This window comes from Callithrix jacchus, chromosome 5, assembly GCF_049354715.1.
Source record: "Callithrix jacchus isolate 240 chromosome 5, calJac240_pri, whole genome shotgun sequence".
NCBI classification, from domain to species: Eukaryota; Metazoa; Chordata; class Mammalia; order Primates; family Cebidae; genus Callithrix; species Callithrix jacchus.
Window position 1 is genome coordinate 17999214 of NC_133506.1, and position 144179 is coordinate 18143392.

Consider the following 144179-nt stretch of genomic DNA (forward strand, 5'->3'; position numbering starts at 1 on the left):
AGGCCAGACTGCAAAGGAACTTGAGTCCAAGCTAAGCACTTTATGACTCTTCTTTATGTTGGCCAAATTTTGTTAACTACAGTGGAATGCAATGTATTCTGAGCTTTTGGGAGAGTCATATCAAGCCTTAGGTTGCTGGCCTCATAGGCTTTTTTTTATGTGGTAGAAATAAAAATTAATATAAAAGCATTTTGAAGGGAGGTATAGTCTAATTTACAAGTAGATAAAACCAGTATTTAAAGAATGTGATGTGTAAGGGAAAAAGAAAAACCCCTACTTCAAAATATTTCTCCCATTGCTCAGTATAAGGATATGGAATGCCTTCTGTGCAGATGCATTTCTTGGAACCCAAGAATATTTTAGAATTTTCTGTAATCTTGTTTCTTTTCTTCTCTCCTTCCTTTTGTCTTTTTTTGTTTGTTTGTTTCTCAAGCACTTACTGAGTGCCTGCTGAGTATGTGGCATGTTTCTTCAGGTAGAAAACATAAATCCAAAGGAAAAGAATGTCCCTCCTAGAAGACATGTAGAGTCTTATGAAGAGATGATCAGGTCAGAGAGTCATTGCCATAAAGCCCAACAGGGGAAGGGAGCATGGGGCAAAAGAGCCTTGAAGGAGGCTGAGACCTTCAGAAAAGATTGTGTAGAGGAGGGAGTAATCTAGCAGAGGTCTGAAGGATGGATAAAATAGAGGATGGACATTCCAGACAATGGGGTATCATGTCTCAAAGACCTTATGGCATGAAATGGGGTGTGAGATTGAAGAATGCTGAGCTTTTCAGTATTTTTAGGACATGAATTAGGATGGGAAGAATTGATGGGTGCAGGATTTTTGTGGGTTAATAGAGGGCCATATTATTTTTAAAAAGGAGTTTAGATTTTATCCTGTAGCTGATGAGTAACTCTAGTGATCTATATTCTTTTAGCTGAAAGTAATTGCAAAGTCATTTATAGGCACCTGGGAAGAAGTCCAGGGTTGTGTCTGACTTCAAAGATAGCTAAATCTAGTTGTTTCTAAACTCAACACTAATTCTTCTGGATCAGCTTCATTCTTAGACAAAAATCACAACCAAAAGTCTAGGCTTATGTCTGACAATCCCCTACAAAAAGAAGGTAACTCTTTTTGTTGTAAACCCTCTGCATAAAAATCCCAGGGAGAATTCTCATTGGCTTTGCTTGGATCATGTTCCTTCATCTGAACCAATCACTGAAGCCAAAGGAATGTCAACTTTGATTGACAGATCATATGATCATTCCTGGAACTGGTGAAGTGAACTTCACTTAAATTCTATGGGCATTTCCCCAAGGAGATACTGGATAGCTGTGTGTTGGAAGCTTAGTCAATTATTCCAAGCTCCTGACACCCTCCCTACAGTAGAAATTAAAAGAGAATAAATAATCTTTTTGTAATAATTTTGATATGGAAATTGGGCACTGCACTGCGAAACTTTGCTGAGATCATAAGTCCAGAAGAAGAAACTTTGGAAATTTTTGATGAAAGATGTGACATGATTGATTTTGTACTGGACATCTTGTTTTATTTTTAAAAATACATCATTTTGCCCTGATACAAAGAACAAGTTTTTTTTTTTTTTTGCCAATAAAAAAAAATCAACAAACCATGACTTCTCAAATATTGAGCAAAATTAATTGGCTTGGAAGAAGTTCCATGTTTCTACAATGGGCACACATACCTACTGTAGCAGATGCTATAGGTGCTCTACCCAGAGCCCCTCCACTGGACTGATTCACTCATCCCTTGGCTAGTGCAAGTGCTGCCTACTGAAGGCTCTCAGCAACTCCCTCCTGCAAGAAGGTGGACCAGTTCCTTCTTGGTACCATTTACCCTCTGGAGCTCCCTATGGGATCAGGCTGAGGCTAAACTTCTGAAAGCATACCTTTGCTTGACCTTTTCTCCTGCTTCAGCTTGCTCTCCTTGTTTCATTGCAAGTTACTCCTTTGAGACCTTCCTCGGTGTATCTTTTGCAGAAGAATCCCCATCTGAGATCCTGCTTCCAGGGAACCGACCCAATACACCCACCTACACGTTTCTGTGTAGCTCAAGAGCAATGAGCCATTCTTGCCTAAAATCATTAAAGGAAGCTGAAAGAAAGAATAGAAGGAAGAAGATCCACTCTATACTTCCTCACTGCTCTGCTGTGGGCCAGGCCTGCCTGTTTTCTTTGAGGTTCTAAGTGCCAGTGTGAAATTCTGTTGCTTATTCTTTGCTGAACAAATATCTATTGCAATGCCACATTTTGGAATTTTCTTGGGAAAGTCAAGGCCTTTGATTTGTAGCATTTATAATCCACATGACCCATCCTCTTGGAGCTTTGGAATATAGACAAGGAGGAGAACATAGCTCTGCTCTAACCTCACAGTATTCTCCTTAAACTAAAAAACAAACAAAAATAAACCCCAAAGCTCCAAAAAAACAGACTGTCTTAATGCGACGCATGTGGTTATATTTTAGCTCAAATTGAGGCCAGCCATGGAGATCCCAAAGATACTCAGATTCTACTTCTTTTTGGTTCTAAATATGTTTCTATTATATTCCAGAGATTAATTGAATGGAATCATTTGCCTGGTTCTACAAGCAATTTGGATTTTTGTAATAGTTGCCTTTGGATTTCCCACAAATGACAGACATATTTTAAATCACCGAACAGCTGCATGGGTTATTACAGAAAGTAGCAAATGGTAAACAGTAAGACTTGCTGATTTCCTAAAAGCTCATGAGGTAGGAACATGTTTACTTTGAGTCACTTCATTTATTTGGAGCCCTGTGATTTAGCTTCAGAGTTCTACTTCCATTTCTCTAAATGAAGCTTCGTTTGGAGAAGAAGTAGAAACTCCTTCATTTAAAGGAAGTTCATTGAGGACAGGGTGTTAGTTCTACATCTGACCCATGTTTGGGAGTATCAGCAAAGTTTCATGGTGCAGTGCCCAGTTTTCCTATCAACATAATTACTGAAAAGAATATTTATTCTGTTTTAATTTACACTGGAGGGAAGGTGTCAGAAGCAAGGAGTTATTGGCTAAGCTTCTGATACAGCTATGTCTATGATGGGCATAATTGTAAGTTCAAAGAACCTGAAAAGACCTGCATCTTAACCAGGTACCAGGTTGATTGTTAAGAAGGGTGTGGAGCATGGGAGAAATTCCTTGGATCTTACATAACAATGAGATCTATATATCAGCAAGTCTGCTAATAAAGGCTTTACTTTATTTCTGGGCTCCACCTAACTTTGTCCGTCTGCCATTTGTGGTTACACCCTGAAGTAATTTTCCTAGTGCCCCACTCCCTGTGGTACCACATTTTTTTCTTTTGACAATAATTTTTTCTTATTGAAACTTGATTTTTCTCTACCCAACCCAAGGCTAGAATTTTATGCTAATTCCCATCTGAGGCCATCATATTCTGACATGGCCTTAGCACTCTTTCTCTTAGATAACTGTCTTTCTATTGCCTACCTTTTTTCCCCTCGTCCTTACATAATATTTATCTTGCCAGGTGAGCTTTTAGGGAGCACAAAAGAGAAGCGAACTAAATGTTTAGTTATTTCCCTTTTGACAGGTAGCCTGAAGGATTCTTTTCCAGAACGATATTCTAAAGAGTTTGATTCTGCAATGTTTGCTTGATTTGGCATGGGTGTTTCAGTTGCCCTTCTTAAATAAATGGGAGGAAATACAATAATGTCAGAGAATGTCAGGCAAATGAAGTGATTTTATTACAATAGCCCAAGAATGATTTTAAAGCTTTTGGAAGACAAATTACAGAGAGAAAAACTTTGCAATGAAAAATGCAGCTTAGCAAAGTAGAATCATCCTCCAAAATATTATCATGACAAGTCAAAATTTTAAAAATAGAGTATACATAGTAGAAAATAAAATGATACCATCTGACAACAAAATAATTTAACAAAACTTTCTTGGAAATGACATAAGAAGAGAGGAGTTGGGTACAGTTTAGGTGAAGATAAAAGTGGTCATAGAATTGGATACATGTATGCCTATAGATTTGTGTATTTAATAGATCTGATCACATTTAATAGATTATGTACATATCAGAAGTTGAAACTTTTCATCAGTCACCTTCACACAGCTTTGCAGACATTGTTTTAATTTTGGTGTGTTGCCTTGGAAATTCATTGTAACTTGAAGAAAGTGGCGCCTCAATTTTTGATTTGCCATGGCAATGCCAGCCAAAGAAGCATTTTCATTTTCCTACTCCATACTCATTCGTGCAATGAGTTATTTTCACATTTTAGAGTGCCTGATTTCTTAGAATTTCTTTTTACTTTGAGGTTCTGTTTGTCATTGAAATGGGGCAGCCCTCTGCTGACATTGAAAAGGTGGTGAGTGCATCCTAAGATAATGAAGTCATCGTTGACCGCTCTCATGGACATCTTTGTGAGCTCATACTGAGTGCTAAGTCCAACTTAAACAAATTGTGACATATCATCTAGGAATATGATTATGGAATTACATGACCACAGATACTCCCAAGGTACTGAACACATTATTGAGTGGTGTTAAAGGACTGAGCCAAGGAAACATTCTGGAAACTTAAGTAGAGAGAGGCTGGGAGAGAGAGACATGGTTCAGAGATATCCCTGGAAAATGGAGGAGACTCTGACAAGTTGGAAGAGCTGTCAAAATGCATTGCCGTGGACCTGACCTTCAGTGGTAACTTATTTAGCAAAGGTAGAATTTTTTTGATTGTTTCCATGTTTTACCTCTCTCCCCCGATGATAGAAACATGCCCATTTGGCTGGAAACACGTCCATATTACATCCTAAATCATTTCCTTTGTAGAGAATTTTTTGCTCTCTTATAATAATTCCCAAGTATAGAACAATAAGTATTTTACTATAATTATCTTCAGAGATTCATAGTGGATTCTCTCTCTCACCTTTAAAATCAAATTGTATAATGCCATCTTCATGTGCTTCATTTATGTTTCTGTAAAATCATTAAATTCAAGGGTCTGAAAATAAACAATTTTAACTGTCATCCTAAGTTGCTCAATACGAAATATAAATACTGCCATTTGAATTTTTTCAAACCTTTTTGAGAAGGAAAAACTAACATATTTGACATCAAGTTTACAAGTACTATTATTTCTTTTTTCTTTACTTTTTTTTGAGATGAAGGTTCACACTTGCTACCTAGGCTGTAGTGCAGTAGCATGATCTGGGCTCACTGCAGCCTCCTCCTCCTGAGTTCAAGTGATTCAATTCTCCTGCCTCAGCCTCCCGAGTAACTGGGACTACAGTCACATGCCACCATGCCTGGCTAATTTTTGTATTTTTAGTAGAGACAAAGTTTCACCATGTTGGCCAGGCTGGTTTCGAACACCTGACGTCAGGTGATCTGCCAGCCTCGGCCTCCCAAAGTTCTGGGATTAGAGGTGTGAGCTGCCACGCCCTGCCTATATCTGACTTAAAATATTATTTTTGTTCTTTTTCTCAGTGTAATAGTTTGACCAGTTTATGCCTATTATAATTTTTGAAGTCTATTTAAAGAATAAGGCACTAAAGTGAATAGTGTGAGGTTTATGATTAGCTTAGAGAAGATGTCTGAAGATCTGGAAGTGGTAATGGCTTTGTCTTATTAAATCAGATTTCCCTGTTCTTAGGGACAAAGTGCACACAATAGAAAACTGATATAGCCTTACTTTGGTACCTGCCTTTTGTCTGTTAGCTTGTCCTCAATGCTGGAAATCTGAAGAGGAGAATACACTTTAGTAGAAAGACTATTTGAAGGTATCATTTGGGTTTATGATGAGTTTATTGGACATGTTAGGGTCAGATGGTAAAAATCTTACCTTCACCCAGCAGTTAGCATTTATGGAGCAAGTTGCTAAAAAGTGCTTTAATGGGCTGAGGAATTAATGTATTTGTTATTAAGGTCTATGGGAAATCTTTTTCCAAGTGTACATAGAATAATGTAAACTTTAAATATTTGCATCGATTATTTCAATTACAGATGAAAAATAGCAGCAACAGCAGCAGTGACAGCAGCAACAGTGGGAGGGTGACCATAAAATTTATTTGCACAAACTGGGATATTTTTGAAAATGGAAGCAGGTGCTACTTATGAAGGGCAGGGCAGCCAGTTTAAACCAGAACATTTGATAACCCTAAGTAAGAGTAGTAATAGCAGAAGTGTAGTGATAATGCATAATTCCATAATCCAATTGGTCCAGTCCAATAAGGATAATAGTCACACACACACACACACACACACACACACACACACACTCCGGTGTCTAAAAGAAATTTGGTTATTCACAACAGATAAGATTTGGAATCAACCTAAGTTTCTATCAACAGGTGAATGGATAAAGAAAATGTGATAACTATAGTAATATTCCATTGTGTGTATATACATTCATCTTTAAAAAAGGAGATTTGTCATTTATCACAACATGGATGAACCTGGGAGACATTATGCTAAGGTAAATAAGTTAGGCATAGAAATACAAATGCTTTATGATCTCACTTATGTAGTCATCCCTCAGTATCCATGGAAGACTGATTCCAGAATTTCCTGCAGATACCAAAATCCATGGATGGTCAAGTTCCTTATATAAAAATGGTGTAGTATTTGCACATAACCTATACATCCTCTTGTATACCTTAAGTCATTTCTAGATTACTTATAATACCTAATAGAATGTAAATGTTACATAAATAGTTGTTTTACTATATTGTTCAGGGACTAATACAAGAGAAAAAAGTCAGAACATAGTCAGTACAGATACAGCCATCTTTTTTTCCAAAGATTTTCAATCTGTGGTTGGTTGAATCCATGGATGTGGCACTCATGGGTACAGAGGACTGACTGCATGTGTCATTGAAAACAGTTGAAGTCATAGAATCAGAGAGTCGAATGGCGGTTTCCAGTGGGGATAGGATGGGGGTGATTGGGAGCTGCTGGTCAAAACAAAGTTTCAATTGTGCAGAATGAATGAGTTCTGGGGCTCTAATGTGCAGCATGATGACTAAGGTTAACAGTACCATATTGTATACGTGAAATTTTATACTAAGAGAGTAGATTTTGACTGTTCCCACCAGAAACACATACACACACACAAAGGTAACTGTGTGAAGTGATGGATGTGTTAATTAGCTTGCATGTGGTGATCATTTCACAATGCACACATATATCAAAACATCATATTGCACACTGTAAATATACATAATTTTTGTTTATCGATTTTTCCTCAATAAAGCTGAAAAAAGCAAAATATTGGAAATAATCAAGTTCTTTACTTACATTTCTTGAATTCCATGAAGAACACAAAAGCATACTATGAGAACATAACTCCAAATCTCCTTTTTCCTTTCAACAAACTTGGACAAATTTCCTCACATACCAGACCAGCTCCTTTCTCCTCAGGACCTCTTATTTAAAGTGCCTAAAATCTGTCTTGGCTTGTACCCTTCTTTTTTTTTGTGTGTGTGTTTTTTCCCCTCCCATTTATGTTTATTCTGCAATACATAAGCCCCAGTGATCTAGTCTGGCAAGTCCATACCCTTCTGGGGGAACCAGAGGAGAAGAAGAAACTAAGCTGGCAAAGTGTAATCCTCTTAGCAGCCAGAGAGTGGGCAAAGCTGCTAATAGTCATCTATTAATAGTCTTGGTCCTGTGCCAGTAGCTTATATTAACAGAGAATCTTCTTTATACCTGGTGCTGTGATAAAATTAAAACTCTCACCTAAATCTCACAATGGCCATTGAAATGGGTGCTCTTGATAGCCCCGTTTTGCAGGGGAGAAGACTGAGGCTAAGATAGGAGAGTTGCTCCAGTGATGGAGCCAGGAGATAAACCTGGCAGCTTGTTACAGAACTGATGCTTTTAGATAGCACGTTTACAGCAAAGCTTTGACCTGATGTCAGTGGGATTGCTTAATGGTAATAAAAATCCTTACTCTAAATGCTCTATAATAAAACATGCCAAGCTGTAAGCATATGCTAATGCTGGAAAATGTTCTTTCTGATTTTGAAGATCCCTCTGGTGTGAATGGGTTATCTAGAAGAGATCTTTCTGATAAATGAGTTTAATATGAAAATAAATGCATATGAATTCATGTTCTTTGGAACACTTACGAAAAAGTGAACAGAACACACAGTGAGAATGGGCTATTTTTCATTCAGTTGGAAGGGGTTGTCATTAGCTGAGTTTCGCTGCTTTTGCCAGAAAGACATCAACCATTTTTAATGCTCAGACTATTTTTTATGACTGCCTGAAGGATATCAGATGAGCCGTCTGTTGTAAATCAATAATAATTTGCTCTAGAGTAATGAGGAACTAAAACTGTTTCTAATAAATCTCCAAATACTTAGCATACTTCAAAAACCAATCATTTCATGAGAATTAGGTTTCTTCTCTGTCCTTAAGAAAGAGCTGAGGGTGGAGGGAGGAAGAAAAACTAGCCAAACATTCTGGAATAACAGAGAAATGTGAAAACAGTGAATGAAAGTATTATGAATTCCAAGGCTTTGTTTTGTAATCTCAGCTGTTAAGCAGCGTGCTCTGTGGTGCAAATTGGTACAACTTATAGCAAGTCAGATGCCACTGTGCAGTTTCTTTAGAAAAGTCCATTGGCTACTTCATGTTTGATCATAGCCTTCAATATCAATTAAGTAACTAGAATATATTGAAAATAGCTGAATTCTAGTCAAATCGTAACCTCTGCCTCCTGGCAGTGCTCTGCAATGATTGGGTAACTGGAGCATGTCTTGGAATGTGGATGGATGGGTCCTGCTGTCTGTCTAGTCTTTTTTTGGTATTTAGAATGCATCACGGGAAAAGAAAAATGTAAGCTCAATCCATCCATTAATTTGATACTGTTATAAGTATGTTTTTCCTGGGGACTCTCTTATGAAATTGGAAGGGGTAAAGAAATCCATTGCGGAGGGGAGGAGAGAAACGTTTTTTCCCCTAATTGTGTCTGTGTGATTCTAAAGTTATGCCAAAATCTTAAGAGTTAATCTAGTGGTTAATAAACTGCTGTCATTGCTGTCATCAGACAAAGGAAAGCAAATGATTACTTGTAGAATCCCTGCCCCCTAATCTCCGGGTTATTTTGTGGAAGGAATGAAAATAGTAAGGAATAGTGTGGCGGGACAATGGTGTCCTCTGAGCTGGGTTTCCTGTCTCTAACAGAGCTTTCCCTTTAGCAAGTTGCAGTGAATGTAAGAATTTCAGTTTCTGGGTATTCTAATGCAGGGAAAATATTCTCCATTCTATTTTATCCAACAGTAAATACAATGTCTTTATTTATTGGTCACTTTGTAAAATGGAGTGATTTTTGAAGGAGGAGAAAAGGCTTAATTTCAATAATGGGACTGTATAAAATCAGCCAGGAGACTGGCAAAGATCTGACCCTATTTTTGCTCTTACTTCATACTTAGGCTTGTATTACTAGATGATATTTCTCTGATAGCTTGATGTGGTCGTGTGTCCGAGCTCTGTGTAATGTAAGGTGAGCAAAAGTGTTGGGTGGGACTTCCAGGCCTGGCTCATAAAACCCTCTCAAGTGCCATCTCCTTTCCCTTTTCCCATGAGCTGGCTGAATGATGAGGGCCCCTAAGACCCAGGAGAGGAGAGATTCACAAGTGGAAGGTACCCAAGACCCTGGATGATCACCTGGAAGCCTACCCTGCCAGAAAAATCCGTTACTGGCTAGTGACAGGCATGATAATTAAAGCATTATTATGTTAAGCCCCTGAGATTTAGGGATTGCTTTTTATAGCAGCTAGCCTTGCTTACTTTATTAATACTGGATTGGTTTATGTCATGGCTAGGGTGATGGCCTTGTTTGATGATAATGATCCTGCTCTCTATGTAAGGTTGTCTTGACTCTGGTCCTGGCCTCTGCCTGTTAGTTTTTCTGCAGCAAAATGTAGAGTTTGCACCAAAACCTTTAAGATCAGTTAGGATTTTTTGGTTGTCAGAAACTCTGACAAACTTAAGCCAAAGGAATTTGTTGTGAGGACACAGGTGACTCACGGAATAAAAGATGCTGTTAGAGAACCAGAGAGGGCAAGAATTAGGGAAGATCCAGGAATCCAGGAAGCAAGAGGTACTTAAACATCTTGTCATGGGCTGCCTTTGAGATTTATAAGTATTTTCTATTCTTGCCTTTTGGTTAAATTTTGTTATGAAAAAAATTTTGTGTCTTAACACAACTACCTTTTCTTGGCTCATGTTTTTGTAGGTGGAAAATTTGGTCTGGACTAAGCTGAACTTTTCTACAGATCTGAGATAGACCAAGCCAGGCTCACTCATGCATCTGCCATCCCTGCCAGGTCAGTGATGGCTGGTCCATCTAAGACGGCCCAACTGGATGGTTTGTTTCTGCTTCATGTGGTCTCTCAGCTTCTATCAAATGAGCAAGGGCTTGTTAACACAGCAAGTGGGCAGGGATCCAAGAGGGGTGTAGAAATGTGCAAGGTCTCATGAGGCCCATGCTCAGAACCTTCACAGTGTCACTTCTGCTATATTCTATTGGCAAAAGCAAGTTACAAGGCCAGCCCAGATTTAAAGAGTGGGAGATAGCCTCCACCTCTTGAGGAGAGGAGCTGCCAGATTCATATGGCAAAGTGGAATAGATATGGGGCAGTTGTGGAGAAGAATGATGGCCATTTTTGCAATTCATCAAACCTCGCTTGGATCATATGTTCACTCCTTGAGTAGGGGAGGGCTGGCCAATTTCATACTCCTCCTAAGAGTGAGCCAAATATGGGAGAATTTAGTTCCCAAAAAGAAATAGAATGAAGGGGGAGATGTTCTGAGTCAGATAGATAGATCTGATTTGGAAACCTACCATCATTATCTAAATGTGTGACCTCAGCAAAACACAGAACTCTTAGGGCTACTTTCTCATCTCCATGGTGGGTTTAGTAACATTTTCTGATGAGGTTGTGAGAATTAGAGATTATAAAAGGAAGGGACACATACCATGTTATAAGTGGCATCCACTAACTTCTCACGTTTTCATCTTGAATTGACACAAGGAAATGAAGCGAGATGTGCCTGTTCTAGTTTTTCCTTCTGATTCTTCTGAAAATTAGGCAGGATAAGTTTTACACTAAGGCTCAACCTACTTTTGCTTTCCAGCATTTAGAAGCATTAGTCACCAAGATCTGTCTTTACCATTCTCAGGAATTAGGTTTGCTCCAGGGCTGTTTCAGTGGCCCATTGTATCCATAAGCTTTATCCTTCCTTATTGGTTGCGGGGCAGGGCTGTCATTCTGACTGACTGGAGCCCATGGAGCACTGGTTGTTAAATATTGTGAATATCCCCTTGGCTGTATCTAAGGAACACCCCACAACCTTAACAGAATTGTTCTTTTTTTCCCTGGGAAATACTGTGGCTTTATGGAAACTGAGGTAGCATTTATCTCAAAGGTGTTTGACAAATGTGTGTTGAATGAACATTGAGAGTGAATGAATAGGTAAATGAATGATTTTCTGTAATGTCTTAATTTCCTGGTGACAGCTTAAAAAAAAAAAAAAGAAATGTCTTAATTAAGTGCAGACAATAATCTGTGTTGGAAAGCTGCTAGAAGAGATATTTCAGGGATGGAATTGCAGATGTAAACTATAACAAAATTGCATGTTTGCTTTATTTCTCTTTCTTCAGCCTGTTTATCTTTTCAGTCTCAACTAGCTCTTGAAATAAATAATACCGGGGTTCGCCATCTGGAGTGGAAAGCTGAATTTTATTAATTTGTTCTAAAACTAGCTGTTTTGAACTTTGGGGATTACGTGCAGGGAGTGTATCTCTTTGTTTTTAAGACTGAGATTTGGTGTACAGGTTGATGGTGGTTTTGCCAGTGGAATCCCAACGTGCATTAGGAATATAGGTTGGAATTAAAGTGGCATAACTGAGATACTACACTAATGACCACCATGACCTCTACCCACACCCCTGCTATCGCACCATGCACCCCCATGCTTTTTGAGTGTTAAAAGTGAATTTTTCACCCTCTTTACCATATTTTTCTACACTAGAGGGCTCTGGGTAATTGTAGCCAGTTTTTTCCAATTTGTGCTATGTTCTCTGCCATCCACTTGGAATTTTAAAGATGACAGGAAGAGGACAGAGAATGATTAGCAAAGGCCCTTTGAAGCAGCTGAGGTTTCATCATGACATAGCAGATTCTGTGTGCATAAAAAGATCCCACTTGGAATACCCGAATAATACACTGCTGGATTTTCATGGGGAGACCTCTAAGGCATTTATAACTGGGAAGGGGCACAAAGGTAGAGTGACTGTATCAACTGTAATACTAGTTTGTCTGAGACATTCAAGTCTACATCTTTTGTCCTATTATCTATCCAGGTCAGCATCTATCCAAGATATTTCCCCTTAAGTGAAAAATTATTATCAGTATTTGTGTTAGAAAAATCTGGGATAGACTTGGAAGACCTCTGCATGGTACTTTCACTTCTCCCATGGCCTTGCCTAAAAGTGAGTGAGATGCACATGGAATAAACAGAGTTTTCATTTCAACAAGTGGTCAAATCTGAAAAGAAACAGAGATGACCCATTTTTCTCTTCCTAACTCTTTCCAGATGCATCAAAATCAACATATTCCTTTCAAAGGCAGCATGCATTGTGTAGTCAGGCAGGAGTAGCTACTGTTGGGCAACTTTTTCTGAATATGGAGGTGGGAGAGGAACTCAAGGCTCTACTCCTATTGGACATTCAGTTTCCAGCCAGTTGTGCCATGGTCCTTGTGAGGCAGGCTGTCTGATGTTCACAAGGCGTGCTTCAAAGATATTAGTTAAGATGATTCCGTTAATGGGTTGATTGGTTTTTTTCCTCACCTAGTTCATGGAATTTAAGTAAAAGTTTTAGAAGTTCATTCTGACAAACAATATTTTTGTAAATGAGTGTCATGCCCAAAATCAGTTGGGACTCTTTAAATCAAAGTATTCAATGGATGAAGTGTCAAGAAGTCAGCAGTTGAAACTCTTAGGGAGGTGCAATTGTTGACAACAAAGCTTGCAGACAGGAAGATAATCAAATTTATTTCTACACGCTAAACATGTTAAACAGTAAAATCTCAAATGGCATGTACAATTTCCATTTCAAAGTCTATAATTATGCGATGGAAAAACTCAAGTTGTGTTAAGAATCTGTTGATAGAGCTCCTATTTTTAACTGAATAAAGTTGTATTCCATATACTGAAATAAAATAAAATTGAGAAGGTCTGTGATTCTGTAACATCTGTGTTTAACGAAACATTCAAAAGTATGATAACATTTTTTGATAAGTTTTGCTTGTAACATATTTGCCTAATATAAGTACTCTGAGGAGAGACAAAAAGTCAGTATATGTATAAATATTTTGAGGCTGAAATATTTTTATATTTTAGTAAAGAATAATAGTATTGTAATGGCCTTTGCTATGGATTGAGTTGTGTGTTCCCCAGATTCATAATTTGAAGGCCTACCTTACAATGTGACTGTATTAAGAGATAGAACTTTTCGGTGGTAATGAAAATGAAATAAGATCGTAAGAGTGGACCCAATAGAATAGAGCTTTCTCTTCCTCTCTCCCTTTGGGCACAGCAAGAAGTGGCTGTCTATAAGCCAGAAAGAGAACCCTCATGAGAAACTGAATCCGCTGGCATCTTGATCTTGAACTTCTTAGCCTCTAGAATGATAAGAAATAAATTTCTATTGTTTACTCAGTCTGTGGTATTTTGTTACAGAAGCTTGAGCTGACTTGTACAATATTCATTTAGCAAAACTTACTGTGAAGTTGGTTGGTATCACAGCCAATATCAAGGGATATTTTTTTCTTTAAAACAATAAAGAAATTCACATACTTTGATCATGTGATTTTATAAAGATTTCAGCATTTTATAAAAATAAGAAAAATAATAAGATAATATTGAAGACATATTAAAATACCAGTAATATGGTATGAGACCCATGTGGCTAAAAAGAACTCCAGTTAACATATATAAATATATACCAAGAAAAACTGTTTTGTTTATGTTATTTTTAATGTTCAGATATTGTATTTAAAAGAATTTTAGTATATATGGATATATTATATGTTGATTAAAAATATTATTTTTCAAAAATAGTTTTAGCCAGAGCTATTTTATAGTTCTACCAACAAATTAAAATCAACACATTAATTAATTTTTCAAAATTTTAAGGTATCATTTATATTTATTGATCACTTTTAACAACTTCGTTTCTCTCTTAAAATTGTTCTAGGTTGGACTATAGATTACATGAGCACCTTTTGCAAGGATGAAATACTGTTTGGGTAAGACATTTTCATTGAAGCTTGTAGCTGTTTGTTAACCCTTAGTTAATTTAAATCAGGTTGATAGATGTAAAGTGAGCTCCTTCTACCTACCTGAAGCAGAAACAGTGCTAGGTGATACTCAAATCTCTGGGCACCCAAGAATACTCAAATTCTCTTGAAATAGGTGGCAATGTGAAAATAACAGCATTCTAGCCAAGGTAACACATTTTACATCCAGGACTGGCCCCTAAAGCATTTTGTATGATCCTTCAATATTCTGTGTTTCCTTTCCTACTGGCTGGATGGGAATAATTCAGCAGGGGATTTGGAGGCCCTAAAAGGCAGAATAGCCAATGGTCAGGTGATCCCAGGTTCCTGCATGAGTGAAGGCAGGCCCTTCCTTTAGACCCACATTGAACTATAACATGAGCAGTAAGTAACTCTACTTTGTGTTAAGCCACTATGACGTGGGGCTGTTTGTTACAACTGCAAGGACTGCTGTCCTTGATTAATGCACCTCACAGTGTTCTCCCAGGCTTAGTTTCTATGCTTGATTGAATCTCTTCCTGCTCATCTCCTATGTGACTTGGTGACACTTTGGTTGAAAGATTTCCAAGGACTAAGAATATGTTTATTATCAAACCAACTGATTATGAAAATAATTTGTATCTTTGAGTTATATGAAGGAGTGGGTATACATTTGTGCTTTGGGCCAATTTTATGTCTTTACAATAAAAATACATTAAGCAAGTAATATTAATAATTAATAATACCATATAACAATCTGTAAAGCATATATTGATATGTAAAACACTGTGCTAAGTACAAATATATAAGCACAATCCTCATAGCAATGCTTTGAGGTAAATGCTTGATTAACTCCATTTTACAGATGGGGACACTAAGGCTTAAAGAGCTTAAATAACTTACTAAAAGTTACATATGTGGAAATGGTGGAATGGAGATTGGAGTGAAAGTGTGCTAGACTCCAAAACCCGGGCTCTTAATCATTTTATTAACCATAATAGAGACATTAATTCTCATTCCTTCGACCTCTTAAGTCTCGCCATGATTCATGATGATAATTATGAGTGATGACTGACATTTCCGCATACTCAGTCACTACTGCTCTGTGCTCTATGCTTTATGTGAGATAGCTTATTACAGGTCTTCACAATCATCATATGAAACAGGCGTATTACTGTCTTTTATAAGTATATCTAGTGTATCTACTAGTTACAGTAAATACTCCATAAAAATAAATCAATCTCCAGCTTACAGAAGAGAAAGCTATAATTTAGAGACTAAATCACTGACCGTAGCACCTGTGGGAATGTTCTTTCAAAGAAAGTGCCTTGGGCATCATACGTCTTTCCATTTCAGTTTGCGCAGATTGCAACTCTTCAAAAGAAAAAAAATGGGAAAGGGGGAAGGTAGCATGGCATCCCTAAGTTAAAGAGGAAGGAATTTACATTTCCTAAGCTGAGTGTTCCACTAAGAGTTCTGTCTCCCAACTTGTCACCTCCAACAAATATACACACACCCCTTTATATTACTTTATTACTTTTGTGAATCAACAGAGAACCCAATTTTGCTAAAATCAAGGTGGCATAATTTAGCTTCCTGAGACTGGTCATAGTCAGCTTTCTTACTAACTTTGAGCAGGGAGGGAAAAAGCAGCAGACACAAGGAACTGAGAGGCTCTAGCTACATAGTCTGGCTCAGGCTTCTCTACCACAAAAAATGATGGGAAAAAGAAAAAGAAGCAGAAAAACAAAACCCGAGACAGAAGGTAGGAGGAGATACCAGAGCAGCTCCAGCTTTCAGCAAGCCGGCTCTGTTCCACTTCCTTTTGATTGTCCAGGAAAGCTAAGAAAAGTAAAAACAAGGCTGTGACTCTGTGAAAGCGGCCCCGTGGAAACGTTATGTTAAACAATTGGCCTGTGGGTCAATTGTGAAGGGCGCTAATGTGCGAGACCCCGATAAAGAGATTTGCACGAATGGCCACAAAGCATTTCATATTTAAATATGGATCCAAGTTTGTTCTGCACAACAGTATAAATATAACTAAGGTGGGGTGGAGAAGGAGATCTGGAAATCAGCCGATTTGAAGGAAGCCAACACAAACACTCCAACAAATGCAACATTTCGCACAGCCTTTGTGCTCGTTGCTTGTTGTTGGCATGAACTCATAAAAACAGAAAAAGGCCATGAAGTGTAATGGTTGAGATATTGCATGCCCTGGTGGTAATGAAATACACTGTTTATCTGAAAACAACCTTCTGGTCAGTGTGCATTGGATTTCTTGAAGGTGATGGTCTATTTTATTTTGTTTCTTGATGGTAGTAAAAGTCTAGAAAACTGTACAATATTTCACAAGGGGCTTAATTTATTTTATGTGGCTATCTCATCATGAGATAAGTAAGAGGAACAAAAGTCCCCAATCTTGAAGGCTTTTTTGTAACTAGGTATTTAACATAAGGGAATATATTTTAGCCTGTTTAGCAAATTCATACTGCATGAAAGGGTATTCCATAATAGACTAAGCAGGCCATATAAAATTAGTCAAGTTGGATGTGGTGCCTGAAAATATTTGGCAGAATTCCCTGGAAAGCCACATGTGAACATTTTTAATATATATTAGGAGGCAGAAAACAATAATTATCTTCTATTGAAGTTCCCAAGTGAGAGAAATGTATTTGTACAGTCCTTTCAAAGAAAACCCTCTGTATTGCCAAATTGTTGTGTTTGGGATGGTGGCCTTTCTGCTGTGGCTTGTGGCTTGCTTCTCATAGGAAAAGCAGACATTACACTGCTATTTCATGAGACTGCTACCTTGAGCAAGGTGTTTTTGCCAAGGGCTTTGGAACATTGGCTGATAAATTTCCAGAACAAATACTTTTGAAGCCTATGGGCATGATACCATGGAGAGTTTGGGCATAAAAACTACCTTGAGTGACTATTTCTCTACTCTATTTCTAACCTGGGTTCTTGGTTTGGGATAAATTGCGCCTCTTCTTTCTTTGTTTTTGAGATGGAGTTTCGCTCCTTACCCAGGCTTGAGTGCAATGGCACTATCTCGGCTCACCGCAACCTCCGTCTCCTGGGTTCAGGCAATTCTCCTGCCTCAGCCTCCTGAGTAGCTGTGATTACAGGCACACGTCACCATGCCCAGCTAATTTTTTGTATTTTTAGTAGAGACGGGGTTTCATCATGTTGTCTAGGATAGTCTCGATCTGTTGACCTCGTGATCCACCTGCCTCGGCCTCCCAAAGTGCTGGGATTACAGGCTTGAGCCACCGCGCCCGGCCACCTCTCCTTTATTTACTTCTTTCTCTGGAGAGGGTCACCTTTCACTCAGGGCACTCATATGTGTCTAAAACATTGTATTTTTTTTCTTTTTTGAGACGGAGTTTCATTCTTGTTACCCAGGCTGGAGTGCAATGGCACAATCTCGGCTCACCGCAACCTCCGTCTCCTGGGTTCAGGCAATTCTCCTGCCTCAGCCTCCTGAGTAGTTGGGATTACAGGCACACGCCACCATGCCCAGCTAATTTTTTTGTATTTTTAGTAGAGACGGGGTTTCACCATGTTGACCAAGATGTGTTCAATGTCTTGACCTTGTGATCACCCTCCTCGGCCTCCCAAAGTGCTGGGATTACAGGCTTGAGCCACCGCGCCCGGCCCTGCATTTTTTTTAGACCAGCCTGTGTTTTAGTGTGGGTTGCCAAAAACACAGATCCTGATAATAATTCAGTGTAAGTAGATTATTTGGGAGTGAATCCCAGGAAGCATATTGAGGGAGTGGGAAAAGTGAGAGAGCAAATAGAGAAAGCCAATAAAGGGTTGCAAAGAAACAGTCTGACTCTTCAGGGATTAGTCCTGCTGGACCCCTCTGGGCCACTGTGCGAAACAGCTGAAAATTATCCATTGTGGGGTAGAGCAGCTCAGGCATTTGGCCACCAACTCTGGTCCCTCTTGTGTAGAGGGCTGCTTCTAAGTTGTTAACCTTCTAGCTAAGACTTTCTAGCCTGCCTAGGTTGATAGACCATCCTCCCACAGCCTGAGATCAGCATTGGGCAGAGTGACACAGGGATAAATAATAAATCTGAATGGGAACTCCTTGCAGGCTCTCTTGGCCACGTGAATTTTGGTAGAAACCTGGGGTGTCAGATATAACCACCATCTCTGACAGTTAAGAAAGGCTCCTGGTCAAGGACAAAGCCCTTGTTTTTGATAAGCACCCAATATCTTTTCCTTTTTAAATTTTCCTTCATGTAACTCTTCTTAGTATTTTGGAATAACTAGGTAACTATAGCCTTTAATATCCTTAATTTCTGAAATAAGTAGTAATTATAGAATTTATCATTGACTGAGTGTTCATCCTATGTCAAATGCATTGACTTATTTAATTTCTTACAGCAACCCTATGATATAGGCATTATTATCTGGGATTTGCCCATCAGAAAACAGGCTCATGGAGGTTTCATTTCCCAAAGGACAGGGTCAGGATTTGAACCCAGGTTCATCTGAATTCAAAGTCCAAGACTTAACTGTGAAAACTCTTGTTGCCATCACCAAATTTGGATAAGATATATCTTCTAGCTAGATACAGGAGCTTTTGGGAGGGTTTGATGACTGATCTGGTAGCCAGCCTCCAGGATGGTCTTTAGTGGTCCTAACCTCCTGATACTCCAACTGTTGTACAATCCTCTTACAGTACAGGGCTGGCATGATCAATAGAATACTGTAGAAGCAACAATGTATGATTTCTGAGGAAGCATGGTAGCCTTTTGGTTTGTTCATGCTGAAGAAGCCAGCTGCCATGTCAAGAGGATGCTCAAGCAGCCCTGTGGAAAGGCCCCTATGGTAAGGATGTAAGGACTCCTGCCAGCCCCAGCACTAACCTGCCAGCAGTGCAGCAAGTTACCTTGGAAGTAACTCCTTCAGCTCCCAGCCAAATCTTTAGATGACTGTATTTCAAGGTAACATCTACAAAACATTGCTGAGAGAAATTAAGAAAGATCTAAACAAATGGTAACATGTACCACATTTATGGTTTCAGAAGACTCAGTAATATAAAGCATCTATTAATATATTCCCTAAATTGTTGTATTTTAATCAGAATAATACCAGGCTTTTTACAAGAAATTTAAAAACTAATTTAAATGGAAAAGCAAAAAACCTAGAATAGCCAAAATAATCTTGACAAAGAATAAAATTGTAGGACTTTCCCTATTGATTTCAAAATTTATTCTGAAGCTGCATTAAGTGACATTGTAGTATTGTTGTTAAGGCAGGCATATCAATCAATTGAACAAAATAGGAAGTCTAGAAATGGGCCCATGCATATATGGTCAATTGCTTTTTTACAAAGTGATTACACAATTCACTGGAGAAAGACTACATCTTACAACAAATCCTTCTGGAACAACAGAATATCTTCATAGAAAAACTGGACATTAGATCTCATCTCATTACATATATAACAACTAGTTCAAATTGGATTCTAGACCTAAACATAAAAGTTAAAAATGTAAAACTAAACATATAAGCTAAAAATATAAAACTTCCACAAGAGCTATGGGAGAAAATCTTCACAACATTGGGCTGGGCTAAGATTTCTTAGACACAACTCAGAAGCACTAATTTTAAAAGAAAAGACTGATTACATGCATTCGATCATAACTAAAACCTCTGCTTTTCAAAATATATTATTAAGAAAATGCATTGTATACATGCCCTAAGAGAAAATGTTTGCAATAATATGTCTGATGAAGAACTTTTATCAAAATATATAAGTAACCCTTAAATTCAATAATAATATGACAGACAACCCAATACAAAAATAGACACTTCTAAAAAGAGGATATAGGAGTGGTTAATGTTATGGACTAAATATCTGTGTCCTTCAAAAATTTATATGTTGAACCCTTAACCCCCAGTGACTATATTTGGAGATGGGGGTCTTAGGAGGTAATTAGGATTAGGGAGGTCATGAGGGCAGGGCCTTGGTTTGATGGGACAAACCCTTATAACAGGAGGCATTAGAGAGTGCTCTCTCCTTCTCTCCCTCCCTCCCTCTCTCTTTCTCTCTCTCTTTTTACTATGTGAAGACACAGCAAGAGGGTAGCCAATGCAAGCCAGGAAGAAACCTTCACCAGATCCCAACCTTGCTGATCTAAACATTCAGCCTCCAGAACTGTAAAAAGACAAAATTCTGTTGTTTAAGCCATCCAGTCTATGGTATTTTGCTATGGCTGCCCAAGCTGAGTGAGATAGTTAGTAAGCCCATGAAAAGATGATCAATGTTATTAGTCATGAAGGAAATACAAATTAAAAACATAACAAGGTATCAATATACACACATCAGAATAATAAATTTAAAATATTGACAATACCAAGTTTCAACATGGATCTGGAGCAACTGGATGTCTCATATATTGTTGGTATGAGTGCAAAATTGTGCACCTCTTTAGGAAAACAGTTTAACAGTGTATTATAAAATTTAATTATCCATTTAACCCATTATTCAGCAATTCTTCTCCTGGATATTTCCCCAAGATAAATTAACACTTATGCTCACAGAAAAGATTTATATACTCACAATGAAATAGAAAGAATGAAATCATGTCTTTTTCAGCAATGTGGATGAAACCGGAGGTCATTATTTTAAGTGAAACAAGTCAAAAACAAGTATCACATGTTCTCACTTATAAGTGGGAGCTAAAATATGTGTACACATGGACATAGAAGGTAGAATGATACACAATGGAGACTTGAAAGGGTGAGGGGATGGAGGGGATTGGATGATGGGAAATTAACTTAGTAGGTATAATGTGTGCTATCTGTGTGATGAATACCCTAAAAGCCCAGACTTGACCACTATGTAATCTGTGTATGTAAAAACTTGCCTTTATGTGTGGTGGCTCACACCTGTAATCCCAGCACTTTGGCTGAGATGGGTGATCACCTGAGGTCAGGAGTTCGAGATCAGCCTGGCCAACACGATGAAACCCCATCTCTACTAAAAATACAAAACCAAAAAAGCCAGGCATGGTGGTGGATGCCTGTAATCTCAGCTACTCAGGAGGCAGAGGCAGGACAATTGCCTGAACCTGGAAGGTGGAGGTTGAGGTGAGCCGAGATTGTGCAACTGCACTCCAGCCTGGGCAACAAAAGCAAAACTCCATCTCAAAGAAAAAAAAAGAAATTGCCCTTGTATTCCATAAATTTGAACAAACTAAAACAATTTGTTCACATTGATGGCAGCTTTATTTGTAATAGTCAAGCACGGAAAGCAAACCAGAAGAATGGATAAAGAAATTTCCTCTGGATGGGGGAATACAACTCAGAAATCAAAAGAGGAACTTCTGATACATGCAGTTACACAGATAGATCAGTCAGACATTATACTAGGGAAGAAAATAGCATATGCTGTAGACTCCATTTAATTGAAATTCTAGTACATGCAAAATTAATCAACAGTGATTGAAGTCAGATCCCGTTTTTCCTGGAGCCAAAAGGAGGCTGACCACAAAGGGACATGAGAGAACTTTCTGGAATGATGGAAATATTTTGTATCTTGATTGAGTTAAGCTGTTACACAGGTGTGCATATTTATCAAAAATTTAAAATGTGCATTTGATTGTATGTCATTTGCACTCCAATAAGTTGGATGAAAAGCTACCAATGAGAATGATTGGATCATGAATGTTTGTTACAGTATCCTAGTATTTTTCTGTATTTTTAAAAGAATAGGTTTTCCATTAAAAGGTGACTGCCTGGAGAATTCTGGGTTTACTGACAGGTTTATCTCTCACCCTCATATTCCATCTTCCTTTTTGTTGCTTACAAAGTACTCATCTTGAATTTGGATGTATGAGATTGCTTGAAAGAGAGACTTTAAAACAATCATTTGGAGCTCATTCATTTTTGGTTACATAGTGATTTTTGGCTTGTGGAGTTCATAGATTTCTATTGTTGTAAGCTGTCTCAGAAGTTTTTCCAAAATGCATCTAAGAATGCAGGATATTTGTATATGAGTGAGGCTTGGGATTTTTTTTCTTTTTCTCCTTAAGAAAGGATTTTTGAAATGTCTAATTAAGTCCTGGAATGAATTCTTGCTAATGCCAAGCCCATGGGAACCCAGGTTTTCTTTCCTCAAAGATAAAACAGTGGCCCTTCTTCATTCTGCATTCATCATTGTTTTTTTTTTGTTGTTGTTGTTGTTGTTTTTGAGATGGAGTTTCGCTCTTGTTGCCCAGGCTAAAGTGCAGTGTCGTGATCTCAGCTCACTGCAATCTCCCCCTTCCGGGTTCAAGGGATTCTCTTGCCTCTGCCTCCTGAGTAGCTGAGATTACAGGCATCCACCACCATGCCTGCATTTTTTTGTTTTGTATTTTTAGTAGAGATGGGGTTTTATCATGTTGGCCAGGCTGGCCAAGCTGGTCTTGAACTCCTGAACTCAGATGATCCACCTGCCTTAGCCTCTCAAAGGGCTGGGATTACAGGTGAGAGCTTCTGCACCCAGCCTTATCACTCCTAAACTCCCAGGTGAACCACTTTTTATTTCTTGATACAAAAGTCTTTGACACCTAGTGAGAAGGTCAAACCTTTCTGGGTCAAATCTTCAATGAAAGTCAGAAAACTTCAATCATCTCATTCATTTTATGGTAGCTGGAAGTAGAAATTGTTTTTTCTAGACAGGAACCTTGCCTGTCTTATTCATTGTGGTATCCCTAGCACCTAGAACCACGTTTAAAAAACATACATTTTACAGATGAGGAAATAGATGCTCAGAGAGATTTAAATGAGTAGCCAAAGTCACACAGCTCATGACCCAATAATTCTACTTCTGAATATACATACAAAATAATTAAGAATAGGGTCTCAGAGAGATATGTGTACACTTATGTTCAAAGCAGCATTATTCACAACAGCCAAAATGTGGAAGCAACCTAAATGCCCATCAACAGATGAATGGATTAACAAAACATAGTGTATGAAAAGAATGGAATATTATGCAGCCTTAAAAAGGAAAAAAATTCTGACATATGCTACAACATGGATAAAACTTGAGGACAGCATGCTAAGTGAAATAAGCCAGTCACAAAAGGTCAAATACTACATGCTTCTACTTATATGAGAAGCCTATAGTAGTCAAACTCATGGAAACAGAAAGTAGAATTGTGGTTGCCCAGTGCTGGCGAGAGGAAAATGGGGGGTTGTTTAATGGATATAGAGTTTTAATTTTGCAGATAAAAAGAGTGCTAGAGATGGATGGTGGTGATGGTTGCACAAAAATGTGAATGTAATTAATACCACTGAACTGTACACTTAAAAATCATTAAGATGGTAAATTTTGTGTTATATGTATTTTTCTGTAATTTCAAAAAGTCACACAGATAGCACATGATAGAGCGATGGAGGCTGCTATGGTTTGAATGTTTGTGACCCTCCAAAATTAAATGTTGAAACCAATCATCAGTGTGATAGTATTAGGAGGTGAGACTTCTCTGAAGTGATTAGGTCACGAGGGCAGAGCTCTCACGAATGGGATTAACGCCCTCTTTTTCCCTTCTACTGAGTGAGGACACAGCAAGAAAGCGCCATCAATGAGTCAGAAAGTGGGTCTTTATCAGGTAACAAAATCTGCTGGTGCCTTGATCTTGGACTTCCCAGTCTTCAGAAGTCTGAGAAATCCATTTCTGTTGTTTATAAGCTACCCAGTTTATGGTATTTCCTTGCAGTAGCCTAAACAGACCAAGACAGAACCCAAACTGATGACTTCTGGATTTCAAGATCAAAATTATATATTTTTTTACAGCCACGTACAAGTTTGGATACTGTGAGGCAGGTTTCTCCCTAGCTTACTTTTTATAGAGGAAGATCATGAATTTGATTTCTTAATACCATGACTTCAAAGATTTTGGGACAGCTCTGCCACTCATGAAAAGAAGCCTCTTAATTTGCCTGATGTTTCACTAAGTTAGTGATTCTCAATCCCAGCAGCATATTGGGATCACCAGAGAAGATTTAAAAAATGCTGATGCCTAGGTTCTGCCTCTCCCAGCCCCAGGCATTTTGATGTAATCTAACCCCGGTGTGAACTGGGTATTAGGATTCTTAAAAGCCCCATGCCCAAATGCAGCCAAAAATGACTTCTCTATTAGGAGACAGATGTCTGGATTCCTGATGGTTAGTACAGGATACCCCTGTGCAACAGAACTCCAAACATTTCTCAGATCACAAGCACTAAGCCAAATTGTGGTCACTATAGAAGAAAATTTACCAGCTCCTTTCCCAAACTTTTGAGAGGGAGGAGGAGTTAACATAACATGTGTTAACATAACATGTCTTTAAAGCAGGAACCTTGGAGTTTGGCTGCTGGGAATGTAATTCTGACTGCATCACCTGCTATTCCTGTGACTTCAGCCTAATTGCTTAACCTCTCTGAATCCCCAAATGGACATGATATGGTTTCTTGCCCACAGAATTACTTGAGAAAACAATGAGATAATTCCCCTAAAGCACAATATCCAACAAAGGCTGAAAACAGTTTGACTACTTATTATGAAGAACATGTATTCTTGATGTCTGGTGTTTTTTTTTCACTTTGTCATGATGAGACAAATTTCTCTTACATGATATTTAGGTCTACTCTGCATGGCATGTACTGCCCTGTGTTTCTAAAGGTCAAGGGGAGGGGAGGGGAGGATATAGGGGAGAGATTGGTAAAGAAATGTGTGTGTGTGTGTGTGTGTGTGTGTGTGTGTGAGTGTGAAAATGGAGAAAATAGAGCAAGAGAGAATGGTCAGATTACCAAAGGCATTTACTAAAAGATGGCAACTGGAGAAAATTTTATGACCTCTGAATTTGACACCAAATAGAAATGGAAGCTTCAAGAAGAGACCAGGAAGCAAAGATTTGAAGCATCCTTAGAAGGCAGAGGACTGCCATCCAGGGATGGAAAGAGCCTTGGCAAAAGAGACAGAAGAAGAAAGAATGAGCCTTGGAATCAACCAGGAGGAAAGAGAGTTCAGAGAAAGACTGTGAAGGCCAACACTGCAAAGATTTGTTTTTATGCTGCTACATAAAACATAATGAAAAGTTAAACTTCGAAGAAAAGCATGTTCTGAATCATTTCTGCAAAGAAAAAAGCCATCTTAGAACTGTACGTAGGAGCTAAAGCAAATGGAGGCTGCGTGATGATGAATCCAAATTCACCACATCTTCTTCCAGACTTGAGGTCTGCCTGGGCCCCTGTGCCTATCACTCTCTCCAACCCATGTCCAATGTCATACCCCTTGCAGTGGAGCGGAAAGACCGCCTTGACCCAGTTGCAGAGAGCTTAGAGGCGGGAGGCATCTGCCCAAGGGAATTAGCTCAGATTCTCTGATAATGGTGCAGCTGGAGGCCTGGCAGAGGTCCATGAGGGTCACCATCAAGGGCTTTCATTCTGCTGAAGGACCCACCTTGGGTGGGTGCTGGGAATGTTTATAACTCATTCCCAATTGTGTTAATTCCATGTGCTGACTAATTATGTTGAGACTTAGTCAGAGGGAAGGCTTTTGGCTGTTCCCTTCTGTGCACAAACTATGAGCCTCCACTCTGACTAGTTGGGAGAGTTAGCCCTTTTCTCCATCATCAGGCAGGTTTACAAATCTCTGCTGTAAGACTGGCCACCCCTCTGTCCAGCCTTCCACTCCCTCCAAGTTCTTTGTTGCCCTTGCTAGAATGAGCCTGAGTGTACAGTCTGCAGAAATCTCCAGGGATTCTTCCATTCTCTTCTATCCCTCCTCAGCATGCCATCCCACACATAAGTCAGAAAGGGAGTTTAGGCCCCTTAATGTTCACTTTCCATCCTATCCAACAACTCTGTAGCTCCCAATAAGATTAGCTCAGAGAAAAGAAAATCTCCAAGGAGTTCCCACAAGCCAAGGGTTGGGCCCCCTCCCTGGTGCCACTGGGTTGCCTAGTCTTTTTTTTTTGAATGTGTGTGTGTGTGTGTGTGTGTGTGTTGAATATGACAGTGACAGTTCAGGCTTGAAAGCCAGTACATTTGGAAATATAAACTAGATGAAAACAAGCTATAATGAAAGTGAAAAAAAAGATATCAGTTTACTGCTGATTGAAAATCAGGACCAGATGAGATTGGGAGGCTCGGGGCATTTAATTTCCTAGAGGAGGTCAGTTCTTGGAGAAAACCAGGCCCAGCCTACATTGGCTTCCTATCAGCAATATTGTGTTAATTTATTTGTGCCCTTCCCTAGTTTGTAGAGGAAAACAATGAGACAGCTTGTTTTCAGTCTTTTCAGCCTTTTTATATCATGGTGTGTTTCATTTCATTTCATTCTCTTTGGAAAGGTGGGTGGATAGAAAAGAACATCAGTGTGACCATTAACCTGAGAGTCCAGTTTGTGTCCTAAAAAGCATGGCATAGCTGAGAGGGAAGGAGAGGTGTGAGGAAACAGGAAGGATGCTCAATGGGAGGAGAAAGGAGGAGACATATTTGCTGCTCTGACTAGGAGTGTAAACACACAATCATTAAGGCAAAAGAGAGTAGGAGCAGGGAGCAGTGCCACTCCTAGTGTGATGCAGGTACCAGCGGCATCAGCATCACTGTGAGCTTGTTCAAAATGCAAAATCTCAGTCCTCATGTTAGTCACTCTGAAATGGAGTCTCTGTGATTGCCTTGCTCAGAGGTTGTGCACAAACAAGCCAAAGACTGTGTTTGTTTTTAAAATCATTCTTCTTCTTATAAACAATAACCATTTATTTAGCTACTCATGTAAGAAAAGCATTGCACCGGAAGTTAAATGTACACATTAATGTATTGTAGTCTTTATGATTCCGGGGCTTACAATATGATAGAAGTGTCAGGATTTTCACGTAAAGAGACAAGTAGTAACCCCAGAGTTTGCGTCTATTAAGAGGCAAAAGAGCAAGTCACATCCTCACTGAAAGGATAGCTTGTTTCAAATTCTAGCAAATTCACCTGTAAGCACTTCTCTATGTATCTCTAGTGGACAAGGACTTTCCTTATCTTTTAATTTGCATTGTTTATTTTGCTGATCTATATTTAAGGTGTACAACGTGATGTTTTGATCCACATATCCTAGTGAGATGATGACTGTAGTCAAGGGAATTAACGACCCCATTACCTCACAGCTACCTTTTTATTTTTGCTCTAAAAAATATAACATAAAATCTACCTTCTTAGCAAGTTTTCAATGTATAAGAAAATATTAACTATAGTCCTCAAGGTCAAAGAAATTTTGGTATGTTTATGCAATGGAATATTATTAGACCTTAAAAAAGAATATCCTGCCATTTGTAACAACATGGATGAAGCTGGCAGACATTATTTATATGTTCTTTTTTAACATCTTTGCAAAACCACTATCACATAACACAACTAGAAGTCGTTCTTTAGCATCATCAAATATGCAATTGGCGTTGTTTTCCTTGATTGTCTCAAAAATGTCTTTTACAATTGACTTTCCAATCAGAATCCAAATAAAGTCCATATATCTTTAATTTTCTACATAGCCATTTACTATTTTTATTACTTAATTTGTTAGTTTGTCAATCATCTCTATGAACCCTTTAAAGCCCCATGAAAATGGAAGTTACATGAGTGCTATGCAGGCTCTGTCACTTTTGTACATCAGAGCCTTCCAGCACCCTGTGTAGCACACTTACTAGATCCTCGATAATTATCTACTGAAAGAATAAATAATGAATGAAAGGACAAATATGTTTATATATCACTTGTATATATTTAAAACTTCCCTTTCAGGCCTCATAATGCATAGGACTCATGACTTGATTCTTTCCTTCTTGCTCAAGAGAAAAAGAAAAAAATGTGAAAACTGAGCTAAAAGTTATGAAATTATCTTGAAGAAGTTCTCAGAAGACTATGCTAACTAGTAATGTGTTCTAACAGGATTGAATAATAAATATACAAAGGCAACCTCTTTTTTAGGTGAATTAACAAAGGTTAAATCTGCTTTTTCAGAGTAATTTACCCAAGTAAAAGCAGACTAAAAATGTGTCTACTTTTCAAATCTATAATTCTATCAGCACCTATCAAAAGAATTTCAGATTAATTTGAGCGGGACTTCAATTTAATTCATATAAAATTATGTAACGGGAATATTTTTCTCCATTGTCACAAATATTACAGGAGTTACAATTCAATCTTTAAATGAATTACTGCCTGAAATAGCAGGTAGTTGAAAAGCCAGTCTGTAGGGATATGAGAAAGTGTCCATAAAATCTCAAGGTTTTATATCCCACCATCATTCCAGAAATATTATGCTTGCATTTTATTTTTTTGTACATTCAAGAAAATCTCACAGAATTCTTATGAGACTGAGTGACTCAAAACCTCTTTCCTTCAGGCTTATACAAAATTTGCACAGGTGATCTAAAAATGCAAATTTTGATTCATAGGACAAGTAGAATCCTTCAGATCTTGTAGTTGGCTTGAGTGCTAGTTTATGCTTATAGTATTAAGGGATAACGGGAGAAATACCAGATGTAGGTGATGGGGGAAGGAAGGCAGCAAACCACCTTGCCATGTGTGTACCTATGCAACAATCCTGCATGATGTGCACATGTACCCCAGAACCTAAAGTATAATTAAAAAAAAAGAAGATGAAGAAACAGAGACAAAAGTGTGAAAAGACAATTTATTTGATCCTTAGGACAAAACTTGGAAAAAACTCAGTTTCTACCCTCTTAATTCAAACAGCTATTAAGAGACGAATGACTTATATAATATAGTATTAAAATATCTATGCACAAACACACACTTTTTCATTATTTTACCCATATTATGCATGTGGCCTCTGCACATAAAATATAAAAGAACGTCAGAAATACTGAAGTTGCCAAGATCACACAGAGAATGCTATTTTAGATGATCTAAAAAATGTTAATGATCACACACATAGATCTGAGAGATGCAGAGGCACACAGCTGTAGCCTTAGAACCCAGCTTTATTTACCATCTGTCTGTTAGCACCATGAATCTTGGCTGAGAGAGCTGCTCTGCAGATCTGAGAATTCTGTCTTCTTTTTCAAGCATCCTGGACTGGGTTTTTCAGAGGATTAATGGAACCTAGGAGAAATAATGTTTCCCTGCTCCCAAACTTAGGGCAAAACAAGGGCAAGTTATTAACTTGAAGGCAGGATATTAACTTAGTTATGGGGCTCTTCATATGCTTTTGCCTGTAGCTCTGTGGTAGACTAGACATTTAGTCACTTACCTTCTGTTAGGGAAGTCACTTAAAGTAGATGCTAAAGGAATCTCACGTCCAAATAGGGTCATTGCTGAATTTGCTGGGAGAAAAAAAGACTGTATTTTTGCTGGCTAATGCGGCATTTCTACATGTTCATTAAGCTGTTAAAAAATGTGAAATGATGACTCATTGCGAACGTCTCCCAACCCCTTCCCTGCTCCAATATGCCTGTGGGTTGAAGGAATGTATACTGACTTGAGTTAAAGAAGAAACTTGTGGTTCCCATTATAGTCTGTAAACATCGATTGCTGAAAGCCTCAAGTGTGCTATCATCTCCTGCCACACACATGCTTTATATACAGTTCATCTTAGAAAACAGATTGGGAGAGCACTGTGTTTACAACTCCAGAGTAACCCAACTAATGGGGGGCTGGCCTGCCTGGGGGTCTCCAGACCATCACTGTTAACAGCGGAGGTCCCCTCTGATGTCTTTTAAGCCAAAGCATCGAGAGAGAAGCCAGGGACAAGTCTCGTTAACGAAAGATCTTCCTGGTGCCCTCCATGGTTCTTTGCTGCTTCACTGTCAACAAAAGATTTTAAAAAATCTTTGCTTTTCTTTTAGGTTGTATCCTAAGTTCTTATTCTTGAAGTGACTGAAAAGTTAGTTTATCTCTTATTTCCAAGGCCACTGGCAATGCTGTCATTTCTGATTAATAATTAGTTTATGGCTGAGTAGTATTCCATGGTCAAGTGATGGTTACATTGAAAGCCCAGATTTCAGCACTACGAAATATAGCCATGTAACAAAATTGCATTTGTACCCCCTAGATCTATTTTTTTAAAGTTTAATTTAATTACGAAGTGGCAGCAGAGTGCAAACCATTCAGGGAATTATTCTGTTAGTGCCTGATGGATTTAAAGAATACCAAGATAAAGATGGCAGAGGGTATCCTGAGATTTGCACAACACCCTGACCAGATTTGGTAAGAAGAGCTAAATGGGTAAGTTTCTTCTGGAAGGAGAAATCATGGATGTGGTATGGGTAGAAAAAGTACAAGATGCAGCATCAGAGGATTTCAGTGTGCCTTCTGGCTTTGATATTCAGTGGCTTTGTGACCTAGGGCACTACTTCTTAGACATTAACATGGGTACATATCACCTGGGGGTAGTTATTAAATGCAGATTCTGACTCAGTTGGTGTGAGTGGGACCTGAGGCTGCCCACAATGGTCATCCTGCACCTGGCTGTGCAAAGCAGAGAATCTGGCAAGGCTCCTGACCCATGTAAGTCTCAGTTTCTTCTTTAATAAAATAGAGTTTAGAATAATGCCAGCCTTCCAGGATTATTGGGACTCATGGCACTGATAAGAGTTCCTGGCATAGGCAATGGCATGGAGAAGACAAGTATCAGATATTGGCTTTGGGATCCCAGAATGTTAATGATTAGTGATGGAAAACATCTGAGGAAGGCCTTAGTTTTAACTCATTTCACAGGTAAAGAAATCAAGCTGGGTGGAAGGGCTCAGTAAGTCACTACAACTGTGCCTGCTTTTTGAGTCTAAATAGAGGTCTGGTGGACAGAAGTGTCTGGTTTGTGTTTATGATGGGTGTGACTTGAGTCTCTGGCACCATCTGACCTATGATTTGATATAAAATGAATCATTGTTGCAAATATTTCACTTCCCTGCTCTTTCTCCACCCCCTTATTTATTTATTTATTTTAATAAACTAAGGCTGTCCTATGACAGGCCGTGCTAATAATATCTTTTATTCCAAACAGAATGGGTGAAGAGTCAGTGATTTCATGCGTGTACGGCTAAAAGTGTTTGCTTTTCCCTGATGTCTCCCTTCCCACCCCTCCTGACTCTGAGCTCTCATGCTCCTTTCCTCAGCTCTTAAGAATGCTAGGCAGGCTAGCTGTTATCCTTAATCAAATAACATGATCAGTAAACGCTATAAAATTACACCTTTCTGCTTTGCAGTAGTGGAGAAGGTACTAATGATGCAATGAAAAGGCTAATTAAAAACTCATAAATCTCATAGTCTTTTGAGTTTGGTGAGTGACTCACAAGTAAGGCTTAATTCCATAGCCAGCTTACTAAGAACTCAATGGTCCTTATTAGGAAGTAGGTCTCACTGTCTGCTTCTCTTTACTGAGACTTGTAATGTAAGGTTGTTGAAAGAACCTCCACATGGCTCAGCTTTGAAGAAGGCCATGCTTCCTAGGTTTCCCAGTTTTTAAAGTCTTATATTTGCTGTAACTCATTGTCAGCTGTCAGAGCCAGTTGTCCATGAGTATGATGCTAATGACACTGGAGGCTACACCTCAGGCATGTGTATAGGACTCCATAGAGAAAGAGAGTTTATTCTCTGACCCAAGGCTGCACTGCTCATGTTGGCCTCATTTCCTTGAACACAAGGAGGTCCAGGAGAGAGAGCAGATGGCTGGCTTGATGGACCCTGAAACCTCTGCTGGGCAGAAAGAAGCCCATGCCCTGGGAAACATGGGTCAGTTACCTCATCTTAGCTTATAAAGGTAGCCCACAAGCAACAGATGAAGGGAAATAGGGAAGTTGTGTGTTCTTCAAGGGGTGGCAGAGGGCGATATATGGGTTTAGGGCAAGCCATAGGATTGAATAATAGAGATGGCTGGGATAATAGGACCCCAAACCTGAGTATGAATAGTAGTATCTTCACTCCCTGGTTATTATTTCAGGAGGGCAATTACTAACTGTACCTGGTCTAAAGACTCACCTGATCAACATATGGATCTTAAAGCACCATCTGAGGACTTCTAGACTCTGAGGGTCCTAAGCATATGATGGTAAGTGATAAAAATGTAGGGAGTCAGTAAGTCTGACTGTAGAGGCCCATTGCTTTGTAGAAACAATGATTAGCAACCAGCAAGGTAGATGTGGAAGATTGCAAAAACAACACCAATTCTTCACCCTTCCTGTTTGTTCTCCTGTCTCTTGAATCTGAGCTGGCTTTACGAGTTGCTTTGGCCAATAGTCTAGTGGAAGCAATAGTGTGACATGTCTCAGCCAAGGACACAAGAAGCCTTGAACACTTACACTTGTTCTCTGAGACTCCTGTGACCATCATGTAAACATCCTGCAGGAGGATGAATCATGGAGGATAGCCATCCCAGTTAAGGCCATCATAGACTATCCGGGCCTCCGTAAGTGAATCCTGTAATAGGGCAGATACATGAGCAAGCCCCATGAAGATCAGTTTAGCCTATCCAAGAGCAGAGGAACCCATATGTTTATAAACTAAATAAATTCTTGGTTTTTCTTTCAACATTTCTTAATGAGAAACTTCAAACATACAGAAAGATTAAAAACATTGTCAAATGAACAGCCATATACCTAATATTTTACTGTTTATTTTTAAATCACATATCCATTCATCTACCACCCATCCTTCTATTCATCCATCAATCCATTTCCCTTTTTAAAATGGTGATTATTGCTTTAAGTTACTAAATTTGGGGATGATTTATTATGCAAGAATTATTTTTGGTAGTAGGTAACTGATACTAAAGACGTAATAAAAGAAGGCTTACTTTGGGAAGTAAGGGAAGATTCCAAGAATAAAGTGGCTGATTTGGGCTTCTTTGCATAACAGTGTTTTCTTACTAAAGGGTACCGATGAGATCTACTCTTCTGGGAAGAAGAATTTGGACCAGAAGTTGTGAAATGGCTCAGGGTTTATCTGTAAGCAGAGGACCCTGACTAGGCTATATTACTTCCCTGTGCTTCATGAATCCCCAGCAGGTAGGAATGCTCAGGACTTTTTGACTGGAAGAGTAGATACTTAGAAAGCAGCAGTTCATGGGGATGAGGGGGAAGAATGGCCCTTATGTATGCACTCATTTCCATGGTTTCAAAGTGATTCACATGGGCATATACTCAGTTTTACATCAAGCTCATGAGGAAAGCATCTTATAGATTTGGAAATCAAATCTCAGAGAGGGTTTTCACCTGCCCAATGTCAGTTTAAGATCGATCTAAGACTCAAACCCAGTCTTGTACATTTGAAGTTCCAATGTTCTTTCTATGCCAGCTCAACTCTCCTTTTTTGTTGTTATGGGGGGGGGGGGGGAAGAAAGGTGGCAAGTGAAATTGAGAATAAGTAAAATGAAAAAAGAGAAAAAAGACATTGGGGATACATGATATGTGACTGATTTATTCTAAACTTGTTCCTACCAAGAAATATTTACCTCAGATCTTTTCAAACGTCTGGCACTGTGCTAGGTTTGTTGACTGGCACCAGTTGTGCAAACTAGCCTTTGTCCTGAGAAACCTGCTGTCCAAGTTGGGGTGAAAAGACGCAGGGCAAATGAATCTGGTATTGGCATCACAAACTCACAGCTCACCTCTGATTTCAGCCCACATGAGGGGGACAGTTCCATGAACTAAAGGCTCAACTTCAGTGGCTAGCTTCTCATTTCAAGGGCATGCTGTGTGGCTTTCTCTTTTCTGTCCCAGGGCTTTCTGCCAAGCCATGGGAGCTTGAGTTCGTTTGGCTTACAAGTACCACTCAAAAGACCTGTAGAATCAATACCCCTAGGGGTGATGCTCAAACAGTGAGGGATGGGAGCCGGTGAGGAGATGCTCCAGCTGCCTGCCTTATACTCAGACAATTCTGGGAGGTATTTCCCTGCTTCTTGGTATACTTCACAGAATTGAGCCTTGGTGTCCATAGCAGCAACCTTGACAATGCATTTTTCTGTTAGCTTTTCCTCCATCCCTATCTCATTCTCTCTGTTCTCTCACTCCTGGTTCCAAGGCCTTTTCCTCAAAAGCCATCTAAGTTCACATCTTGTTTCAGGTTTTGCTTCCCCACAGCTATGATAAAAAAGATGAAACATATACTTACAAATAAAATCATAAATAATATGGGAATATAATATTAAGAGGCAGTATGACATGAAAGACATATATATATATATATACCGTATATAACAGATAATACAGGGATTTAAGAAATAAGAAAATGTTAAAAACATTGGGGTCGCTGGAGTCAAGCCTTTAAGTGAGAATATGATTTCAATACATTGTTAAATGGAATTCTGGGCATGGGAATCTGCGGGAGGGAATTTTTCTGGGATTCTTACAAACCTCTGTTTTTTTATGCTTCACTAAATGTCAGCCATTAACAGTGCTGAAGAATCTAGTGGAAACTTTACTCACCAAGTGCCCACCATAAAATAACGACTTGTTGACTGCTAATGCTATGTGAAACCTAAGTTGTTTTCACTTTTTTCTATCTTTGATTGTGGCATAATTTTATTAGTGTTGACCCCTTATATTTTAGAGATGATCATACAGCTCGATTCCCTGGTAGGATATTTATGAGCACATTCAATGCCAAAATTATTAGTATAAAGTCCTATGGACAAGTGGGAAAGCCAGGGCTGGGTTGTCATAGAACTTGTCACTCAAGGAGAAGTGCAAATGCCATGTGGCTTTAAAATAAAAACCAGATGACAAACAGTATTTGGTGGGTCTTGGTTCTTCTCCAGAAGTCTCAAGAAAAGTGGAGATATTTTTGCCACAGTAAAATTCTAGCATTTGTAGCCAGTTGCCTTGATTTCCATCATGAAGGGCTTGTTTCCTCACAGAGGAGGCTGTGAGGAAAAGCTCGAATGAGAGGGTGGTCCCCTTGGGTCAGCGATTAGGCTAGAGAAAGGGTAAGGTGGGGCCACTCAGGCTGCAGCTTCCTATATGGTGCTGGATCTTGTTTTAAGCAGACAGCCTTATTTTCTAGGACTAATTTCTCTCTTGCTCTTCATCAGTTCAGTGCTTAAAAGGCAGGGAAGTCGCAGAGGAAAAGAAAGAGGAAATTCAAAAGGGAAAGAAAATATCTGCGTATCACAGAGAGCATAAACAAAATGTAAACCTTTAATAATAGGCACCCATAGGCAGATGAAAGGAGATGAAGTGAAAACTCAACCACCCCCCAAGTTACCACATCTGCACAACTGTTGAAAACATTTTAAAAGCTCCAAACATTAACTATTTAGTTCTTTTCAAAGTTTATAACCTTTTCCCTTTTTGCTCAGCTGTGTTCTAATGACTTCTTTTTTTCTGTTAAAGAGCATTGGTTTATGAGAACAGGATGTTTGTATTAAATATTAAATCATCAAGGCTTCCTTCGGCTGAAGGTCCAGCTTGGCTTCAGTTTTGATTGAAATAGACAAACCTACATTCCTACAGAACTAGAGAGAGTACAAAGAGTTTGTCAAATCTTGATAGTGCAACCTGGCATTGGGCCAAGAACAGAATAATTGGTTAAAGTCTGCATAGTTCTTTGAAGATGCAAAATACTGTGTAATTCTAAGTAGTATTGAGAGTTGAGCCAGCCCTTGAGGGCCTGATTCTAGGGGACAGCAGACTATACCTCCCCGATGGTCTTTTGAGGAGCAAAGTCGGTGTCTTGTGTAGATGAACTATTCATGGGAACCATCTGGGTTCTAGAAATTGGCCTTCAGCTCTGGGGTATCTACTCTCCCCGCTTCTTCCTGGAAACTTAGTTATACGATCAGTGTCATCTTTGGCTTTCAGGGCTCTGCAATGTCCTGGAAAATATCCTACATTTCACGTGAAAACATTCTGTGTGTAAGAGGTAGAACTTTTAGAAATCAGGCAAATATTGTATATCTTAGGATTTTCCAACTAGTCTCTGATAAAACAGACTTTATTTTTTTGAGACGGAGTCCTGCTCTGTCGCCCAGGCTGGAGTGCAATGGCGCAATTTTGGCAAACTGCAACCTCTGACTCCCAGGTTTAAGCAATGCTCTTGCCTCAGCCTCCAGAGTAGCTGGGATTACAGGCAACTGCCACAACACCTGGCTAATTTTTTTATATTTTAATAGAGATGGGGTTTCTCCATGTTGGCCAGGCTGGTCTCAAACTCCTGACCTCAGGTGATCTGCCTGCCTTGGCCTCCCAAAGTGCTGGGATTACAGGTGTGAGTCACCACGCCAGGCTAAAACAGACTTTAAACCAACAAAGATCAAAAAAGACAAAAAAAAGGCATTATGTAGTGGTAAAGAGATCAATGCAACAAGACGAGCTAACTATCATAAATATATATGCACCTAATACAGGAGCACAATATTTGTAAAGCAAGTTCTTAGAGACCTACAAAGAGACTTAAACCCTCACACAATAATAGTGGGAGGCATTAACACCCCACTGTCAATATTAGACATATCAATGAGACAGAAAATTAGCAAGGATATTCAGGACTTCAACTCAGCTCTGGACCAAGTGGACCTAATGGGCATCTACAGAACTCTCCACCCCAAAATCAATAGAATATACATTCTCCTTAGCACCACATAGCACTTATTCTAAAATTGACCACATGACTGGAAGTAAAACACTCCTCAGCAAATGCAAAAGAATGGATATCATAACAAACAGTCTCTCAGACCACAGTGCACTCAAATTAGAATGCAGGATTAAGAAACTCACTCAAAAGAGCACAACTACGTGGAAACTGAACAACCTGCTCCTGAATGACTACTGGGTAAATAACGAAATTAAGGCAAAATTAAATAAGTTTTTTGAAACAAATGAGAACTAAGACACAACATGCCAGAATCTCTGGGACCCAGCTGAAGCAATGTTTAGGGGAAATTTATAGCACAAAATACCCACAAGAGAAAGTGGAAAGATCTAAAATCAACACCCTAATATCACAATTAAAAGAACTAGAGAAGCAAGAGCAAATAAATTTAGAAACTAGCAGAAGACACAAAATAACTAAGATCAGAGCAGAACTGAGGGAGATAGAGACATGAAAAACCCTTAAAAATCAATGGATCCAGGAGCTGGTTTTTTGAAAAGATTAACAAAATAAAATAGACTGCTAGCCAGACTAATAAAGAAGAAAAGAGAGAAGGATCAAATAGACACAATAAAAAATGATAAAGGGGACATCACCACTGATCCCACAGAAATATTCTACCATCAGAGAATACTATAAACACCTCTACACAAATAAACTAGAAAATCTGGAAGAAATTGATAAATTCCTGAATACATACCACTCCCAAGACTAAACCAGGAAGAAGTCGAATCCCTGATAGACCAGTAATAAGTTTTGAAATTGAGGAAGTAATTAATAGCCTAACAACCAAAAAAAGCCCAGGACCAGATGGATTCACAGCCTAATTCTACCAAAGGTAAAAAGAGGAGCTAGTACCATTCCTTCTGAAACTACTTCAAACAATAAAGAGGGACTCCTTTCTAACTCATGAGGCCAGCATCATCCTAATACCAAAACCTGGCAGAGACACAACAAAAAAATATTTCAGGCCAATATCCCTGATGATCATGTATGCAAAAATCCTCAATACAATGCTGGCAAACTTCATCCAGCAGCACATCAAAAAGCTTATCTGCCATGATGGAGTCAGCTCCATCCCTAGAATGCAAGGCTGGTTCAACATACGCAAATCAATAAATGTAATCCATCACATAAACAAAACCAATGACAAAAATCACACTATTACCTCAATAGATGCAGAAAAGGCCTTCAATAAAATTCAACACCCCATCATGCTAAAAACACTCAATAAACCAGGTATTGATGGAACGTATCTCAAAATAATAAGAGCTATTTATGACAAACCTATAGCCAATATCATACTGAATGGGCAAAACCTGGAAGCATTCCTTTTGAAAACTGGCACAAGACAAGGATGCCTTCTATCACTACTCCTATTCAACACAGTATTGGAAGTTCTGGCTAGGGCAATCAGGGAAGAGAAAAAAATAAATGGTATTTAAATGGGAAAAGAGGAAGTCAAATTGTCTCTGTTTGCAGGTGACATGATTATTTATTTAGAAAACCCATTTCACATCCAAAGATACACAAAGACTCAAAACAAAGGGATGGAGAAAGACTTACCAACCAAATGGAGAGCAAAAATAAATAAATAAATAAAAAGCAGGAGTTGCAATTCTTGCATCTGATAAAATAGATTTCAAAGCAACAAAGATATAGTGGTAAAAGGATCAATGCAACAATAAGAGCTAACGATAGTAACACCCAGATACATAAGACCCATAAAGAGATTTAGACTCAGCGGGACAGAAAATTGATGAGGACAACCAGGACCTGAACTCAGATCCAGAACAAGTAAACTTAATAAATATTCATAGAGCTCTCCATTTTAAATACACAAAATATACATTCTCCACTTTAAATACACAAAATATTTACTGGCCATTATTAATACCCATTTTTAGAATAAAGCAATATTCCCATTCTCTCTCCCTCTTTTTCTTCCTCTTTCTTCCTCTCCTTCACTCCTTTTTTTCTCTTTCTTTTCTTCTTTCCAAAAAAAAAGAAAAGAAAAGAAAAAAGAAAATGGTTCTTAGCTGGCATTGGAAAAGAGAGTCAGAGAAAACTTCCTAAAAGAGATGATGCCAGCTGGGCATGGTGACTCACGCCTATAATCCCAGACAGCACTTTGGGAAGCCAAGGTGGGAGAATCACTTGAGCCCAGGAGTTTGAGATTACCCTGGGCAACATAGCAAGATCCCATCTCTACAAAAAATATAAAAATTAGCCAGGTGTAGTGGTCCATGCCTGTAGTCTCAAGTACTCATGAAGCTAAGGTGGGAGAATGGTAATAAATAAATAAATAAATAAATAAATACAAATAAATTATTTTAATAATAAAAAAAGATCATATATTTAGGAAACCCCATCATCTCAGCCAAACAACTCCTTAAGCTGATAAGCAGCTTTAGCAAAATCTCAGGATACAAAATCAATGTACAAAAATAACAAGATTTTCTTTTTTTTTTCTTTAAAGATTTTTTTTATTGCATTTTAGATTTTGGGGTACATGTGAAAAACATGCAAGATTGTTGCATAGGTACACACGTGGCAGTGTGATTTGCTGCCTTCCTCCCCATCACCTATATCTGGCATTTCTCCCCTTGGTATCTCTCACCAACTCCTCACCCCTGCTGTCCCTCCCCTATTTTCCCCCAACAGATCCCAGTGTATAGTGCTCCCCTCCCTGTGTCCCTGTGTTCTCATTGTTCAACACCCACCTATGAATGAGAACATGCAGTGTTTGATTTTCTGCTCTAAATAGAAATTCCATTTGACCCAGCAATCCCATTACTGGGTATATATCCAAAGGATTATAAATCATTCTACTATAAGGACACATGCACACGAATGTTCATTGCAGCACAGTTTACAAATAGAAAAATAGCTGGAACCAACCCAAATGCCCATCAATGATAGACTGGACAGGGAAAATGTGGCACATATACACCATGGAATATTATGTAGCCATCATAAACGATGAGTTCGTGTCCTTTGTAGGGACATGGATGAACCTGGAAACAAGCCTTTCTATACACCAATAATAGACAAACAGAGCCAAACCATGAGCAAACTTCCATTCACAATTGCTACACAGAGAATAAAATACATAGGAATACAATCTAAAAGGGATGCAAAGAATCTCTTTAAAGAGAACTACAAACCCAAACCACTGGTCAAGGAAATAAGAGAGGACACAAACAAATGGAAAAACATTCCATGCTCATGGATAGAAAAAATCAATATTGTGAAAATGGCCATACTGCTCAAAGTAGTTTATAGATTCAATACTTTTCCCAATCTACCATTGACTTCTTCACAGAATTAGAAAAAAGCTACTTTAAACTTCATATGGAATCAAAAATAGGACAATTCTAAGCAAAAAGAACAAAACTGGAGGCATCATGCTACCTGACTTCAAACTATACTACAAGGCTACAATAACCAAAACAGCATGGTACTGGTACTAAAACAGATATATTGACCAATGGAATAGAATAGAGGCCGCACAAATAACACCACACATCTACAACCATGTGATCTTTGACAAACCTGACAACAACAAGCAATGGGGCAAGGATTCCCTATTTAATAAATGATGTTGGGAAAATTGGCTAGCCATATGCAGAAAACCGAAACTGGATCCCTTCCTTACACCTTGTACAAAAATTAAGCAATGATAGATAAAATACTTAAATGTAAGACCTAAAACCATAAAAACCCTAGAAGAAAACCTAGGCAATAACATTCAGGACATAGGCATGGGCAAAGACTTCATGACTAAAACACCAAAAGCAATTGCAACAAAAGCCAGAACTCACAAATGGGATCTAATTAAACTAAAGAGCTTCTGTACAGCAAAAGAAACTATCATCGGAGTGAAGACACAACTTACAGAATGGGAGAAAATTTTGGCAGTCTATCCATCTGACAAAGGGCTAATATCCAGAATCTACAAGAAACTTAAACAAATTTACAAGAAAAAAACAACCCCATCAAAAAGTGGGTGAAGGATATGAACAGACACTTCTCAAAAGAAGACATTTATGCAACCAACAAACATATGAAAGAAAGCTCATCATCACTGGTCATTAGAGAAATGCAAATCAAAACCACAATGAAATACCATCTCATGCCAGTTAGAATGGTGATCTTTAAAAAGTCAGGAAACAACAGATGCTGGAGAGGATGTGGAGAAATAGACTGCTTTTACACTGTTGGTGAAAGTGTAAATTAGTTCAACCATTGTGGCAGACAGTGTGGCAATTCCTCAAGGATCTAGAACCAGAAATACCATTTGACCTAACAATCCCATTACTGGGTATATACCCAAAGGATTATAAATCATTCTACTATAAAGACACATGCACATGTATGTTTATTGTGGCACTGTTCACAATAGCAAAGACTTGGAACCAACCCAAATGCCCAACAATGATAGACAGGATAAAGAAAATATGGCATATATATACCATGGAATACTATGAAGCCATGAAAAAGAATAAGTTCATGTCCTTTGCAAGGACATGAATGAAGCTGGGAGCTATCATTCTCAGCAAACTAACACAAGAACAGAAAACCAAACTCCACATGTTCTCACTCATAAGAGAGAATTGAACAATGAGAGCACACGGACACAGGAAGGGGAACATCACACACCAGAGCCTGTCGAGGGATGGCGGGTAGCAGAGGAATAGTATTAGGAGAAATACCTAATGTAGATGACAGGTCGATGGATGCAGCCAACCACCATGGCACATGTATACCTATGAAACAAACTGGCATGTGCTGCACATGTATCCCAGAACTTAAGGTATAATAATAATTTATAAAGAGCCAAAAGTAAAGTAAGTAGATGCTGGGCTTGTGGCTTCTCTAAGTGGTTGTATTTCTTCTCTCTTTTTCATCTGGGTTGTGTAGGCAGAGGCCACATGGAGGTTAAGAGTTGAGTTAGTGCTGGCTACTGGAATGCTGGCAGAAGCAGCATCCTCTCCAAGGAGCAAGACAAGGCACACTGCAGCCAGGGCACATTGGCAAATGAAGGGTTTTGGCAGGGACCCTCCTCAGGTGACTCTGAGGCAGACATTGTCAATAGAACTTTTATTTCTGCAAATGGTTATGACTGTCACATGGGAAATTTACAGGTAGAGTTTGGACTAACCATCTGAAGTGTCTGACTTTTCACCTATGACTCCAACTGTCCTCTAGAGCCACCTACTCCCCTTCTCTGTCTTCTGGGTCTCCTGCCTCAACGTCTGGTTCTTCCTAGTACTGCAACCATTTCCTCTGAATGTTGTAGAACTTTGCTCCTTAGTTTAGCTAAAACCAGGGCTCTTGTCACATGACCAGGAAAATGTAGGCATGCAGACACATTGAAGGTTAAGTAGAGCAGGACTTTATTGGGCAAAAAGGAGAAAAAGAAAACAAAACTCAGCAAGGCCAGATGGAGTTCCTGCTAACCCACCCTGACTTCCAGATTGATTTGGGGGTCACTACAGGAGCTGAAGAGAGCAGGCTCCACCCCTGCATAAGGTGTGAATTCTCCATGGCTCCACCCATTTCCCCCAGTGCGCATGTCTGGCTCCAGTCCGCTGTTGGCATGCCCAGTCAAGCCCTGGGCAGGTTCTTTGATCTGCCCAAAAGCATCTGATATAAACACTTGTGGGGCTAGTGAGAGATTCTCCATGACCCCTTTTTAACTGCCTAAGCATTTGACTGTCTCATGAGTACTGCCTAGGCCTTCAGCCATGTCGAAGTGTCTCATAGAAGTAAGCATACAATCCTGAGTATATACTTACGTATTTCTGAAGTGTTACACATGCTTCTGTGAATCTTTTGTACAGTATGTATGTGTATGTGTAAATTTGTCTTTATGCGTTTGTTTCTACTCCTGCACTAGAAGTGAATTATTACAAAGCTCAGTGTGGGTACTTCAGGGGAACACTCATCCCAAACCCTCTCTGCCATACACCTTACAGCAGTAGGACCTTTTAGGGTCTGCTGCCTTGAGCCATGAATAGAAGCTAGACCTTGATAGTGGAATTGGTGTGTAGTGCTTTAGTACTAAAAGAGATCTTTCAGAAAGAAGTGTGAAGGAATAGCCCTATCTTGGCATGAGGCTACCCAATCTTTGATCCCAAATCTGGAAGATGTACTTGGGAGAGGTGAATCTTGTGGAGGACCCTAGTATCTAATTCCCTGGCTGCTGCCATCCACAGTCAGCCAGTGGCAAGAGAACGCCATCCTGTGTCTATCAACGAATTCCAAAATTAGTTCCTTTTCACCTCTTGGCTCTCTCTTTGCCACAAAATCGACACATTCAACAAGGCCAGTTTTTCTAAGTGTTGGGATAAACTTCCCTGACATTGACAATGTGGGTAATTTAGGCCTTGACAATGAAATATTTGATTTGGTAATCTTTGGGATGTAGTATGTATTTTTCTTCTCTGAAGATAACTTTTCCTTTTTTCCCTCTTTCGGTCTGGATAAATTTCCACTCCCAGATTCAAAGGTTTTTTTCTGGCCGCCTGAGGAGTCAATTTTCTCTGTAGTCTAAATCTTCAAACTCTTCGTAACCACAATTTCCTTCTTTTGTGACTTTGCCCAGATCTCTTTTCCAGCTTTTTTCTGCTTCTCCTCAGTCAGCATGGGCCAGAAGTCTTTCTCAGTAATCAATAAGACTATCCATTCCTTTTGGAGATAATATCAGTTTATGCCAAAATCCAGTCAAATCCATGTGAGTGCCTTTCCATGTAATAGTGATTGGTTAACCCCAAGTCAACCAGGTAGCTCATCTCTAGAATTCCAAATTCTAGTTCTCTGGATTTAGAAATCAATCAACTCAATATTATGAAATCAAATAAATTGGAAGGTGAATAGGGAGGGGGCGGTAAACCAGACACATAATTTGATATAATTGAAGAAATACCTAAATGTCCTTTACCACTACAGTGAACCTATTTGGAGGTAACATAGGTGAAATCTTCTGTAACATTTGTTTTGAACTTTGCATCTTTTGCATGTTGCTCTACCCTTCTTGATTCTAGCGAGGATGGCAAGCGGAAGTACGAAAAACCACGAGAGAGGTTGGGCTTGTGATATCGCCAGCTTGACTGGAAACAGGAAATACCAGAAATCTTATACTAAATGTGGAGACTTCCAGCCTAATTTCACAGTCTCAGAAGTTTTGATAGAGGTTAGACTAGGCTGCAAATCTTGGGCGTGCATTTCAACAATACTTCCGGTCACATGGTGACTCGCCCTGTGTAAAGAGGAATTGCTTGTGAAATTCAGTCTTGGTTAACTAAATTCTGAGATAGCCAACAATGCCTTTCAACTTTTTGAGGAGCTCATAAATAGAAGGTGAGATCCTGCAAAGTTTGACAATGAAATGGAGACAGTATCATCTTGATGATTCTTCCAAGCCAATTAGAAAACCTTTTGCTGTGGCTTAGTTAAAGCCCTATTAGGAAAAGGGGAAGAATTTGGACAAATACTATTCACAGTAGCAGTATTGGCATCATCTGAGAGTTTCATGGAAATGCAGAATCTTAGGTACCAAACCACACCTGCTGAATTAGAGTCTGTGTTTTCATAAAATATTCTACTGATTTGTATGCACAGTGAAGTATAAAAAGTTATAAGCTGGACAACTCCTGATAGTTCTTTGAAAGTTCAGTAATTTCTACTTGGCATGTGAATGATGAATGGTTTCTGTAGGTAGTTAAATAGTTATGCAGTGCTAGCTATCTAGTGTATACAGTATAGTTTCTTCACTACCTTTTATATCTTCCATAATCTGAAGAATACCATAACCCTTTCCTTCAATTAATTCTCCTGTATTATCTTACAGTGTAAGAAATTGAACGTGTGTGTGTGAGTGTGCATGTGTGTGTGTGTGTGTGTGTGTGTATTCTGCTACTGTGTAGCAAATTATAGTAAGTCTAGCAGCTTAAAACAATATACATTTATTACCTCCCAGTTTCCATGGATTAGAAGTCTGGATATGGGTTAGCTAGGGCCTCTGGTCAGGGTCTCATCAAGCTGAAATGAAGGTGTCAGTGGGGGCTTCTCTCTTATCTGAAAGTCAGGGTCCTCTTCCAAGCTCATTAGTTGTTGGCAAAATTTATTTCCTTGTGGCTGAATGACTTGTCTGTTTTCTTGCTAGCTATTGTCTGTAGCTTACTCTCAGCAACTAGATGCTGCACTTAGGTGTGTGCTATATGACCCCTTCCCCTTGCAGCATGGCTCTTCACTTCTGCTAGGCCATACGAAGGCATCTGCTGGTCTCTTCCGTGAGTTCACCTGACTAGGCTCAGCCCATCCAAGACAATTTCCCTTTTGATTGACTCAAAGTCAACTGATAGAAACCTTAATTCTATCTTCAAAGTCCCTTTTGTTATATAATGTAACATAATTATGGGAGAGATGTTCCATGATATCCCCAGGTTTTTGGCAACACTCACGGGGAAGGAATTATATATGGCATGTACATCAGGGAATATTAGAGGCAATGATAGAATGCTGCCTGCCATTAGAAATACACATACACACATGCACAGACCCACACACGCATTGATTATGTATAATGTATGTAGATGTAAATCACATGATTACAGATTGAAAATTCTTTGAAATAAGCTAGTGTTCCCCCAATTATATTGCTTCACTTAACATCTTCATTCACTGTTATTACAAAACCTTGAAAAAAACCATACCATTGTTCACATAGATTTTCTTTAAGTTGATTACTTTTTAAGCTTAAAAATATGCTAATAAGAAATCTTCAATGGCATTAAAATAAATTGACAGCCATTATCATTCATTATGAAACAGGAGGTAACACAAAATATAAATTCAAGAGAAATAAAGCATCATCAAATTATATCTATAAATCGTTGCCTGAACTTGAAGTCTGTGCCCAATGATTGCTTTTTATTTATTAAAATGGAAATGTAGCAAGTGTTTAAAGAGGAATTAAGATGTCCTAATTCCAAATCAAGTCTTTCTGATAGAATTCATTGTTGAGATAAGTATAAAAAGAATCACTCTTTCACCTTGTGATTTAATGTTCTTGATGCCCCTAACTAAGGTGAGTCCCACACGTTGGTATTTCCTTGATTTCTTGAAGATTATTAGGAATAATCTATTTTGCCCCAAGTGGAATAGTATGTAAGCCTTGGCTGATACATGGCAGGATCAGCCAATCCATGATAAGGGGGCAGAGCTCTTGTTTGGCAGTCCTCCCCTATAGCTACCATTCATCACTCCAGTAACTGCCCCCAACTCTTCCCCTTTCTGGTTCAGGGTTCAAAAACAGGCTCCCTCACTTACCATTTTTTGTTGGTTTCCTGAACCCTTCCAACCACTGTAAACAGTCTCTTCCTTAAACTCGGTTTGTGTGTGCCATCATTTCCCTGCCGGATCCACTACACACTCCTCAGCAGATTTCAATCATGCATGCTTTAGAATATTGCAAGCCTGTAAGTAAAGGAGATGCTCTCCTGCAATGGCTCACTTTTCTACCTTTGATTGCAAAGTGAGATGCACAACACACTCTAGGAGCCCCCGCCCCCACCCAGTAACTTAATCTGCCTTCATTCTGCAGATCTGAACTGTGTATAAATAGGTAATTGGAAATAATCATTTTTTTAACTTAAAAGCTGTTTTCTAAAAGTAAGGAATAGATTTACTTTGCTAAAGTACAGATAAGACTAATTGATATTTTTAATCTCAAAATGGCAATGGCAGAAATGCTTTCGAACTTGGAATACAGTGCAATGACTCCTTCCCCTTGTATACAGACTTGACTTGAAAGGAGACACTCAGGTCCATTGAAACTTCTCAGTTTTGTCTATCAAAAGGATCAAAGTGGAGGGGATAAGCCCGAGACAGGATGCTGAGTGTCTCATAAAGGAAAGCGAAATGAGGCTGGATGCCAATTATCCTAGAATTCAGTGGTTTCAATTTCAAACAGAATAAGAATCAAAAGTGCTTTTAAAAAAATTGAACAATTATTATATTCCAACAAAAGATTAGGTAGGATGAACCTGAATTTGAAGACAAAAAGACATAGGTATTTCTTTAAGAGGAATAACACTAAGCTCACCTCGTATTATTTTGGCGAGTCTTTGCTAGGAAGGAAGAGCTCATGCTGTTTTTTGGTGACTCAACTTTCTTCGACTAGATTAGGCTTAGAGACTGTCAAGAGTGATATTTCAACCAGAAAATCCAGTGACAGTTATTCTCTATGTATGTGACTGGGTGAAATAGTGTGACCGGGTGATCATAAGCTCTTTTGTATATAAATATGAAACAGTTTAGGCTTGTAACTACAGCTTATCTTTGAAGGATTTGTCTTTCTAATAAGAACAATAACCTTTTTTCATTTATTAAGTGTAAAAGTTGAATAAATATGGCTGAGAACCCCTCTGTGGGAAATGGCTGCAGGTGATTCATAGACAGCTCAATAAATAAAATATTGTGCAATAGCTTTCCCCTTTCAATGATCTTTCAGGCCTTCAGATTATATCAAGGAGTCAGTTTCAGTTTGTCAATACCACATTTCATTGATTCTAGGATGCATGTAAGTACATGATAACATCATTGGAATTGGAGTGGGTCTTACAATTTGACGTATCCCAAAATCCAATCTCATCTTACTGTCATGTATCAGTAAGATGCGACTGGATTGTCATTGCATGCCTGAACTTCATTTTGATTACCCTTCATACTGTTCCTACTTTTACATCTAAATAGTTCTAGAAGAGTCCTTTTAATAAGCACTGCCTATAGTTTCTATGTGAGAACAGAGCATTATGTCATAGTTTAATGGACAGCAGTCTCTTTTTTTCTTTGTGTAACATCATATAATAATGTGTCTTACCTTCTGTGGCATTGTGGAGTCTATGAAATACACACTCTGAGGCCTGGTGACTGATGAAATGCCAAGCTGAGGAGTAGGCTGAACTGAAGTCGTGCATTGGCAATCAGGGTAGGGCCAAGGAGACTTCTTCAGGACGGGGAGAACAGCTACGTCTAACAACAAGTTAGAGGGACCAAGTGACCTTGGTGAAAATGTTCAACTTCTCTAAGCCTCAGTGACACTTTTACTAAATGAAAATAACAATATCTACCTTGGTAAGTTGTTGTAAAAATTAAATAAGAATGTGTTTATAAATGTGTCTTTGAAGCAATTATGCCTAGAAACTTTTTTTTTTTTTGAGAGACGCAGTCTCACTTTCACCCAGGCTGGAGTGCAATGGTGCGATCTCAGCTCACTGCAACCTCTGCTTCCCAGGTACAAGGGATTCTCCTGCCTCAGCCTCCTGGGTAGCTGGAATTATAGGTGCATACCATCACACCTGGCTAATTTTTGTATTTTTAGTAAAGATGAGGTTTTACCATGTTGGTCAGGCTGGTTTTGAACTACAGACTTGGTGATCTGCCTGCCTCGGCCTCCAAAGTGCTGGAATTATAGGCGTGAGCCACCGTGCCCAGCCTAGAAACATTCATAAGAATATACTGGAATTTGTCCTACAGAAGGCGGATGTTTGGATTATTATGTATCCAGATAATGGACGTTAATGCAGTACATAAGCACAATTTTTAAAAATATATTTATTTAACTCTAGGTGCATACTATATCTGGCATTTCTCCCCATGTTATCCCTCCCCATCCTCCCCTCCCTCCCCACTGCACAATTTTTAAGAGGACATTTGTGATACAGGGAGACATACAAGATGAAATATTAACCATCAAAGGGAGGTTACAAAAACAAATATATTAAAAAATAAAACAAGCAATTTTATTTGTGTTTTGTAAGTTAAATGTGTAAGATATTACTACTAAAATACAAATAATAATAAGTGCATTTCCTATTACAATCTATAAAGCAAGTTCACCTATATTTTCATGTTGAAACTCTAAAGTGCCAGGTGTGCTACCAGGAAATGACATGAAACTTAGAAAGTGGCCAGGTGTTCACAATGGCTGTTGTCAGTTGGATCTTCATCCATGGCAACATATGAGTTAATGTCCAGGTCTGCAGTGAGGGGAGTGGGGCACCTGCAGGGCCAGGTGTCAGAATACCTTGTGTCTCATTCTGGCCCTGGTTCTGTGATTCTCTGCCACCTGCCACCTTGGGTTTTAGACAAGTGATTCTGAGTCTGAGGCTAATCTGGTTGGGAAAGGAAGTGAAAACATTATGGGATCATTGAAAGTGAATTCGACACTATTCAACTTATGATTTAAAAAATTCTGTCTCCCACTTAAAAATCTTTAACGCCTCATTCAGCTTCATCTTTCACATCCATCTACTGGGCTCTCATATTGGTGTTCTCTTCCCCCATCACTTTTATCTGTATTTTCTTCCCCATTGCTATGGCCTGACGACAGATAGATCATCAACTCATTCACGGAAACTGACAATTCATCTTGCTCTCTTCAGACTACTGAAGATTTTCATCTCTTTTGAACTCCATTCTCACTGATTTGTTGGCTTCTCCCATGTGATTTTTTTCTGTTACTCTAACTGGCATATTTGAAGCTCCCATCATATTGGCCCATTGCCTGACTCATTCCATTCTCATGAGAACCACCCCCCCTCCCTGCCACCACCATTGCCCTCTTTGCAATCCCAGTGATTACCTTATTCATTTCCTTCCTCTGGCCCATCTCATTTAGGATATCTTCTTCATCTCCCACAAATTCCTCAAATTCATATCATACTCATTTTCTGAGATGTACAACAAACATCAAAATCCCTAACCTTTCTCAGTGCCTATAACATTGAGCAAATAGTTGGCTGTCCCTTAGCTCCAGTTTATAAATCAATAATCTAATTTAGTTTCACCAGAAACAAATCTTTTTTTTCTCTGGACCCAATATCCCTTCTTTGTCATACATGGATAGTAACACTTCATGTTTCAGCTTTCACACAGTGGTGTGTTGAGAATCAAATCCTAAAATGGGAGAGAAATCCCTTAGCACAGTGAAAGCACCCAATGTCATAACATTTGGTGGTGGCTTAGAGAAGTGCAACATCAGTTATAGATGATTTTGCCAGGGTCTCGAGCAGATCTCCTTTGGTCACTATTAATGGTTCTATGCACCTACTCTTAGGTTCTTTGTGCTTTGACGTTTGCACCTTGTTCTCTTTAGAGTCTTGCTCCCACAAATGCCTAGAAGTTTCTGTCTCCTCACTGCAGCCCTTATCTGATAACTGATGGGTAAAGGGAGTACAAAAGCTCAGTTCCTGTGCCCGAAGAAGGACAAACTCTGAGGGATGATTTATGTCCCAGAGCCCCCAAGCATTTGGTTGAGGCTGGGATATCAGCTGACATAATATCCTTGCTTGTTGTGTCCTTTCTTCTGCCTGTTCTCCCACTTGCTTGTCAGTTTTTCTTTGGAGAACTTCCTTCTTTTTTAAATTTTTATTCGTCAATTTATTTATTTACTTTTAATATAATTTCAGCGTTTGTTTTAGATTCAGGGGGCACATGTGCAGGTTTGTTATATGGATATATTGTGTGATCCTAAGGTTTGGGGTATGAATGATTCCATCACCCAGGCAGTGAGCATAGTACTCAACATGTAGTTTTTCAGCCTTTACCTTCCTTCTTCCCTCCCTCCCTAATATATTAGTCCTTAGTGTATATTGTTCCCATCTTTATGTCCATGAGTACCCAATGCTTGGGGAACTTTCTTAATAGATCACTTATATCTTCTCCTCAAATATTCCCTGAAGAACTAAATCTGAGACATTAGTCTTCAAAGCTGGTTCAAAAGTGTGATTTCTACAGAGCAAGACTTTCATTGACTCATTTCTCCCATATAAGTATTGTTGGGAAAAATACTTATTTCTCCCACCGCGCCGGGCGTGGTGGCTCACGCCTGTAATCCCAGCACTTTGGGAGGCCGAGGTGGGTCGATCATGAGGTCAAGGATCGAGACCATCCTGGTCAACATGGTGAAACCCCGTCTCTACTAAAAATACAAAAAGTCAGCTGGGCATGGTGGCATGTGCCTGTAATCCCAGCTACTCAGGAGGCTGAGGCAGGAGAATTGCCTGAACCCAGGAGGCAGAGGCTGCGGTGAGCTGAGATCGCGCCATTGCACTCCAGCCTGGGTAATAAGAGTGAAACTCCGTCTCAAAAAAGAATAAATAAATGAAAGTATATCCGCATACTCTCAATGAGTATGGTATAAGGTATAAGACAAAATTTAAGCCACAGAGCCCCAAGCCAGGTACTATGTACTCTCATTGAGAGTATGTGGATATACTTATATGACAGTTCTGTCCTAAGCACTGAGATAGATGCAAAGGAGTGGTGTAAGTTCCTCCCTTTGTGAACATAAAGACACATGATTAAAAAGTGACAGAGCCAGGGTTTGAATTGAGTATCTTGTCTCTAAGTCCAGTCTTCTTTTTTTCTGGTTTCTGTCTGTGGATCCAAAATGCTGTTATATGCCTTCCTGAAGAATTTTGAAGGTGTATGTCATTTATTGATTACAAGAATCTTCAAGTTATATCCAAGTAAAATAATATTAATTTTTGTATCCCATAAGCAAAGCTGCATAAAAATCTTGTATAGATTTAGTTTGTTTTTCAGCCCATTTGGTTTCCTGGGGAAATGTGGTACATGGTGAGTTTGATCAATCAATATTGCATGCAACTCCTGAGTTGATTTTGCAGTTAGACAAAGGTTTAAGGAGAGCCAGGTTTAGTCGCATAGCAGCCAGAGGTCCCATTCTACTGATAACTAGGTCTTAGATAATGGCAAAAAACCATCTATGGGCTTGTTGATAAACACTTCATATCAAGGCTGATATCTTAGGAAGGGTCAAATGTATAAGGCACATCCTTCAAAATTTCAGCCACTGATGCCCAAGCCAGATATTACATCTGCTGATATTTTAAAGTCCAAGGGAAGCGGGGAGCTGTAGATAGAGAATTAAGAATTTTATTCCTTCTTCAAAAGGGCAGGTTAGATAGATTGGCAACTTGTGGGGGATTCTGAGTGCCTTGTTGACAACAGAATCCAGGTTTCTAGTTTCTTGAAGCCATAGTCAGACAGTGGTTTAATGTCTGGGAAGTATAGGACGAGCACGGAGGAAGCATTAAGACCTCCACATTGATCTTAAAACACTCATACTCAGTGTAATTTATATTTGTGCTGACCAGTTTAGCACTCCTCTGGGATGGATCACTTAATTAGAAAGAATAAAAAAAAGCTGTTGTTTGATGTATGTGTCTTAATTATTTCCAAGTGGCAGAATTGATTCCCCCCGTTATGAATTTGCCTCCATTTGTGAGACTAATGAAGCCCCATTAAAGGGAATGGAAGGTCAGAGGTTACCCTTTCTTTACATTTAATGTCCTCAAGCTGGTAGATTATTTATGAGGGTTATTATGCTTTGGATAATGTTCCCAGTTTTTCAGAAGAGTTACATTGCTGTGTAACCATGAGACACCGCACGTCTCTTCATTGCACTTGCACTCCAGATGTCAACTAGAAAGTAGACTGGGAATATGATCAATTGCCATGGGTATTGGCAGTAGTCAATATAGCTTCCGTAATCTCAGATACAAGGACTTGGCCACTGTGGGCTATACAGCTTGTTCTTACCCAAAGTTGTATATAGTGCTTTGTATCCTAAAGATAAAGACAATGATTTTTTCATCCAGAGAGTTCATAGACTGCATTCTAAGATGTTTTTCTTTTGGGTTTTAATCAAAATTTCAAACAACAAAAATATATAACCCCCTGTAAAATGAGAACATAGAGCATAACTGTGAGAAGGGTGATGAATTTGTGTTCCTAAAATAGACTTCTTGGGTTCAAATACCAACTTCTTTACCTATAATTTGTGTGGAGCTGTCACTTAACATCTCTATGTCTCAATTTCCTCCTCTGTAAACTGGGCATAAGAAACAATGTTGAGAAATAAATGAGCAATTTTATGCAAAAGTGCTTAGAATAATTTCTGGTACACATGAAGCACTTAATAAGTGTTAGCTATTATTATGAATATTTATAATTTTTCATGGGGTTAGTTTCTTTATTTCTGCCCCACAGCTTAACTTTTGGGCTGGTCTAGTGGGTTGACTCTTCAGGGAATTTTCTGTTTATTTGACTCTGGTTTGTCCCAGCTTTTCTTCAAGTCTGTACTCTGCTGGCTTCACTCTCTGTGCCCAGCTTCTTCCCTTGCCCATTACCTCTTCTTGGGGTGATTTCTCACAAGCCAATTCTCATCAGGACAGAAAATGGAGAGTCATGGTGCATGTTTTTGTGTAAGAGGCCATGGTAGGGTAGTGGTCAGACCACAGATTCTGGAGTCAGATGAATCAGGTACAGGTTTTAAAATGTATGATGGAAACTTCCTAGGTATATGACATCCATCAAATTATTTCCTCATTCTGAGCCTCAAGTCCTCACATATAAAATAGGTATAATTCATAAAGTGGCTGTGAGAATGACATATAACAAAGTGGTTGGCATAATTCCTGGCTACAGGATGTCTTTAATGCGTGTTAGCTCTTCTGTTTATGTGTATATACACACAAAACACATGATCACCAGCTAATACCAAGGTACCCACAATATGAAGAGATTGTTACCTTTTCGGAACTTACTGATAGATTCTTTAAAATTTAAAAATCTGTCATCTAGTTTCTAATCAACACTCTTTCCAGCTGTCTTTATCAGCTTTTAAATGAGGAATCTCACTGAATTATGCAAATGCAAAGTGATAACTTTTATCGCTGCCAAAGTACTAGGGGTTCAGACAGCTCCATTCTTCTTTCCATCTTCTCTCTTTGCAGAAAACCCATGGGTGTACTCTCATTTGTTTAGGTGGTCGGTGAAATGGTATTCCTCATGGTCAGTGAAGGGCCTGACACACTTCTCCGACAGATGGCAAGGGCTGGGCCCTCATGAATTTGTTATTGCCATAATTGAAATCACATTTGGGCTTTGTCCTTCACCACTGGAGAGAAATGGGGGGTTTTACTTGCAAAATGTGGAGCTGGGGAAATCCTTCAGAAAGTGAAGGAAGTGTTGGGGACAAGACTAGAACCCCCTATAATGTGGTGCATGCCCCAGTTCAGGGAGGACCCTTGGTCAGGCTCAGCTGGATTCCTCACAGCTGCAAGAGATGGGTTGGAAGAAAAACAAAAAATCCCAGTTACCCCAGCTTTGATTCCTTAAAAAATCTGAACCTGTGTGGAGGGCTATCATTGCCCTGTATTCTGCACCACAGGATCCAAGGCAGGTTTTCCCCCTCTTTCTTGAGTTCCCAGTGGCCCAGGCTTTGAGGGGCACAACAGCACATACTTTGCTAATCACTGGGTTGTTCCCATGGTGGACTGTGGGAGATTGTGATGGAGTCACTTTGGGTGGTCATTGGTTTTTACCTAAAATGTTCTGAGATGGGTAGAATGATTTGTGGTGACCAAAGTTCAACCCCACATGACAAATTTCCACCCAGATGACATTGTTTTTAAGTAATAATTGCTACAATTTATCACATGCTTAATCTGTGATAAATTTATCACAGCAAAGCATTTTAATTTATGATCACTCTTTATCTTCACAGAAACCCCGAGAGATAGCTGCTACCATCATTTCTATTTAACAGGTAAGAAGCTAAAGCCCAGAGAGAAGATGTTTTATATAATCTTCATAGCTAGAAAAGAGCAGTGTCATCCCTACAGTGAATTATACCTGGAGTGACCTATACCTGGAGTGACCATATAGTCCATTGTCTGAGCTGGGATATTTTTGAGAGTGAAAAGAGTCATTATTAATTATGATACCAGGCCCATCCACACAGACTGGGACACAAGCTCTTACCAACCACCAACTTTGTTAACTCTCCAACAGAGCTTTTTCTTTTTCTTCCTTTTTTTTTTTTGTTTTTAAACAAATCAATCCAGGGAAGTGATTAAAAGTGGGTCTTCCAGGCATCTTTTGCTGGGTTGTAAGTTGAACATTTCTGGGGCAGGGAAATCTTTGAACATTCCTCAAATGCATGCGTATTTCCTGATTCCCTGCCCCACCTTATCCCAGTCCCCGACCCAGGGTTCAATTAAATGCTTCTTCCCTCCCCTCTCCTCCACCTCTCTTTCTCTTTCTCTTTCCCCTTCCTTCCTTCCTTCCTTCTCTTTCTTTTTTCTTTCTTCTCTTTTTCCTCTTTCTTCCTTTTTTCTTTTGTTTTTCCTTCTCTTTCCCTCCTTCCTTCCTTCCCTCCTTCCTTCCTTCCTCCTTCCCTTCCTCTTCTTCTTCTTCTCTTCATTCTCCTCCTCCTCCTTCTTCTACTTTTATTGTGCCCTGCATTCAGCACTGTTATACTTTCATTTTGACTCTCAAATAACCTTCTCAAAATCAACATTGTGCTTCAACATACTAGGGAAGATAAGAGGCTTCACTTTGTACTGGACACAAATTAGATATTTCTGCACCAATAATCTTGGGATAAGATAAGTCAGATAAATCTCTAAAGTCTTCACAGGTAGGACTACTGTGAATTTAATTCTCAGGGAGGGAGACATGGGGAGAATCATCTGAATTTAGAACTACTTAGTAGAAAGTTTTGGGGTATGAAGGCAAAGAAAATTAGAACATAAAACATTCTGATCATCTTCACAGGACGCGTTCTAGAACACAGGAAGATTAGTCCAGTTGTGCCAAGTATTGATAAGTCGTGGCTCTTATTCATGAAAAGGATGTTGGCTTTTGCCCAGGGGCACAATAGTTTGCTCTGTTTGGGATAGGTGAGGCCATTCACACTTTCTCAGAATAAACACAGATGACCCCAAACTGGCTCATCTGGGACTTAGGTATTAATAGTCTTTGCAAACTTTTGTTTGGTTGGGCAATGTTCTTAAAGGAAAATTTAGTTGGCCTTTCTTAAAGGGCTTGTTTCTGCAGGGGGTATCATCAGAGGGACCTTTGGAGTGTAGGGACAACTGTCTCATAGCTTGCCAGAATCTAGATGTTCTGGCCTCTGAGTGACACAAATGAGGGGGTCCTGGCTGACTCCATGTTGATGGAATGGTCTATTTTGAAGTATGTGTTGATTAATAGGTTGTAACCAGAACTGGCCTTAGGGCTACCTTCATTTGTAAAGGCCGGAGATCACAACTTGATTGCCAAAGTAAGAATAAAGCTCATGATTATGTGTCATGATGCAAGTAACTGCAGAAAATTGGAGCTTCATCTCTGTGGGTGATTCTGTGAGGCAGGGTAGAACCTGTATCTCAGAGTTATTCTGCCCATGAGGCAAGAGCTGGGGTGTTAAACCATTACACCCATTGGGGAGAAGGTGCTCCTTTTGGTATTAGACATCAATTGTTTTGTGTTTCCACATTACAATGTAAATGGGCAGAGTGGGACCCAGCAGCCAGAGATGAAGAGTCTCCAGGCAAAGAATCTCGGAAGCTGGCTGGCTCTAGTACCAGTCATGGAAATGGTGAGTGTGGATGGAATCTGGAGAGAGCATGGATAACATCTGTGACACAGCCCTTTGCAATGGGGGACATGATAGGTGAAGACAGGAGAAAAAGAGTGGCATAAACGAGGGAGAGTTTTTAAGAAGGACTGAGGTCTAGCCTATACCCAAGGCCTCACAAAGTCTCTGAAAGTTATTCCCTTGGAATTGTGTCCCACAATCTCTAACGTAGAGTTGTTCAATGTAAATTAGGATTAGTAATGTAAAGTAACTTAAAGCCCCAACGATGATCTTCTTGGTAATCAGTGAAGTCTCTCAATGCAATTGTTGGTGTGTGGATTCCTATGTTTATTTTTATAGTGTTTTTCATTCATTGAATATACAAAGACAAGAAGAGTTAAGAATCACAGTTTTAGAACATACAGATCAAATTCAAGTCCATTTGTTTTGTTTTAGTTTTTTGGATATTTGAAAATACTTACTTACTTCAGTCATTTTTTGTCATTTTTTAATGAATTATTTGTGTTCTCCATTTTCTTCCAATTTCTATATTGTGATTTCAGTGGAATTAATTGTGAGTATTCTGCATCTGATATATAGAAATAATGTACAAATTTTCAAAATGTTGAGTTCTTTTTGTTTCTTTTTATGTCAGTGAGATTTTCTCATCTAAGTATCTGGGAATAAATTTGCTTCTGTTATCATCTTATTCACTTATAATATTTATAACCATATATAGCATATAATTATCTGGGTATAAATAATCAGACTAATACATGTCACATTTTAGGTTAATAGTTAGGGGTATGAATCCCACTCTCCCAACCTTGTTTTTCTACGAGTTTTAAAGATAAATCAATGATATCAAAATACTCCTTATTTTCGTGTATTTACATAACTCTCCCTCTCTCACACACACACACACACACACACACACACACTTTGAACGTCAGTTATTCATAGAAATTAAGAACCTATAATCATCTTTTCACTCATCATATTTCACATTTGGCATTTTAGAGAGGAAAGTGTGTCTTCAGATCTCTGAATTTGAGTTGCTAATAGGTGGGTTGTGATGGAGAGGGTGAAGGGAACTTTAGTAGCATCTCACATATTAACAATGGCAGCTAGTTTAAAAATAGCTGAAGAAGTCATAAGGTAAAAGATTCTGCATCTGAAAGTTCCAGAGAATCGTCGGGCTTTGCCCCAAACCCAAATCTCTTTTAAGACAGATGTTAGATATTTGTTCCATTGGACAGAGAGTAACCAAGTTGGCATTGGTTCCATTGACAAGGTAACTCAAGTTTATCTTATAAAGAAGAGACAAATTCTCCTCCACAAAAGAGTAAAATACTAAAATTCTACTCACGAATTCATGCTGCATCATTTTATTTCTTTGTGAAATATTCATTGAACACCTAATATGCTCCAAGTACATAACATTCTAGGTGCCAGCTTTCAATAGCTGTTTCTACCCTCTTAATTTACCTGAAGGAAAAGGCCTTGAGTCTCTGCTTCCTGTACTTCTCTGTTCTTTGTCTACAGGTGGGCAGGCATGTATACACTTGTTAATCATTTGCCTGGGCCTTGAACTCTTGGGAGAAGCATTCTAAGCATGGAAAGAATTCTACTAAGAATTGCCTATTGATCAGCTACCCTTTAGAATTTTTGAAAGGCCAGCTTTATTTGCCCATGTAATCCTCCAAGGAACACAGATATTCTAATCTAAAGCATGAAAAACAGTAATTCATTATTGTACTCAAGCAAGGTATAAACCACAGGAAATGATGCTTTAGCAGAATGATGGTGTCAACGATTTGGAGCCAAGCCCTGCCTCAATCATTTCCTGGCTATGGTGCAAGTTCCATAATCAGAGTTAGGCCACTGGGGCCTCTGCACTGTGCCATGTGCTCTAACAGGCCATGCCTATTAGATTTGCATGTCTCCCCATTCATCCTGCTCCCCATGGGGCAACAAGTCCACAAGGCTAGGGAACTAAAACCCACACTCTCCTTTTTAGAACATGCTTGGAGTAACCTTAACCAGAAGCCACTGCTAAAACTGCCCTTAGTCCTTCTTAGGGCCTGTAGGGGACTCCTCTCCCAGTTTGTCCTCCTGAGGATAAATTTCACTGCTGGCATACACACTTTTAAGCCTGAGGAGTGGCCAAGGGGCAGCTGTTTACTGAGTGGTAATGTGTAGGGGAACCTTGGGTAGATAGCCTGCATTAGATAATAGATACAAAGCAATTAGACAGTCCATGTTCAGCAAACATTTGCTCTAAGTTTGATCACTGCTCAAAAATAAACTAACACCCATAATGTCTAAGTTGTTTATTTCTACATCTGATAAAAGGAGAGGAAGATGTTAGCGCGAGACTGAGCTATGGCGATTGGATGCATGTTTTGTATTCTGAGAAACAGACCTCCTTGGTAGACGTTTAGCTGCAGCTGTGTAGAATGGAGCATGGTTACTCAGGTTTTCAATTTATTTTATTTAAAGTTTTTCCATCCCCAGTGTGAAGAGGTGCATACCTCTAGACAAAGACAGGACATAAATTGTGTGAAGGAGAAGAAAAAAATATCAAATGCACTCTGAAAGCATACAGGGAAAGATGATAAGGTAATATGTGATATATTATGCCCTTCAGAGATAGCTTATCAAAGACTGGGTCAGCTTCATTGGTTTCACAAAATAGTCTTGTTATGGGGACATTTTCCAGGGACAGCCAGTCCTGTGACAGTTGTTTGTGGGGTTTCAAATTCAAGAGAGATTACTGTCTCCAAAGCATCATTTTAAAAGACTTTTTTTTTTTTAATGACTGGGTAGGTAATTTAATCCATACATTGTTGCAAAAAAGGGCACATGGGCTTTGGTTTGCTAGAGGAGTCAGGCAGCTCAAGCAACAGGAACCAGGTGAAGCTTTGCTGCATACATGATGTGAGTGACAGAGGCTGAGGTGGAGAAAGAAGAGGAAGTCTCATCAAGTGTATGGCAATAGCAAATGCTTTCAAAGTGAAAATGCTTGGTGGTAAGTGACTTCGAAAGCTACAAGGTAGAGTACAGACCAAAAAAAGCATCCACTTCAGGGCATTAGCTGCTGAAATGTTTTAGGTTCTGTAATGAAGTGTGGTCTTATGATGGGTTCCCTGGATGCAGAGCTTGAGACAAGAATTTAGTGCACAAGATTTAATGAAGTCCTCTCAGGAGAGAGAGTGAGGAAGCACCATGGGTCAGGAAAGCTGCTGAGCAAGTGCATAGGCTTAGCTGGAGTTGAATTTCAGCCTCATCTCATGAGGAGCTCTACAGCTGATCTTACCTTAAGGTCGGAAAATGGTTTCTATGTATTTATTAAATTCACCGTCAGTTAATTATTGGATAGCCCCCATATCCCCCAGCAGGAGCGGGAAAGTGTAACCTTTCAGGTAAGGTGGCTCTGGTTTGGCCAAGGGCAATTATCCAAATAAGAGGGCAACTGCAAAACACCCACAGCAGCTGGGGAATGGGCAGAGTAACCTGTTAAAGAAAACTGGGGTGGGGAACCCAGAATGTCCATTACAAGCATTGTGGTATGTGATGTGTATATGCATATATTTAACTTGTAGCCTTAGGATTATGCTTACATAATCATCTTTCTGGGAATGACAAATATGGGTTGCAAATACGATTACATCTATTTACATGTGGATATATTTTGTTCACTTGTGAGTATTAAAAAGACATATGGCACTGCTGAAGTCTTTCCAGAGTGCTGAATTCCTGCTCTGTACAAAACGATATACTTTGGTACAACATTCAGCCACAATTGTGTAAACCCTACTACCTAATTCATAGAATTTGGCTTTACCTTCACACTGGGGAGTGAGTTGAGAACAAGGACTGTCTTTAGGGTAGAGAAGTGGGAGGTTTGCCTTGAACCTTTGAAGACATCCTGCAGAAGAGTCCTCCACTGACTTCATTAGAATTATATGGAAAGAGAGGGAAAATTCTTCCTCTGGTTTTTCTTTTGGTAAAATGGGCTGAGGATGCAGGCTGCTTGAATCCATTCCCCCCGCCCCTTGATGAGGTTCAGGAGTTTAGCTCCCAAGGGTATGTGAGGTTGGGACAAAGCCAACATGAATGCTATACCATATTTCTTGTTTGCAATGATTTCAGTTTCCAGTGCTCAAGTAATGAGATTGTTCCCTCATTTCAACAAACTATCTATATTCTTGCAACTTGTCAGCTACTGCTACACTGCATATCAGATCAAAGCAAATTAGCCACGGCATTTCCAATTAACATGACCAGCATTATACTGAATATAAACCAAACTGGTAAAACATATGCATTGCATCTTAGAGTAGAAATGAGCAAAGCTTCCCTCCTCACCTACGTTATATGTAATATGTACACCTAACATAAGGAGTGAATTGTAGATATTTTTTAAAGGGGATAATGTCAGTTGTTTCTAGCAGGTTGCATTCCACTTAAGATGCAATAGTAAACACAAGAAAAGAAAATAGGCACCCAGTTTTCTATTCCTTAGAATTACCTTAGAACTTTCAGAGAACTTTTTATTGGTCACCTGGGCAAAAAATAAGATAAAAAACACATAAGCAATATTGTAGAAAAATATTATAAGCTATTTCAGTGGTATTAAAAAGTTCTCTATCACATGTATGTCTGAAAAACAGGTCAACAGGAGATATAGAGGCCACAGATCTAGAAAAAGCAATATAACTTTTACACTGCAGTTACATGAACATCCTAAGTGACTTTCTTCATTGTGGGGTTCCTTCCTATTACATAAAAAAATCAGCTTAAGCTTTTGATTTTCCCATGTGTTCTAATATTTCTATTCTTGTTCAGGGTATGGGTTTGCAGGGGTACAATGGGTTCAATTTTTAAGGATCAAAGACCTAAGTAAAGTATGACTCTCTGTTCCTGCCTCCATCCCAGAATGGCTGCTGTACCGTCTTACAATCAGGAGTTTTAACTGCTTTGCTAACAGCACGTAGAACCCATGCCATCAGGTGCCCCAGAACAAAGAAGTAGGGAAGACTTCTGGGCAGGGTTAATAGTCTCTCAGAACTGCCTCTGACTTGAATAGGCTGAGTGACTTTCTCTGGCTAAAGAACAATAGAAAGTATGATGCAAGCAGAGACTTGAAATGTGTTTGAACTTTGGGGCTGGCTCTTTCTTGCTGCACTTTGCTCCTTGAGACCACCAAGTAAAGGAACCTGAGCTTGTCTGCTAGAGGATGAGGTACTTGGCCCAATCACCAAACATATGAGTGAAGTTATCTCAAATAAACCGGTCAGCTGACCATAGGCACAGGCACTCAAGAGCCCAGCAATGTCACTCAAGCTTTCCCAGATCTGATCTACCCAGACGACCCACAGCATAATAAGCAAAATAAATGGTTGTGGTTTTAAGCCAGTAAGATTTGGGCTGGGTCAAAGAAAACTTACATAGCTTTGAAAACACAGTGGCCCATATTATCTTTAAAGGCATCTTCTGTTCACAAACTCTTAATTATCCTGTGCTACCATGAAAGGTAGATTAATTTTTATCTTTTAGTACAAGTAGGTAGCTCTAGAATTCCACATTTGCAGACAGCTTATTCCTTAGGACTAAGCAAGCCTAGCACCCTGTTAGAGGTGAAAACTCTTAAGAAGGACTGGTATACACTCTATTTACCATTTCGTGATCAACCAAATTTCTACTCCTCCATTCCCTCTACCCCAAGGGCATCTTAGCAGAGAAAGAAACTTCCTGGCCAGGACCTTTCATACTCCACCTGTGTAATAGGGACCACATGAAGGGTTTGTGTCAGACTCTCTCTGCTCATGAATGCCTGTCGTAGAACTTACAACGGGCTGGGCTCATTGCAAATGATGAGGGTCATTGCAAAGCAAGGACCTGACAAGTAGGGCTGGGCTGTAGCCTGAGATTTGGTCCTGGTACAAAGGAAACAAATTATTTAATGAATAACTGCAAGTCCTTGATCCACCGAATGTGGGCCTTTACCTGCCTAACACGAGTGTTGACTTGTTAGCTAACACATTCCACCTGGAAGAGTCAGCAGGGAAACCCCAAGCTGGCCTGGCTCTGACTACAAGAATTCCTGGCACACCAACTGCCATATAATGGAGTGAAGGTTGCAAACAGAGGAGATATTTTGATTCTTAAGCCACTAGTTCCGGATGTTTACTTCTGAGATTTCTTTGCAGATGCAAAGGAGTTGGAGAGTATAAAGAATATGAAGAAGAGAATCAAGAGAATCAAGAAAACTGACTTTTTCTTGCCAAAACTCTGCCAACCATTAAACGTGTGAATGTGGCCAAGACACTGTCTTTTTGGGAGCCTCCATTTTATCACTGGTAAAATGAGGAAGGTAAATATTTTTGGGGGGCCCTTTGGGGTCTATGTATATGTCTCATTCAAGTGCATAAATACTCTAAGAGAGGAAGGATCTTTGCATCTTAGAGAAGCATGTAAACTCTAATATGCACCAAGAATCAACTGGGAATCTTAAAATGGACATTCTATTCAGGAAGTCTGGGTGGGGCCTGAGAATCTGAATCTCTATTAAGCTCCCTGCGATGCAGATGCTGTGAGTCTACAGACCTCACTTTGAGTAGCAAGACCCTACAGGATGCTCTTCTCATGTTAACCTCTCTTAGTTCTGTGTAGAGCAGGCATGTTTATTGTCAGGCTAACGTGAGCAGAAGAACTGGAAAGCACAAATCATCTGAACTTGTTGTTTTAGAGTGCTCATAGCATGAGGAACCAAGAGATAATTTTTCTTGTGGTTTTGTAAATGTTTAAGGCTAAATACGTTTCTGGAGTCCCTTCTGGTTTTGTTGAGTACTTCCTGTGGAGACTTTCCATTTCTGCTCCTTTGATTTGGAGTAAACTTCTATAGATGAAGGTTTTAAAAATGTCTTTGATGTCTCTTAAATAGAACCACGTATTTCACAGATGAAATTTATTGCAGGATGACCAAAATAATGATCAAATGCAGAACAGCTAGAAACTTGTGTAGCAGTTGTGAAAGATCCTGGATAATTAGAAAACTTTTAAATAAATCATCAGTGTTTGGTGATGAAAAGATAAATATTTTTAAAAAGACTATCATTGTTGTGAAAGTGTACCTCAAACTTTAATTATTATGGCCTAGCTTGGGATTTTGGATAGTAAGCCAATCTGTTGTCTTTTTTTTCCTTCTTCTAGTTGTGGAAGGTAGGTAGTGATGGTAAAAAAAAGGTCTGGGGAGCTACTCAAGCACTGTGCTTTAAAATCATCTGTGGTCAGTTTCTGATGCTCTGGTATAACACCAGGGGTCAGAGGGAAAAGGAAGAAAATTCTTTTATATCTCTCTTGAGGAAAAAAGCAAATGTGGGAAGATGTAATTTTGCTTTATTTCCCAAGGGAAATGCCAACAATTTTTATTGTTTTCCAAATACCTAGGAGTGGTAATTTCCCCCAGCGTCTATACAAGAGCTGCAAATTTTACTGTTTTCAGGGGCTAAGCCAGTAAAATAACTGAGTGAAAAGGCTGGAACGAGACTAATGCATGGTGGAGACTATACTCAGATGGAAAATTTGTATTCCATCCTAAGAGCATAGCCTTTATGCAGTTCCCATATTTTCTGACAATGTAGAAAATCTCTTATATTTTTAAATGTTTCAACTTAGTTTTTGAAGAACAATGCACAGGCCCAACAAAACATGCCTAGTAGATTAGATTTGTTTCAGAGAAGGATGACCATGATTAGAAGATTCCTGGTTTTAGTTACAGATCTGGTCTTTGGCCTAGAGATTCAACACCTTGACCCACAATATGAAAATCCTGACATTGTTTACTAAGATAATGATGAAATGTTTTGCAATTTGAAGAACTGTGATTAATACATTTATGTTCATCACATCTCATAATGATAAGGTATCTTCCAGAGTCTGAAAGAGATGCTCTGTTTAAAATATATTAATAAAAATTAAATATTGGAAAAAGGGTACTCAAAAGTTTCAGGAAAAATTATGTGTCATCAGAGACATATGTTTTTTAAAAAACATAAATAGATTATATTTTCTGACCCTCTTATCTATGAACATTTAAGTAGTTCCAAAAAAGAAAAAGAAAAAAAGGTAACTGAATATAAGACATGCATAAGTTGAACCAAATTGGTTTTTGTGTAGCACTATACAAGACATTTAAATATATTTTGTTATTAGCTATTTTCTCCATAGTATCTTCAAGGTTATGAATATAGTTTTCCCATTCTAGAGATAATTAACTTTGATTGGCTTCTCTTTGAAATACTGAACTTTTTCTGGCTTCTATGCATGGCATCTGTGGACTTTTAGGCTGTTTCTATTTCCTCAACAAGAACATCCCTAAGAAAGTTCCTAAAATCTGCTCCTTTATATACACTTTCTTCTTCACAAAACTCATTCCTTTTCCCATAGTTTTGACTAGAACCATATGAGGCCAACTCTCAGAATGTGGCTTTATCCTTAATCTTACAGCAATGCCTTGCTGTCTTCTCCATTCCCACAACCTTATCTCCACTGGAGAGCACCCATCACCTTGCCCTTTGTTGTTTTCCACTGTGGCATACCTCACTGAATGCCATAAACTCTTCACAGTTTCAACTATCAAGCACTACTCTTAGCTAACAGCCAATGTCAATTAACATGTCAAATAATCTTTTTTTTTATTATTAACAAATAATCTCCTTCTGTTAAAGTCTTTAATTATTTCCCAAGGACAAATACTTAGTATTTATTTTCATGATTTAAAATACATCTGGATGTGTTGGCAGTTTCAGGAGGTGAGCTTCAAATGAATGTGTGTTTATAACTCTAGGTGTCCTTTACACTATTTGAAAAATAATTAAGAACATTGTGAAGATAAAGGTAATGAAACAATTTTATAGGTTGATGACAGAAAGCAAATAGCTCGCTGGTCACACATTTCCATAGATTATTAGGTACCTCACGTATGCTAATTCTGTGTACTTTTCTGTGACTAGGAATCTATTGTCCCCATTACCACCTTATAATAGTGGAAATATGCCTGTAGTTTGTTTTACTTTCAGACTCTTCCCCACTTTAATTCAATCTTCAACAGATGTATTAGCTATAGTGTAATTAGTGCATTGCGTATCAACTCAAAAATACTTTCATTGAATCCTTATTTCCTATGGTTAAAGAAATCTAGAAGCTGAGGTTCTTCATAAGCTCATCTGAATGACTTTGGAAATGTTATCTTCCATATGATAAGACAAGTGTTATTTCCAACTCTCTAAACACAGGGTGAACCTAGTTAACCTGACCCCCTTCTTGGCTAGAGAACTTACATGGGCATTCTCATTACTTCTCTTCTCCCAAGGTGTTGTTCTCACCTGGGAACTTCATGCCCTACTTCTTTTCCTTATATATAAATGTGTGTGATTGTGGATGGATAAGATATCTGATCTGTTTGCAAGTTGCAGACATGATGTCTCATTCCTAAACACTTCACTGAGTAAAAGGACTTTCTCTTACATAACCATAGTATTATGCAATAACAAAAATCATCATCTTAAGACTGATGAACTTTTATAGCTACTCTACAGATTTTATTGCAATTCTCCCAATTGTCCCAGTCATTTCTCTTATAACAGAAGAATAAGAATTCTTGTCCAGGATTCAATCCAGGTCATTTGATGCATTTAGTTGCCATATCGCTTATGTCTTGTTTAGTCTGGAACGATTCCTCAGTTTTTCTTGCCTTGCACATCTTGACATTTTTAGAGAGGACATGCCAGTCATTTTGTAGAGTGTCACTCAATTTGGATTAGTCTGAGCTTTCTCATGATTATATTCAAGTTATAAATATTTTTTGGGCAAGTGTATCACAGAAGTGATGTTAAATCCTTCTCAGGGTATCATATCAGGAGACATTTGATTTCCATTTGTCTCATTAGTGGTGATATTAACTTTGGTCACTTGCTTAAGGTAGTGTCTACTCAGCTTTTCCATTGTAAAGGTACTATTTTCCCCTTTGTAATTAAATATCTCATAGGAGATTAGTTGGGAGTAGGTAAATATCTCCCCTCACCTGTTTTTGAAATAATTTTAGACTTAATAGGAAAGTTGAAAAGTCATATCAAGTTTTAATATACCTTGTATCTAGCTTCCCCTATGCTAGCAATTTATAAAAACAAAGTACAATGATCAAAATCAGAAAATTAACATTAGTATAATATTCTTAATGAAACTACAGATCTTACCGGAATTTCATCAGTTTTCCCTGTAATACTTTTTTTGTTCCAGGATCCCACATTGTTTTCTGTTTGGTTGTGGCTTCTTAGTCTCCTCCAACCTGCAGTTGTTCTCACTGTCATTTCTTTTTTTTTTAAGATGGGTTTTCACTATGATGGCCAGGCTGGTCTTGAACTCCTGACCTCAGATGATCCACCCACCTCGGCCTCCCAAAGTACTAGGATTACAGGTGTGAGCTACCGCGCCCGGCCTCACTGTCATTTCTTGTCTTTCATAATGTCGAGACCTTTAATAAGTATGGGTTATTTGTGTTGTAGACTTTCTCTCAGTTAGGGTTTGTGTTTTGTATTCTCTTGATTAGATTGATTCTCTTGATTATAGGTTAGGTATTTGTGGCAGGAATGCCACGGAAGCGACGTTGTGTTCTCAGTGTGTGATATCGGGGAACATCATGTTCATATAGCTTATTGCTGGTGATGTTAACCTTGCTCATTCTGCTGAGTAGTGTCTGCTGGGTTTTTCCACTATAAAGTTACCATTTTCCTCTTTTGAAACTTATCAATATCTTCGGGGAGATACTTTGAGGCTATGCAAATATATTATTTCTCCTAAAACTTTCACCATCAATTATAGCATCTATCAATGGATTTTACCTGCAACAATTTTTACTGTGGTCATTGCTTAATGGTGATTTTGCCTGTACTGTTTCTTAACAAATTTTCAGTCATTATTTTTAGCATCCATTGATGATTCTTGATTATAACACTTATTACTATGGTGATTGTCAAATGATGATTGACTATATCTCCAATCCTGTCTCTTAATGGTGAGCACAAGGAGCGTAAACTAGAGTGGGTAAATTCCTGTAGTCAGCTCTCAACCCATAGATTCTATTTTATGTAGTTCTAATGCTAGACTGTAATTACTAGATGAAACCAGGTTGCTTTAGGAGAAACTATTAACTCAGAGGAATTACTGAGACAATTCTGTGGGTCTATACCATATCTTTATAATTTAGGAGTTGGTTTTAACTTTAATTTGCTGCTAGACATAATAGTAGCAATCACTGACATTTCTTTGGCACCTTAAAATTTTGCAAAGCATTCCTTAAAACACTTTGAAATATATTAATTGTTATATCCACAGGCTAAGGTTGTTTTACTGCCACTTACAAATATCTATATAACCTCTTTTCCGCTCTATTTTCTAAATCTTTTTTTTTTTTTTTGATGGGAGAAGGATTTTTGGAGTAAGTAACACTAGCTTGCTATAACAAACACTACCAATACCCCAGTCTCAGTAACTTAATACATAAAAGTTTATTTTTTGGTCATGGAAAGTATAATGGGAATGTTCCTGACTAGTGGGGGATCTTTGACATGGTCATTCAAAGACCTAGGCTTATTATATTGTGGCTTCCCTGTTGCTGGGACCTTGGCTGGACTCTCCACATTTGGGTGGCAGAAAAGAAAAGAAGAAATTTGGAGAACTGCCTGAGAGATTCTTACAGCCAGGCTGGAAATGGCAGATAGTGCCTGTGCTTCTGTTCCATTGGCTAGACTCTGTCACATAGCTATTCTTACTGCAAGGAGGCTGGGAAATATAGTTTATCTGTATGCCCAGGAGGTAGAGGAAATGGTTTTGTTGAAACATAGCAGTTTCTGTCAGTTTTGATTTTAAGAGGTTATCATAGGGCACATGAAGCCCAGTGCTTGGCTCAGGGGAGATTAATTAATGTGTCGTGTTGATTGCATCAGGTGTAGGAGAGACATTTGTGAGGCTAAGCCTCAGCCTAATTTATAGAAAGAAAACTTCCTGACTTTAACTCCAGTTATCTTTGCAATGACCTTTCTATTTCCCCAATCGTCCTTCTCCCTTTGATCAAACTATCTCTAAGACTTTTCTACTCTAATGAATGTCCAAATCAAATATCTCCTCTACCTAAGCAGAGTACCCACATCTTCAAGAAACAGTCATTAGACATCTTTCAATCCCAAGCTCATGTAAAATAATCTGTAAGAGCTGAGGAAATCAGAAGCATATCTAAGATGGATTTGCAGAACCAATATAAAAAGTATACAGAGGGCTTTTGGAAGAGAAGCCTCTCTCTTGCCCCATTTCTACCAGGAAAAAATGCCAAAGTCAAAACACTTTGGATAGCACTTTGTGATGGGCACAAAATGAGGTTTTAAAGTGATAATTTTTAAGAACTTGTTGCAAAGTGGCATGAATTACTCCTCTTTAGCCAGAATTGGAGTGCACTCTGAATTTGCATTTTCTTCAAGTCTACCCCTACCATGCACATAATGAAGATACACTGATCACCTATATCAAATATTGAAAGACCCCAAACCCTTGGCAGTTTGTGTAATGAACATTTTCACTGGGCATTAGAGATCCTCATTAGAGAAACCGATTGAAGAGAGGGCTGAGGCATCCTGGCAGTCTGAAAAGGATTATGAAAAATCCTTGTTACCCCTGACGCTTCATTTTGAAGGAGTGAGGTTCTCATTGAATTTTGCATAAGTTTGTGCCATGAGAGCAGCTGAAAAGAAATTAATAAATCTAGCTCAGGATGGAGATATTTTCATCAGAGAAGAGTCATTGCAAATTCTGTATTGTTGGTAAAATTAGCTGTCTGTGAATCAGGAGAATGTTAAGGTAATAAGACAGGAAAAATACTTTCAGTGAACATGATTCTCTATGACTGATCCTGGCTGCAAAATTTTCTGCCCACAGATTGATGTCCATGTTAACACGAGCACCCTCATGTTGCTGCACTGCCACTCCCAAATACTTGAACACCGTGTAATGGACATCAATTTCTCTTTCCCAACATTACTGTGTTATTAAAAAGAAGAAAGTGGAGTCGACTCCCTTCTTGCCTAATCTACCTCCAGTGCTATAACTGGTGTGAAACCTGAGTTTTACAGTTGGGGGACACCTGCCACAAGACCTCCCCACTTCCATGGAGTCATGTCATCTTACTGCCCTTTTTCATTATTATTATTTATTGTTTCTTGAGCTCAGCAGGCAAAAGTGGCTCATACAATAACTCTGGTGGTGCCAAAACAAACAGACACAGTCCTGCCCTGAGGTACTTGGGATATAGAGACACAAATGATACTGTAAAAAAGAGAAATGTAGAACAAATACAGAACGGAGGAGGTGTATATTTCCTGTGTTCCATTTCTTTTGCTATTTACTCCACACTCAACTCAATGAAGAAAACATGCTTGAAGTACGTATTTTCATGTTTGAATAATTGAAAAACACTGAGAAGATTTAGATATTTCAATAATTCTCACAAAAATGTTTAAACACTTCTGCAGTTAGTCTCTCTCTCTCCCTCTCTCTCTCTCTCTCTCTCTCTCTCTCTCTCTCTCTCTCTCTCTCTCTTTCTTTCCTCTTTCTTTTTTGAGACGGAGTTTCACTCTTGTTACCCAGGCTGGAGTGCAATGGCGTGATCTCGGCTCACCGCAACCTCCACCTCCTGGGTTCGGGCAATTCTCCTACCTCAGCCTCCCAAGTAGCTGGGATTACAGGCACGCGCCACCATGCCCAGCTAATTTTTTGTATCTTTAGTAGAGACGGGGTTTCACCATGTTGACCAGGATGGTCTAGATCTCTTGACCTTGTGATCCACCCGCTTCGGCCTCCCAAAGTGCTGGGATTACGGGCGTGAGCTGAATTTATTTCTTGACAGAAAAATAATTCAACTAAACTTTGGGGATAGACCTTGAAATAATACTATTAAATACTATTTTAAAATACTATTCGGTATGGGAAAGAAAGTTAGAAAGAGCAGGGCATTTGAGGAGAACTGAAATCACTTAATATTTCCCTAGAAATATTTTAACATATTATTAAACATTTTAACTTGAAATCTTGTATTTTATTGTGTGTAAACCTTGGGTTGGAAGTATCCCCTGGAATTAGTTGAAAAGGTAAAAAATTTTTATGCATAGGGAGTTAAGTCTTGCTAGAGACTCAAGTGATTATCACATTAGTAAATAAATGAATTAATTACTACTTGATTTCTTTGCCATTAAATCCCTTTTCCTGTCCTTATCCCTGTGTTCCCCCCTCCAAAAATAATTGCCAACTATTATAGCTTCTTCTCCCACCCATTAAAAAAATATTTTGTTAGTCTTTGCTCATTTGGTGGACTGGACATTTGCTGTTGTTTTCTGTCCAGAATCTCTTCTCTCTTCTGATAAAAGTATTTCTGTTTCTCAGAGAATTTTCTTCCTTCACAAGCAGGTCATGTGATTTGGGCAGAGCGGAACTCCCCCCATGTTTCAGGGTGGTTACATGACCCAGGCTCATTAGATGTACATGTGACCTACGTCTATCCAAATACAGTGAATTTACAATTACAGTGAATCTCAGTACTTTTGCTGTAGGTATAGGAAGTATGGAAGGAAGTCAAGGATGAAGGTAGTAAAGGAGGTCTTGTCTGTCCACTGGCGTTGCTAAAAGAAGAAGAAATTTGTCTGGGACTGTGGTGGACCATCTTGCCGTCTTAAGTTGTGGTGGTAAGGTCCTTTCTGAAAGGAATTCACCAAGAAAGTCCATGATTCCAAGATATTATGAAGACGTTTTAGAGTTTCTAGAGGTACTTGTTTCTGAAACAAGATATTGGCTATTGCGACGATAAAATTTTCCCCCATTTTAAAATGCCTGTTAAATTGGGTTTTCTGTCAATTTGCCAGAGGGTTTAGACAAATGCATCTCCCTCAGACACACATCCACATCTGTATTTTAGAGAAGAGCATAAACTGCAAGCATAGCAGTGTTTTCTAGTATATCTTTCTTTGTTTTTACTATTAACTACTAATTTTCTTGGTGCCTCCCTTGGTATTTTAATATGAAGTAAATGCTGCATAAATTACTCAGTGAATTATTACTTTTTTTCTGCAAATAGAACACACCAGTTATACTTTAGGTTAGTAATTCGTAATTGTTAGAGCCAGGGGTTAAATTGTGCATCAGCGAAGTCTCTCCCTCATTACCATGCTTTGGCTGAATCCTGTCTCCAGAGAGAGGAAATGTTTCGGTCACTCTCCCTCTTCCTGAGGAAGCATGTCTCCAGCCTTGCAAAGTCATCAAGCCTGAAAAAATCACCACCAGGCTATGATAACAGAACAGAGCCCACCCATGCTGTGAATTATGCTGTCTCCCCGCTGAAGCCACTCACCTCTGTAGTGTCCTCATCACTGAGTGATTGGCTTTTCCTGAAACAAACACACATAGCATGTGCTATACATGTAGACAATCAGGAAAACCTCAGCAAAAAGGAAAGAGAAAAGGGAGGTGTGTTTTATGTTCTACTAGTAATAATATGATAGCTTTGATTACTTCTTACTTCTTGATTTGACTCACTTTTGGGAGGTGATGTAGCACACAGGCCCTGTGGTTTTATCTTGAATCCTGGCTCTTCTGTTTACCATGGATACCATCTTTGGGCAAATAACTAACCTTCTATGCTGTATTCCCCTATTTGCTAAAAAGGTATTAATACATATCTCAAGGTGGTGTCAGAATTAAATGAGATAATACACCTACAGCATTTAGGACAGTGTCTTGAACATGGCAAGTACTCGATTAAGGTTAGCTGATGTTTAGTGGTTAGTTTCTCTCTTTCCTACTCCCACCGCTCTTCCTTTACCCAGCCCAGGCTAGATTTACTCCTTTCTTTGTTAACTAGAACACGTAGCTGCCCACAGAGTATAATTTGAGATTACTCAGAAAGATGATGCTTGTACTAAAATATTTATCCTTTTGTCCCTGTTGAAATTTTTCTTTCAATCACATTCTGGATTTAATGTTGAAAGCCCCTATTAAAATGCAAAAGCTTCAGCTCTTATACACTTTGAATTTATTGACTGATTCCTAGACATTGGGTTCTGGGGATATGAGACACAGGAAGAATCAGTCAAAGAAGGCAGACTAAACTCAGTGGTGTGTTTTGTCTCTGATTTCAGAACTTTGGGAGAGATGAAGGTGGGATACTAAGAGAAGGAGAGAAGCTACCTGGCCAACCACATTGCCAGATTCAACTGGTGAATAGTGAGTGATGGATGTTAGGATGAGAGTTCCATCACATCTTTATGGAATGCTGTGGCGGGGAGCCCAAGGTTGATGTCCAAGATGGCTGAAATAAAGCTCCTCTAGGTATCAGTTCGGAGTCATTCAGGAAAACAGAAACTGATCTAATCTGAAACCCCCAAAAAATTCAAAACACAGAGTTGGACACATAGTTGGTGGAACATCTGAGACACCAAATAGAAGTTGCTAAGGAAACACGAAGATTTGCAAAAGCAAGATGCCATTGTCTTTCCTGAGGCTAGATGCACTAGGAAGAAGGTAGTATCTCTGGGATACTGGGAGCTAAGCTCACCTAGCAAAAGTAGGAGCCTTAGCAGCCTCTCCAACAGGAGCCAGACCCATTGAGAAGGCACAATTGCTACCTGAGACATTGCCTATGACGGAGAGGGATAGGGGAAATGCTCTGGCCTTTCTTTTATTTCTGCTCTTTAACCTTCTGCCAGCATCTCTCATTGGGTGAAACTGGATGGAAGTCAGTTGGTACAGGAGCCTGGAAAATAGAGGCTGCAGGACCCACCTTCATGGTGTGCAGAGAAGATTAGGAGATGGGGCTAAGAATGACCTGAGAACAATGAAGTGATGGTCACAGTGCTGAGAGGAAGAAAGAAAACTATTACGGTCAACGAAGTGGGCGACATTTGAGTAGGAAGAATTTGAGCTGTCAAAGATTCCTCTTTACGTTTGCCATGTGTGTTGAGGATTTTGGCTTGGTTTTTAGTCCAGACCTATGTAGACTATTATACACCTCAGTTTTTCTCAAGAGTAGTCATGGAGTCTGCATTAGAAACCGTTGTACTGCAAGTTCAACATGCTAATTCCTGGGCCTCATATCAGGCCTTCTGAATGCATTTTCCTTATTATGGGGTCCACTGGTTTGCTTATTTCTGTGTTATTAAGGTTTGTGTTTATAATGTTTTTTTTTTCTATTTAAAATTGGGACAATCACTCTCTGAGCAAGCTTTGCTTCTTTTCTCTCTTTGGTGATGGGTGATGCCATCCTTATGAAGTTCTAGTCTACTGGCCTGTTCAGTATCTGCCCAAAGGTTCTGCCCAGGACTTAGTCTGCTGATGAGAAATGTCTCTTTTCCAAAGATTGATGGTTTAACTCAAGAGAAGGGCAACACATTCTCAAGCATTTTAACAGATCTCCCATCCCAGGAACAGAGTTGCACAATTGAAAAAGTTAGAAATAGAAACCAGAGGAATTCCTTGGTGCAAGAGGTCAGTGAGATAGTCTTCCCAGCTGGACTGCATAGCATGCTGCTCATGGCCTTGGGAAGCCATTTCGGGCATTTGAAGCATATTGCTTTGCAGTTCCTTCAATGCTGTTGTAAATGATTTTATTTTTATAGCTATAACTGGTGGTGTAATGAGCACAGGCCTGAGTCATAGATGCTTGGATTTAGTATTTCTTTGGTGTGTAAGGTAAGGTCTGTATTCTCTCTGACCCTGTTTCTCATCTTTAAAATGAGCATAGTTGCTTTGCTTCCCTTGCAGAGTAGTTGGAAAAATCACCTATATTAATTGAATAAGGATGTATTTATTGAGTCTTCACCCATGTACTTGTTCTCATATTAGAAATATAAAGACAGCATTCTTGTCTTCAATATGATTGCAACTCCTTAAAGATAATCCATGTGTGAAAGCAGTCTACACTTTGCAATGCTCATTTGAGTTGAAAATTATTATTTAAAATACTAAATAAAGTCAGCTGGGCTTTCCCTAATGGCTACACTTGCTGTTAAGGTGGGTAAATATTAGTTTTCTACTTAGGGGATCTGAGGGACGATGTAGAATGTCAACATTTTTAACCTGAGGACCTCCAGAAAGAAGTCAACTATGCTAAGCTTGCTATTGGCAGGCATAAGTCCTCACTAAGGGGAGGAAAAAGAAAGGGTAAGTAAGAGAAAGGGGATTAAAAAATGAGAAAATTAAAACGAGTGGAATGAAATGTAATGAGAAGTAGTGTATAGGTACCAATGTCCACTGAAGTTACTGTTCAAGGCACCTCCTGCCAAATAACTTCGTCCCTGTGAAGCACTTTATGAAGTATTTACAACCATAAATTATAAAAATATGAGCAAAAATCTGTTTTTAAAAAAACCCCAAACTTGCCTTTCCTGTTTTAGAATTTGTTTCTTCTTACTTAGAAATTATTGCTGTTGTGTTTTTCTTCTGATGGAATGGTAAGCTCTCTTTTATTTTTTCAACTTGGGTTGACATGTTGTACTATTTTTAAACACTTCTAATACGCTACCTGATGCTTTATTTATTTTGTCATAGTTATTTTCAAGCTTTAACTGCATCAAAATTACCTGGGCAGCTTGTTAAAACACACATGACTGAGCCCCACCTCCAGAGCTTCCGATTCTGTTTCTAGTGTGTGGGATGCGGTCCAGTAACCCGCTGTCTGAACAAGTGCTGATGCTGCTGGTTCAGGAGGAACCACTTCTTTAACATTTCAATAATATTGTTGAATATTTCCTCCCTTGGGCCTCTATTTTCCTGTGTTGGGTTGTCTCTCTTCTTACAGAATGTAGTTATTACAGAACATTTTAATAGAATCTAAATTGTTAAATCCATGACTTTTTTGTGCATTTCTTATGCCAGAAGTTTATATTCCAAAATATTTGTGGGACCCTTTCAATGAATGGTTCTGTTCTCATGTAGGCCATGGCCTAGGTAAACAGAAAGGAAATTCTTCCATGTTCCCAACTCCTGAGTTATAAAATAGAAACATGACAGTGTAGCTTGGATACAGGTACACCAACTTTATCACATAAATATTATGAAGAATCATCTCTGGTGTTCAAGAGTAATTCCAACAGTATAGATGGGATTTCTGCTTTGGCTCATTATGAGAAGCTCTGGAAAGAGAAGGAGAAGTGGATGGAAGATCGTTGATTGCTGGCTTTGCACTGAGTTACACCACTCTTCAGCTACATGACTTTTGGCAAACCCCAGAATTTTGTTACCTCAATAATGAAATGGGAAAAATGACCATTTCCCAGACACATGGAGTTGCTGGGAGGTTGAAGGCTGCTAACTATGTAAATTCTGATGGATTCATTGGTTGCTTCTCATTACGTCCAGGTTTGTTTGTTTTCTTGCTGTGTTGCTCTGGACTGAGATGTTGCTGTCTCAATTTTGGAGGTAGTGACAGATGCTGTGCAACACAGAATGGAAAATCTCCTTCTCTGGGGATCTTGACAAGATAAGGCAACATCAGGTCATAGGAAGATCTCCCTTCATCCCTTGAAACTGTATTAAGGATGTTAGTTTCATTAGTTTGGTTGAACTGCATGATGAGTGAGCTGTCAAAATCTCCAACATGAAGGGCAGAAGTCTCTTGATTTTGGTACAGAAGCAGATTTGGGTAAAAGAAATATAGTTACATTTTCTCTATTGCTTTGTAGGATCTTTGGCAGTAGCTTACTCATTATCCATAGATTAAGTGGACTTGAAGTTACCAAAGAATTATAGTAGATTGTACTGAATTAGATGCATTCTGGTAGTAGCAAACAGTTTTAAAAATATAAAATTTGTATTACATTGTAACTCAGAGAATAGCACACACACCCTAAGTATATAGCTTGATGTATTTTTAAAAATCAGCACAGAAGTCCCCTTGCCCCAATCTCGATGTTTTATCTAAGGAAACTGTTCTTTTATGGGAGTAATCACCACAAGATGGATAGTTTAGTCCATGTATATAAAGGACTTGAAACAATGTCAAATGACTCACAGGGCAGCTGCATCAGGGTGAAGATTAAACACTTCAGTATAGGACGTAGTCTAGGTTTGTCATTGCTCCATGGCATACAGTTCATTTTCAGAGCAGACTCAACCTGGAAATTGTTCTTCACCCACTAAGTTCAGAGGGTGTCAATCTCTTCAACTGTCGTAATGAAGAATGTGTGCATGCATTTGAGAGAGTGAAAGAACCAGAAACAACAGAGGCCACAGAACAGTCTATAATCTTGTAGTGTCTGACATTCCCTCATACTTAGTCCTAGTAGATCAAAATTTACAGTGAGTCTTGAAAAGCAAAATCCTCAAATTATGGCATTGATTGTATATACAAGGAGCAGTAGCAAGAGCTCTGGATGTTCAGTCAGTGGTGTGTGTGTGTGTATACATAAAGTATTAACTCAGAATTAAAAGTAGCTATTTCTCTGTAATTAGTATTAAGAACTTGCTTCAAGAAATTGATCACTCTAGTGAGATAGATGTGGAAGAAACAGAACTGACAAATTAAAAGATGATGAAGACAACAGTATTGAAGCTGTCCCAGGACAAGGATGTTTGTCTTAGGTATGACTGACTAAAGGTTTCAGGAATTCTCCACTGACATAAGTTATGATTAATGCTATTTTTATCCTGTTATATTATAATCAGTTTCTAATTTCCAGAATCCTCATGTGTCTTTTGGGTACTAAAGAAACAACAACTAAATTTCGCTCTCACTGTATCTCACTGTCTATTGCTACAATTATGCTGTGTAACATTCACAAAACCCCAGTCACAGACAGAAATGAGCATTTATAGTTAGGTTACGAGTTTGTGGGGTTCAGCTAATCTGTGCTGGACTTGACAGATTTTGGCTTGGCTTATGTGTCTGTGGTCATATTTGGCTTAGGTAGGTTACTCTGATGATCTTGGCTGGATTGCTCATATATCTGGATGTTGGCTCGTCTAGGATGGCCATAGCTGACATAATTGGGAACAACTTGGTGTCACCCTAAAACCCTGTCACATACAACAATAAGCATTTATTTACTTCATTATGCTGTGGGTCAGCTGGGTGGTTCTGATCTTGGCTTGTGTATTAATCGTCTATTACTGCATAGCAAATTACACAAACTTAAAACAATACACATTTATATCTCACACTTTCTGTGGGTTAGGTATCTGGGTGAAGGTTTTGTGCTTCTGGGTCTTACCAGGCTCCAATCAGTACTGGCTAGGCTGTGGTTTTATCTGGAGTTTCAACTGGAAAAGGGTTTGCTTCAAATTCTCTCTGGTTTTTGGCAGAATTGAGTTTCCTACAGCTGCAGAATTGAGGCTCTAAGTTCCTAAAATCTTCCATATTGTTTTTCCTTCAGCCACATGGGCCTCTCCACATTTTATATGTGGCTGCTTCTTTCTTTAAGGTTAGCTGTAGCATAAGATCCACTCTAGTGAGATGGTCTTGTATAAATAATGTAATCATACGAGTGACATCCTATCACCTTTCCCGTATTCTGTTGATTAGAAGGAAGTCACAGGTCTCATCCATATTCAAGAGGAGGAAATTGCATAAACTAATGAACACCAGGAAGTAGGAATCCTTGAGAGTCACCTTCAGATCTTTTTGCTTCAACTGGGCTTGCTCACACATCTTGAGATCAGTGGGCTGACTGCACATGTAGGAAAGCATGTTCATGTGGCAGACATAGAGATGGAAAGAGTGAGAGTAGAAAGGCAGATAGGATTTTTCAGCTCTCTACTTGCATTCCATCTGCTAACATCCCATTTGCCAAACTGCATCACATGGTTCAGAGACAGAGTGGGAAAACACTGCAAGGTTACATAGTGAAGGGCGTGGATACAGGAAAGGTGAAGAGTTCAGGCCATGAACACTTCAACTGTCTAATCCAAAAATTCGGCCTATGTAAATCTCATCCCCCTCTTCCTCTGGCAAGCATTTCTGGAAGAACCAAGGGTCCCATTTGGCGTCTCATACGTGCTCACAGTCCTGGGTGTTTCCCCTGCTCTGGCATCCCTTCCAGGCTCTCTGCTGCCTGCGAACTCCCACATAGATAGGAACTTCCATGAGTTCCCTCTGCTACCTTTCATGAAAACACTAATGTCTGGCAGATGTGCTTTTCCCAGGACTTCAGAAGCTAAATGCCCTTTCGGTTTCCTACCGGAAGAGAGGAGAATATTACTCTTACCCATGATGTCCTATTCCTTGTCTCACAGAATAATTTATGAAATCATTATCTGCTCATCAACTCCTCTCTTTTTATGGGTGAGGCCAAACTCATAGTATCCTCCCCACTCACCCACCATGGATTCCAATACCTGTAGAACTAACCAACCTATGTTCTCTCCTGATTTAAAGAATGCTCCAGCACTTGGTATAGGTCCTTGCCTCTCAATGCTGGGTGCACATTACAGATACCCAGGGAGCTTTAAAAGATTCCTATGCCTGAGATGGATCTAAGAACAATCTCTGGGAATCAATCCCAGACATAGACGTTTTAAAAAACTTCCCTAGACAGTTCTGATGCACAACCAAGACTGAGAGCTCCTGTGCTACACAGACATGTAGACCAGGGTGTCTTAAGTAACGATTGCACTTAGGATTTTGGAACTTAAAGTCAGTAGAAAAATTTATTTGTGTTTGACTGTAGTAAAAGCATTGTCATCTTCAAGGAATTTTTCAGTGAGAAGCCTTTAGATATAGATGAGCCACATTTGCTTTGAGATATCTTCTTATCCAACACCCTGGCACTATAGAGAGTGAACTCAAATCCCATAGGGACTTATTCCCTTGCTCAATATTACACAACTAATTAAAGCACAACTAGTACTGAGTTCCAAATCTGTCATCTTTTCCATCTTCAACCTATTTTCAAAGCATAGACTTAAAAATTTGGGTAGTAAAAAGTTGAGTTCTATAATTTTCTCAGTATACATGAAACAACTAACAGTTTCTGTTGTTGACCAAGCTTAGAAGCAGGTCCTTCAGAAATTTATGGAAAATTCCAGAAAAACAAATTGAAGTTTTCTGAGGTAAAACTCCTAAAAGCCTATCAAGTACCCTTGACCCTAAAGCTCTCTGATCATTCTGATGATTAAGCATTAAGTTTTGTATTAAAATTTTTTAAAGTAGACTTTTAAAAAAAGTTTTAGCATTACAGGAAAATGTAAAATATAGTACAAAAGATTCCCATATACCTCTTTACCTGGTTCCCTCCTCTATTGCTATCTTACATGAGTATGGTATATTTGTTACAATTAGTGAACCAATATTGATACATTATTATTAATTAAAATTTATATTGCCTTAGGTTTTATCTCTTTTTCCTTTTTAAAAAAATAATTTCAACTCTTATTTTAGATTCAGAAGTACATGTACAGGTTTGTTATCTGGATATATTCTGTGATGCTGAGGTTTGGGATATGATTGATCCTGCTGCCCAGGTACTCAGCATAATACCCAAGAGTTAGTTTTTCAACCCTTTCTTCCTCCCTTCTTTAGTAGACCCCAGTGTGTACTGTTGCCATCTTTATGTCCATGAGTACCCCATGTTTAGCTCCTCCTGATAAGTAAGAATATATGGTACTTGGTTTTCTGTTTCTGTGTTTATTTGCTTAAGATAATAGGTTCCAGCTGCATACATGTTGCTGCAAAGGACATGATTTTGTTCTTTTTTATTGTTATATAGTATTCCACAGTGTATGTGTACGGCATTTTCTTTAACCAATCCACTCTTTTGTTGGGCACCTGGATTGATTCCACATCTTTGCTATTGTGAATAATGCTAAGCATCAAGTTTTGAGGGGTCCACTGGAATGCCTCTGTGTACTATTTATTATTTAAAACTTTGGCTATTTTAATTCTAATTCAGATACACAGCTGTTTGGAGGACATAAAGAAATAAATAGTATTATTTGAAGTCTTTGTGTGTATTGAATGTCTTTAAAGAAAGCTTCTTTAAAGTTGTTAATTCTTGAGTAAAGGAAAAAATCAGGTGTGTACTACATACATATAGCTCCTGGTGCAATGCGAAATGTGGGAGAATAAATTCTAAAATTGTGAATCACAGACTGTAATTAGCAAGTCTAGAGTGATGTACTAACCCTGTCTTTTATTTTGGGGGTTCTAATGCTTTGACATTTGAAACCTTGCTGATCCTAACATCACTGCCCTTCCCAGGGTTTGTCAATTCCAAGGGACAGTAGACAACTCACCGGTTGCACACCTTGTAAATGCAAACCAAACAATTCAGAGCCCCCATCCCACCTACCTCCTTTGTCAGGCCACTATCCACCTAATCTCCTCAGGGCAACTAGGGATAACCCCTCTACCCAAAATCCTACTGGAATTATTCAATTCTAAACTTACCCTTCCTGGCAATTCCTTCCTGTGGGAACCACAGTCAAGGCTCTTGACATTTCTCCCATCTCCCTCTGCGTCCTGAGCCACCCAGGTCTTTCCCATGTAGGCCCTGCCCATGGTGTGGGGGTGACCCCTTCTCTTGGAAACTGTGCCGAGTACACTGTCTTTGCAGTGGCAGTTGTCTCCTGATTTGTTGGCCCTACCTTATCAAAACAATAAGACCTATATTTAAAAAAGTGAGATATAAGCATCTGCATCTCTAACATGTTTCCAGGTGATGCTGATGTTGCTCATCTTAGGGACAACACACTTGAGTACCACTTTCCTAAAACACTTGAAAGCAGCCATGTTTACGTCTATTAGTGGGGGAAGGAGGGTGAGGGATGAAATCTGATGGACATATCCTCTGGGAACCTACAGAAAATGGAGATTTTTGTAAAAGCTGTTTCATCCACTTAATCATTATACTGTTGTGCTTATTAAATCATTTTACCACCTATTCGAGTCCTCCTCTGAAAGACTTGTTACTGTTCTTCCATCCTAATACCAGGGTCTTTGTTGAATTACTTGTGAGAGAATTGAACAACCCAGAAAGGAGGCTAAGAATATTGGTTTTAAGTTTGGCTGTGGTTCTGTCAATGAGTCACATGACCTTGGAAAATTGTCAATGAGGTACATGACCTTGGGAAATTCACTTCATATCTCTACATCTCAGTTTGCTCTTCTGTAACTTGGCAACAATAGTAATACCTTACCTATCTTAATCTATTTATGCTACTCTAACAAAAATACCTTAAATAGGGTGGTTTATAAACACAAATTTATTTCTCACAGTTTTGGAGGCTGGGAAGTCCAAGATCAAGGTGCCAGCAGATTTGGTGTGTGGTAAGGGCCCACTTTCTCAGAGCCAGCACCTGCTTGCTTTGTTTTTACATGGTGGAAGGGCTGAGTTAGCTCTCTGGGGTTTCTTTTATAAGGCCACTGATCTCATTCATGCAGACTCTGCCCTCATGACCTAATCACCTCCCAAAGGTTACACTCTTAATACTGTCTCCTTGGGGGCTAGGATTTCAGCATATGAATTTTGAGAGGGATGCAAAACATTCAGTCCATTGCACTACCTCATAGGGTTAATGTTAGGATTAATTGAGCTAAGTGCCAAGAAAATACTTAGGAAGGCCCATGGCACATAATTCGATTTTGAAATGTTAGCTATTGTTATTGAAGTTATTTTGGGTCTAAAACACAGGATTACAATCATTTTCATTGTCTTGCCATTTATGTGATATAATTTTATGCCTGGAGTTTTGAATTGAGAACAATGGTATACAATCAAAAGAATCTAAAAATAAGATCCGACTACATTTGTTATTCTACAAAGCAGAAAACCAAAATCCATGGATGAAAGTCTCTGACATTGTTTGCTAAGAGATGAAACTACAAGATCCTGGGATAAGATCTTATTCCAGGATTTTATGTCAGCAGAAAGCCGTTGTTTTCCAGGATACGCCTCAGTTTCAGTCCTGCTGTTGGCAAGCCCAATGATGCAATGATGCACGGTGTGATTCCTCCCAGGGTGGCTGTGCAAAAACAGCTCATCCAGCCCTGCATGTCTTTTGTGTACTTCACTTTTGAGGCATACTGAGTCCCATGCTGGACAAGTTTTACTCTTAAGCACTTGGAGGTAGACTATCAGGAGGAAGGAAAATCACTATTTCTTCTTTTATGCCTATCACCGAGATCAGTGACAGATATGCTTGATTATAGTATCCTGTTTATTTGTGAGGACTGAAGGAGTAGGAAAAAAAATAAATTTCCAGATATCCAGCTGTGTCAAAGTTAAATTTAGTCATTTTTGCATTTATGTAGCATTTTTTCACAATAAAATATAAGGACATCTGGTTTTCTCATGAGCTGAAAGAACTGACAATTTAGCTCAGGGGAGAAAGATAATGCATTTCAATGGTAAAGAAAAAAAGCCAATGAAGAGTATTTGAATAAAGGGGATTAAGCGTGCTGAACAAGCTGTGATAGGATAACTGAGAATGATGTGGAGGGGATTTCTACACTGAATGGGAGTTCGGGATAAGCGTGTAACCAATGTCTCCCAAGGTTGAAGGCAGTGTTTTAACAACTGGCTGAGAACACACGTATGGGTCATAACTAGTGTTTTTTTTTTTTTTAAATAGGATAGAACAAGAAATATTAGGGTACATTACAATTTGTAAAGGCAAGTATCTGTGTGTGTGTGTGTGTGTGTGTGTGTGTGTGTGTGTGTGGTGTGTCTGCAAAATGCAACTTGTTTTTTTCAGTGGGTCATGGCTTAAAAAGAGTTAAAAAAATATAGCCTTAGTTATTTTTTGAAATGATTTATTTGGAATGCTGACCCAAACCAGAGCTAAATAACACTGAATCACAATCATGAGATTCCTTTTCGATCCCTTTTCCATCTCTTTCATTTCTTCTGATTAGATAGACCATCTCCATTTGCTGCTAATGCGTCTCCATCACCTCTCTAACTCCAGTGAGTCTCCCTTTTAAAGGGAGAGAAGCAGGCCTGAGCCTTGAAGTCTAGGGCAGGGAGAGTTTTTGCTTATTTTCTGTTATGTTCTATTGGAGCTTCTCATATACTTTAATTTCCAAGTTTCTACTTCCACTTTGTCCCAGAAAGATTCATTGCCTTCTTTTTAAAGGACTGGATTTAAGCAAAAAGAAATTGATGTGAAGAGATATTATCTTCACATTATCCATGGCAAACCGTCCTGGAGATGAGCTGGGACTGGCAGGGAAGGGGAGGTGGTTGGGGCAGGAGTGTGCTCAAGTGTCTTTGGTTGCATCATCTCCCCAGAATTTCGGGCAGTCCGATGGCCTTGCCCTTGACAAGCACAGTTGGAGCTCTCTTCTGGGAGCAGATCAGACTGATTGCCCAGGGCATTTTCAGACTTCTCAGGTGGCGCAGGTCACTCTGTGTTTTCTCTACAAAAGTTAAGAAGACACAGATAAATATATCCCAGGAAGTCCCCAGTGCTGATATCCAGCCAATGCACTGACATTTTACCAGCGACGATGACTTGGGTCTTGGAGCTATTCGTTTTTTCTTAGATTGGCCACACCATGCTGATTATACATATATGTTTTCTTATGGTTAAGTGTTGCTTCAGCAGGAACAGCCCACTAATTGGATGGGAAAATCAGACGGGATGATAATACAGATCCTGCTGGGGACAGATAACTGAGCTCACAAGCCCAGGTTCAGCAGCCACTCTGAGATCAGGCTGCATGGACTTGCCAGGTCTCTATGGAAAATTATTTAGGGCCTTTGTGTCCAGGGGAACCTGAGAAAACCGAGTGTGGTCTGAAGCCTGAAGTGTAACAGGCCCTGCCCTCCTTTGTCTGATGGAAGAGCCTAAAAATAAAACAGAGGCAACAAGTGTTAACTCAGGCATTCGTTGTCTTTCCTGGTACAGATAACACCCTTTTTAATGCCAAAAGTAAGTAGCCCAGAAGGGTAAATTGAGAGTTGCCTTTGTCCTGTCTGAGACTTTTCTGTGTCAACCCAGGACCAATTTTCTCTTTCCTCCAATTGGCTTGGCACAGTCATTGCTGTGATTCCCTCCCCTGACCTCCAGTGTGAGACCAGGAGAGGAGAGGTGCCAAAATGCCCATCTGTGTACTTAATGAACTTGCCACTTCATCACAAGACCCACAGTGGCGACTCGGTCCCTTCCCCTGTGGTCATGGGTAGAAGAGGAGCCGTGTTGGTCTCTTGTGTTTCAAGACTCAGCTTCTCCACGACAGGCTATGTTTTCTTTCCCCAGCATCCCTCCTTGAGCAACATAATTTAGGAGGCAACGCTTTGATCCTGATGGAAGACAACTTTGTGAAAGCAGGTTGCAGATTTTGAGGGAAAGGCTCAAATTGCCCTGGGCATGGCTTTGCCTGCACTTGCTTGCCAATTGAGTAGGGAGGAAATGGAGCCAGAATGAATTGCCTGGGCGATTTATGCCTTTGGCAAGTTGTTCAAGGGCTTGAGAGAAAGAGGAGAGGGGACCAAAGGCTCCCATTACAACTTAAAAATAGCCAGCTTTGGGCTCCTCCTCTTCCTGCTCCGGGCTCCTCTGCTTACAGGGAGAGCTTTGAAAGGGATTCCCCTCCCCCTGCCCCATCTCCCCTCTTCCCTCCCTCCCTGCTTCCACTCCATTTGTGACGCCAGTTCATTTGAATGGCAAGATTTTTCTGAGCTGGGATAAGCGAGATGCAGGAAATCACTATTGAAAGACTTCTTTATTCTTGGTGTCATCATCACCTTAGTATGAGGGACAACCAGAGGGCCCAGTGACGAAAGAGGAGGCCTGGACCAGCAAGGATGTCCAAGGACCCAGAGGTAATAGAGATAATACTGATTATCCACAGAGGTCAGTGGCCACAGCCGAGGTGGTGAACCTCACTTTCCAGGGTCACATCGATAGGACTTTACATCAACCCTGAAACTTCAGAGAGTTTTAGATACTTTGTCATGTTGCTAATGACAGTCATGATTTGGGGGGAGGAGAAACTACAGCACTCTTTCCCACTCTTCCCCATGAATTCCTGATGCTTTGTTAACTTATGTAATTCAGAATTATGTGATGACCAAATAAGATTTTTTAGACTGAAAATTAAGCAAGATCTCCCCTAATTTTGAGTTGATTGCACTCTGCGATTGCTGAAACTTGAAGTGAATCTGTTTATACCAAGGCTTGTTTAAGATTTGGTTTCCAAAATATATAGGGGAGGCTCCTTTCTTACCTACTGGGCCACTCAAAATGTTTAGATGGCTGAGAATGGAGTAACGGTCCTTTTCTGTTACTGAAACATCTATGCCACGTATATTTAGCTGAGTAGTTCTGAAGGTGTGGTTCCCAGGCCAGCAGCATCAGTATCCACATTGACCCGGAAACCTAGTTGAAATCTAATTTCTAAGGTTCCAATTCACAACTTTTTTTTTTTTAAGATGGAGTTGCTCTGTTGCTCAGGTTGGAGTGCAGTGGCTCCATCTTGGCTCACTGCAACCTCCATCTCTTGGGTTCAAGCAATTCTCATGCCTCAGTTTCCTGAATAGCTGGGATTACAGAAGTGCAGTACCACACCCAGCTAACCTTTGTATTTTTAGTAGAGATGGGGTTTCACCATGTTGACCAGCTGGTCTCGAACTCCTGACCTCAGGTGATCTGCCTGCCTCAGGCTCCCAAAGCACTGGGATTACAGGTGTGAGTCACCACCCCTGGCTCTACCCACAAATTTTGAATCAGAAACTCTGGAGGCAGGCGCCAGGAATCTGTATTTTTGTTTTTTTATTTTTTTAAGGAATTTGTATTTTAACGAATCCTTCAGGTGATTCTGATGCAGGCTCAAGATTGAGACGTTCTGACTTAGATAACTCAGAAAACCAACTCTTTTCTTATTGCAAACTTGACGATAAAACTATAGAGATTCATGAAATAGCTTCTATCAGGTGGCAGAATACTTATTTTGGAGCTTGAAACTTTTATGAAATGTAGAATGGACTTAAATACAATTATGACCAACCATATGGAATCCTGCTCATTGTCACAGGATTACTTTCAAATGAATGTGTGTGTGTCTATCATTAAAAAATCAGAGAAACATTTCTGACTAGACAAAAGAACTGGTCTCAGGAGATTAGAAAGTAGCAATTTAGAATTCAGAAAAATTTCTTAAGAACGTTCTAAGAAGAAGAGTGATCATTTTTTTGGGAACAGAAAATTGGATAATTTCTGGGACAAGAAAACACTTGCTGTAGGTCACATTATAGATGGCATCATTTGATGTTTCTATGTTCTGCAATAAATGACAGCTAAGTTACTAGAGCACACTGGTATGAGAAAAATTCTCTTTCCTCTTTGCAAGATTTCTCATAACCTTGAAATAGCATGCATTTTTCCCCTTGTTCAGGCACCACTCCTCAGTGTTGCATGGCTGCCCTTAGAAAGAAATAGGGTGGATCTGAATGAAAAAAGAGGGGCCAGGTGAAGAGGTAAATTTAAGAGATGTGTATTTTTGGAAACATGAGATCTAGGACACCTATTAATTTTTTGAAATAAATCTTTTGGTAGCATAATCAATGTTTTGTGTGTTTTCTAAAAAAAATTGCATAATGAACTGTCCCCATGGGACAGTCCGTGTCTCTGAACAGCGATGCTGGTCCTGCTTGCTTGGCGATGTGTAGCTTATTAATCTCAAATTTCAAACCCAGAGTCAGAAATGGCAAACTATGGAAGGCACCACGTGGCAGAAAGCAAGACCTGAGAAAAAAATGGGCCATAGCTTTGTACACCCACATAGGGCATCGTTGTGAAAGCAGTCGTGTATTTGCAGAGCCAACACCTGCTAACCTCTTCAGAGAATAATAGCAAATGGTTTGGGTGGTCTAGTAAATCCCATTCCGTCCTGTCAACCCTCCTATCTCAAACAGTTTAATTTCACTAGAAGTACGTGTTTTCATGCAGTTTTCTATCCCTGTGAAGGAAATAAAAATTATTTTTAAACTTTTTTGAAGCATAAATAAGGGCCATTTATATCCATTATTCTCAGTGTTAGAAACGCACACAATATTTTAGTTGGCAATATATATTTTTTTCTTTAATAGAATTATGCTGAGGCTAGGACCTTTTTTGAAATCTGTTTATTTTCCATATTATTTCCTTTGCTAGTCAGACTTTCTTAAGAGCAAAAGTTGTTACACTTGGGCTTCCTGTGTTGAGAATTCAATAGGACTGAATAAATTTGCTGTCTCCTGATTTGCCAGTTCATATCTCGAACTTGACCTTTTTTTTGTCTCTCATGTTACTGAAGCAGGTTTACTAATATAATCTGGAATTTGTACTTGCAGGCCTGAAACAAACCTTGACTTTAACATTGTAGAACCTTGTGACTTTACAGATGTGGAAACTAAAGTGTAAAGATGTTCACCAAAAGCCACACAGGGACTCATGGGAAAAATACAGAAGCAGACCTGGGACCCCCAAATCTCTAATCTTGTTCTATCCCCATATGGCCACTGCTATAATCAGCACTTGATGATCTAGTAGCAAATCAAGTTATGTGTCATTTCCAATTTCTGGTCCGTTTATTGAAGGTTTTCTGCCTTTTCCTATCAATGCATAAATCACGGAAGGAAGTTCTTAAGACTCCAGAACTCAAGAACACAAGTTTATCATTTTTTGAAATTGTAGATTATTTATTTGACAGTGGCTGGCCTTGAGAAAAATCCTTAGCTGAAAAGGCATTTTTACATTCCTGAGAAAACAACTTTTCCTTTGGTCAAGCATTATTTATCTTTCCGTTTTTATAATAAATTTTATTATGTTTATTTTGAAACATACTTTTACAGGGAGAGAGAATATCCACAGCCCACTTCAGATTCAACAGTTGTTGAGGGCTTGCAACACTTGTTTAATCAATTTCTTTTCCTCTCTATTATTTTTCTGAATTACTTAAAATCAAATTCCTAGTGTCATTTTATTTCACCCCTACATTCCACATTCCACATTCCACATCTCTAAAGAGTATGGGTATTTTGCTGCATAAAACTAATGCTATTATCACACCTAAAAATTATAATTACAAGGTCATCCAACATCCACTCAGTCTTACAATTTCCCTTCATTGCTTCAACAAACATTTTTAGAGTTGCCTTTTCTCCATTGCTAATATGTATGGCCGTGGGTTCAGGGTTGTATTAAACATTGCAAACTTAGAAAGGAAAGAAAGAAAGAAGATGAAGAAGTACACTTATTTAGTGAGAAGGGTTTTCCCAAATTCTCACAGCTCTAATCTGGATACCATTCAGTGTGACAGGCTTCTCACTGGGTTCCCACAGCTGGTTAGTGTTTTGAATTCCAGCCCCATGAACTCATCTCAGGCTACATGGGCTAATGCTCAGCGGCCAACCTAGAGCTCATATCTCTGATGACAGAGGACTGGAGCCAGCACGGGCACTGTCTGCCTCTTTCTAAACGCATTGTCATCTGTGTTATTCTTCCATCTTTGCTAAGCTTGAGTGACTCTAATGCCTCTTGGATGCATTTAAGCCATTATGGAAGCAAAATTAATGCCATTCAGGCATATTTTGTTGAAAGACCAATAAAATAACCTGCCGCATTGTGGCTGAGTCCCAGAATCCTCAGTCACACCTCTTCAAATTCACATTTCTGTCTTGAAGTTGAGCTTTAAGAAATATATATGAAGATAAAATAGAGAGAGAAAATATAAATACATATTCTATAATTAGATATGTAGTTAGTATAGACTCTGAAATGTGATTGTGACTTGCCTATCTAGCTCTTAACAGACAGTTTCTTAGAGCAAACGCAATCTTCTGCTTGTGGTAAAGGAAACATCTGTTCTATAAGAACAAATTTGTTCTGTCTAAATCAGAGCTCCTCTATAGAAAACATTATAGGCCTCTTGTTAGATGCCTAAGGGATGGTATTTTAGGGGCCCCATTTGACCTTGCCAAACATTTACAAGGCTAGACAGCACTTATTGAAAGATGCCTGAAATTAGAATTTCAAAACTTTCTAATATAAATATTTTGTCTTCTCTATATTTCCATTTATTAATAACAATGTGAATGAGGATAGGTTCTGAGAAGGGACAGGAGAAGAAGATATGGATGCTGAACATTTTTTTTTGAGACAGGTTCTTACTCTGGTTGTCCAGATTGGTGTGCAGTGGCACAATCTTGCCTCACTGCAGCTTCGACCTCCCAGGCTCAGGTGGTCCTCCCACCTCAGCCTCTCAAGCAGCTGGGATTACAGGCATGTGCCACCATGCCAAGCTAACTCTTTGTATTTTTAGTAGAGATGGGGTTTTGCTATGTTGCCCAGGCTGGTCTTGAACTCCTGGACTCAAGAAATCTACCCTCCTCAGCCTCCAAGTGTTGAGATTACAGGCGTAAGCCACCGCACTTGGCCTACGCTTAACGTTTTTTGACATATATTGGAAGAGTAGGTATAAAACATTTGGTGTCTATTCTAATAGAGCTTTACATTCTTTCTGGGGAGTATGGACCCTAAACATGTAAACAAACTCATGAGAAACATGAGTTTGTCCTCAAAACGGCTGCAAGAACAATACTAGACAGTGTCTACTGGCAGGTACTTAAAGGGTGTCTGTGGTGGAAGCTACTTTACAAAAGTTGACGTTTGAACAAAGAACTGAATCAGTTGAAGAGCAAGGCATGAGCAGGTTCCAGGAAAAGTCCTCGAGGAGGGCATAAACTGGGTCTAGCATAGGTAGGTGAAGGTGGCATTTGTGACTGGAGCTTGTATGCTGCAGCCAGATCATGGGGGCCTTGTAGATCATAGCAGAGAGTTTGATCTCAGGCCTGGATGGCATGTATATAGCAGGTATATGAACATCTCGACATGGTAGGGATTCCAGACTTGAGTGGATATCAGAATCACTTGGAGAACTTGTTACAAGCTCAGATTGCTGGCCCTATCCCAAAGGTTTCTGACTGAGCAGGCCTGGGGTGGAGTCTGAGATTGTACATTTCTAACATGTTCCTGGAGCGATGCCGAGGCTGCTGGTCGAGGGAACTGTACTTTGAGAACCACTGCTCTGAGGAGCAGCTGCAGGTGGGTGTGGCCTTTGTCATCCTTGCCATTACCCCAGAGAAGAGAATTCCAAGTGGAGCAGTTTCAGTGGCAGGTGTTCCAATGTGATTGCCACTTACCTATCTTTCCTAAGATGTCCTGTTTTCTTCTCTTCCTTAGAATGAACCTGAACCTCTGTTTGCTATACACTCCCCAAAAATTAGAAGGAGAGATTCTAAAGGCTATCAAATCACCTCACCATGTCACTCCCTTCAGGTTCATAGATGCCTGTTCTTAGTGGAGGCTACAGGAGATGGCAGCCGCAGCACAGGCTGCAAACAAGGGCTGCTCTCAATATTTTAGATGGAATAGGGCCTGTCTTTCCCTGCACCCCCATCCTCCTCTCAATCTGGGTCTTTCTGAAAATGCACTTTATCTTCCCAGGCATTTATACAACAGTAAAATGAGTTAACAGAGGCCGGTAGCATCACTGAACTCCAACCAGGAAGCGTTCAGACATTAGGAAACATGGTTGAGCAAATGTTTACTGACCGTGTAATTAATATGAGGCCTTGCCCTGTCCATTGGTCCTCAGTACCATATTTCCTGTTCAAGGCAGTGGAAAGTGAAAATATTTGTTGCTGCTTGACCAAAGGAACAAGTGTCTTCCAAACGAGCGCATGATCTATTAGCAGTCCTGCCGGTTCTTCCCATGGGAACAGGCATTTTACTTTATTTTACAGCTAATTTCTTTCTTACGGCAGGTTCCCAGACACATCAAATGCCTTGCATTTGAGGCTAATGTCAAGATTTATAGTCCAGGCCCATGTAATTCAACGTCAAACAATTCTGATAACAGAAGGGCTGGAAGTCAACCATTTTCTCATGAGTTCTCATAAAAAAAGTCATTTTAGCCAAATTGAGTTTGAAGGGTGGGTGTGTCTCTGTGAGCTGATGGACACTACCTACCCATGTACCCCTGCAAAGAAACTGGCTGCTTTCTTTTGCTACTGTAGCAATGGAATATGAAAATGGACTAAGTGATTCCTGATTGATATTATTGTTGGCTAACCCCACGGTGGATTTTGTTACTTTGTTCTCTGCAGACTTCAGAGGGAGAAAAGAAGTCCAAATACTTTCTCCTTTGATGGTGCATTGTATCTTCCCTTTCTGCCCTCTATTTCTTTTCCCTGACATTTTATTGGCTCAATATCTCTCTGTAACCCATACATCATGAGGCTCCATTTTCTTAGAGAAAAACCAGCACTTGTGCCGAGAGTATGTTGGAAAGGGGGTGTTTCCTTTGGTTTTTGTGTGTAGGTTCATTGGTTTGCAGACTCTTGGAGATGAAAAGATCTTGGGGATCACTTAAAACAAGTCTCTATGTTACAGCTGAAGAGGAAGATGGTTGAGTGCCCCCCCACCCCAGAATGACACAGCCAGCTGAGGGTCTGGTGAGCTCTCACCCCATATATGATATCTTGTGTTTTTAACCAGCTGTGGGGCTGGGAGACAGAGACAAAGTCTTGCTTCTTAACCTAGATGCTTTCTAGGTTGTGATAAAATTAGCTACTTCTTGACATAGGAAGCTTGTTACTCACATCCTTCAACAGAGATGATTTTCTACCAAGAATGCCTCAAAACTCTTGGGTAGAGAGTTGATGGAACTCATCATCTGTGTGGGGGGAAGCGTTTTTGAAGATGGGTAGAAAGCGTTGGAGAAGCTCAGAATTGCTTTAGGACACCATGGAGCGGGTGGGGGTCCTTCACCTTCCACATAGCATAGTGTTTGCTCTCTTCTCAAAATGTCCAGAGGTGGGGAATAAACGGGAAGCAAATTTAACAAACTATAAGAAATTCTAAGACATGGCTTTAATTCCTACAGATTTAGACTTTTCGCCTTTGGCATATAACAAGCCAAAATGTAGTCAATATGTACATTCTGTGAAGAAATTTGGATCCTAGAGATCTTGCAGTTTAGAGCAGAACAAAGGGAAAGCAGAACTCAGGCCCTGGGGAAGCCATGTGGGCAGTCATCCCATTGTGACAGACACAATGGCAGTCTTGACACTAATGATGATGAAAACAGAGTTTGGAGTAGGGGACAGGAGGCCAGTTGTCTCTCAAATAGTCATGTGGACCTATCCTGAGGTAGTAGCCATTGATGTTAGTGGCAAGACAGAAGATTCAGTATCTAAACAAAACTGTTGTGAGCATCTTTTCCACGTTGTTTATGTTGGCATACAGCAATACTGCTCCAAGTGTGGTCCAATGACCAGTGGTATCAGTATCGCTTGGAGACTTGTTAGGAATGTAGATTCTCAGGGCTAACTTCAGATCTACTGAATCAGAATCTCTTGGGGCTGGAGCCCAGAAATCTGTCTAAACAAGTTCTCATTAATTCTTGCTTATCCTAATGTTTGAGAAGCATTGACAAAAAGATCTTGTATTATATACACATGAGCACAAGCTTGTGAAGTGGGTGTGCATTTCTTGAAACTATATAGGAGGTCTTGTTGCTTAAGTGTTAAAGTCTGTTATTTTTTTTCCTTAGATACTTGGCTATGAAGATAGCTGAAATACTGAAGGAGGAATTTACTTTTCTTCTTTCTCAGTTGGGAATTGATTTTGGGAATTGTCGGTTAACTCTAGGCTATTGAATTAAATCCAGAAGTCACATGTATGTTTCTCAGCACACAAAGAGACTGACTACTGAGGTTTCACGCCATCTCTGGACTCAGAGAGTACAATGGTAGAGAGGAGTTTAAATTTTTTCCCATTTTGTAGGCGAATTGTGGCCTCCTACAGAGAAAAGAGCACCTGCTTTTTCTGCTCCTGAATCGGTTCCTGATTTCAAAACGTGGCTCTGACACTTAAAAATTGTATTTTCCTAGATAAGCCATGTATCCTTTTTCAGATTCCTTGTCTTCACCTATAAAAGTGGAAGAATAATGGCAAATGCTATGTGAGGATTAATAACATCAGGTGAGATGATGTAAACAAAATATCTAAAACCAAGTTCAGCCTGCAGTAATTCTCACATAATGAGGTCTTATGATTATGGTGATGTTGCTATGATGAAAATGACATTGATTCTGTTACACAATCCTGATTAAGATCAGAATGTACCAATCTTTCTTTTGATTATGTCTTTTAGAAGTATCAAGGTAAATGGGATTGAAATATAACAAATTCAGCAAAGGATACACATCCTAAGTGTGCAGCACTTTGAGGACACAAATCTTTTCAAGAGTGGTGACACCGAGCCCTGAGGAAAGAGTGGAGCATGTACTTAATCAATTGGAACATCTAAGTTTTGGAGCCCCATCTAACATACACTAAAGTATTTTAAATCTTGCTTTAAAAATGTCTTAAACTATATTTTATACTTAAACTATTCCCAAACAGTTTTTTGGGGTAAATAGTCTTACAGGTGTGGCTTTCTTCAATTCTGACTTATTTTTTTTTCCTGAACCATGAGCTTCAGTGTTCAGTGGCAGTGTAGGTTGAAATGGAAAATGATTTAGTGCCTCAGGTGTCACCTCTGTTTGCTTCCCTCAGACTTATAAACTCTTTCCTCAAAGTCAAATTTTTATCCCTCTCTCCTTTTGACTCACTAATTCATGTCCACTGAGGGAGTATCTTCAAAGTACAGTAAAAACAGCTGTTGCTATGGCTGCTGTACATGGTATAGATGTAGATGATGTTGATGTAGAAGATATGGATGATATAGATGTAGAAAACGCAGATGATGTAGGTGATATAGATGATACAGATATAGATGATGTAAATGTAGAGGATGTAGATATGGATGATATAGATAATGTGGATGATGTTGTAGGTGTAGATGGTGATGATGCAGAGGATTTAGATGATCAGTAATAATGGTTCTGAGGAAGATGAATACATGTCTGAAGTATGAAGGACTCAGGAGACTAAAACAGGAAACTTAACTTCATTCTGTAAACATTATTTGAGCAAAATATTTCAGTACTCTGACAAGATTGAAAAAATCAGGGAATAAAATAAAATTTAAGTTTAAAGTGAGAAAATGAAACAGGTTGTCAGAAACTGAAAAGAATCTCACATGTCAAACGGCAAAGGTGAAAATATTGAAGTCATGTAACAGGAGGCAAAAGGATGTAAATCCAGCTGAAAGCAGTATCAGCCATCAGAAAATGTTTGGGGAAAAAAACACTGAATATAGGGTCTGGTATCAATTTCTGTGTAATTGTTAAGACATTGGCTCTTTAGTTAGCATCCATACCCACCCATTTTCCCCAGGTCTAATTTTCCCAAATTTGAAATGAAGGCACTGATCCTCACTATTCAGAGTGTGGTTCCTAGAAAAGTACATTGGCAGCATCAGGGAATTTGTTAGAAGTGCAGAATCCGGGGCCTCTTTCCAGATCTGTGGAATCAGAATCTCTAGGGACAGGACCTAGAAATCTGTATTTTAAGAAGCCCTTTGTGTGATTATGCAATGTTCAGATGTTGGGGAAGAACTGGCCTACTCGTGCTTTTCAGATTTTAATGTGCATCTGAATCAGTGGGGCGTTTTTACATTGAGGTGCAAAAGACAAAATAATTTTTGATATCTATTCTATTTGAGTTTGTGTTTATGATTTTCATATAAGGCTATTCTAGAACAAATCTACATAGAAATTGGCTTTCTGATTATTATTGCCCACCATAGCAGAATGTGTGTAGTATTTTTTTCCCCAAATCATGAGGTTTGTGTTAGTACATGTGCCAGATGCACCCACTCTAAAAGGTTGTTAACAGATACACACACACACACACACACACACACACACACACACAGAGTTTCTGAGTGAGAGCAAGGATGGACAGATTTCTGAGCCAGTAGAGGCCACAAATGTCTTGGCCAAGTGTAGCTCCCAGGCCTGAGGAATCCCAGACGATACCGCAGTTAAATAAGGCAAACCCCAGGCTCTTAGAGTTCAGGCTACGGGAAGTGGCAAGGAGCTCCTGGCAGGCAACCCCTAGGCCTGAAGGTCGACTTGGGAATTTAAGTGCACAAACTACCAGAAAATTGTCATGGTAGGGGAAGGCTGGTCTCTTTTCCGCTTGGGTTGGCTTGATGTTGGGTGAGAAAGAACATAGATCTTGTTCTTGGGTGAGAAAGAACATAGGCCTTGTAATGGAGGGAGAGACATGAGTGGAGAAAAAAAATGGACCAGAAGCTCATTTTGTCAGTGTTAATGATGATGATGATGACGAGATGTGTATTTTGATCATGTTTTCAAAACATCACGTATATTGTTTAGTCCTTAACAGAGACTTGAGGACTGAGTTTCATTATTAAATCAACTTTAGAGATGAGGAAACGAAGGCCACAGATGGCTTAAGTAATTTACACAATGTCATACGTCAATGAAATGCTGAAAGCATGTAACAAGCCAGAGAGTCTAACCCTAAAGCCAGCATACTCTATATTTCTTGATGCCTATTAGATCAAATAGGGGTTAGAGTTTTTGTAACTCAGTGTGGGGTAGTAGAAAGAGTCTGAAAATTTGAAATAGAAATATTTTCTCCTAGCTTTACTACTGATTAAATGGATGTGACAGGTTGACTGTAAAAATGGCCCCAAATCTTACTTTTCTGTAACCCATTCCTTGTAATGTGAGCTTACAGCAACTCTCAGAAAGAGGAGTCTATCCCCCTGTCCCCAGAATCTGGCTTGACTTGTGACTTGCTTTCACCAATCAAATCAGAAGTGAAGTCTAGTTCTCAGGGGACTTTGTACACCTCTGCTAACTCTCCTGGGATGCTAATAACACCATGAGTCCTAGTTAAGTCTAACTTACATGGCCTAGTCACCTCCATTGTCCAAGCCAATAGGTACCCAGCCATGACACCTAGAGTGAGGCCATTTCCGTCTCCAGCTGATCTTGGCCGTGGATGAACATGGCCAAGTTCAACTGAGCTTGGCTCAGCTCAGCAAGACTGCCTGAATAACCTACAATTTTGTAAGTAATAATTTTGGTTGTTTTAGGGCAGTAAGTTTGGGGTAGTTTGTTATATAGCAAGGGATAACAGATACATTGCATGATCCAAGGAAAACCAGTTAAACTCTACAGAATTCTGGTAGAACAGCACAGGTGAGACCGTCCTCTGAACATTTCATAATTCCTCTGTTCTTGTCTTGGTAGGGTGTGATACCCTATTCAGCTTTATCTTTCTTCTTCTTCTTATGGATGTTTCTTCGGTGAACACAAGAATTGTCAGGGCCGACCGTAACCTGGGACCCATCATGTGAACATATTGGCAGATGCCATAACAGATCTTGTCTCTATCCCTTACCTTGGCCTCCCATTGATAGTGGGGCTTCCTCCCACCTCTCCTGCCTTCTGAAGAATATCCAGTAACAAACCTGTGGTTTCCTTCAATAAAGCTTTAATTAGTGGTGTCTTGTATCTTGATTGCTTCAGGAGTGGTCAATGAGTTTGACTTTCCAAGACAGATACCCAGAGGGTGTGAAACATGCTTACTCATTAGATTCAAGAAAAGCAAGGAAGTCTTTGTGTAAACAGCCCGAAGATAGTGCATTTTTGGAAACTCACTATCACTTTTCTAGGCAGGTAAATGATTGGTTGGTAATATATAGGTTGCTTTTCTACTGAGAGTGAACTTTCTCTAGGTATTAATAATGTTAATTTAAATTCTAGGTGTTAACTCTGAGGGAGGTTCCTTTAATTGCTATGTGAGAGGCTACGGTTTGCTCTGTCTCCTAGAAAGGGAAGAAAAAGGATCCCGCTTATGTTGGTAACTGCCTCACTGAAGCTCTTTGAGTGTGCCACATGTGTGTGGTTTAGCTGGCGACCGTGGTGTCTGTATGTATGTGGTCATAGATTTGTTATAACCTCTTGTCTGCCAAGGCAAGACCACCAGTTCCATTTTAATTCTAAGTTAACCTCAGGCTGGAGCCAATCCACGCTGCTTAAACATAAACGCTGACACTCGATCCACTCATCCTCTTGGCCCCACAACTTGTTATTTCTCTTTTCCTTTCTTTTTTTTTTTTTTCCAAGGGAGCTTGAACATTTGTTAGCAATCCAAAACCAACACTTTGTGTACAGGACATAGTGATTACATAATTCTTTATAGGTTCTTATACTTTCACTGTATTGCAAACCTTGCTGTGCTGTTATAAAACATCTCAAATCAAAGAGCAATTTGTAAATGACACATTTAGAGCTGGGACATTAAGTTTTACTGTGGTAATCATTTTGATTATTTTGAGAGATACAGAATCAATACTTTAAGTAGAAGGCTCTCTTTTTTAAGGAATGGTTTGAGACAGGCTGCTGTTCACTGTGTTTTTTGAAGTAGGTAAGACAGATTTCTGCATCCTGGCAGTGCAAATGAAGGTGACAAGATGACATTAAGTGAAAAAAATTGAATTAACTTTTTTTAAATTTAATTTTTGATCAAAGGAAAAGAGGAAATTAGTCTGTTAAGCTTTTCAAAGCTGATAGCTAACTGGTTTCACGCCCATGGCTATGACAGGATTGTCATCTTTAATTTCTAAATCTGAATTTAAACCTCCTAATTCTTAGGCAGCCCAAGCATTTGTGAACTTAACAAAGAATTGGGAAATTTTTATCCTAACAATGGTTCGTGGCAAGCTCACATGGTGGCCTATGTCCATTGGTTCAATTACAAAAATTACTTGATTTAAATATATTTCTATATTTGGAATTGTAGTTGTTCTCCAAGACTGCCTGCCCTCTTTCCAGAAATTTTTCTCAGTGACTTGTTTGCAGAAGTAACCAGTTAGACACTTTGTGAAATTGCCAAGGGTGTCTCTCTTAGTTACTAACCAAGTTTCACAAACACTACATTATCTATCATGAGTTAAAAATAATTTCTTTTTAGCTGATTGAAGAATACTAACTGCTAAATATATTGGGAGTGTTATGGGTGACACTAAGAAGAGTGCTGATATTTTCAGCCAATCACATTCAAATTCCTACATGTTGAGATCTAAATCTAGTCCTTGCAGTAATCCTCTGAAATGGAAGACAGGTGAGATGTCAAGGGCATAATGGAAGAAATACTAGCATTGAACTCATCAGATGAACTGGGTAAGAGCTCCAATTTCATTAACACACTGCCAGCATTCCAGCAGTTGGGAGTATATTATCTAACCCTATCTAAGCCCCAGTTTCCTTATCTGTAAAATAGGGATAATAAATGTCCATTTTATTAATGGATTGTGGCAAGGATTATATTGATAATCTATGCCAAGTTCTTGACATGGCACCCTTGCTTACCTCCCTCCCTTCTGCTTTCCCATCTTCTGTTGCAGAATACAGTCCACACTTCCCAACATGGAAAGCTGGGCCTTCCATGGTCTGCCCTTAGCCTACCTTCCAGCTAGGTCTCTCACCAAACCCTCTACTGCACAGGCTGTAATTCCTGGCCATTTTATACACCACCATGCCTCATGTTTCCTTAGCTAGAAATGCCCCATCCATTTCTAGTCACAAGGCAATTTCCACTCTTTTTAAAGAATCATCTCAAGCATCACTTTCTCTCAGAAGCTTTTTCTCTAATGATGCATCGCTCCCCGATCTCCTCCAGCCTTTCTACTGCTAGCCAAATGTCCCTACTTCTGCCTTAGCACTCACCTATTGCTTACAAACATGGTGCTACTGCTGTTACCATTCCTGACTAATTCACCTCTGTATCTTTCTACTTTGCTCACTTCTTGTGATTCCCAGGCTCATTTTAGGTTCTTTCCTTCAATCAAAAATTTTTTAAAAATGATTATGTTTGGTGACATTCATGTTGGGTCAAGAAGACATATGTACATGGAAATTTTTGAACTTTGCTGATAAGAGGAATCCTAGAATTCCAAGCCAACTCCTTCATTGAATAGATGAGGAAAATAAAGCCAAGAGAAAATGATAGGCTTGGAAAAGTCAAAATAACCAGACCCAGATTGTCTGACTTCCAGCCCAGTGGCCTTCCAGGAGGAGATCAGGAGACGTTGTGAGGAAATGTTGGCTCAGAAATCAGCACCCATTTTCCTTCTTTGGTTAACAGTTTCTTGGTTTTCTTTTGGAAAGTCATGCTTGCTCAACAATAAGTCCTCTTTGTCCTCCAGAGGGTTACTTTCCCAGCCCTAAGGGTGGATTCATGACCCAGTCCAGCTGAATTAGCATGTCTTATACCCTCAACTATAGCCAATGGGTTTGTCAAAGGCATGAAATTCACCTTAGCTCAGTGAGGCTCAATTCCAGAACTTTTGCTTGAATTGTGGTGAAGACTCAGTGTGATCATTAGCTATAAAGATGGCATTAACCTTGATCTTTTGGGGGTCACCATGTGGACGGGCTTAGTTGAGGGTGAAGTTAAGACAAGGACAGGAGAGCCCAAGAGAGGAGGAAGTGGAGAGAGAGAGGAAAGGAAAGAATAAGAGTGGGAGAGGATGAGAGAGAGCATGAAATCCAGATTTGAGTTGCTGGATCCAGTTGTACTTGAAGCTTGCAGGAAGCCCTGGAATTTTTAGACACATGAGCCAGTAATTCTCTGCTTAAATCAATTTAACTGGGTTTTTTATTACTTGTGACTGAAAGAATTCTAAATTATGCATCATCTAACTCTCTTGTTGCAAACTTCTAGAGAGATTTTTAATACCTCAATTCTAGAATTTTCAAGCTCAGTTACTCTCTGAGTCACTACTTCTCTGAGCCCTAGTTTCTTCATATTTTAATGGAAAACAACTACTTTGTTTTTTGAAATTGAAAATAAGATACTTGGTTAAGTGCCAGCACAGACTAGGTGGTCAATTACAGGCATTTATAATGATGCTTGTAAATCTGATGTATCACACTTTGAGATTCAGATGCCATAGTGATTCTCTCTCTGTGTAGTTTGTTTTTAATTTAACATGTAGGATTAAAATTTTAAAAGGCATTTTTTGGGGTTGTTATTAAACATTAATATATTTATGTAATGCTGCCTACCTGTCAGGCACTCTTTTAAGCATTTTGCAAGTATAAATTTATTTAATCCTTAAAGCAAATTGAGGAGGTAAGTTCTGGTATTGTTTCCATTTTACAGGTGGAGAAATGGAGGCACTCATGGATCAAGCATTTTCCCATGGCAACATTGTTAATGTAGCACTTAGAAGGCTGGGCATCTTTTTCAATGCCACATAGCACCACAGCTGGGATTTGAATCAGGCAGTCTGGTGCTACAGGCCATACATCTTGATGTGTGTTTTGTTGTCTCTTAACAAAGTCCATGGACTGTGATCCAGGGACCAACAGCATCAGCATCTGTATCAACTGGGAACTTCTTAGAAATTCAAATTCTTGGGTCTATTCCTAGAATTACTGAGTCAGAAGCTCTGGGGATGGGGTGGAGCAAGCTATGTGTTAATTGACCTTTTAGATCAGAGGGTCTCCCCAACCCCCAGGCCGAGGACCATTACCAGTCTGTGGCCTGTTAGGAACCAGGCTGCACATCAGGAGGTGAGGGAAGGTGAGCATTACTGCCTGAGCTCTGCCTTCTGTCAGATCAGTGACATCCGGTTTCATCTTGAAACCATCTCCCCCTTCCACCCACCCCATCCATGAAAAAAACTGTCTTCTATGAAACTGGTCCCTGGTGCCAAAAAGGTTGGAGGTTGCTGTTTCAGATGATTCTAATTTAGGACGAAGACTGAGAACACCTGCTCTCACTCATTAAATTTAAGCTGTAATTCATAAATTGGGTTCTTACGGTGCATTAGAATAATGCATTGAACAGGTGATTTCTGGATGACTCCTATGTGCTAGCTCCCATTGTACATATAGGTGTTACTACGCAGAACAAAAGTTAAAGCATTCCTTGGGAAATACACAGTCAAATAAAGACATAAATAAACAAAGTTCCCAGCTGTCACATCAGATAATTTCCAGAAAGAAAAGATGTGTGATACCAGAGCACATGACAGGAAGTGGCTTTGAGGGTGGGAGGTGGGGTGGTGTCATCAAAGTCTTCGTTAAGTGAGTGATGTCTAAGAACCCACAAATTTGATGGTTCTGGATTTTGGCTGCACATTGTAGTCACCTGGGGAGGCTTAAAAATGGCATCCTTTAGGCCACATCCCAGACCAATCAAACCAGAGATTCTGGGTTGGTCCCAGGCATCAGTATTTTTTTAAAGCACCTCAGGTGATATCAGTTTGCAGCTCAGGTTAAGATTCCCTGAGCTTAAGGCTATAGAGGAGATATGTAGGCCTGATGGCAGAGTAGCATTCAAGAAGTTAGTGTCAGAACAAAGTGTTTGATAGCACAAAAAAGACCAAGAAGACGTAAGATTTGTGTATGTATGACACATTTGTATAATATAATGTGTTTACTACATGAATGAATAAAACAGATTAGCTTTCTTTTTGTTTGTTTTTGAGACAAGTGATTCTCCTGCTTCAGCCTCCTGAGTAGCTGGGACTACAGGTGTGTGCCACCACTCCCAGCTATTTTTTTTTGTTTTCTTTTTTTTGTATTTTTAGTAGAGATGGAGTTACACTGTGTTAGCCAGGATGGTCTCGATCTCCTGACCTCATGATCCAGCCGCCTTGGCCTCCCAAAGTGCTGGGATTATAGGCATCAGCCCAGATTAGCTTTTAATACATGCCTATTAAAAGATAAACTATTAATGCATGCATTTAGAGAAGACGACATGTTAGGAGGATACTAGTGGAAAATAGGATAGGAAAGAGGTGAGTTCCTTCCTATAGAGGAGTTTGCCACTTATCAACTAACCAACATTTATGGAGTGACCACTAAGTGCTCTCCAGCAGATACTGTGAAAACAATCCTGAATTCACACAGCTTTCCACTCTCAAGAGTCACAGGTCTGCTGAGGTAATGCTTCTAAGAAAAACATTTTTGATTTTCATATAAAATTGTAACCTGATTATGGCTATATGACCACCTTTAGATGGAAGATAGAAAATCCTTGAAAAATGTACTAGTGAACTGTTTCTGCTGATATCTTATTTTCAGTACTATTTAAGTAACTGTGTATAATTAGCAGAAAAAAGAAGAGACTAAAATGTGAAAGACTGATCGCATTTTTCGTCCCTGTTAATAGCCTCCTCCGTATCTACACTCTTGGTAATTGAGACTTTGTGGTTGCTCATTTGAAGAGATCGACTCTAATTCCCTAGACTTGACTCTGGACTGGCTTTATGATTCTCTTTAACCAGAGAATGTGAGAGAAGTGATGATGTGCCTGTTCTAAGCCTAGGCCTCAAGAAGTTTTGGAAGATTCTGTTCCCTCCTGCTTAGCCCCACTGGAGGATGAGAGCCCCATGGCCCAGTCACCTCCATTGCCTCGGCCAATAGCCAGTCAACTTCCAGACTCACCATGGCCTAGATTACCTCAGGGACTACAGACACATGATGGTGCCCAGCCAAGACAAAAGAAACATCCAGCTGAGTCCAGCCTAGATTGCTGGTCTGCGGAATCGTAAGTTAAATAAATAGTTGTTATTTAAAGACGTGATGTTTTGGGGTGGTTTGGAATACACCAAGAGCTAATTGGTAAAATAAGATTTAAGAAACTTTAAAATACGAATGTACAGGATGGGGAGATGGATGCATCAAACCACTACCGTGGCATGTGTTTACCTATGTAACAAACCTGCACGATCTGCACATGTACCCCAGAACTTAAAGTGTAATAAAGAAATGAAAAAAGAAACTTTAAAATAATTTAAAATAAAACTTTAATACATTTTACGGGATGAGTCAGGAGACTACTGAATAATAAGCCTTGTGAAGACAGCGCTAACTAAAAATACAGTTTCTGAACAGAAATTCTACTTTATCGCAGCAGTTAGCCTCCGCTCTTTTATTGTAATATGATTAGTGTAATATAAAATTAACCTGGTTCAAACTAAGACAAGGAGGTTTCTAAGTACCAATAAGTTGTCTGTCTGGGTAGAAATTTGAAGGAACATGTTGAGTTTATTATTGTGAGGCATGTAATTTATCAGCAGGAGTAATTTTTGACAAAGAGGCCCCAACATAAATTTCGTTCTATTAAAAAATAACTACAAAATTCTGCCCTCAATCCAAGGCCACGAATAATTTAACTAAAGCCTATAAGACAGGACACTCGAAAAAGTCACTCTTTCCGTCACTCCACAACTTGTATGTGTGGCTTACAATACATTGACTTTATTATCAGTCTTGATAAATTCTGGGGGAGAAAGCCAGGGGTAACCCACCTAATCTTTTCATGAGATGTCTCTAACATGACTTCGAGTGTGTGGAAATCTTTTCTCAAGCTCCCATGCCTGAGTGCCATTTGCTGATGGCCCTTCCCATGAGTGAGGAAGCTGGGTCACTAGTTGAACCCTAGGTACAAGAGAGCGTGAGAATCATGCTTGCAGCTGCAGTTAGCTGGGAGCTGGTGGAGGGCACTGCTCTATGATTCTATATTCTGAGTTCTTCCATTTTAATGATATCTGTATATGTTTTCTATCTTTGAAGATAGTTGCATTTTTACGTATCACAATCCCAAGGCTGAGAAATAAACATTTTAAAAATTAAACTCTGTTTGATTTTTGAAACCAATTATTTGCTAAGTTCCTGAAATATACATTTTCAGTAAATGAAGAGGTTTATGCTTCTGAGAATTCCATTGGTTTCTGTCTGGGGCTATAGTGTTTCTCCCCCTGTCCACTTCTGCCAGCATCATTCTTCATTCCCCTACAGTGCAGGCTGAGAGGGACACCTGACCTGGACTCTGGTTCAGGGAGACAGTTTATAGACTCATGGGAGAGACCATGTCCTGTGGCAGAATGGAGGCTAATTTGGAGGTTAGGAAACCTGGCTGTAATTCTTGCTCTGCCACTCTTTACTGAGTGATCTTCAATAGGTTACCAATAGGTTTCACCTATAGAAGGAGAATGTTGGAGTTGACAACCTCTTATATTTCTTTATAGCTACTTATTATGGCAGTAATTGGGAAGCATTGGAAGAGATGGACACTATATCTATGATTTTTATTTATTTCAAGAGCTAAAATATTAAAGAATCTTAAGATTGCCTCCTGCCCTGGCTCTGTTAGCCACTTTTAAGGCTTTGAACTCAAAAAGTTCTTAATGTCTTGGGGTTCATATTCCAGGTTGTATTTGCAATTGAATGCCAATTCTGAAATAATTTAGAGGTATTTCCATTTAACATGTTTAAAGTGAAAATTTTTATGCTTAAAATGATATGCTTCAATTATTTGGAGTTTTCACTTCAGAGACTTGAAATAATTTATGTGATTCACTAGTCCTGGAACTTCTTATTGAAGGATAGTAGGCCTTTTAGCAACTGCATGAGGCTATCTCTACAGAAACACATCCCCACCTGAAGGGTCAGTCAAGGAGTTTGATTGTTATCCAGAGCATGCTGCCCTTTACAGAGAAGAAAGCTTTCTTTTTCAGGAAAAGACTTCTCTGATCAATTTTGGCTAAGGCTTAAACTATGATTTATGGGTTTCATTTGTCCCATTTGTCATTTATCTAGCCAAAATGAGTTTTCTATTGATTGGATGTCTCCCTTGATTACATTTAATCTTTGGAGTGGGATCTAAGGGTGGAAGAAAGAGACATTCATGATAAATGTATCTTCCTACCTCCCCACAGGAAAGCTCGGGAGGAAGACATACTCTATACCTCATGGTCCTTTCCTCTGTTTGTGGATGGCGAAATGATGCATCACTTCCTTACTGTTAGAAGATGCACCTTCGCTGGTGTAAGACACTTATAAGGACAATGATTTGTGCAGGGAACTAACCCTTTGTGCTACGTGTCCTTTTGCTCTGTTTTACAGATATGACAATTGGAGCAGGATAGTTTATGTGGCAGATTTTACCAGCATTTATTTCCACTGCTTATTACATTCACATTCTAGTTTACAAATCTTGACAAAGACAACTGAATAGGTGTTTTGCATGAATGTGCTTATTTTGTATTGAAGTCTGACACACGTGCAGAGAAGTGAATATGTCATAAGCAATGGCTTGATGGCTTTGACAAACTGAATATATGTGTAACCAACATCAAGATCCAGGAACAGCTCTTTTTTAGCCCCTCCTTCCTGAAACTTTTCCTCTTCTTCCTCCTTGACCAAGTGTAATCTCTCTCCTGATTTCTGGCAGAATAGGTTAGTTTTGCTTATTTTTATTTTTATACGAAGTGGATCTCTAACGTCTGGCTTCTTTCTCTGAAAGCTGTGTTTATGGGATTCATCCATATCATTGTATGTGGTTGTATATTCTCATTGCCGTGTAGTAGTTCAGTGGCGTGAATATACACTAATCATTTATCCATTCCACTGTTGATGGGCAATTGGGCAATGTCCAATTTAAAGCTATTATGAATAATGTTGCTAGAGCCATTCTAGTGCATATCTTCCAGTGAACACATACAGTTCTCATAGGAATATGCCTAAGTGTGGAATTTCTGGGTCATAAATGTACATTTAAAAAAATCATAGTATTTGAGTCCCATATGCAGAATTGACTGAATTATAAAACCAAAAGCTAATTTTTTGAAGTGTGAAGTTCTGTTTGGGGAAAGTGAATAAGGTGAAGAAACGTAACATTTTTATTTTTGGAAATAAACTTCACGTCCTCTGAGCTAACATCGCCCGTTCTTACATCTGAATGGCAGGATGTTGAGTATGCTGACATGGTCATTTTCTGTGGGGCTGCTCCCAGCTTAGCATTCTTGCCACATAAACTCTTCTAGCCCAAAGCTTGAAAGGGTTGCAGGAAGTGGCATCAGCCCTTTTGTGTTCTTTTCCGGCACCAGGTTGCTCATCTCTCCCTGTGCCCATTTGAGGTAATGTACTGATAGTTGTCAAGATGAGTCACGGCCCTTTCTGAGACACACAGCAGACCAAGTCTGTGACTAATCGACAAATCCTCTGGACACAGGCTGAGCCACCAAGAGCCACCCTAGTCCCGGCAAGTTCAGGCCTGGGCTGCAACCTGTGACAGCCAGAGGGGAAAGCAAACATTGGCAGAACAGTTCTGTTTATTTGCTTCTCTGATTTTGAAGACACGTAGCTTTCTCTTGCTCCTCTCCATTTCCTCTAAAAAATTGTATTCATCTTAGCTTATTTATGGCCTTTAGCATTTGTCTACCTGTTCATGCATGTGCTCAGAATCTAAGGAGAATCTGTGGGCGTGAATAGAGGCCTCAGGGGAGATGTGGGCTCAAGCCTAGTCCCAGTGGCCTTTGAGTATTGCCGTCCTCTTGGCCACCTTTCACTCCCTATGACTCCTCTGAGTCCTTTGCATGGAAGTCATTGGATTAATATAATGGACTTGAAAACACTAAAGAGAAATAAGATGTGAAGAAGGATAAGATGAGTCTTTAAGTTGTAGGTACTGATTATCTGCATAAATGTTTCAGGTCTCCTGAGATTTTCATGGAAACCGTTTTCCCAATTGTCCCAAGTTGGTTTTCAGACATTACCCTGGAGTTGTGTGTGTACATGTGTTGGTACGATGTCAGCACTAGGTTTTCTGCAATCACATATGTGCTGTCAGTTATGTAGCCTCTCCATGGGACTAGCCATTGCAATTACAAAAAAACAGTCTGATAGTGGTTGGCTGCAAGTAAGTACTGCCTTGTGTATGAGTTGGGTGATATTTCGAATCCCTGGAATTGTCCTCTTCACTTTGCAACATCTGCTCAGTCAGAAAAAGCCTTGCATCCCTTGCCTGAACGGCGGGAGAGGTGGGGTTTAAATTAGTTTCAAGGGACTGGACAATTTCATTCTCACCTACTGAAAGCACTATGTTTGTTGATGAGAAACTTTCAAAGTAGGCTCAATTAAGCCCAGACAGTTTGATTTAACTTGTTTTTAATTGTAATGGGTTATTTTTTCTGGCATGGAGCCACAGAATTTCATCTGTGAGTTCCCCAGATAATTTCCATCTACTTTCACAATTTTCTCAGCAATATTCAGAATTCCACTGCAGTGAAACCTTCTCCCTTCCCGTTTTTGTATCCTTTACATCATTCAAGGATGTGAAGATTAGAAGGCATCCTCTTGGTGGATTGTGGCTGGGAGCTGGGGTTTCTGCAGGAATACTCTTCACAAATCTATCTGTTTCCAGAGGCCAAACTTGTTTCTTGAAGAACTAGAGATATCCAACAATGGCAGGCCCCATTCCTAGAATCAGCAATTCCTTCTGTGTCTGAAAATCAGGGAATTATTGCCTGATCTTTATTTCAAAGAAGGGCCTATTACCATTTCTGATGGAAAATGAGGAGGAATGGAGGAGTTAGTATTAGGGAAACCAGTGCCCATTAACCTGCCACAGTGGTTTGCAAAGTGTGGTCCCTGGACCAGCATCACTTGAGGACATCATAGAGAAGCACACCTACTGAACCAGAAATTCTGGGGCTGGGCTTTTAACAGGTTTTAACAAGTTTTCCAGGTAATTCTCAAATAGGCTATAGTTTGGGATCAACTTCTCTCATCAAATATTGCTTTTGCCAGTCTTAAATAGTAACACTGCAAATTTTAGAAGACATATCTCTGGGTTTTTCGTTTCCTTCTTTTTTTGTGCCATTTTCTTTATTTCTGTCTTTTTTGTTTGTTTTCATTTGGCAACTTTTTAATTTTGTTTTAATTTTTTAAGACAGTCTTGCTCTGTCATCCAGACAAGAGCACAGTGGTATGATCATTCAGTCTTTTATTTTTAATACTTTAAGTTTTGGGGTACATGTGCAGATCGTGCAGGATTGTTTCACAGGTATGCACATGCCATGGTGGTTTGCTGAATCCGTCCCCCCGTCACCTACATTAGGTATTTCTCCTAATGTTATCCCTCCCCCATCTCCCCACCCCCTGCTATCCCTCTCCTAGTCCCCCCCCACCCCACCCCCAACATACCCCAGTGTGTGATGTTCCCCTCCCTGTGCCATTTTCTTCTGTTTCTCAGTGGTGGTAACTTGTACTGCAAGTAAGACAACAGGTATAAAATAAACCCATGTAAAATATTAGCTGCAATTTCCTTAAGCCTGGGCTTTCTTTTTCCCAGGGGAAAAATGATAGAAGAGCTACTGTGAAATATATTGAATGTTTATCCCCTCACCTTATACATATATTTGAAAAATGATTAAGTGTCTAATCTTAAGTTGCTGAACTGAATGCCTTCAAGACCAGGCTATGTCTCTTTCTTGATTTTTCTTAATAATTACTAACTGCCTTTTTTGTCGTATTCTTTTGCATGGTGGCTTCAAAACAGTGTTTTGGTTTTCTTTCCTTTCCTCCTGTTTCTTTCTGGAAATTTCTCCCAAGGCGTTCTTAATTATGGGCCTCTGTTGAGCATATATGATAACATGAAACTCTGGTTATGGCTGGAAAGCATAGAATTTAGAAGAAAGCTGTCTTGCGACTGCTACATCACCAAGTTGAAATAGGTGCTCCATAGTTTGTCCATTGCAGGGTAAACAAAGAATGAAAGGGGCACTTCCTGAAACCTCAGATGATGTCTAACTTAGTGCGGGAAGGAGAAGTCATGGAGCAACGAATCACCTATTGTTCATTTACATGCCAAATTTCTGGAAAGCTTTGATGGCTGCTCATTTAATTATGAGATTTTAAAAGTCATTTTATTAAAGTATAATTAGCATACAATAAAATATTAGATATTAAATATAAAGTTGGATGAGCTTGGTAGATGTGTCTCACTGATTCACATATATAACATTAATTATTATTATTATTATTATTATTAGAGACAAGTTCTCGCTCTGTCACCCAGGCTGGAATACAGTGGTGTGATCACAACTCCCTGTAACCTCAAACTCCTGGCCTCAATCAGTCCTCCCACCTCAGCCTCCCAAAGCACTGAGATTACAGCTGTGAGCCACTGTCCCCTCCCCTAATTTATGATTTTTTTATCAGTCAGAAACTTCCCAGATGTCCCTTTGCAGCCAGCCCCCCATCCCTGCCCTACGAAGCCACTGATTTGATCTCTAGCACTATAGATTAACCCTCCTTGTCCTAGAACTTCAAACAAATGGAATAATACAGTATACGCTTTATGTTTATGTTGACTTCTTTCACTCAATGTAATGTAAATATCCAAACTTATTCTCTACGCTAACATTTTCTTTCTTTCTTTTTTTAATTTAACTTTTAAGTTCCAGGGTACATGTACAGGTTTACTATGTAGGTAAACTTGTGTCATGGTGTTTGTCATACAGATTATTTTGTCACCCCAGGGATCAAGCCTAGTACCCACTGGTAACCATAGGACACTTTGAAACTCCTTCAGGACAAAGAGGCAATTCACCTGCTGTGTTGCATATATCAATATTTTGCTTTTACATTATTCTGTAGTATTCTATTATATGAATACATCCAATTCCCTGTTGATGAATATGTGGGTTGTTTCCAGTTTTTGACTTTTATAAATTAGGCTTCTACAAACATTTATGTATACATCTTTTTATGGGCATATATTTTAATTTCTTTTGAGCAAATGCCTAGAGGTGAAATCGCTTGGCTGTGTTTAACTTTGCAGGTAATTGCCAATTGTTTTCCAGAGTTGTTGTTCACTGAAAATCTATGAAGGCTTTAGTTGTTCCACCTGCTTCCCAACACAAACACACAAACCATAAGTCTTTTGAGTTTTATCGACTTAAGTAAGTATAGGTGTCATCTCATTCAGAGACAGTTAATGTTAATTTAAAAAAACAACCTTCTATCCTCTTGTGGGTTTCCTTGCTGGTAATCCTAACAGGGGGACCAATCGGCTTAGAATGTAATGTAGAGATTAGAAAATCTTCCTGTCTGAAATGAACAGAGATCACTAGGTCATGTGCGCAGCTCATTAACTATTGGACTGTGGTCACACTGGGAACTTGAGGGCATTGCTTGTGCTTTCCCTCTTTTTTGGAAATTTAATCTGCCTAAACACTTTCTCTTTCGATATTTAAATTTCTTTAAAGAAGGCAATAATTAAAGGAGGGCATTGTGTTAGTTTCCTATGGCTGCTGTAACATAGTATCACAACACAGCTTAAAACAATAGAAATTTGTTTTTTTTTAATTTAATCTTCTTTTTAAAAATTATTTATTGATTTTTAAAACCTTTAGGTTTGGGGGTGCAGATACAGGTTTGTTACATAGGTAAATTTGTGTCATGGGGGTTTGCTGTGTATAGGGGTTTGTCACTCAGGTACTAAACCTAGTACCCATTAGTTATTTTTCCTGATCCTCTCCCTTCTCTCTCACCCTCCACCCTTAAGAATACATGGCGTCCATGTATTCTCATCATTTAGCTCCCACTTTTAAGTGAGAATATGCGGTATTTGGTTTTCTGTTCCTGTGTTAGTTTGTTAAGAATGATGGCTTCTAACTCTATTCATGTTCCTGCAAAGGACATGATCTTGTTCTTTTTTGTGGCTGCATCGTATGCCATGGTAAAAGAACAGAAATGTATTCTGCCATAATTCTGGAGGCCAGATGTCCAAATTCAGCTTCTCTAGGTTAAAGTCAAGGTATGTACAGGGCTGTGCTCCCTCCAGAGACTACTCCGGTAGTCATTGTTCCTTCCGTCTCATCCCAGAAACAAGACTTATACCTGACCTAAAGCTGGAAGTCTAGTCTGGCCCAGAGAAGCCCAGCTAACTCCTTCTGAAAAAAGCTTACCTGCAGATCGGTGAGCATGACTTAAATGCCTGTTGTTGTAAGCCGCTGTGATTTTTGCTTTGCTGTTAGGTAGCTTTAACACAGCAAAAGCTGACTGATACATCATATAGGAATCCATGTCTATCACCTTTTCCATTCTGGCAAGCTGTATTGAACAGTGCCGCAGAAAACCTCAGAGTGTTCATTAATTTCCTTTCCCTAAAATCCTAGGCCACCCGTTAAGCAGTAAGCTCCTCATGTGTTGTTTTCATACTGCTTTTAGAAAATCAGTCAAAAGGGTTTTCTATGCTGAAGGCACTCTAGTCCTAAGGAAAATGACAAATCATGATATTCTAAGTGGTTCTCTACATCAAATGGCTTATAACTCCAAAAACGAAAATAAGCAAAACAAGCAGCTCTCTTCTCTCACTTAAGAGCGAACCACAATTTCACAGTATCTAGGGACAAAGGGAAGGGAAGGAAGTTGGCCATCTTTTTCCTGGAATCCAGGGGAACGTTCGTCTTTCCTTGTTCTATTTCTCTGCTAGATGCTGATTTCAAGGCCCTTTCAAAAGGAGTTGGAGGGCAGGTAGGAAGAATTGAGGACTCACGTCCTGGATTTGAACATCAGTAAGAGAGGCGACTATTAAATTCCCTCATGAGTTCCATAATATTAACTGCACTTCACTTTTACCCTTAGGCAAAATTTCATTGTGTGCAATGCAAATATTTGCAAAATCTGTGTTGGTTTGTGGTTAATTATGGTAGAAACCAAACAAAACCCACAAAAATCAAACAAACATAAAACCCCAGTATACCTCATCTCCCAATTTCACCTGTTAATCACCATTATTTAATCAATACCAGTTTTCTGCAGGCACTCTTCTCATCAAGATCATTGATATCAAGTTATAGCCAAAGAGAAATGCTTATTACCCCTAAAATTCCATTGTGTGAGAACTGTTCTTTAAATAAGATTTTTTTTGGGTTTAGTCTTAGAAAAAGAAAAGCAAAGATATTGGGAATTTATAATTATCTTAAATGGATACTTTCCCTGAGTCCAGTATTATGGCCTCACTACCCCCTAGAGTTATCAAATCATGCTTGGGGAAAATATAAAGAACTGTTGATATAAAAGAAGCTCCAAAATTCAGTGGTGCCGTTAGCATTATAGATAGAAAATTGGTTTGTTGGGTGAATGGCATGCCTTAGAGATGACAGCTCGTATATTCCCCTTCACGAGGTGGTTGGGTAATAGGATGTCTGTTATGTCATACTACCCTCACCTGCAGCAGCAAAGGTCTGAACTTTGTTCAGCTGGATATATTTAAGGTAATTAAAATGTAACAGATACGAAAGTGGTTCTGCCTCATCCATTTAAAGTTTCCAACATTACTACTTTGCATGGTACACTTAAAGCCAGGTCTGTTTTGTGTCAGTGCTAAATGAAAATGGAAAAATAAAGCCGGAGAAGATGCTAAAGTTCACTGATGCAGTAAAAAGTGAAAAGGAAAGCAAAACGACGTTCCATTTTCTGAAAGGCTACCAGCCCTGCCTTTGATGTTGAGATTGTTCAATTACCACGGAACGTGAAAGATGTTCTGTAATCATTAAATTGTCATTTCCCCCCGATCCTGAATATTGTGGTGCATTTCCTGTCTTAGTGAAGCAAGATAAATTAGGTTCAGGAATCTGCCTGGAAAGGGCACTTTTCATTCCATGTAACTCTGACCTTTTTTCCTTTCTAATGAATACAGTCTTAAAGTCCTTTTTACCAACCGATGTGTCCCTGTCTCAGAATGGCATTCTCATTTTTATATCTTTGTTTTAATCCCCTCTAAGGCATCATCTTTTCTTTAGTATTTAAGTATAGTTGGATGCTATTTCACGCTGCATTTAAGGTGATGGAGACTCTTCAGCAGGATATGCTTGTTTGAGATGAGAGGAAGTAATACAAAAATCATCAGTTATTTTAAAGCACCCACTTTGTTGTATGTATGATATATAGAGAGCAGAAAGAAAAGTGGACTTGGTAATGGTTATTGGTTGGCTCTCAGATTCTTCTTGCCTGTTAAAACAATATGCCAAGAACAAGTCCCGGGACTGTTAGCCTTGCTCCAAACATTTCTGTGAACATTTCTGTTAAACACAGGCAGATGAGGATCAGCGAGGTAGCCTAGTCTGGAGGACCCAGTTCTGCTGTGTGAGGCCCACATGCTAATTCTGGTTCCATCTGGTTTAATCCAACTCTCTGGGTGTACATTACTTGATCACATAACACTCACCGTCAAATTTGTTCACAGTTATTTCCCATCGAAGTGGTGAATGTCTTGACCTGCTGGATTCTCTATGTAGATTTCTCCCTTGTCTTTGGATGGTCTCCTGTGCCCATCTGCAGGTTAAGTTCCACTCAAGAGCTAGAACAAGTCTTGTTCTTATGGTTTCAGGACCGTGGAAGAAGTAGTGCTAATGCAACCATGTTGCTCATTCCTAGAAAGTGAGCTTCTCTATTGCTTTGGAGATCCAGACTAAATTTTTGTCCCATTTTCCATGCGTTTCTCTGTCAGACCCACTTATACATGAGTCCTTGTCTTGACAAATGCTTAGAACGAGTCTTGGGCTTCACAATTGCCCAAGAGTGCTGCTATTATTATTGTTCACAATAATTATTAATAATAAAAATAGCAGCTACTTATTAATGGATGAATGCTTACTACAGGTACCTAATACTAAGCACTTTAAATTTCCCAATTCTTTCCAAAGTTGAGACAAACATTTTCTTATTAAAAGTTATGTAGTTGTTTTAATATGCATTAGAAATGTTTTTATTTTAAAAAGTTGCAAATGCATTTTCATTGGACTAGAAAAAAATGTCATGTTTTAAGCCCACAGTTTCATGAATATTATTGATTGAGGGCTAGGATAAAGGAGAAGAGAGTTAATTTAAGGTTGACATATGACTGTTTTTCTCTTTAAACTCGTGCTGCAGCAGACAGGCTGACAGCTTTCCTGGGGGCACCTCTCCTTTCCCCCCAGCTTACAGTGGTTGATAATTTCTGAGTTTCTTCAGCATCTTCTGTTGGCTTTTCCACCACCTGTTGACAAAAAGCTCTGTAAGAGATTCCCTTATTATAAATACTTAAAGTGATTTCTGTTTTCTTGATTAGACCCTGCCTGACACAAGCGGGTATCTTGACCATATTTTTATAAAAGGGTAACAACACTGACGTTTGATGAAGCTCAGCAACTTGCTCAGGATCTTACAACAAGCAAGTGATGGAACTAGAATTAAAATCTACCTCTGTTTGACTGAAGAGACTATCTTCTTGATTCCCGCTCTTCCGAATACCTTAATTGACTTCACACACTAGCTTGAAATTAATTGTTTGCATACATGGTCAATATGACCTAAAAATCTACCTCTCCCCCAACAACATTTCTTTACCAGCAAATTATTACCAACATATAATTATGATTATAAGCCACTGTATTTCAGGATGAGTTGTTATGCTGTGATAGGCAACTGAACAGAGGGTTTAATAAAGATATTATATAGAGGGCTGACAATACCAACAAGAGGTGGTACAGTATCCTGGAGCTTCTAGTAACCAGGCTGCTACCACGCTGAGGCCTTAGGAGCACAAGGCTGTGGAGACAGGTTCACGTAGAGAGAAGCAGTGACCGCTGGTCAAGGGTTGCAGCCAGTGCATGGTGTCCCTCAGGGAAACAACTGGGAGAATAAATGTCTTAACCTCATTCCCCTCTTCCTTCAGATCTCTGGTTGAGGGGCTCCACTTTGGCCATTGGCCAAATCCAACCATCAGAGGATGATTAGACTTTAATAAGTAGAGACACTGGAAGAGTTGGTATGTTTAGGAGGAAATACATGCAGTGAAGAAGCAGGCTTTCAACAAGAATGCTTTCCAATAACTCTCACTAGACAACCCAGTGCTGTCATTCTTAATAACTCTCACTAGACAACCCAGTGCTGTCATTCTCCTGTAATCCTACCTGCACTGGCCAGACAGGGCACTGCCTGCTGTCACATTCAACATCTCTTTTTTGTGAACTGTCAACAGAGAGAACTATATTAGTTAGAGAACGCTAATCCATTAAAAGATGCCAGAGAGGACTTTATTAGCCAAGATGTAAAACATCCAGTGAATTAAATAATGAATTTTGGTTTCTCTCTCTTCCGGTTCTGTATTGACAAATCCTTCCCGTGATCTTTCGTCCTTCTTCTCCAGCTACTTTTCTCATCCACTCCTTCTTCTACCAGTAATCTGTATTGGTCATCTCCAGTTTCTCACTATACCCTCACTCTTTAAATGCCTAATGAACATGGTGTTCCAGCAAGTAAAACTTCATAAATCACTGCACCTTTAATTCCCTGATGTACCTAAATCCATCTGAATTCCTCTCCACCTTCTTTTCATTTAATGTCTAGATAATAAATGACAGCCATCAGTAAATTTACTAATTTGGTTCTGTGTTCTTTTTAAGACATGATTAGAACTTAAGGCTTTGATTCTGAATGAGTTGATATGAAATCTCATTGGGAGACATAATACTAAATAATGCATGGGGTTGGGCAAAATTTTGATCTCATAGAAACCCTCTTTCTCCTTAAATGACAATCATGATCTTTTATTTGTTATTTAGTATTCCAAAGGAAATACAAATTTTAATCAATTACTAAATATCTCCCCTATTTTAATGGTTCTTTTATTCTCCTCAGAATACATCTTATTTAGGAAACATCTAATACATCATTAGTGGTTTAGGCCAAAGAGAAGCCTGTTTATATATTTGCAACAGATGTCACAAAGGTCACAGAGGTTAATAGACATTCATCTGCATTTATAATACAGGAAGAAGGTTGTGGCTCAAAGATATAGGGGCATAGAAGTTAACTAAGGGTATGCAACTAACCAGCGGCAGAGATGTAATGACTTCCCTGCCTCGCCAGGATTGCCCGTTCAATATTATTTCATATTAGACTAGTTTTTTGTTGTTGTTGTCAAGATAGTGTGGTTTTCTAGACCGATAAAACAAACAGCTGTTTTGGTAAACTTAAAAATGCTTCAAAAAGAAATATTTTTTCTATAGAGGACACAGCATTTGGCACACAGTAGGTATTCACTAGTTATTTGGGGAATGAGTCAATGACAGGAACCTTCCAGATAAATTCAATCAGTTCTGCTTCCTTTTTCTTCAAGTCTTCATTGTGCAATGTTATCCTCAGTTCAACCCTAAATCTATTTTCCCAGAAGCAGTGAGTGGTTTTCTACAAGTATGCTATTTCTGGGCTCTTGTTTGGCTCCACTATCTTTTTTTTTTTTAAAGAGTTTTGACTTTCCAGATTTGAGGAGCAGCTGCTTTTTTGAATGATATACAGGACTACACGTGCCTTTTCTGCCTGTTTCTTTCCTCTGAACCCCACAGGGATTGACATCAAGGATTGTAATTAATGGTGTTTGAGTATTTCCCTTGCCCTTCTCCACACTTTTGTACTATGCGTATCTTTCTTTAGAAACATCCGTCTCCATCTATGTCTTGGTTTCTCATGTGTTTTTCTTTGCAATTAGAATCTCCTTAGAGAGCCCTCCTTACTACTCCTTTGCCCTATTTCCTGTTATTCTATCAGTGAATATGATTCCCTTATCTTCTACCCATTTCAATATATTGATCATTATTTTTTCTCTTACGTAAGAAAATAAAATTTGCTGAGAGTTCACGATAAACCAAGTAGTAGTATAGGTTTTTCCATATATTATCTCTATTAATTCCTTCAGTCTTGTGAGTTCAGCAATATTATTTCTGATTTTCAGAGGGGAAATTAGAGGTGCACTGTTGTCAAGGAATTGCCCAGATCTACACATTGTAGCAGTCTTATCCAAGTCTTGGGTTCTTCCCACATCTATGTCTACTGGTATTGAAGATGTGCAATGTCTTGTTTGCCACTTTGGAACTGACAGTACCATCACTGTTTTCATTCATCTAATTGGGAAGTAGGTCAGTTAGAAAGTTGAGCTAGAAATGCTGAAATGAGATGGAGAAATAGAAAAAAGAACAACCTCAGCAGAGCCCTCAAGACAACTCTGCATAGAGTGTCTCTCAGTTTCTAATGAGTAAATTCAAAGACATTATTCTTTCTTCTTTACCCAACCCACCCCTTCTCACTCCCAGTAGGTGACCTCACCTCATACTGTCCTACCAAAATAGAGCAATATTGGGCATCTAATATCACTCAGCAAAAGATCAGTATTTCCCCTTCATATGATCATTCCCTTTCCTTCCCAGACAATCTACTTGTCAAAGAGCCTCAATCCCTTCTTCCTCACCTTGTGGGCACTTCTTACCACCCTCTATCCTAAGATCCACCTTGGCTCAGCCTCTCTGCTGCTGCTAAACTGTCATAACAAAGGTTACCGCCAGCTTCTATATGGCCCCCTACAACTTTCTGTAGCTCTTGACATTATTGAACATTCTTATTCCATCTTCATAACTCTTTAATGTCTGGGTCTCCCTGGCATGTGCAACACTTGGTTCTTCTCTTGGATTTTAATATGGGTTTCTTATTTGTGCTAGAGCCTTAATAGTTGATGCTCTCCAAAGTTCTGGTCCTCATCCTCTTTCCCTAGTAGAACTCACTTTCATGGTTCAACCACCACCTCAAAATAATAACTGACCCCTCTCCTCTTTTGAGCTTTAGGTTTATATATGGTAGTAATTATTTGACATTTTCTCTTGAACGCTCAACACATCCTTCAATCCTCTGCCTTCTCCCAACCCATTACAGACTTTCATTTATTTTAGTAATTTCTTTCTCAGTTAATGGTATCACTGTTTATCTGGTTACAGAAACCAATTACCAAGGAGCTAATTGTAAATCTTTCTCCTTCTTATCACATCGATCCCATCACATCTTGTCAAATCAGTCTCCCCATCCTCACTAGTTTGTCTTCAAATACTACTTGAACCTGCCCCTTCTACTCCATTTCACACCATTTCTCACCAGTAGTGTAACAAAAGCCATCAAGCTCATCTTCCTGCCTCAATTTCCCTTTTCTGTTACATCCCTTCTTGCCAGAGTAAACTACATAATAAGTAAAAAGTGGGCATGTCTCCTGCTTATCATTCTTGAGTGGCTTCACCCCATAGACATCTAAAATTGCAGATTCATAGCACACTCTAAAATGGCTCCCCTGGCTTGCCCCAACTGCCTTTTCAGCAGCATTGACTGTATGCTCTTCAAAGCCTCCCCGCTCCTTCATTTCTCACCCTTGAAGCCCTTGTGCAAACTCTTCCTTTGCTAGGAATGACCTTTTTCTTTTTCTCTCCCTTCACCTGCCTAAGTCACCTCTATTCTTGAAGAGTCAGCTCAGGAGTGATTTCCACCATGAAGTCCCTCCTAAATCCCCAATCAAGGCTGGGAGTGTCTATCAGTATACCTGGCCCTGAGGAGGAGACCAATAAATGTGTGTTGAACTCCTCTCAAGCTTCTGACCACATCAGAGCTCTTTGTTCCTACTTTAATCTTCTAATAATACAGAAGCTAGAAAAAAATTATTTAGAAAGATGGTGAGGGTAAGAGAGTTCTTGGTAAAGTTTCCCTTTTAACAAAAAGCAGCCCCCAAATAATTTCTTTCCTAATGAAGAGCTGCCTGTAAAATCAAGCTGCAGACATAGATAACCAAGCTGGAAGCTTGCACAGGTGAATGCTGGCAGTGGTGCCAATAGCTACCTGGGCTAGGCATGTTCAACATGGAGTTTCCAGTTTTTCTTTTCTTTGCCAACCACATGTACAGTAAAGGAACAGGCAATGTGGTGCCAGCCAGGTAGAGAACCCATATGCATTACAAACAAGATTAGGGTGGCACAGACAGCTTCTTCAGGCACTATGTAAATGGCACACCTGGTCCAACCAGTGTTTGGACTCTGTGTAAATCAGACACTGCCTCCTCAACCTCATCTATAAAACCCTGTACATTTCATCATGAAATCAGAAGATCCACTCAGGAGCCCTTTCTCTGCAGGAGAGAGGTATTCTCTTTTCTCTTCCTTCTGCCTATTAAACCTCTGCTCTTAAACTCACTTCTTGTTTGCCCACATCCTTGATTTTTCTTGCACAAGATGGCAAACCTCAGGTGTTTACCCCAAACAAAGTTGCCAGTTCACTAATTAAAAGAGAACATGAAAATTTTAAGATAGTAATTTCTTCATCTCCCTGATATTAGTCAATTCTTTCTTCATCTGCCTACATCATCTCCTTCTTCCCTACTGTTACATTAGAGTTACCTCAAAGAGAAACTAAATAAGATGAACAACAGTAGTAGCAGCTGCATTAATAACCACATAAATACCAAATGTTAGAAGGAGAGGGAGAGATAGGAAGCATTGTCAATGACCTAAAGCATCATATTTAAATTAGAGAGTTAATTGATGGTGTAAAGAAATAGAATAAGCATAATTTTTAGACAGTTATGTGAGGGATCTTTAGAAGAATCAGAATTAGAAATAAAGACATACCCTTGGGGAATGGTAGGTGTGATATGAAAGGGAGTGAATAATTTGCCTAATGGTGTATTTATTCCCATTAGAAGCATTACTTTGCTGCCAAAGCCATATAATCTAAGATAGACAACTTTACAAAAGAGTAATAATACTTATCTGTAAGGGATGTTGTAATTCAATGAGTTAATAAATATCTCAAGGTGGTTTGTAATTTTTAGAGTACAGTTCAACTTTAATCATATTAAGTGAGAGTTTTGAATACTCTCATGTAAAATAATGATTGCTTTCCTGGACACTATCTACTTTGGAGTCAATTTCTCTTTCTAATGCGTGTCAGTATGTGCGTGGCCAGGACAAATTGGTTTGGCTTAATCCATGCAACATATCATCAACAAAGTGAAATCAGCTAGTGATGTCATCAATTACACTCACCATTGGTACAGAAAAGAGAGTTTATTTTAAAGTTATTTGGTAGATTTTTTACAAGGTTTCTACTCTTTCTAAGAGACTGTGGAAGTCTGAGAAATGCTTCAAGAACAGAGAGCTTTTTCCCTGAAGGAGCTCAATACATTGACAATTGACTATTTCTGTGGACAGCATTTGAACTGAATCCAGAGATGTGACTGCAAAATTTTAGTACCCAAATATATTTAATTAATATGGCCTTCATATTGAGTCAGGAGATACTGATGTAAACAGCATAGAATATTGTGAGATTTTCCTTTAAATTTAATTTTAATTGATTTTTATAAGTGTGACTTGATGTCTCCAAAAAAGAAAAGGCAATGGTATTAGGTCCCCAAAACATTTTAGTTCATTATTACATAAATGTTTCTCTTTTTTTCAGGAATAGTCAAAGTTTATAAGTGTTTCTCAAGAAACCTCAGGTAAATTGGTGTTGATTGCAAATTGTAGGTCTTTCTCTCTTCATTTCTCTCGACCACGGAGAAATATTTTGTGATAGTTTTAATAAACCATTTCCTTATTTGGTAATGGTTTCAGTCCATCACAGAAGTAAAATTGCATGTCTTTTTTAGCATGTCTCTTATGGTTTGATAGTCTACTCTTGTTTTGTGGGGCTCTGACATTCATTTCTCTTACACATGGCCCGTTAACAATGCCCCTCTCTTTCTTTTTCTAGAAGCATGACAAATTCTGCACCAGTAATACTGTTTCATCATCAAATAAAATAAACAAGTTATAGGAAAGTACTCTGGCTTTTTGCTTCTTAATTACTCTAATTTGGGCCCCAGCTGGGGCCCATCTCTGACAATCTTCACTCCATCAGATAAAGGGGAATTGTTTAAAACTGTGCTGGGTTTGTTATAAGCAATGGACCAACTTCTAAAAGGTTTATCTCCAAGTTGATATCTGATAAAAGCAAAATACTAAGTCTGAATCAAAATGAAAAATGTTTTGAGACTTCTCCATTTTCAGATGGTCTTAATTCATTATCATGGTAAAGCTGAAGACATCTTTTATTTAATAGCTTCATTTAGTTGTTATGAAAACTTTTGAAAACACATTTTTTTTCCAGATAACTCTTATATGGAAGATTTACTGAGTGCCTAATATCAGGAATTTTTGAAACAATTCAGGAGATAATGTTAAGAAGTTCATTTCAGTGAAACAGTAAAATAAAGGGTGGTAAAGATAGCAAGAGTGATACAGATGAAGAGGAGGAAAAAATGAATGGGTACAAGATAAAGTATGCAGCATAAGTAAAAGTGTACCCATGGGTTTTGTACACAAGGTTTTTCTTATTTCTCCCCCATATGATTATACCCAAGTATTCTGCCAAAAAATGAAGTTTAGAGAGGAGGTGGAGGTTATAAGGACTCACTTACGAGTCACAAAGCCATATATATATACTACCTAAAGGAATAGAAGTCATTGTATCAAAAGGATGCCTATGTTTATTGCAGCATAATTTACAGTTGGAAAGATATGAAATAACCCTGAATGCCTATCCACCCATGAGTGGATAAAGAAAATATGGTGTATGTATACCGTAAAATGCTACTCAGACATAGAAATAATGAAATAGTGTCTTTTGCATCAACTTTAATGGAACTATAAGCCAGTTATTCTAAGTGAAGTAGCTAAACTCAGGAATGGAAAACCAAAGATTGCATTTTATAATTTATAAGTGGGAGCTAAGCTATGGGCATATACAGGCATACAGAGTGGCATAATGGACACTGGAGACTCAGAAGGTAGGAGGATGGGTGGAGGATGAGGTATAAAAAACTACCGTTTGGGTACAAAGTACACCAGTCAGGTGAGTGTGCACCAAAACCCAAGACTTCACCACTGTACAATTCACCCACGTAAACAAAAACAACTTGCACTCCTAAAGCTGTTGAAATAAAAAAAGAAAAGGTAAGATAGATGTGAAATAGAAACAACTAAATGTAAATATAATTATCTTGACTTATGTGGGGAATATTTAGAAGAACAACAAATAATAAAAAGTACCATTTTGGTCATTTATACATATTTTCTTTCATTATGAATAATACATAATTTCAGTTCTGATAGCCTCTTTAATTAGAAAGCTGATTTAAAATGAATTTCAAAGTAGTTTCCTCAATAAAGCTTATGTTTATCATGAATCTATACTTTTATTGCAATATGACCCAATAATATGTTCTGTATGAATTTTAACTTTTAGGAGTTTACTGATTTTCATTGGAAATATACAAACACCATTTTTAAAAATCTCTCTTGAGTCACGCCTTAGCTAGATTTAGAATTCTTATTGAAAGTAATTTTTCCTGAATAATTTAATGATAATGCTCCATTGTTTTCTCAGCAGCTATTTGAGTTGTTAAGAAGCTGCAATTAGTGTCTGTCATTCTTTTAAAAGTAATATGTAATTCCTCTGGCAGCTTTAAGAATACTCTCTTTTTTTTTTTGCAATTTCATCAAGATATGTCCATATATGGATTTATTTTATTTTATTGATCCTGTTCAACACTTATTATGCTATTGTTTGTTTGTTAAAACAGGCTCACACCAGGCTGGAGTGCAGTGGCTCAATCTTGGCTCACTGCAACCTCTACCTCCCAGGTTGAAGTGATTCTCCTACCTGAGCCTCCTGAGTAGCTGAGACTACAGGAATGTGCTACCATGCTCAGCTAACTTTCGTATTTTTTGTAGAGAAGGGGTTTTACCCTGTTGGCCAGGTTGGTCTTGAACTCCTGACCTCAAGTGATCTGCCTGCCTTGGGTTCCCAAAGTGCTGGGATTACAGGCATGAGCCACCACACCTGAACTGTTATGGTATGTTAATGTGAAGTTTCATTTAATTCTTTAGTCTGGAAATTTCCCAGTGATTACCTGTTTGAATATCAACTCTGCTTTTTCCTCTCTAGGTTCCTTCTGGAACTCCTATTAGATGTTGATGAAGCTTCTCAATCTAGCTCCTATGTATCTTTATTATTATTGACATATAATTAACATAACATAAAACTCATCCTACTAAAGTGTTTTTCTACAGTGGTTTAATTCAGTTGCTTTTAGTATATTCCCAAGGTTGTCCAGCCACAGTCATCGTCTAATTCCAGAACATTTTAATCACCCAAAAGAAAATCTTGTACCTGTTAGCCATATCACCTCATTTCCCACTTCCCCAACCCCTGGCAACTATTAAGTTACTTTCTATATCTATGGATTTGTCTATTACAGACAATTCATATAAGTTCAATCATATATGTGACCTTTTGTGTATGGAATCTTTTACTTAGCATCATGTTTTCAAGGTCCATCCATGTTGTAGCATAAATCAACAATTCATTACTTTCTATGGTTTAATAATATTCCATTGTACGGATCTACCTCATTTGCTTATTTGTTTATCAGTTGATGAACATTTGAGTTGTTTACACTTTTTGACTGTTTTAAGTAATGCTTCCATGAACATTCACTTATAAGTTTTTGGGTGAATATATGTTTTCAATTCTCTTGGTACATAGAATTGTTGGATTGCATGGAAAACTTAAGTTTAACTTATTTCATTTATTTATTTTTATTTTTATGTTGTTTTGAGAGTCTCACTTTGTTGCCCAGGCTCGAGTGCAGTGGCACGATCTGTGCTCACTGCAACCTTTGCCTCCCGGGTTCAAGCAGTCTCCTGTCTCAGCCTACCAAGTAGCATGCTTGGGACTACAGGCATGTGCTAGCACACCCAGCTAATTTTTGTATTTTTAGTAGAGATGGGGTTTCGCCATGTTGGCCAGACTGGTATCAAACTCCCAACCCCAGGTGATTCACCTGCCTCAGCCTCCCAAAGTGCTGGGATTATCTGCTTGAGCCACTGTGCCCAGCTAAATATTCGTTTAACTTTTTAAGATTTTCCAACGTGGCCACACTATTTCACATTCCCACCAGCAATGGATTCCATTTTCTCCACAACCTAGATAATTCTCGTTATTTTTTGTATTTTCGATTGTAGCTATCCTATTAGGTATAAACATGTATCATATTGTGGATTTGTTTGCATTCCCCTAATGACTAATGATGTTGAGCATCTTTGCATGTGCTTGTTTTATATGTTCTTTGGAGAAATGTCTATTTAAGACTTTTGGCCATTTAAAATAGGGTTGTCTTTTATTGTTGATTTGAAATAATAACTAAACCATAGTTTACTCTGGATATCTTTATTCTGAACACTAGACTTTTAGCAGATATACAATTTGGAAACAAATTCTGCCTTTCTGTGAATTTTCTTTTCACCTTATGAATGATGTCTTTTAAAACACAAATGTTTTTAATTTTGATGAAGTCCAATTTATTTATTTTGTTTTGGTTGCTTATGCTTTTGGTGTCATATCTGAGAAACTATTGTCTACTACAAGGTCATAAAGACTTACACCAATTTTTTCCTTCTAAGAGTTTCATAGTTTTAAATCTTTTATTTAGATGTTTGATCTAAAAAATTTTGATTTTATTTTTGTTTTGAATAAATTTTTGTATATGGTATGTAATAGGAGTCCAATTTCATGCTTGTTGAGGTGGATATCTAGCAGCCTCAACATCCTTTGTTGCAAAGTCTATTCTTTTCCCCTATTGAATTGTCTTGGCACCCTTACTGAAAATCGGTTGACCATCTGTATGTATGTAGGGTGGTGGCTGTTTTTCTCAGTCAATGTTTCTTCTCCAGTGGCCCTGAATATAACCCCGGCTCATACAGTGGCCCAAGCTCTTGTCTCTGGGTGTGCAGAGACCACATTTTCCTGTAGGAGCTGAATTTAGGCTACCAGCACCTGTCCAACCCAAAGCTCACAGTGTGGCACTACTGCTTCTCTGCTTTCATTTACTTTCTGTTTTAATATTAACACCTACTTTGTTAGGTAATTTTTTTGAGTAATTAAAATGTTATCTATCTATCTTCTATGAAATATTTTTGTGTATGTGTAAGGGAGTGTTTTTGTGTGCTTCCTTTTATGTTTTGACAAGAAATAAATAATACTTATATACACTTCATAGGTTCTGTGTCTGGTATCCACTATTATGTAATGTTATCAATCAACCACAAATTCTCAGCTGCATGTAACAGTAAGCACCTATCATTAATAGTCCAAGGATGTTGGCTGGAAATTTCTGCTGCATTTGGCTAGGCTCATTTGATGGTCTGGGACTTGGGTGGCTGTTGGCTGGTCTAGGCTGACCTCAGCTAGGATAACAAGAACATTCAACTTCCAGTCAGGTAAATCAGGCATTACTTCATGGGACTGCAGAGACAAAGAAAAGGCAGAAGCACATTTTCAATTCTCTGATACTCCTGCTAATATTGCTTTGGTTAAAATAAACTGCATATCCCTGTTCTGAGTCAAGGAGTCAGAAGGTTATGCTGCCCATGTTGAGACAGCACTGAAAAGTAACATGGAAAAGAGCAAGAGTGTGTATAGGGGTGTGAAGAATTGGAGGCATATTTTGCAGCCGTTCAACCACAGGGTTTAAAAAGTATATGTTCCATTACTCTGTAAGATGAAAAATAGGAAGAAGAAGAGAAACATGAGGAGGATAGGAGAAGTCATTGGTGAGAAATGAAGAAAATTAGGATTGCATGATATTAATAATTGTTGAAGTCACTTAATGGACACATTGAAATTTCATTATCCTGTGCTCTATACTTTCATGTATTTGAAAATTTTTCATTATATAATAAGAAAATTATATATAGTCTATGTTTGTTAGTATAAAAGTCTTCAGATATATTATGTCAAAGCGGTTATTTATTCAAATGGTCTATGTTTATAATTATATTTTTCTACTTTTTAAAAAATCATTTTTTAAGATAATTGTACTACATTTTTCCACTATAATTGTGGTCTCATCTTGGGATTTACCAAAAACATTTTAGAGCATGTCTCAGAAGTCTAGAGGTAATGTGTATCTCCTCTTTGCTCCAACTTTCTTGTAGCAGGGTATGTGTTGAATCAGTCTGTCCTGAAATTTGTGAGTGTTTTTCAAAAGTGAATATTATTGGCCATTTTTGTCTGGAGATTTCTAAGGCAAGAATTTGTCTAAGTACCCTAAGCCAGCTAGGCATTAGGGGCCTGTGATAGGATTAGGAAAGAGATACTCATGTCTGTTTCAAAGACTTTTGCCTTATGGAATCGGCTTCTGTTAGCTTCTGTGACCTCTGGTCAGTTGATGCTGGCATTAGCCACTGGGCTGTCTTGCTGATAAATTGGCTAAATCATTAGACATAGTCCCAGAAGGGAGTATATGGTGAATGACTCTCATGGGCTCCAGGGAAGACGGCTGCGCCTCTAAGTATCCTTTGTGCTAAGGTAGCAGAAAGGGACCTCACTCGTGCTGGGTAAACATATTAATTGTTTTCATTATTTCCCTAGGTATACTTTTTATTTTTTTAGTAAAAGTCATTCACTTATAATAGTATGTATGCATTGGCAAGCAATAATTTTCCCTTAGACACAGTCCTGTGGCAAGGATCCAATGTGATAACATATCAAGTTAACAGAATATTTTCAAAATATTCACATTTGGTCCCAAATATTACTGAAAATATTCATATTCAGTTCCATTATTGTTGAATTAGACAATATTTATACAAATAGGTGACAGTAGCCTTTACCTATGGTCTGAAACCTTCTCTTGCTTTATTGCCACCTTTTGATATGACACTGAACAGGTTGACCTCTGAGTCTTGAAGAGCCCTTTGTTTTCCCTCCTGATATCATGTTGGAATTTGGAAGAACAGTGGGCCTTTTGGTTCAATGCATTCCACTGGGACCCTTCCAACTCCAGCTCATTAGAAACACCCCCGTCCTGGGGACTAACTATGATGTCATATGTCATAGCAATGAAGTAATTATGGCAGACCAAGGCAAAGAACAATTTTATCTTTGCTGCTTTGAGAATTTTTTCATATTGTTTCAACTGTAACTCCCACCTTTCAAGTAAAAATGATTATAAATAGATTCCCAGGGTCAAAAGAACAAGTGGAAACTTGTTGGATGGGGTCAACCTGGAAACTGTTGAGACATTTGTACAAATAATCCCCTTATCTTGCTTTGGCTCAATTTTTGTGTTACTTTCAGGTGTACCTAATATTATACCTTGTGTTCTGGAAGGCTTTGGGGGAGAAGGCTTCAAGGAGTCATGTGGGAGGCTTTGGGGTCTTATAAGTTGAAGGAGACAAATCATCATACCTTTAATACTGACTACAATTGGCCCCTTTCATTAAGTCTTGAAGAGAAAATTGCTAACCTGGAATAGACATATTTCTGTAAGTTTATATCAAATACAATGTTTCCATTAAATAATATTTTCCAGTATTCCAATTTAGAGGAAAGCAAGTTAATTTAATGTTTCTTTTTCCTCAAATACACCTTTTAGTGAATAGATTGAAAATTAATGAGTATCATTATATACACACTACTCATTGTAGATAAAATGATTTATATATCTTAACTCATCTCCCAAACAGTGATCTTGGTTGGTGTTTTTCAAACTGTAATGAAGACACTTTTTGTAGCCCTGTTCAGAGTACAGGAGACCTACTCTTCTCTGATCACAATCTGAATGCTACAGACAGAAGACATACTGAAAGGTAAAGAAATTTCCAACGTTCAGTAGGGAGAATATCAGCACAAGTCTTCCCTCTTTCTCTCCTTTTAACTCTCTTTTCTGATTAGGTTTGTGAGAAAATGATTTATAAGAGGTAATTTGTTGTTCTTTTTTCTGGAGAAAACATCTATGGTTTTCATCAGTCTCTGCAGGGTAGGTGACCCACAATGTATTCAGAACCCTCCAAAATTGTATTCCTATTTACTACTATAAATGCATAAAAATAAAAAAGTATAATAGAAAGTTAATAAAAGAAAGACATGAATCTCTTCTTTCATGCGTTTGACATGGCAGCACATAAGTATACAAGGGAAGTGACAATTTCATTCTCAGTTGCCCAGTTTCCAAATTTCAGAATAAAGTTTGACTTCCTCTTTACATTTTTATTTTTGAGAAAGCGTTTTGCTCTGTCACGCAGGCTGGAATGCAGTGGCGTGATCTCCATTCACTGCAACCTCCGCCTCCTGGGTTCAAGCAATTCTCCTGTCCCAGCCTCCTGAGTAGCTGGGATGACAGGTGCCCGCACCTGGCTAATTTTTGTATTTTTAGTAGAGATGAGGTTTCACCATATTGGTCAGGCTGGTCTTTAACTCCTGACCTCAGGTGATCTACCTGCCTTGGCATCCTAAAGTGTTGGGATTACAGGCGTGAGTCACCATGCTGGGCCCCTTCTCCCTTTTCTTATACTCACACTCATGCAAACTGTTAATTTCTTCTTAGAGGTAGTGTACTAATCTGATTTTGCTACAGTAATACGGTGTAACAAACAACCTCAGATTCTCAGTGGCTTCTATGAACAAACATCATTAACTTATAGCTCTGGCATGGATTAAATATAAACAAAAATGAAGCAAGAAACAAAACTGGTCTTTCATTGAAAAGCTGAAGATGCTGAAGAAGAAATGCAAAATCATTTCACAAGAAAAACAAAATCAGACCAGGATCACTTGGTGTGCCATCCTGGCAAAATATATCTTCTTGTCTTTGCCCTGACGTTGCTTATAAAAAACTACTTCCTTCATCTTCTTGTGGGTAAAATATTAGGATTAAATCCTGGCATAAAAATTACATCTGAAAACTCAGCTCTTCACCACTGTCGACCTTCTTAACACCTCAGCATCTATTCAATCTGTTGTTCCTTTTAACTTCACTAATTTAATTGTCACAACTAAAACTATTAAATGATCTTGAGCTCCTTCATGATTTTCCTACCTTTAACTCAACAATATCTAGAATTACCTGTACTGTCTTTCACACATAATTTCGTTCCCTGACCTGTTTTCAGAACAATCATGAGTCACTTTTTCTTTCCCTGCCTAGTTCAGGTCAAGACAAGGTACTTTTCCTCTTTTTTTTTTTTTTTTTTTTCTCATTTACCGCTCACTTTAGTCTCTTTCCTAGAATAATGACATTGTTTCCTAATTGATCTCTTTGTTCATAGTCTTTCTTAACATTTGCTCTGTTATACTGATGATGCAAAAGTTCCCACGGGAGTCACATTTCTTGATTTTTATTTCAAGGTTCTTAAAACTATGACTCTACCTGAAGTTCAGAGCTGTTTAATAACTGATTGGGCACAAAATTATAAATGGTCTCAGTCCTACACTGGGTCACAATCTAAATGGGGAACAGAACACATTTTTTAGAAATCTGAGAGAATGCAGAATGCTTGTTATGTTCTAGAGAATGTACTGGCTAAGACATGGATAGGCATCTTTTAAAAATTTTAATGTTTATATTTTAAATTTATAATAAAGAATGTTTAATATGTTCAAAAATGTGACTAGCCTATCAAAGTTATGGTTGCTTAGAGAGCATGGTATAGAGAAATGCTTAAGCAAGAAGTAATGTGGAATCTTTCCTCTCCCCTTCCCCCTCCAGAAAAAAAGGAAAAAAAAAAGAAGAAGTGATGTGAATCAATAAAAAAACACGGAATTAATACAGATTGACCCTCCGAAATGCTTGGGACTAGCAATGTTTCAGATTTTGAATTTTTTCAAATTTTGTAGTATTTGAAAATATACAATGAGATACATTGGGGATGAGATTCGAGTCTAATAAAAAATTTGTTTATGTTTCATATACAACCCATACACACAATGCCTAAAGATAATTTTATACAATACTTTAAATATGTTTGTGCATCAAACAAAGTTTTGGCTGCGACCCATCACATGAGGTCAGTGTGGAATTTTCTACTTATGGTGGCATGTTGGGGCTCAAAAAGTTACAGATTTTGGGATGCTTTGAATTTTGAATTTTTAGATTGGGGTGTTCAATCTGTAATAATAGAGATAAACAAATATGCAAATATTGAGAAGGTTATGGAGAAAATGACTCAAATGTGGCAATTGGTTTAATAATGGCTGTGTGGGAGAAGGAATGGAAAAATAAAGCATGTCTATTTTTTTTTTTTTTAAGATGGAGTTTCGCTATTGTTACCCAGACTGGACTGCAGTGGCATGATCTCAGCTCACCACAACCTCCGCCTCCTGGGTTCAGGCAATTCTCCTGCCTCAGCCTCCCGAGTAGCTGGGACTACAGGTGCACACCACCATACCCAGCTAATTTTTGTATTTTTAGTAGAGACGGGGTTTCACCATGTTGACCAGGATGGTCTCGATCTCTTGACCTCATGATCCACCCACCTCAGCTTCCCAAAGTGCTGGGATTATAGGCGTGAACCACCACGCCCGACCAGCATGTTTATTTAATGTTGTTATAATGGGATACCTGAGATTGGGTAATTTATAAAGAAAAAGTTTTATTTAGCTCACAGTTCTGCAGGCTGGGAAATATGAGAAGCATGGTGGTGGCATCTGCTTGGCTTCCAGTGAGGATTTTGCTTGACAACACATACAAGTCAAAACACGGCAGAAAAGGCCAATGGGGAAACAAACATGGGAAGAGGCAAAATACATGGGGCCTTCTAACTTTATAACCACTGATTTTTGCAGGAACATTCCTGAGAGAGTTTAATTCGGTATTTTTTTCTTCTTGAGATGGAGTCTCGCTCTGTTGCTCAGGCTGGAGTGCAATGGCATGAGCTCCACTCACTGCAATCTCTGCCTCCCGGGTTCAAGCAATTCTCCGGCCTCAGCCCCGCCAAGTAGCTGGAATAACAGGCATGCACCACCATGCCCAGCTAATTTTTGTATTTGTAGTAGAGACAGGGCTTCACAATATTGGCCAGGCTGGTCTTGAACTCCTGACCTTGTGATCCACCTGCATTGGCCTCCAAAAGTGCTGGGATTACAGGCGTGAGGCACCGTGCCCATCCAATCCAGTCTTATAAGAGCAAAACCTCACTCATTATCATAGGAATGGTGCCAAACTACTCATGAGTGTAAGATTGCCTTATGACCCAAACATCTCCTATTGGGCCCCACCTCTCAATACCACTACATTGGAGATCAAATTTCAACACGAGTTTTGGTGGGGACAAATAAACCATATCCAAATCATAGGTTGAGATAAATCCTGAAAAATAAATTTGGATATATTTTGGGTTGAGGTGGGGTACTTTGAAAATTAAACTGATTTTAGTCTATTTTCATCTCAATGAAGAGATCTCACAAGCTCAAGGCCAAAGGGAATATATATATCTGTCAGTGTTTGCTGCTCAACAAACAGCCCAAATTAAATGAGTGGCTTAAATCAGGAATCAATTATCAGGCTTCTGGTTCTGAGGGCTAGCCATTTGGGCTGGGTTCTGCTGGGTAGTTTTTCTGGTCTTCGTTCAGTTTGTTCATCTATCTGTGGTCAGCTGCTAGGTTGGCTGTGGGTAGGGTGGTCTAGAATGCCATCAGCTAGGGAAATTTTTCTTTATGCTCTGTAGTTTTGTATCTTTCAGTGGGGCAGTGTGGGTTATTCACTTGGAGAGTTAAGTATTTCAAAATAGAGTGGAAGTAAGCAAGGTCTTTTAATGCCCAGAGTTAGAACCCACTCACTGACATTTTTGCCCTACTTATTTTTTTGGCCAAAGCAAGTCACAAGGCCAGAGAATAGTCAACGGATGACAAAAGAGACTTTCCTTCTTAAAGGAGGGTCTGCAAAGTCATAAGTCATAACTTAAAGGATGTGGACATAAAGAACAGCAAAGGATTTTGTTCAAACACAACACACAATTAGTTTTTTGCTTTAGGATGATTCATTTGTTACAAACCATTAAATGCTGAACAGACTATAGAATTAATTGGGATCAAGGGAGATTAAAGACGACAGGATTAATTGGGATCAAGTCACAGTTGAGACAGGATGACCATTGAAAAGGGTGACATAGTAGGCCAGAGAAAAATAATGTGAAAGTGATGCACAGCAGTGGGGGTATAAAGGATGCTTGAGGTATTTTAAAAGGAGAACCCCAGAATTTAGGTCTGGTGGCGTTTTTAAAGGGTATATGATGTGGTGAAGAGTGAAGATAGAAGTTGTACTCCTGAAAAACCAGTGGATGGGGATACCATTAGTCAGGATGAGTGACCTAAAGAAAGCAGGCTTGGTGGAAACTGGTGGTCAGGGGAAGAGTTGTAATACTAACTGGTCAACTATGTGGCTGTGTCCAGAAAGAAAGTTAAAATTTAGATGTGGAGCTCAGTCGTGAAATAAGGAATAGAACATTCATATATTGGTAAGAACTTGCAGGCAAGAGAGTGCATATGGTGACGTCTCCGATACTCTTAGCCACGCTGTGCTTTGTACACTGTAGTTACAAAGCCAATCATTTTCTAGCCAGTAACCAAAACTGTGCAGGCTATTCACCATCTTCTACACCCAGGGTGAGGCTGTTTTATTTCTTGGGAAGCTGATTGTAATATAAGAAATTATGGCAAATGTCAACTAGGGGCAGAGGTTAATACTGGAAAAAGATGTTTTTTGAACATCAACTATGTGTGGGTTTCTGAGCTATGCAGTTTTCCCGTGATACCTCGTGAATACTAATAGTAGTCCTCTGAGTTGGGTGCTTTTATCCCACCTCACAGACTCACAGACAGAGGGCCCTAGGTTCAGATGTTATCAGTACGTCTGAGGGTTTTGCAGGTTGATGTGCACATGAAACATGATCCTAGTTGTCCTGAGGAGGCTACTATTGACCTGAGGCTATGGATCCCAAGACCCACCAATCTGTTTCTACGGCTGGAGGCATCAGTACTGGCACACCTGGAACTGATATGTGGCACAGTGGGCCTCAGCTTGCCAGTTTGAGAAACTGGGTTAAATAAACTGCCCAGAGTAAAAGATCTAATAAGTAGTAAAACTTTGACAAGAATTCAATTCTGCTTGATTCCCAAATTTAGATTGTTTCCACTACTTCATGTGGTGACTGTATCTGGGTGTTAGAATATAGACTATGGAAATGGTTTATCATTGGGAAGATATACTGTCATCATAGCTAAGACATATGATGTGTTTTGGTTTTTAATTCCTAAAATTGGTTCAATAATATGGGATAAGCAAACACTGGTGATGCTTCCCTTTTTCTAATTTAAAAAGATATTCTAAAGTGATATTACTAAGACCACAAAATAGTGAGGAAATGAGCTATTAATTTTCAACACCCAGTATGCGGATTTACAGGTATATTTCAACAGTCAACACATGTATTTTGATGTTTTGTTTTGTTTGATTTCTGAAATACACTATTCATTTCAAAGTGTCTATTAGTTTAACTATATAATCAAGTTTTAGTTTAAAGGAAAGAAGAGACTTACATTAACTATTACACACTAGAGATTTTTGATAGCTCCAAACCCCTGGGTGACAGATTTTTCTGATTTCCAAGGCCAACTTGATTGATAAGGTTGCCTGACACACAGTCTGAGTCTGCACTGGCACAGGAAGGGAATGGTGACCCAAGGGCCACATATATCTATCTCTGCGCTTAACACTGGTTGCATTCTATTGTCCCCTTACAGACTTGAGGAGAAGGCATACTCCCTCTGTTTATAAGTACTTTCTCTTCAGTAGAACATAAGAGAATGAAATTGGAAATCTCTGGCATAGAGATATTGCTTTACTTTTGTCTTTGTGATTTGGAGCTAGTGGTGTGACTTCTTCGACTTTCCTCTGTAAAATGGGAGTATGAATATCCACCTCATAGAGTTTCTGTGAGAATTAAATAAAGGTAATGATTAGACAGTATTGAACTTAGCTCTTGGCTTATAGAGACAATCACATGGTAGCAGCGGTGATGTGGTGATGGAGGTGATAATGCTGAAGCTGGTGACTATAGTGGAGGAGGTGATGGAGACATGAATGTGGTTCTGATGCTGGTGAATGGTAGAGTTAGTAGGAGCGATGATGGAGGAGTTGGTACAGGAAGTAGTGGTGGAGGTAGTGGTATTGGTAGCAGAAGTGAAAGTGTTACTGTTGTTGGTGGAGGTGATAAAGATAGGGAGGTGGTGATGATGGTGGCAGAGGTGGTGGTAGTGTTGATAGTGAAATTGGTTTTGGAGAAAATGATGGAAGTGAAAGAAGTGACAATAATGGTGGATTTTGTGGAAGTGGAGATGGTAGTGAGTGGCACTGGTTGACATAAAGGGATGGAGGTGATGATGGTGGAGATGATGATAGTGGTAGAGATTATGGTGGAAGTAAAATGGAGGTAGTGATGAAGGGGGAAGTAGTGGTGGAGGAGGTGTTACAGTGACTGCTGATAACAGAGGTGGACGTAAAGGTGGTGGAGGTGATGGCCGTGGTGGTGGAGTGAAGGTAGTAGTTGGTGGTGGTTGTGGTCATGAAGACAGAGGTGTTAGAGATAGTGGAGGGGGTGGTGATGGAGGTGGTGACAGTGAAGGTGGAGGCAGTGGTGGTCAGAGAGATGATGGAGGGAGTAGAGAAGGTGGACTTTGTGAATCAATGTGACAATGTCCGTATGGAGAAGAGAAACTGGAACACATGCTAAATCTTCTACCCTCACAGTCTGAAAATGAAAGGTGAAGAATGTCTCTTCTCAACACAGCTTTGGTATAATCAAAGGGGCTTCAGTTGACACTGGGTTAACAAACGATATCCTTTCTCTGTGCAGTCTTAAAAATCGATATCATCTGAGATTCAAGTCTAAATTCCTATATGGTCCTTTTACTTCTGTTGCCCGTTGCCACTCTCTCTATTCAATTTTCCTTCCTTCAGAGAAACTGTTGGTTGAATAATTTTTCGCATGTTTGTGAACTCACACTCGTAGGTCATGATTGACTCAAATCCCACTACAGACACGTGTCTGCTTCTCTGTCTCTTTGATGCATGGATTCCTGTGGTGAGATGATTGATTAACTGTGCAAACGCAATCCTTTTCTGGACCTTCTCTCATCTCTCTGATGTGCCAGTTTGAGGCTATAAAGCTGTGGACTGTCCAATGTGTCTGTCATAAGCCTTTCCTATATATTAGCACACGGGAAACCCTGCCTTATGACTTGAGGTCTTTGCTTCTTAGTCCTCATATTTAGTTGCTTTAATTTGCTCTTGAAACTGTTGGCTCCTTAGCTGCCTGAGGCACTGATCTCTAGGTCAGTGATAAATTCTGCCCAGTTAAGCCACGTCTAATTTCCTCCACCACTTTCAAAACAGAGTTTCTGGTTCTGTGCCTCCCCACCATGGGCTATGGTGCTGGCGTGAGAAGAGCCCACTTCTTTCTGGCATCCTACTTCATTTACTAGTTCAGAAGGCCATAGCCCCAAAGCTGGCACCACAGCTGGAATGAATTCCAGGGACTTGTCAGGCTTCCCATCATTTCGTACAAGCCTGGTGTTTGTGCTTGCCTTCCTCGTTGGCAGGTCTGAGAATTTCCACCCTTGTCGATCCATCTCGCATAGCCACAGAACAGACGGAGACCTGTGGTGTCTCTTTAGTGTGTGGGTGACGCTGGAAAACATTCCTGGTACCAAACTGTGGTAAGTATGCCCTGCCAGGACCTAGGACTTTTGGGAAGTGACTGTTTGTCCCAATTAAAAGTGTTTGATTGTTAAGAAATGAGCTTCTTGCTGAAGCTCTTCTTTCAACAGCCCAACTTTGTTAAGTGAATGCTTGTGGCACTCGCTAATCTTCCATCTCTGACAGCCTCCTGGCCAATGACATAACAAGTTCAAACTATGGAAGCAAAATGCATTTTATTTATTATAATTCTAATGCAGATAGCATCGACTTTGTAAAGTGGGTGTCATGACTTTCCAGAGGCCTGGGCTAGTCAGTAGCCTGCCAGTGCAAGCACATGCTGTTCTCAAGCCTTCTTGCGGGCGTCCTCTGCCTTGGATGGTGCCTCCTCCACTGTCATGTTTGGCCTTCTGAGGAGACAGACCAGAGCACTCTAGACTATGGCAGGCACCTCTGTGTATTAATAGTGCCTAAGATGCTTTGCCTCTTCCATGCTTTGACTATTTCTGTTCTTCCCTTGGGAATAATTTTAGCAACTAAAATGTACTGAGCATTTATCTCTGCCAGGCACTGTGCAAAATGCTTTTCCCAGATGATCACATTTAGCATTCAAACCATGGCATGAGGTAAGTACTTGTCTTATTATTCCTGTTTTATAGATGAGAAACTGAGGCACAGAGAAGTTAGGTGACTTTTCCAAGGTCACACAACTGGCAAGAGATGAATCTGGGATTTCAATTGACTTAGTGCTACACCAGACCATCGTGTGGGGTTGGTGGCAAAACGTGATAAAATGAGCAAACAGTGCTAACTGCAAATGAAGGTTTGATCATATAAAAGGAAGGAGGTCTCTTGGCCTTTCAGCCAAAAACACTTTTGAGAAATGAAACGGAGATGCTGTCTTTCTCCAACTTTAGGACATCTTGTGAAGACCTTTTTTGTCTGATATTATCACAACTCTAGGCCTGCAGGCAGCCCCAATGACTCTCCTTTCTGCTCAAAGGCAGTGCCTTTTTTGGTTGCCTGATTCTGCTTTGCTCGTGCTTCTCTTAAAGATGTACCACTTGCTTCTATGAACCTTTCCTTTCTTTTCTCCTTCATCACTTATATGGGTAGACTTGCCCAGTTAGGGAGAGTATCAGATAAGTCAGTTTCTTGAATCACTTTAGAGATACCTGTTGGCTAAATCCAAGAGAAAGGGGTTATTGCTGAAATTCGAGTTTAAGATGGCTGTATATGCAAGCTGATCTGTTTGTACACACAAATGGGTGCGACTATATTAATGAGGCAATCGCAGGAGGTTACATATTGTGTTCTCAACCAGGCAAAGGGAAGAGAAGGGAAAGTTGGTACAAAACAGACAGGAATTTCTGCATCTAACTTTTGGCCGAGTAGATTTGAAGCATAAACTTTCCATTCCTATCCACAGAATGTATCTGAAATCGATTAGCATTTCTGGCACCACCTGTGCCAAACTAAGCAACTGCATTCAGTTCGGAGATCTTTTAGATCTTGCAACAGGATACCTGGGAAACAACTCAGAGAACACTGATGCTTTTTAGAGACATTATCAGGCTCTCTCTGATGTATTCTCTCTCTCTAATATTCATGACAAAAGGAGCGCAGCATTGTCATTGGTCCAGATTGCCTTACAGAAGAGTATTATTCGTCCTTCCCTACGTGTCCCCAAGAAACTCACACTCAGAACTTCACCATCTGAGCCACAGAGAAGAACTTTGAAGTTGGGTGATCTCAATAGGCTTGTGTGAGCCCGGAAAAGATGGAGCTATTCTTAAGATAAGAAAGAACATCAAAAGTTTGTGAAAATCAAGATACAAAGGAGTCAACTGAGAACTAGGTTTTACAATGATTGAGAACTATAGTGTGTCTCTCTAGATGGTGGCTAGAGTGTGCTGTTTGAAACAACTGTTACGTTGTTTGATTTCAAAATATGTTAAGAGAAGGAGGGAGGGAGAAAGGAAAGAAAAAAGGAGGGAAGGAAGGAAAGAAAGAAAGAAAGGAAAGAAAAGAAAGGAAGGAAGAAAAAGAAAAAGTAAGAAAGAAAGAAAGAAAGAAGAAAGAAAGAAAAATGTGACTCTGGCAGGAAGCTATAGTGTGGAGGTATCAATTTGATATAAATGAGGCTGCATTTGAATAGCTTCAGTTCTCAGGATAGTGAGAACTTTCTTGGCCTTGAAAGGAGAGGAGGGGAAAGGATTGGCTCCCATGCTGTTTCCAAGGTCTCTGGACTTTCAAGATCATCTCTTTCATTAGGGAAACATAAGTCTGTGATTGACAAGGATTTTAGAGTCATTTAGCTCCATCTGCTCCTCCACACAGGGACACTGGGGTTTTAAGTGAGATTTATAGAAGACCCAAGCGGAAGCTCTAGCTAATCACCTGGCATTTCTGAACCTCTCCTGCATGGATATGGAAGACAGTTTTGCATAGTCTTTTTTTCCCTAGTGCTCATATCACACCTTCTAAATGACACCTTTGCTTATTGCCAGTCTAAGGTTGTGGCTGTAATCAACTAAGAAACACTAGCTTTCTGTTTTACAATTCTCCACAGTGTCTAAACACCCACTATTGCTTTTACCAGGACATTGCACATAGTGGGTGCTTGATAAATATTTCTTGGTTGGTCATTAATTGGAGGACACAGATAATTAATCTCTTAGATTTCTGATCATTCTTTTGGGACTTCTGTGATGTTTGTAGCGTATAAATTCAAAGGCTCCAGTAGATTGTGAGATAATTTGCTGGAAAAGTAGCTATTATTTTGGTGAAAAAAAAATCCCTGAAAAAGTTTTTAGGTTTTGGAGCTGGAAACAAAGAATGGCATGGAAAATACTTCATGAAACTTCCATGTAGGAATCAGGTAGTGTTTGAGTTTTTCCTGTTTGTGAACTGCTAAAAACAATTCAGGTGAGAAAATGGGTGTCTTTATATCAGGGAAAAGGAAGTAAAGCATGTATGTGTCCAGTTCTTACTGGAGATGAGCCTTCATGCTTTGATGGAAATGTTAGTAGATAAAACTGGCCTTTGCCCAGACCCTTGCTACTAAAATGTCAGAGAGTGAAATTTAAACGTGTTTGGTGAAAATCAACCTTGTTATCACTTACTGTTCTGACAGGCAGTAATGAAGGGGAAAAGTGATTTGATTTGACAGTCTAAAGGAAAGGGGGCCCTAATGAAGGCTGATAGGATTATTTTTTTCTTTCTTACAGAGATTAGTGTCATTGGTACTCGTTCTTTATGCATGGGAGACTGAGCAAATGACAGAAGTGCATGAAGGGTACAGTCTTAAAAGTGAGACCAGAGTCACCCTGGGGAGGCTGACAAGATAGGCATTGAGAGGGTATGACAAATATGAAAGTGTTTTTGAATTTACTATTTTTGTTTATTCCTGGAGAGGTTTATTTCCATGAGTAACCTATAAACCTATTTCCAGTGGTTTGCAAATACTTTTCTAGTTTAAGTAGAAACTTGAATTGTCACATTAGAGTTAAATACATTGTAGATTCCTTGACATTCTGAAGAAATTTGATTAGATCAGTTAACTTTTCCAATCAGAAGCTAAAATAGGCCCTAAATAAGCAGCCATATGGACCAAAATTGTATATCCTTCGGTCAGCCATTGTTAGAAAATTTTATTTAAATCTGTGATTTCTAAAGTTTATTAGCTGTCTTTAGCAGTATTGTTTAAAAACAGTTTATTTAATTTTCTTTCAGTAGAAATAAACATTTATTCCTTAGACTCATAATGATTATTCAACCTGTATTCCCTTGGCAGTTCCAAATTTAACTATTGTGTTATGGTTTTCCCACTGACCATAAAAATGTCCCAGATAATCTAATATTTTCTCATTCACGCTGTCTCCCATGTGTGGAAGAGTTTGAACCTCACATCTGGAAGTAGCAGGGCAGTAATTTCCCAGACCACATGTCTCATTAGGGGGCAGGAGACTGAAAGACATGGGTACCATTCTTAGACCGAGAATGCTAAGGGAGGTGTGTGTCTAGTGAAAAACTGAGCAAATGATAATGATAGGCTGAGCTGAAAATCTGTAGAAGTTCTAGTGCTGAAGGGCTCTTAAATCATCATGTGTTCCCTGCTATCTGAAGCTGGAGGCTGTGTGCACACAGGTGAACTGCTCCCATTCAAGGTTCATTCTCATATGCCACAGATGCAATTTACAAAGAAATAGGTACACCAGTCACCAAACTACGTAGTAAGTATTTACTGAATATCTGCTGTGTATTAGCCACTCTTCAAGGCACGTGGGATACAAGAAAAAAGCAGAAAAGCCCCCTTGTCATGGAGTTTATCTTCTGGTTGAGTGAAACACTCCATAAATCAATAAAAAAGTACATGAAATGTGTCATAGGCAGATGAATATAATGAAAAAAACTAAATCAGGATGAGAGACTGATGACAAAGGGGACAGATATTTTAGATAGGATGTTCAAGAAAGGCTTTTTCTTTTTTTGGAGATCTGTGTGCCTTTATTAGCAGAGCCACTACTTGAGGGGAATGAAGCTGGAGGAGTGAGAGGCCCGGATGCCCGCCTGGCCATACCTCACGGGCTTATAGGTGATGAAGAACTCGCCCAGATAGTGGCCGATCATCTCTGGCTTGATCTCCACCTGGTTGAAAGTCTTGCCGTTGTAGAGCCCACCATGCTGCCCACCATCTCAGGCAGGATAATCATGTCCCACAGGTGCGTCTTCACCACTTCCGGCTTCTCCATGGGCGGCGCCTCCTTCTCGGCCTTGCGCAGGCGCTTCAGCAGCGAGTGCCGCTTCCGCCGAAGGCCTGGGTTCAGCCGCCGCTGCTGGCGCGTACTGTGCAGCTGCCTCAGCTCCTCGTGGGACATGTCCAGCAGCTGGTCCAGGTCCACGCCACGGTAGGTGAACTTGCGGAAAGTCCACTTCTTCTTCTGCTCTACCTCTGCCATCTTGCTGGATCCTCAGAAAAAGCAGGAAAGGCTTTTTCTAATGAGGTGGTATTTGAGCTGAGCCTTAATGTAGTGAAGGAGGAAATCATGTGCATCTGTGGGAGAGTAGGAAAAGGAAGGACCAAAGGTCTAAGGTGGGCATGTTGACATGTCCCAGAAACACGAAAGACATTACTGTGGCTGGGCGGGATTAAGAAAGACCATTAGAGGCCGGGCGTGGTGGCTCACGCCTGTAATCCCAGCACCTTGGGAGGCCGAGGCGGGTGGATCACGAGGTCAAGAGATCGAGACCATCCTGGTCAACATGGTGAAACCCCGTCTCTACTAAAAAAATACAAAAATTAGCTGGGCATGGTGGCATGTGCCTGTAATCCCAGCTACTCAGGAGGCTGAGGCAGGAGAATTGCCTAAACCCAGAAGGCGGAGGTTGCAGTGAGCCGAGATCGCACCATTGCCCTCCAGCCTGGGTAACAAGAGCGAAACTCCGTCTCAAAAAAAAAAAAAAAAAAAAAAAGAGGAAAGACCATTAGAGGTAAAGATTCACGAGGTCATGGGATTAACTCATGTGGCGCCTCCTGGGATTCTTTGGTAAATGCCATGGGAAGTCACTAGGCCAATGGTATGATCAGAACTAGTATTTGCCAAAGAGAAGGCTCCAGGGGAAGGAATACCAAGCTCACGACTAGGTTAATGGGCCTATTACACTTTCAGTTGAACCAGTGAAGAAGCAGTTTGTTATGGAAGGTTGTTTTTTAGGGTAGAGTCAGGGGCTGGAAACAAACATTTGTGAGTCAGCAATGTGAAAATAGTAACTAAAACCAAGAGATTGGATGCAATTAATTAAACAATGAAGAAATTAAATTAAGATGTTTACCAGTTCTTGATAAGAGTTTGGGGTTAATGATCTATGTATGGATTGATACAGCTTTATATCACTGGGCTCAGTCGTTTAAAATGAGGAAGATCCAGCTCCTTTTATACCCTTACTACCTCCTTTTTAAGGAGGAGGAGGAGGAGCAAAGTTGATTCTTCAGATCCCCAGATACTGATTGGAATACATAGTGCCGAGTCACTGTGTTTTAAAAGGCTTGCGTTCATAGTTCAATCCTCTCTTCTGCCGCTAGTCTTCTAAACAGTGGATTTAGAAAGACAGTTTTACTCCTTGGATTTGACAGGCCATTTTTCCACTTCCTCTATGCTGTTCTCCCATGTGGCATCCTGGCCTACAGAGAGTGACTTCACCTTCAGAAGGGTGATCTAGGCCAGTCTGGTGATATTTTATTTTCCAGCATTTCTCTCTGTGTAGTGCAGGGGTTCAGCTACTTTTGTCCCACAGCTGGTTGGCTACCTGTCTTGGTGCTTCCTTTAAATAAAAATAATCATTTCTGGATTTAAGGAAATAGAAGAGGAACACTCATATTGGCCAAGAATCCAGATCCTTTAATCCATTTTCCCAGCAGAGAACTGTGCCTTGAGCCACACTGGCTGCATGCTCATGGCACTTTTTCCTATTTTAGTAATTGTCCATGTGTGTTGCTTCCTGGGGGAACCTCAGAGGGGAGGAGGAATGAGGAATAGGCTTTAGGTACCACAACCTGAGCAGAATCTTTTAAAGACACTGCTAATAAGCATGTGGTTTCCTAAATATGATGAAATACCTTAAAGCAATGCAGTTTTTGTAGATGGCTTTGACTCTTCCTCTCTGACTAGACTCGTTCCTTCGGGGCAGGGATTTTGTTTTGTTCACAGATGATATTCCAAGTTACTAACATGATTCTTTGTACGTGGGAAGCACTCAGTAAGGCTTGTTGGATGAGGAAAGGAAATAGTAACCCTGGCCTTATTTATTTTCTTGGAAAGGGGGAAATATTATATTCTTATAAGGAGCCATTTCTTTCTCCTTTTTATCGTGGCAGAATTCACCTCTCCCCCAATGATCCTTTTATTTCCAATTCTCTGGAGGTAGCAACTGGGTATCGGGAGGTCATTTGCTGCCTCACTTAGAATTTGGAAAAGTCTCATCATGCATCCTTCCAGCTCTTCTTGAAATTCTTGAAATTATAGAACAGGCTGTAATCTGATATTGAATGATGAAGACCCTCTACTTCACTACACAAACCTGCAGTCCTTAGCTTGGTCAGCTCACTGCCCCAGGGACACTGGTGGATTCTGATCCCATATGTACTTGATTGCATGCTTCTTTGGGCTAGGAGAATTGGAGGTTCGTCTTCTCTTAGATTTTACCCCTTCTCTGTGGCTGAAATCTCTAGCTCACAGCTTTCTTAGAACACCTGTGGAGGTTGGATTTTTGTCTCACTCTCTTGGCAGAAACTAATTGACTTCTTGTATTGTTAGTATATATTAGTGCAGAGCTTCTCAAGCTCAATCTTGGCCAGAATCACCTGGAAGGCTTGTTAAATATTTTTGGGCCCCACTTCCATAATTTTTGATGTAGTAGATATAAGGTGGAGCCTAAACATTTTCATTTTTGACATGTTCTCAGGTGATGCTGACACTGCTGATCCTGGGACCATTCTTTGAAAAACACTGGGCTGGTGCCTTCAATCCTGGCAGCTCATTGGACTCACTGGAAGAACTTATAATGTCTGTAATGCCTGCACCTCAGTCCAGACTGATTTAATTAGAAACTCTGGGTGTGGGATGTAAACATAGGTAGGTGTAAAAGGAACCATCATTTTCTTCTCCTGGAATTACCATAGGTCTATAATAAAGGAACTTCTGCCTTATTGACAGTATTAGGGACAAGTACATCTCTGAGATGGTGCCTTTTTAAAAATCCCAGGGACTGTATTTCTTTAGGACAGTGGTTCTCAAAGTGTGAAACCTGAACTAGCATCTTCATCATATGTGGGCCTCATGCCAGACAGACATACTGAATCAGTGACTTGGGTTTGAAGCCTAGAAATCTGTTTAACAAATTTTTTCAAGTGACTCTGATGCCCACTTGATCCTGAGAACCACTATTCAACATAAAGTGGATTGAAGGCTTGATAGTTAAATCAATCATTCTCAAATATAGCTGTGCAGTAGAACCACCTGGGGAGCTGTTAAAGATATACAGGCTCCCTAACCTCAGATATTCTGATTTGATTGTCCTGGGTGGGCTTGTGTACTTTTCAAAGCACTGCAATTGATTTTATGGTACAGCCACGGTTGTGCAATGACTGAGATAAATATTGTTTTGTAACCAATTAACCTAACCACTTACAATGGCTGCAGCTTGATTTCTACATGAATGAATAGATCTTCTGGCTGACCAGATTCGTTATAAATGGACATGCCAGTTAAAGTTAACATCACCAAATCCTGTAGGGGACTTGGAGTAAAGTATGTTAAAGAATACTGCTTGGAAAGTATAGTGGTAAACACTACCTGTAACTATGGCTACAAGTAACATGACAGAGTACTTGAGGATTTATAGTTTAGAAGAAAAGGAGGGTGTGGTAGATTTTGCAATTGTGGCCATTGCAAAAATGGCCACAATTATTCACCTCCTTATGTCCATACTTCTTTGCAATGTGATTCTGATACTTCTTCCATGAAAAGGTCAAGTTTATTTTCCAATCCTTGAATCTGGGCTGGCTATGTCAGTAGCATGTGGC

General features: G+C 39.2%; 2 long non-coding RNA genes and 1 pseudogene across 2 annotated transcripts; 2 read left to right on the forward strand and 1 right to left on the reverse strand.

Annotated features, from left to right (window-relative positions):
- Positions 1–9831: 9831 nt before the first annotated feature.
- On the forward strand, positions 9832–86197 carry LOC118153567 (uncharacterized). The gene is made up of 6 exons (XR_013536338.1): positions 9832–10319; positions 14255–14306; positions 32255–32362; positions 54503–54544; positions 62572–62735; positions 72598–86197. It is a non-coding gene; the product is annotated as an uncharacterized LOC118153567 (long non-coding RNA).
- A 6110-nt stretch (positions 86198–92307) lies between these two features.
- LOC118153568 (uncharacterized) lies at positions 92308–122084 on the forward strand. The gene is made up of 5 exons (XR_004742797.3): positions 92308–92642; positions 92988–93418; positions 93591–93776; positions 102548–102925; positions 111052–122084. It is a non-coding gene; the product is annotated as an uncharacterized LOC118153568 (long non-coding RNA).
- Positions 122085–139564: 17480 nt separating this feature from the next.
- On the reverse strand, positions 139565–140579 carry LOC118153569 (small ribosomal subunit protein uS19 pseudogene; annotated as a pseudogene).
- Between the last annotated feature and the right edge of the window lie 3600 nt (positions 140580–144179).